Source organism: Hemibagrus wyckioides, linkage group LG02 (assembly GCF_019097595.1).
Source record: "Hemibagrus wyckioides isolate EC202008001 linkage group LG02, SWU_Hwy_1.0, whole genome shotgun sequence".
Taxonomy (NCBI): domain Eukaryota; kingdom Metazoa; phylum Chordata; class Actinopteri; order Siluriformes; family Bagridae; genus Hemibagrus; species Hemibagrus wyckioides.
Genome location: NC_080711.1, coordinates 17,827,185 through 17,969,324, shown reverse-complemented (window position 1 = coordinate 17,969,324; position 142,140 = coordinate 17,827,185). Strand labels below are relative to the sequence as shown.

The window sequence follows — 142,140 nt, the reverse complement described above, 5'->3', positions numbered from 1 at the left end:
CTGCCAAATGCCAGAAATGTAATATACTATATGGTCATATAGTACACTTTGTGTAACCAGGAAATTCATTTGAGTTTTACCATGAAGTCAATTTTGTTGAATTCATCATCTGTTCTCTGATGGAGATGTGAATGCAGAACTGTTCATATCTATTGCAGTGTTTATGGTTTCTAAGTGGCACAATTCACAGTAATCTCATGTATCTCTAAGCTGTCCATGTGGGGTCATCCTCAGCAGCCTCAGCAAGGGATGAGACTCCAAACAAAAGTAGGGCATCAGGAAGGATCAGGCAGATCTGGAGAGCAGAAGCGAGTCAGGATTGCTGCTATCTCATAAGTCATCAGGTGTATTATTATTATTTTGTCTGTCAAACCCAAACACCTGAAAAGAGAAAGTAGAACTGCAGAGAAAAAAGGATATGTTTTGCCATTTTGTTATCTGGTTCACATACTGTATATAGGAACCAGGAAGTCTTTTGTAATTCAGTCCACTTTCTACCATGACATCACCATTACTGTAGAAACAGCCATAAATATGGTTGGTGTTGTGGCGTTTTGGCTCGGCTTGTTTTAGAGAAACACTCGTGCAGAGTAGCCAGAACGTTTGTATGTGTGTGTTTTCTCAGAGCTAAAGATCACAAATGATTTATAGCACGTGTTCAACAACGACTTTAAATGCCAGAAACATTCAAGGGTTTGTTAAAAAGCACTCCAGATTCAAGTAGATTCAAGTAGTGGTCTGTTTGACTGGCAGCTAAAGGCGGATTTAGACGGTACAGCGTTCTGCGTATCATAAATTGCTAATTTGATTGTAATTATTTAGTGCCAGTGCAACCAAAGCTAGCTGATGATAACGTGACGGCAATGTCAGACATTTTGTTTTAGTGTGCTCAGTATTTCCACAGCTACAAACATTCTGTTGCTGATGGAGAAATGCAAATGAAGCCTACCAGCGGACATGAAATTATTTGAATAGTTAGAGGATCACTACACTGTAAGGCTTTATCATTAGGGATGAATATTAATTGAATTTTATTTTCTGTAGTTCTGTAAAGCTGCTTTGAGATAATTTCCATTGTTAAAAGCGCTATACAAATAATTTTAAATTGAGTTAAAACACAAGAGCCTGGTGAAGTTACATGAACCTGTGTCTTCTCTTTAACTCCAAACATCTTGACAAGTTTTGGAATTCAAGCTTATACTTTTTCCAAGTCTTTTGTCTTGACTACTTGTGAGTTGTTAAATCAAGTAGAGTTTACTAACGTTTGTATGAACTTATATGAACTTTCCTTTCCATTTAATCAACGCCTCAAAGTTTAGAGGAGTCATGGATGCTTCTTGGTTAGGGGATCAATTCCCACCTCCACTCTGTGTGTGCAGTTTGCATGTTCTGTGCTTTAAGGGTTTCCTCAGGGTTCTCCGGTTTCCTCCCTCCGTCTAAAGGCATGTGTTGTTGGCTGACTGGCATCTCTAAATTGTCTGTAGTGTGAATGAATGGGTGTGTGAGTGTGTCTGGGATAGACTCTAGGTTCGCTGAAGCCCTGTGTAGGATTAAGTGGTACAGAAATTAGCATATGGATGCATCATTATATATTCATTGTATAATGTTGGATCTTGTGAAAAGTTCAGCCATGAATTTAACCGGATCATCTCATACAGCTTCACACATAATAATCTTAAAAGACTGGCTTTAGAGGTCAAAACTAGAGGCTATTTATTTGAAGATTTTGTCTTTTGTTAGGCAAGCCAATGCGGAATTGCAGTTTCAATAATCCTTCTGTGTTTTATTTATAAAAAAAATACTGCAGATTAAAATCAACTACCAGATTATGTCATGAGGGATGTTATGACATCACAAGCTGCCGTCCACTCAGAAAGCCATATGAAGAAACCAAGAAGCCAAACACTTCTCTTTCTGATTCCTTCACGTGGCTCACTTTTTTTCTCTAATTTTCTTTTTTTCTAGTTCTATTTTTCCTCTTTACCTCCTCCCCTTTTTCTCTTTCACCTCTTTTCCTCCCTTTTGTAACACTTTCACACTGTTAATCTTTTGAAATCTTAAAAAAAAAAAAACCCTTTAAATCTTTCTTACATTCCTGCATCCCTTTTAAATTCCTTTATAACTCACAGTATTTCCTTCAGGAAGTGCACATCTAGGTCAGAATCAAGCTTTGGCTTAAAAAAAGAAAAAAAAAAGAAAGAGAGAAAAGGAAAAAAAAAAGAAAGGAAGTATGTCACAGTATTATAGGACATAAGACATAGCGGATAAATCTGTCTGTATTTATTTATTTCATTCATTCGTTCCTGTGTAGCACAGGCAAAGTGCCGAGTTTAGCAGTAATAACAACAATAATAAAGGTTTAAAGGGTCTGCTTTTAAACAGGGTCCAGCAGCGCCTCTCTGACAGCGACGGGATTTGAACTCAGAACCTTCTACTGCTGGCATTTTGTTTCTTTCTTTATGTCGCTAGAACCTCATCTTTCATCTTGTTGTACTAACAACTGTTGCCTATTTTTATCGTGCAGGATGGTGAGCGCAGTCCAAACACACACACAAAAAAGTTTTGCTGGAGAAGAAAAAAAAAAAAAAGAGCACGTTGAACTCAATAACCTCTCCCAGCTCGGCGTTCAAATCCCAGAGCAACCCCCACTTTATAAGAGCAACTTATAAAGCCTCTGGCATATGTGTGTGATTGGAGGCAGTGTGTGTGTGTGTGTGTGTGTGTGTGTGTGTGTGAGAGAGAGAGAGAGAGAGGAAAATTCTCTGCACTCTCTTTCTAAAGTTTCTCCTGTTGGACGGCTGACAGCGGCGTTACGGCCACAGAGAGAGAGAAAGAGAAAAGAGAGAGAGAACGAGCGAGCGAGCGGACGAATGAGAGGCAGCAAGAAAAATGAGGGACTTTTAGGGGCAGCTGTGTTTTATTAACCCAGTCATAATGCCCCTAAAAATCCTTATTGCTCTTGCAATGTTCAGCGAGCACGCTTCGTCTTCGGTCCCGTCTTAACATGTCTTCTGCAGAGACACGATCATAAATCCTCTCCGCTGATGATCTAATGCACGCACATCCCTGGGATAAGGAAGACGATCTGCAGGATCCGAACCAATGATACAGCAATGCCACCACACACACACACACACATGCACACACACACACACACATACACATGTAGAAAATGTCATTAGTTAAGTAATCTAATCTAATAAATCTGCACACATGTACACGTTACTCATAAACAGAAATCTACATTCATATTATCAGTCATTGTACTGGATTAATATTCTACATATTTTTTCTATATTTTGTCAATTTTTTTATCCTTTACAGCTAATTCCATTTATTATACATTTTATTTCCATTTTATTTTATTTTATTTTATTTTACATTTATTTCTTATTTATTAAATTCAATTCTTTTGGGGTTTTTTTTATAGCAGGGGCAGAGGTGAAAAGCATTTCATGTTGTATTGTGTAGGACCAAATTCTAAATTCGAATTTATTAATGAATTAACTTGAAAAAAACTCATCAGCGTTCATGCTACACCAACATTAACCACAGATCCAAATGGTGTTGGATTTTTAAATAACAAGGACACATTATTGTGAAATCATTGTTTACTTCACTGTTCCTTATTATCACTATAAACCTTTCATGTGTCATTTTATTTTCTTATGTCACCTGAGATAAATATATAAAGAAAACCTCATCATCCTCATCATTTCAGAATTTAAATTGATAAAATGTAATAAATAAACATTTAATAAATTAAACAACTTGCACATACTTCTCTATGCACATATTGACATAGTCTTATTTATTGATGCACATATTTACATATTTATCTGCACTTGTTCATTTGCACAATTTCTACTATTTGCATTTCTAGTAGATGCTAAACGCCATTTCTTTGCTATGTACCTGTACTTTGCAATTACAATAAAGTTCTATCTATCTATCTATCTATCTATCTATCTATCTATCTATCTATCTATCTATCTATCTATCTATCTATCTATCTATCTATCTATCTGTCTGTCTGTCTGTCTGTCTGTCTGTCTGTCTGTCTGTCTGTCTATCTATCTATCTGTTGTGGTATAAGATGAATATCACTCCATGATGTGCCATTTTTATGAAAATGCCTTCAACAACTTCATGACGCAGCTGTACTTAAACCTTTACAATGATGTACATGATGACTTGAGTGAAATATTTCACGATTCCCCTTTTATCATGTATTTTTTCCTTAGGTGACCTGAGATCCACCTGAACAGGCAGAATCCTGAGTTCACACTACATGCTCACTACGTGAGATATAAACAAAATCACGGTATTGTGTAACTCATCTGCTCGACAGAACGCTGTGGGCAGTTCAGCCACGGAAATCTCTGGAAAGACTTCACGATTTACAGCGTGTCACTTGAAACCGAATATAAAATAGAACGCTGAAAAGAAACGGTGGTGTGAGTTACATGCATTTATTTAGCACATCTGTCTGACGTTTAGCAAAAAAAAAAAAGAGAGAGAGAGAGACATTTACTTCAACAAGTAACAGCTGGTTTGATGGACAGAGGAACTGGGAGCTTTAATGGTCACTGTGGATCTTTTTTTTTGTTTTGAAATACATAAACATGATTTTTTTTTAAAAATATGAAGCAAAAAATACTCAGGTGTAATTCTTAGATCTTGGTCTGCTGAAATCTGACAGATTTTATTTATTTATTTTTTTATTATTATTATTTTCTAAACCCAGCTTTGGATGATTTTGAAAAAACTGTTTTTAAAAACAAACAAAAAAAAAATTCTGTTGTCCACCATGTGTGATAATTATAATTAAAATGATTTAAAAATCAATAAAATATTAAGATATGGGGAAAAAATCATCATTATTTAATCCTCACATTGAAAAGAATTAGTAAAATATGATTATTATACACCTATATAAATACCATTTTTTTATTTATTTTTTTGCTGTTTATTTCGATTTTATTTATTTTAATTTTTTGCTCTTTATTTTTATTTTATTCATTTTAATTTTTTGCTGTTTATTTCTATTTTATTTATTTTATTTTTTGTTGTATATTTCTATTTTATTTATTTTTACATTTTTAATGCTGTTTATTTTTTATTGGACACATATACAGTCTTTACTAGACACATGGGAACTATGAAGACATTTTTTGTCCATACTTAATTCTGATAAATCGTTGTGTAAATTAGTCTGTAATTATTGTTTAGCTCACAGGACATGTGATTTGTCTATGGGTTCAGTGGGAAAGTTTTGTACTACCTGAGTATCTAGTCAGGGGTTGAGTCACTGTGCATGGTGACGGACGAACTTCAGTCAGTAATCCCTACAAAGAGACCTATATGGTGTGTGGATCTGATAAAATGGTGACTCATGGTGTGTAACTGCACCTCGTTATAAAGCCCATGGCTTAAGCGTTTTGCTCCACTGAAGTTGGCTTGATACCAGAAGAAAAAAAAAACTCCACGTTGTCTGATTCCTTGAGTGTGTGGAATCTCGAGCCTCTCTCCCTGTATGACCTCTAATTAACACACGCACATACACACGCACACACACACACACAGATCACTTCTCAGTGCTGAGAGCCATCCATAGCTAGAAAAAACCCTCACAGTATTTGGATGACACTTTATAATGAACCACACTTGCTTGCTAAGAGCAAAAAATGGAAAGCTGACCGAGGGCTGCGTCGATAAATCGGTTCTAAGCGACACAGCAGTTCTCTAATTGGACTGGTCAGAAGGAGCTGATTCATTTTCTATAACAGAAGATGAATCGTTTAGCAACAAAAAAAAGAGAAACATTTACTTCAACAAGTAACAGCTGCTTCGATGGACAGAGGAACCTGAGAGCTTTAATGAACACTGTGGATCCTTTTTTGTACTGAAATACATAAATATGATTTTTGAAAAAATTCAATATATTAAGAAAAGTATTAAGGAAAAATACAGAGGCATAATTATAATTTTTTTTAAAAATATTTTAAACCCAGATTTGCATGATAATCTTTCTGTAGCGATCATCCAAAAATAGTTCTATGATTATTATACTGCTAATTATACAGCAATTCTCTAATCTGATTGGTCAGAAGGAGTTGATTCATTTTCTATAACAGAAGCTCTGACAGGAGCTTTCACTACTTGGTAAATCACACGTTTGTGTTGTTTTTGTAAAATGTTACTGTTTCCATAGCAACAGCATGCGCAGGGACATTTAGGCACATAATGACATAATGTGTAATTTTTGATATGGGGAAGTTTACTGTGGAATTAATGTATTGATAGATTGATTGTATGGAAGAAATCTTAAATGTCACAGGTAAAATGTTTCCTTCTGACACAGGAAATTCAAGCTTTTAGCTTCAAGAGACAGGATCATAAGAGAAACGACTGTTTATAGCAGCTACTAAGTGCTAACAGTAATTAACTTGATGCATTAAATGGATAACATGGATAAAACTGACTGCTGTTGTAGAAGCCGAATATCACTTCCGGATGTTTTGGGAATCCCAAAACAGCTGTACTTATGTAATACTCTACAATGATGTACTACACACGATGACAGAAAAGTTTCCAGGTTAAAAATGAAAAATGACATTCACTGACTGGACGTGTCCTTCGTTTCCATCTGTTAGCTTAATCTGCTGTAGCTAGCATTGAGAGAGGAGAGAAGCTCCAAACGTTTCTTCATTTCACACTGATTTACACGTGAGAGAGAAAGGTTGTCATTCCCACACAGTGAGCAGGACAGTAATGCTCTCTCTCTCTCTCTCTCTCTCTCTCTCTCTCTCTCTCTCTCTCTCTCTCTCTCTCTCTCTCTCTCTCTCTCTCTGATACCTGCCTGTGGTTTGATCTCACAAATCACATGTTTATGAGCCTAAGCCTCTTTTCATAATAAAAAGAGGTATAAAAGTATGGTAAAAGAGGTATGGAAAGTTATAAAAAGAAAGAAAGCTCATTGAATTTACATACATCGGTTCCACTTGATGGTTTCGTGTTTTTCCAACATGATTTGATCACATATTTTCAAAGCTATGAATAAAACTGAAAAGCTCAATCTGTCTAAGCTGGGACTCAAACCTATAACTCTTATATGAGGCAACGGACACATTACCACATGCACTATTCTAACGTGGGGTCTAACAACCTAAATTTAATTATGTCATACTTCTCTTCAGCGCCAACATCCTGCTTAAGTTTAGTTTAAACAATATTGTTAAGAAACATAATATTTGAATGTAAACTATATGTAATATTTTTTTCTTTAATCAAATTGACCACATTTTTTACATTTTTTTTTTTCTCAGTTTAAAGTGATGAGGACTGAAAGGTTGGATTTTGAACTTCTGAAATATTGCATCAGTTCCAAAGACTTGTGCGTCGGTGGTTATTACTCAATAAATAGGCGTCATGTTTTGTGCTGTATTTGGGCTTTTATGCTCAAAAAAGCTCAGCATAGTCAATCCAATTCCATACACATATACATGTAGTTTTGTTTAATGACCAGGACCCTTATCATTATTTATCTTCCTGATAATTAATGATAATATATTATAATGATTATGTCCAAGACTTAGTTCCCTAGCACGTTTTTTTGTACTTTTGTAGACACTTTGTATATATAGAATATTTCATTTATATTTATTTCTCTTGTAATCTGAAGCAGTCTCTGGGAAAAGAATTTACTTTGATAATTAATAAAGTTCTATCTTATCTTATCTTATAAATGGGGTAGATTACAGTAAATACATGTTCCAGTTCATCAAATGTTATCATTTACATCATTTGAAGTATTTAGAACATGAAGGCTGATTGTAACGCCAGCTGAAGAGAAAATATCCTGAGCATCTTCTTCAGTCTTAAGCCCCGTCCCCTCTTCTGTGCTCCTCCTCCTTTCACTTTTCACCATGGAAACCGTGACTCGATCATTTATAATACGATGTTGTAGCTGAGGACTGAGAAGCGGTACCTAGCAGCTAGCTCTTATGACTGGGTTCATGAGTAATGTATGAGTTTGTATTTAGTTGAATAAGGATATTTTCACGATCGAATTCATTTAAACCGTAACAGAACACTAGCTTATCTCTTCGAAAATTGGCGTTCTGACTCAAACCATGTGATTTAGTCCTCATCACTGAAAGCTTTGTGAAGTGGTTTGCTCATTTTGGGTGGAGTTAGTTGTTAATGTTGTTAGTAACTGTTTAAAAATGACCATAAAACTCAAGAGATCCAGGGTAGAAAACTATGAAGTTTGTCATCAACTATACAGTAACCAGTTATGACTGTTTAGGTAGGTAATTTGACGTAAGTTTATGTAAGTAATTTATATCAAAGGCCTAAAGTAAATTAAAATCTAAAATTCAATGAAACCATTAATGTTTTTTACATTATATGATTAAAGAAAACAAACAAGCAAATTATGCTAATAAATACATAATAAATTAAATACTATTGAAAAATAAATAAATATAAATAAATAAATAAATAACACACCACTGAATAATAAATAAATAAAATAAATAAATAAGTACTACATGATATAAATAAATAAATAAATAAATAACTACTACATGATATAAATAAATAAATAAATAATAGTAATAAAAAACAAATAAACAAACAAATAAATATTATTCCCAGAGTCATTAGAATTGAATGCTTTTCTTTCTGCAAATAAAAATTTCCTTCCCTGGATCCCATAGAAACTTCTTTTGTAAAACTCTAACTCTAAAAATGCTCGTGTTAATGACATTTTAATGGCTGCTGTTGTGAGCAACAGATCTGAACCAATCACAATCAGCCATGTTTCCCTCCAGTCCTACCAGGGGTCTGGCATCCACACAAAATGCAGGAGCATGTCACATTTCTCAATACGATGTTGTTTACTCTCGCCCGTTGAAATGAACTCCTGGCTATGCCCCAGGCTGAGAACGATCCTCTTGACCAATCCACTTTAAACAACATTCATGCAGTTGCACATGCAAAGCTGTGAAGTGATATTGTAATGCACTTGCTACTGCCTTGTATGATTTTGCAACTCTGACCTTTTTACTGGGACGATATTGGATCGATATTGAACCGAGTGACTCATGAGTGGAGGAAAAAAACACAAAACATGCTCATACACAATTGTGTTATCTATTTCGACCTGATCTGGTATGCACGGGACGGAGTGCGGGTGGGGTGTGGTATAGGAGTCTGGGGTTGTTGTTAGGGAGATGACTCAGAGTAGAACCACACCCTGACTCTGACTCACACACACACACACACACACACACACACATACATGCACACACACACTTTTCAGGAATTTGAAGATCTTACAGCACTACAACTGTTTTTATAAACTTGCCCGCAGCAGTGAGTGTGTCAGTGTGAAGTTGATGATGGATAGAGAAAGTTTCTATGTTTTTTGTACAGATATTTAGATGTAGTTGTACAGTTAGTTCAATAACACCAGTAATATTTTTTAGCATGATGTGGGTAGTGGAGGGAGCTATTAAATTGTTTCAAGAAGTCAGAGATAAAAACACTGGATTAAAACAAACAAACAAACCAAAAAAAATATTGTGTCAGTGTGTCTCTCTGTGTTTGTGTTGGTTTTCTCTCTGTTCTTCCTCTGGATTCCACCAACTTCCTAAAAAACTTGCCGGTAGTTGAACTGGCACTAAATCGACACTATATGTGAACGTGTGTGTGTGTGTGTGTGTGGTACCCAGCAATGAACTGTTCCAGCCTGAGCATTCTCATACCGAGAATTCCAGGAACAGGCTCAAGATTCACCGCTAGTCAGAACAAGATAAAGCACTTTCACAAGATGAATGAATAAATATCACTACACCATCGTATTCTACACAGAGATGTCATTATTATTGTTTCAAAACCTGACCAGTGTTTATAGTTCATCTTACACTTTAAAGCAACACACCATTTTGTATTTTGTTCAGTATTATTTGGTTTACACCGATCAGGCATAACATTATGAGCAGTATCAGGTGACACTGATTATCTCCTCATCATGGCACCTGTTAGTGGGTGGGATATATTAGAGGCAGCAACGATGTTGATGTGTTAGAATCAGGTAAAATGGGCAAGTGTAAGGATTTGAGCGAGTTTGACAAGGGCCAAATTGTGAGCTATGACTGGATCAGAGCATCTCCAAAACTGCAGCTCTTGTGGGGTGTTCCTGGTCTGCAGTGGTCAGTATCTATCAAAAGTGGTCCAATAAAGGAACAGTGGTGAACTGGCGTTAGGGTCATGGGCAGCCAAACATGCACGTATGGTCCGACCCAACAGACGAGCTACTGTTGCTCAAAATTCTGAAAAAGTTAATGCTGGTTCTTATAGACAGGTGTCAGAATACACAGTGCATAGCAGTTTGTTGTGTTTTCGCATCAAAAGGAGGACCAACACATTATTAGTCATAATGTTATGCCTAATGGGTGTATATTGACTGATGCTATTTATTTTCATACTATCATGTTATCTTGGAGTTGATTTAATATGATGGTGTGACATGGATTGACTGACCTGCCTCTTTACATTGATTCATCTCAGTCAGATGACAAGATTTTACACTCTGATTATTAGCATTGTATTAGGCTAAATGTTAAACTGAGTATTTTCACCTATTCAGTACTGCACAGATTTGTACTTTATTCAAATATGGTTCAAAATCATACGATTATTGCCACCAGTCTGTACTCCTATATTCTATATTTATATTTATATATATATTTTATTTTGATTGTAATTTAAATTTTTATTCTATTTTTATATCACAGACATTTTGCATGTTTTCTATGTATGGTTGTGTATGTGACCAATAAAATTGGAATTTTAAGCAAGCATATTTGTGTGTGATGTGTGTGTGTGAACTGTCAGAAAGTAAAGAAAGTGTCGAGGGTAAGTGCTGACAAAGAAAAAGCTGTGGGGTTTTACAGGAGCAAAAATAAAATGCACAAGCCATGTTGCTGTGAGGCTTTCAGATTTCCATTCAAGTCTAGTCTACTGTTTAAGCAGAATATAGACAGCGAAAGTATACATAAATGCTGCAGCCATTTAATATGGATTAAAAGAGTAGAAAACCAATGATTTACTTTATTCATTTAATTTCAATTATGGTTTTATTCTGGTTAGAGGTGCAGTGGATGGGTGGAGTTGCAGGACACTAGATTACACCCTGACTGGGACAACGGTTGACTCATAACTGACCACTGTTCACACACTCCTTCACATCTATAACCAATCCGCCTACTTGTATGTTTTATCAAATGCTGGAGAAAACCAGAAAACCCAGAGGAGACCCATATAAACATAGAGAATATATCTGAAATGAACACAACTTAAGAGAACTTGCCACTTTTTAAAATTTACAGATGTCATGTGACGTCTTCAAAGCACACTTTCAGCCAAAACCCTCTTCGATTCACATGCGTTTAATTTGTGTCTTCACTGCAGTAGTTTTAAATTATAATCCTGTGCTTGCAATTTTGCCAATTAAAAAAAATCTGCAAATTTAAAAATTACAATGCCAAAAATACTAAAATCTCCATCACTGATCTCTCCATTCTCACTGTAACTCAGGACCGAACCAGAGACCTGCTTCACCACCGTACAGCCCATTATATTATGTTATTATTTTAATGTGTTGAAATTGAGATTAAAACAGTGCTCAGAATCACAAATTAATCAAGTTGCATTTCCGACAGGGGAAAATAATTTACTTTTAGAAAATTACAATCACCACTCAGCTTCACATACTCAAAAAAACACAAACTATATTAACCTTAACCTCAACTCATATCAATACTGAGTCCAGTGTGAACTGCCCTCTTTGTTTCAAATAATGAGGGCCAATTCAGCTAAAATTAGTTCTGGGCCAGACAAGACTAATGGAGATAAACAGCAGGAGAAAGTCCAAGACCACTACTGAGGGCAGCTGGAGCTCTTTATTTAGGCTGCGTTTACAGGGACGTTTACACACACACTGAAAATGCACCGTTTGAATTAAATCTTTGATAAAAAAAAAGTATGACAGGAACATGAATCATCTCACAGGAGACAGGTTTAGTCAGAGTGTCCTGTGTTTGCATGATTCATGGTCAATCCTAACCTCCGCCCTTTACAAGCATCTTATGCATATGAATGATTTCCAACAATCCCAACTGAGGAACACAGCAGGATGGAGCTGAGCAAGAATGTCTGAAAAAAATGGCTGAGATGCCACAATTCACTAAAATGCACGTGAATTGCCGTCTCTCTCACAGACTCTTGGAGCTCATCATGTGTCATTTGTTAGCATGAAATTTGACAGAAAATGACACTAAATGCTAGCTCCTGTGTATGATAGCTTGACAGCAGGTAACTAATGTTTCCTAAAGCTTAAGTACGCTTTTGGCTTTTTTAGCAAAAATAAAGCTGAACTACTTTTTTGCTTGTTTTTTCTCATTCCAAAATTCGTGCATGTTTTGGTTGTTCAGCACTGAATTTCTTTGAATGTCATGTTACACTCCACAGTGATGCTTAATGACTCCTAAAAGTAAACACTCAGTGTTTTTGCAACCAGTATTTGTAGTTTTTTTTTAATAATTATTTAGCCTATCCAAGGCAATGCATTAATAGAAATGGTCAGAAAAACAAAACGGTTGCTTTTTTGTCCCACACACGTCTCTATCTTCAAAGTAAGTAGTGATATCAAACCAAGTGCTGCTGTCCGAGATGCCGTGAGTGCTTGTTCATAAGCATCTAAAATTTTAAGGAGTTATCTTCAGCCACTAAAAGTCTTATTAAGGTTATCCCGACCCAAAGAAAAACAAACATCTCACACTGAAAGCCATCAGCGTCCTGACTCATTTATATTGACTCGTGACCGGCGATAAAAGAATTCTTTGTTTATACTGAGTGAAAATGTCTGATAATCCGACGTTAGTGTTCCGGGGAAAAAAAGAGTTAATGATAATGCTGTAAACTATTTTTATGAAGATCCAAAATTTGATGAACCATCTCAGCCTGCATAGATTACATAATAATGATGGTCCATTACCAGAGTCACTTTATTTCTGCTTAAAATGGGTCACTGGGACATCTGGATCCTGAAGGAGGAAGAAAAAAAAAACGAGAAGGTAAAAAGAGAGCGCAAGAGAAGAAACGAAACAAAAAGAAAAGAAAGGAAAGGAAAAGAAAGGGAAGGGGAGAGAGAAAGAGAGAGACAGAACAAATAAAATGAGAAAGAAAGAATTGGGACAAAAGAGAGAGAGAGAGAGAGAGAGAGAGAGAGAGGAATTGGAGTGGTAGAGGAAAGGACTCCAGACAGGACTGGGTCTTTGAGGCTCATGAGACTAAAGCAGATGTGGACTGCCAAACCTTCCTCAGTATAGTTTCTACTGTTCTGCTCTCTATGGAAATAACCAGGTGAGATCACAAAGCCTGTCTGTAAATATGAACTTCATCATATCTGTTAAAAAAAGAATGAATTATAACGGTTAAAATATTAAATAAAAAACAAATCAATCTGCTCAACTGTATATGGGTCACTGTGGCTACTGCAGCACACACTCAAATATAGCACATCCTCTGTGTGTGTGTATGAGAGAGAGAGAACGGCTGGTAAATTCATTCAATAGTAAAAACCCAATTCTATTACCTAGGTGGCATCAAATTATGAACTCACATTTAATTTGCATTTAAAAGGTGAGGTTAAAAATCCAACCTGACAGAATAAATTAGTACCCTAAAACATACCAAAGTAAACAAAATCATAAGGAATCAGTTACAGAGAGGTGAGATCTACCAATCTGCTGAAACCTTTACAAAATACTCCAAAATACTTATAGAAATTATAGAAGATTTGGGTAGAAAGAAATTTATAACTCAACAAGTCGAATTAAATTGTTAGCAGTTTTTAAACTGAACCACTAAATTGTTAGACTAAACTTCAGGTACTCTCATTTAACAGATGAAACACACTTTGTCTCTATTTCCTAAAATGAAAATCAATCATAATTTTATACAAGCGAAAAGAAAAGAAATTACAATAACCAAAATATATTAATTTTATTATAATACATTTATTGTACACGTTGGCTTAGTGGTAAGCACGTTCACCTCACGCGTCCTGGGTTCGAGTCTCGCTCCTGCTCACTGTGTGTATGGAGTCTGGACATGCTTCTGGGCTGATTGGAGTATCTAAATTGCCCGTAGTGTGTGATTGCCTGAGTGAATGAGTTTGTGTGTGTGTGCCCTGTGATGGGTTGGCACTCCGTCCAGGGTGTATCCTGCCTTGATGCCCAATGACACAGGCTCCCCGTGACCGATGATAGTTCGGATAAGCGGTACAGACAATGAAATTAAAGGAAATATTTATTGTACAATTCTGTTTTATACCACTGATTTGTTGTTCTGCTTTTCTATAATAACCAGCTAGATGGATGGATGGATGGATGGATAGATTTCACGATGGTTAAACCTAAGTAGTCAAGACAGTTGAGTTTAATTTTTTTTAAACATATCAACGTGAGTTCAATATTCAGAACCAGTCAAGACAATTGGAGTTAAATAGAAAAAATAAGTTCACATAACTTAATGAAGTTGAAAATCCTATGTTTTACAAGTTAATGGGAAAAGAAAGAGACCTGTTTATAGGGGAAAAGTGTGAGAAGACTGCAATAGTGAGAAGGAGAAAGATAGAAGGATGTAGTGATGAATCAGGTTGCTTAATATAGACAAACATTTTCAGTATCTGTCACAGTCCCTAAAGCCTTAGTAATGTGTACCATGGGATTAACACTCCTGTGTTTATGAACACACACACACACACAAACTACAAAAATGCTCCAGTTCTCATCAGTGTGTAACTTCAGTCTCACTGACCTTACTGTGAGAGTAAACAGCAGTCAGTAACTAGCCAAACACGGCTAAAGCTAAGAGCTAGCTGATTAGCCACTCACATGTGGAGTTATGGATAGAGAGAGAGAGAGAGAGAGAGAGATTAATTATTATTAAATATGATTAATATTATTTGCTGTGAATTTCCCTTTGGGATGAATAAAGTTTCGATCTATCATATATACACTACCAGTCAAAAGTTTGGACACACCTTTTAATTCAATGTTTTTTGTTTAGGGATTTATTTTCTACATTCTAGAACAATACTGGAGATTTCAAAACTATGAAATAACACACATGGACTTAAGTAATCCATATGGAATGACACCAAAAAACAGTCAGTTGTTATTTTAAGACACGAAGGTCAGGTGTTCTGGAATAGTTCTTGCAAGAACAGTATTGTCAAGTGCATTTGCAAAACCCATCAAGCACCATGATGAAACTGGCTCACATGAAGACCATCCCAGTAAAGCAAGACCAAAACTTACCTCTGCTGCAGAGGAGAAGTTCATTTAGAGTTACCAGCCTCAGAAATCACCAATTAACAGCACCTCAGATTAGAGCCGTTATGAAGGCTTTACAGAGTAATATAAGTAGCAGACATATCTCAATATCAACTGTTCAAATGAGATTATTGTACATTTCAGCCGCCTTCAGCATTGTTTTACAATGTAGAAAGAAATAAACATCAGGAAAGACCATGGAATTAGAAGATGTGTCCAAACTTTTGACTGGTAGTGTATGTACATATATATATCAGCTATCAGTCTGAATCTTCAGAAGATAAGGAGAGCTCTAGCTGGAACAAAGATGTCCTGAGAGACCATAATCCAAACCCTGAAGAAGATAGGGAGAAGAAGCATGATAAAGATATAGAAAAGATAGATAAGGAGAAAGAGCATTTAGCTGATTAGCAATGCATATTTGTAATAGCTGCATAACGGAAGCCCCAGCACACTCAGCTCTTAGCCTCATGATTCATGTCTTTTTAACTAAACTACACTATAATTCAAAAGTTCGTGCATGCCTAGCCATAGAGAGGAGGTTTTTTCCCCCCTTATTTTCAGTACTTTCTACATTTTAAAATAACAGAGAAAGACTTTCATTGCATCTGAATTGATGGATCTGGCGCCTATCCCAGGAACACCAGGCTTAAGGCAGTAATACACCCTGGATTTGATGCCAGTTCATTACAGGGCACCATGAAGGCATCAAAACTATAGAATAAATTATTTGGAATAATGCTGTATTGAATATATCAAAACCAAATCAACTTATGTTATAGATTCTTCAAAATACCTGCCTTTTACCTTTGCAAACTTTTAAACTTCTCTCACCCGTCTTCATAAGGTTGCCTTGGATTCCTTTCCAACAGTCTTGGAGTTCCTACATATGCTGAGCACTTGTTGGCTGCATTTCCTTCTCTCTCTGGTCTTGTTTAAAACAGAATTTAATCAGGTGTGCACTAACATGGATGGTCTTTTTGCACACTTTTGTCCACACTGTGACATACAGTAGTGGGGTCTATCTGTATTTGTATAATGATATAATTTTCAATTATTTTTGCCTGTTTTGCACGCACAATAATAGATTTGAAATGCAGCGGTTAAGATGTGATTGAAGTCTTTCAGCTTTAATTCATGAAGCTGAACAAAACTGTGCATTGAACATTACAGAATTACAACCATTTTTACACTATCCCACCATTTTAATAGGTTCAACAGTAATTTGACAATTGACTGATAAGCAGTTTCATGGCCAGTTGTGCCATGTTTCCTCATTATTTCATGCAAAATTAAGGAGATGAAACATCTGGAGTTGATTTTGCATTTGGTAGCTCAATATGCAGTCCAAAAAGGCCTGCATTAGGTTGATAAAACAGAACAGACCTATCACAGAGACATTAGAAAACAGGAGGCTCCAAATCAAAAATTTGGTACATTGTTAAAAAGAAGCAATGCATTGGCAAGTTTAGAAACACCCAAAGGCCTGGAAGAACATGGAAGACAACTAAAGTGGATACAGAATTCTTAACTTGGTGAAGGAAAACCCCTCACAACATCTAACCAAGTCAAAAACACTTTCAATGAGGTAGACATATCATGTGTCAAAGTCTACAATCATGAGACCTTCAGGAATCTAAAAACAGAGCACTTATTTAAGAGGAAAAAAGTTTGCCCAATTCTAGAACATTATTCTTTGGACAGATGAAACCCATGTGGCACCCCAAAGGAGCCCACAGGAGAAGAAAAAAATCAAATCCAAGAGGCCTTAAATAATAGAAAAAACTATCTTTGATTTTATTTAACAAAGATCATAAAATTCAAGACAATAACCCCATTTGGTCACAGGGACAGCTTTTTTGTTGTTCTCATTTAGATGGTTCACACAAGGAACAACAAAAAAAACCCAAGCTACCTATACAGAGAAGATCCTGCACTACACACCATGAGAAATCACCGAAAATCAACCCGTGAACAGCAAACATCAAAATATACGGGATTAAATGATACCCTCTCACAATACATGAATCACAGCAATCCCCACCCAGAATCTGTAAGGGCTTTCGTTTGTTTTGTTTCCTTTCCACCAATAATATATGAAGCTGCCCCTGCTGTCTCCCCCCCAAGGACCAAGTATATTTGGGGGAAAAAAAGAACAAAAACAACAAACAAAACAAAACAAACAAAAAAAAAAGACAAAAACAATTCCACTAGCCAGTGACTAATTAGCACCCAACAGGTAGTAAACAAGGCCCAGCTAGCTAGGAAATAAATCCACATTTCATACAGGGAGCAGTCATAATTTTACACTCATTTAAATACAAGAGAACAGCGACTAGCGATCATCCAATAACCTAATATAAACACATCCAAACTCTTACATATTAGTCCCAATTTGGTCCATTGGACAAACACGTTCTTAAAAGGGATACAATCAGGCGGGTACACAAATGGTCCTCAGCAGATCCCATCGAGCATACACATTCTTTCATTCATAAAAACACACATGGGAGCCCACGGTCTGGTGCAGCTCGTCACACAACAGCGACAATGCTAGAGGACCTCAGCTGTCCTTCCATTTCACCTGTCCTTTTTAACTTCTAACCCAAATGGAGATCGGAAGTCGCATTTCACCTGCTCCTCCTTTTTTTCTCACCTTGATACACCCAGATTAACTTGTATTGGAATGATCATAAGAGAAAAGTATGGGGAAGGAAACAATGGGCTCATGATCCAATACATACCCCATTATCTATCGAATATGGTGGATGTAGTGTTATGGCATGGGTTTGTATGTCTGCCAACAGAACCGATTTAACTGATTTTTACTGATGATTTGACTGATAACAGGAGTAGCAGGATGAATTTCGAAGTGTCTAGAGCACTTTCTGCTCAGATTCAGTAAAATGGTGCCTAACTGATAAGATGGTGCTTCACAGTTCAGATGGAAAATGATCAAAAAAACACACAGCAACATTAACCCAAGATGCTCCAAAGTCAAACAAATGAAAGGTTCTGTCATATTACATCAACTCAGTTAAGTATGAGAATTGCTGTTCACATACTGAAGACAAAATGAAAGGCAGAAAAACCCACATACACTATATTGCCAAAAGTATTCGCTCACCCATCCAAATAATCAGAATCAGGTGTTCCAATCACTTCCATGGCCACAGGTGTATAAAATCAAGCACCTAGGCATGCAGACTGTTTTTACAAACATTTGTGAAAGAATGGGTCACTCTCAGGAGCTCAGTGAATTCCAGCGTGGAACTGTGATAGGATGCCACCTGTGCAACAAATCCAGTTCCTCGCTCCTAAATATTCCACAGTCAACTGTCAGCTGTATTATAAGAACGTGGAAGTGTTTGGGAACGACAGCAACTCAGCCACGAAGTGGTAGGCCACGTAAACTGACGGAGCGGGGTCAGCGGATGCTGAGGCACATAGTGCGAAGAGGTCGCCAACTTTCTGCAGAGTCAATCGCTACAGACCTCCAAACTTCCAAGCCATACATCACCAAGTGCAATGCAAAGCGTCGGATGCAGTGGTGTAAAGCACGCCGCCACTGGACTCTAGAGCAGTGGAGACGCGTTCTCTGGAGTGACGAATCGCGCTTCTCCATCTGGCAATCTGATGGACGAGTCTGGGTTTGGCGGTTGCCAGGAGAACGGTACTTGTCTGACTGCATTGTGCCAAGTGTAAAGTTTGGTGGAGGGGGGATTATGGTGTGGGGTTGTTTTTCAGGAGCTGGGCTTGGCCCCTTAGTTCCAGTGAAAGGAACTCTGAATGCTTCAGCATACCAAGACATTTTGGACAATTCCATGCTCCCAACTTTGTGGGAACAGTTTGGAGCTGGCCCCTTCCTCTTCCAACATGACTGTGCACCAGTGCACAAAGCAAGGTCCATAAAGACATGGATGACAGAGTCTGGTGTGGATGAACTTGACTGGCCTGCACAGAGTCCTGACCTCAACCTGATAGAACACCTTTGGGATGAATTAGAGCGGAGACTGAGAGCCAGGCCTTCTCGTCCAACATCAGTGTGTGACCTCACAAATGCGCTTCTGGAAGAATGGTCAAAAATTCCCATAAACACACTCCTAAACCTTGTGGACAGCCTTCCCAGAAGAGTTGAAGCTGTTATAGCTGCAAAGGGTGGACCGACGTCATACTGAACCCTATGGATTAGGAATGGGATGTCACTTAAGTTCATATGTGAGTCAAGGCAGGTGAGCGAATACTTTTGGCAATATAGTGTACAAGCAGTAACTGAAAGTGGCTGTAGCAAACACAGCATTTGGTAGCTCTATGGTGTCCAGACTTCAGGCAATCATTGTCTGCAAAGGATTTGCATCCAAGTCAGCAGATTCACCAGATGATGTTTGCAGGAATCAACATGCACTACTAATGTGCATTACTGATATTCATCACCTGGGTACATCAACGAATGTCCAGACAAAAAAAAACAAAAAAACATTAACAACTTTTGATGGTGTGTAGGATGCCTGGTTCTGCAAATGAAGGCATGTGGTCCTTTGGTTGGCAGTTGGTGAAATTCAGGCAGATTGCTCAGTGTCCTTGGCTGGCTTGACTTCAGTCACACATATGCCAAAAATGTTTACTGAATGATGAACTTCTAATAAAAAATATAGGGTGATTAGAAGACTCAACAGATAAAATCATGCAACCTTCCCCAGGATTTAAATCTGTTCATCAGACTTCAGTTTATTATAAACTGGTTTTATGAATAGAGCACACAATTTCTGTTGAAATTTATACTCAAGAAAAACACAACTGAAGAAATCTGCCTCATAGCTGCTAAACTACCTTAAAAATACCAGCATCAGGCATCAAGGGATTATTATATGACATATCTAAATTATGTCCATATTGCTTAGTATTTAATAAAATATATTTTATTTTAGCAAACAAATCTGCTACAGCTTAATTTAACTATTTGAACTATACGTTACTTAAAAACTTAAAGAATATTGCAGCACACTGGCATTGTAGAGGAACCAAGAGTGCTATGAATCTTTTGAATCAAACGTCAGTAAACTTCGAGATGTTAAACTAGATGTTTGTGGACATCTGACCATCACATCCATATGTGGTTCATCCCCACTTGCTAGAAAGTTGGAAGCACACAATTACATAGAATGTCCCCTGTACACAATTACCTAAAATGTTTCTGCACACAAAGCATGCTCCATGAAGTCATAGTTTGCCAAAGCCTGCACAGAGCCATGATCTCAACCCATTTAGGATGAACTAGAATACAAACTGAGCCCCAAACCTCTTCACTCAATATCAGTACTTCACTAATGCTGTTATGGCTGAATGAGCACAAATACCCATAGCCACACAACAAATTCAGAAGAGTGGCAAAGGGGGAGAAATTCTGAAATGAAATGCTGTCCACAACCCTTTGGTCATGTAGTGTAGCTTATGTACTTGACAACTGAAGTCATCTGAAACTACTTTCTCCCGATTTTCTTTTCCCCTACATGCTTCCAATAAAGGACATAATGAAATGTTCCCAAGTGCCATTACTTCCTTTACAAAAAGAAAGCCATTCAGTGTTGGGTGATTGATTTGTGGGAGGATGCAAACCTCTGATGCCATTTTGACACAAGAAGGTCAGATGCTCAACAACTGTGGAATTGACTTTGATAAAGTTGCATACACTGCTGCTTTGAATTAGTGGAGGCATCAGTTTGTATTCTCTCATTTGAGAAAGGAGAAGTCTAGTCTTCTTGCTCCAGCATGCATTTGTCATTTTCCCCCACACAGTTCTGTAAAGCATTCAAGAAACTCTCTTAAGATGTTAAATTATTAAGTAATATATACAATGAGTTTTCTTGTAGTCTAAAACATGAAGCCTGTTTTGAGTTTCTAGAAATGGGATGTAAGATACTGTGCCATGTGCCCACCAGGTGGCTTTCCCTGTTTGCAGCAGTGAATATGTGTTTCATTTAAAAAAAGAAGAGGACAACTGTCCATGAATAATATGGGATTTAGTAAAATCGTAAAAAGATGGCCTGAGCCCAGACATACAGTTTTTTATTCCAGTTATTCTATCCACATTATCAGACATTCAAGATGGAGTCAAAGTGAACTGTGTTGATAGGAAACAGCTTTTCATTGAGTACAGCAAATTGAAACAGGTACTCCCAAGCCTTCACAAGAAATGGGTTTTCATTCAGTGAAACTCAGCAAATCTCCTCAAAGTCATCAAACATGCTCTTGCAAGTCCTGTAAACAATGCATATATGAAGCAGGTTTTCAGTGTTATGAACAAGCTTTTGAGCAATGACATAAAAAATTGTCAATGAATGTTATCAATGCAGAAACCTGCAATTGATTTTATTTTAGATTGTTATTTGCTGACATCTACAATCTTGTTTTAAAAGGACAAAACACTGCTGACAACAGCAGGGTCAAATACAAAGTACAGCTGGAAGAAACATTACGGCTGAGTATAATGGAAACCTTAAATGTGTGTTAGGACATAATGGTTGTCCAGTTTTAGCTTAAAATAGTGCTAATCTGACATTGATGCCTGCTTTGTACCGCTGGTAGCTGCACCAAATGGAGCTCAGTGCCAAGATGTCCACTGATGACTGCTATAGAGAACTAACAATATTTAATTTTATATAACACATGAAGGCAATATGTTAGTCATTCTCCTGCTAGCGCTGGAGCAAATCTCACTCCTGTGAGAGTGAGACATTTAGGCCCAGACACAGAGAGGTTCTGCACCAAGTTGGTTTACAAGTGACAAGTGTGCAGCACATTCTGCCTTCTCAGACATGTGTAAACCAATCCCACAAAATCTAAATTACTTGCCAGGTATTTTGGACCTTGTACAACGTGGTCCTAAGTTCCAATGTCCACAAAGGTCTTACTGGCCTTGTGTGAACCCAATACAGTGTTAGTCATGCCCTCAGGTTTTATGTAGCTGTATTCTCCCCATGGAGCAAGCTTAAAGCACCTACCCACTGCTAAAGGGTTTTGCAGAGTATGGCCATGAAGGGTGGTGGCTTGTATCGAGGCCTTTTTTTTTTTTTTACAAAAATACCGGTGGGCAGTAATATTCAATATTTTGTGAGTCCTGATGACAGTGTGACAGGGATACAATCATCCAGACAATTACTGTAGAGGTGAGGCTAGAAAGTTACTCTCCCCCTGACCCAATGGATGGAAGACATTATAGTACTCGCTAATTGGATTCCACCAGGTCACACTGTGTGGCACCATCTCCTGATGAGAGTGCTAGGATTGCTGATGGCAGTCATAGTGGCAGTATGATTTGGCTCACTGGAAGCAAGCAAATTTCAGCAGTGGGCTATCAGGTTGCAGCTAGATCCCAAATATCACAGGCAGAGACATGTCTCCATCTCTGTGAGAGGGGTAAAGGCTCTAGCTTGCTGGCTAGTCTGAACAAGTGGTGTCCCACATCTTGATACTAGGTTATACTAGGTTGATACTTGGCTAGGTGTGGGTAGACATTTTTACCGAACTCATTGATCAAGAATCTCCCTCGCTGAAGCACTGGCTTGTGATTGGCCTATGTTTATATAAATCAACTAGGCTGTGGACTCCTACTAGTAGCTTTGAAGCATGACCTTGGCTCTTACTTCTACGTTAAACAGTGTTTGGACCACCCTGGTAGCTTCCTCCCAAAGCAGAAAGATTTGGCACCCCCAGCCAGGTCATCTCTGGACCAAGTGCAGACTGAGGATTTCAAACTAGAAGTCCAGGAAACACTGCAAGAGCCCCTATCACATGGTCCTTGTGTGCCCTAAGCTGGAAGCTGTACCTTGAATGTTGTGCACTTTACAGACTAAACCTCAATTCTTAAAAAGCTTTTCTTCAGTGACTCCTTGACATTGGCAAGAGTCCGTTTACACTAAGGGTAGATGTAGGAAGATCATTTGCCCCTCCCAGTAGTGAGATAGTGGTTAATATCCCAACATATTAGCAGTTCTAAAGCGAGTTGGTTCCTCATGACATTGTGAAATATGTTTTCCAGGTGATCTCACCACTTCTGGTTGTTAGGATGGGTGAAATAAAACATTATTTCTATATGTAACTAAAGTTTAGTGAGTTCTTTCTGAATGGGTCAACTGGAACCCAGAGCGACCACACAAGAGGTTGGCAAAAAGGCTCCAGGGGTAAAAGGGGGTATATGCCCATGTTATCAATTGCAAATACATCATATGTGATCATTTGAAAAACTCTCTCTCTCTCTCTCTCACACTCACACACACACACACACACACTTTTCCACATTGCTAAGGTAAGTGTAGTGGTTATATTTCCATGCTATTTTTTGCACCCGTAACTGTACAAGCTTCACAAAACCCCACTGTAAGCTGAAATCCACACTCAGAAGCAGATCAACTATCTGCAGCCGGAAAAGTTAGAACAAGTTCACAGCCACAGGCACAAGCTGATATGAAAGTTTTACATTTCAACTGTCTAAACTTTGAGCATGGTCTACATTAGTACCGTAAACCATGAAATAAGGAATAAGGTTAGGCAGTTGTAATATCATGGCATTTTTTTAAATTATTGCAGAAGGCTTTTTAAACAGAGCAAAGAGCAAGCTGACTAACATACCCTTTGTCCTGTGTCTTATGTTGTTATATTTGTCTGTGGCATATTCTGTAAATTCTACATTTTTATTCTTGGATTTATTTATTCTGCAGTAATCTTTATTTTGGTCAGGACCGTACTGTACTGTATCCAGAGCCTATCCCTGGAACCAACCCTTGGAATACACCTTGGATGGGATACCAGACCATAAAGATTGAACCAGGTATCCTGGAGCTGCGATTGAGCAAAGTCACCTTCTATGTTTTTTGTATTAAATTTTATTAATTCATTCATCTTCATTCATTTACTGATTCTTTACCCTGAGGTTGGGGTTGCAGTGAAGGTGTCAATAAGTTCATCTCAGGATCACTAAGCATAATGCAGGAATAGACCCTGTTTGGGATTTCAGTCCATCACCCCTCCCCCTCCACACACACACACACACACACACAAATTTTTAAACTTATTCATGCACTATTTGACCAAAGGTATGTGGACAGCTGACCATGACACTCCTTCATGACACTTCTTGAAATGGCCATTAATATAGAGTTGATCCCTCCTTGGCTGCTATAACATGCTCCACTCTTCAGGAAAGGCTTTCCACCTGTTTTGGGAACGTGGCTGTTGGGATTTGTGCTCATTCAGCCTCAAGTGCTTTATTAAGATTGGGCACTAATATCAGGGGAGAGGTCAGGGATTAAGGCACAGCAGGTAGTCGGTGTTCAGTGAGGTTGAGGTCAGGGCTCTGTGCAGACCAGGCACGTTCTTCTACACCAAACATGGCAAACCATGTCTTAATGGATATTGCTTTGTGCACAAGGGCATTGTCATGCTGGAACAAGGTTAGCAAATTAGTCCGGAGGGAAATGAAATGTTATACATATTTTACAGCATACAAAGACATTGTAGACAATTTTGGGGAAGGTCCATGGTCAAGTGCCCAAATACTTTTGGCTAATTAGTGCACCTAGGGGTTATTTACAGTATAGCATATCTTTCTACTGGCATGTTTATAGGAGATGCAAGAAAACAAGTATACAAGGTAAACATGAAAAGCCAGTAATCCATACTTGCGCTTAATGTTTTATGATGGTGTCATTTATAATGTACAACTTCTCCATTATGACTGCTTGCATTAACGAACAAACAAATATCTGTTTCTACAGATCCCCTAAGAGCATTCTATTAGGTGATGGTGAGACGGTAAAGAACTATTTCTAAATGTGATGCCTTAATAAATCTTGTCCTAAAGACCCCTGAGCCAACAGTCCGTTGGAAACTGGAGATGCAGATCAAGTGTCTGGAGTCAGATACAGTGCAAAGTTTAACTACACAGAAGCATGTCCTAATATGAAAGTGCCATATAATAATAATAATTCCCCAACTTTTATTATGGTTTACAATATTTAAATGGCATTGGATTTTCAGAAAAGCAAACAAACAAACAAACAAACAAGCTACTGCTTTTTCTACGTCACAGCCCATAAACTTCTTCCCCCAGCATTATACACTACAGCTAGACATTTGCCTTGTTTCACATGAAGTATTGTGTGCTTTCTACATTTTTGTACACTTTAGATGTTTATGTTTTTGAAGGTATGTGATTTATATTGTGCATTTGAAATGCTCTATTTCGACAGCTGCTACCATTTACGAACACAAATATCAGCTTTCCCAGAGACTGGAAAAGTATCTTACAAGGTTACTTTTCATGCACCAAGGAGGAGTCAAATTCCAGACTGGATGTTGTGCAAACTTATTTTTGGTTTGTGCTACGATGAAAACCTCCATTTATTATAATTTTAGACAGCATGAACTTTTTGGTGCAGTTTATTTTTTCTGGCTTTCTTGTATTAGCTTTCCTAGTTAGCATACTGTGGATGTATCTAAATATTTAGCTAAACAGAAAGCTAGTTTTCTATGCTATAACTGTCTATGCTATATTCTGGTTTATGGCTGTCTATCTACTGGATCTAAGGTATATACTGAAATCATTAATTATGATTAAAATGAATTGTATTCAATGGTTCAAATTCTGAGATCTTGTTATTGTCTGTTTTGCAGATATATATCCTAGCCTCTAAAGGATGCTGTGTAATTTTTTTTTACTTTTTTAATGCCTTAAAAGCCCTAACAGGTGTGGGGTGCAGCTGAGGCTTGTTCAATCTTACATCTGTTTTATTGTTCTTTCGTTGACATTAACAATAAAGGTGCAGTTGTAAGAACAATTGCTGGCATGTGTTTGAGCTCCACAACACCCACACAGGAACATCAGGCCTTCCTGCACTTGTATTTCACAAACACACTCACACACACACACACACACACAAGTCATTCTAAGAATACACACTTGGATTAGTCTGAACAAAACATCACAAACTGTGATTGTGATTTTATGGCATTTTGTATCACCTATTGTTTTTTTCTTTACGTGCTCAAAGACGGCAGATGAACCTTTTCGAGTAGTTTATGAGACCAAGATAATTTTTTCTACACGAAGAGACACAAAACTAAACGTTTCTGGTTTTCTTTCTAGCTATAGTAATAAAAACAATAATAATAAATTATTATTATTATTACTATAGCTAGGAATAGCACTATAATAGCACAATAATAATAATAACACTGCTAAATGCTTGCATACTGTACAATCTGCTCATTTTGTACTTTTTACAAACATTTACTCCATTCACATGTACAGTAGAATAGCCAAAATAGGGTGGTAATGTGCATCAATCCTAAACTGGGTTTATATGCTACATTAAAAGTGGTTGTGGACATTAATATGTCTCCACTTTATTATGAACACCAGAAAACTTGGAAAACAACACTCAGATACAGGGTCAAGAGCTTGAGTAAATGTTCACATCAAACATCAGAATGGGGGAAAAAATGACCGTGGTGTTGTTGGTGGTGACTGACAGGTTGGTTTAAATATTGCAGAAAAGTCAGATCTCACACCAAAAAGCAAAAGATATCCAGCAATCAGCAGTTTTGCAGGAGATGAAGAGCTTGTTGATGAAAAGAAAAGCTAAACTGCTTCAGGAAGTCTATGGCAAAACTCAAAATCATCACTCTTTACGACCATGGTGAGCAGAAAAGCATCTCTGAATACACAAGATGTCAAACCTTGTTGTCAGCCAAGGACAGGAATCTGCAGCTACAATGAGAAGATCAGCAAAAAACACATTCTGAGATGCTTTTCTGCTCACCACAATTTTAATGAGATGTTATTCAAGTTTTTGTAGCCTTTGTCATCCTCTAACCTTACTCTTTCTCTCTCAATGGATGTTTTTTTAATAGTACCAATTTATTTATTCATTCTAAGCCCAGGTAATTTAATAACTATTAACAGACCTGATATCAGCTCTAAACATGAATATACTGTATATCATGTGTTCATATATCAATATTTGTTTGCAGATTATTCTGAATTATTTTTACACCCGCACTTTAATTTTGGTCCGAGCCTGTTTCTCTAGTCCAACTAAACTCTGAAGTCCACCCGTTGCACACTCGTGTGAAATGGCACCATGTGCGAAAGGAATACAATACCAGAGCTACGGTTTCACAGTGGTGTAGAAAGAGATGCAAGAGATAAAAATAGATGGAATAGTGGAACAGAAAGGATTCAGAAGCAAGACATTACAACTTAAACACTGAATTCATTTTTTTTATACAAGAGTCCAAACTGTTGATTAATGTCCATAATAATAATAATAATAAGAAGAAGAAGAAGAAGAAGAAGAAGAAGAAGAAACAGTACTACTAATAATACTAATAATATGACTACTATTATTAATCTTTCTTACTATCTGCACCCTATATTTATATGTGTGTGTGTATGTGTGTGTGTGTGTGTGTGTAGTTTGCATGTTCTCCATGTTCTTTTGGGGGTTTCCTTCAGGTACTCCAGTCTCCTCCTCCAGTCCAAAGACATGTGAATGGGTGTAAGCAAGAAAGCAAGAGAGAGAGAGCGAGAGAGAGAGACAGACAGAGAGAGAGAGAGAGAGAGAGAGAGAGAGAGAGAGAGAGAGTGTGTAAGATTGTACCCTGTGATGGGTAATCACATTGTCCAGGGTGTCCTGTGTCTTGTGCCCCAAGATCCCTGGGATAGGCTCCAGGCTTCCGGTGATCCTATGCAGGATAAACGATACAGAAAATGGGTGGATGGAATTGATACTAAAAATAAGAAGAAATGTGAAAATGGTAAGAGGCAAAAGTTTAAAGGCCTAAAGGAAGATGAGAGAGAGAGAGAGAGAGAGAGAGAGAGAGAGAGAGAGAAACATAATTACACTGAGAAAGGGAAAGAGTATCAAAGACAGAGTGAGCAGTGGAGACAGAGTTGGAAAAAAAATAGAAGGAAAGGAAGAGATATTTATATAATTGAACACATTCTGCATGAAAAATGCAGACATGAAAAAGATTATTCTACTGGAAATAGCCAATCAAATGAGTAATCAATCTAATTGCTTAAATTACTAAGGATGGAAATCCCATCTGTCTAATGTTAATGAGGCTTTTACAATCCAATGTACTTGTCCCATGTACATTAGATTTTATTCTTTTTTTGTTATTTTTTCCAAATTTACCAGTTCATCATGTAATAATTATTTAAAAAATAAGCTTACTTTATTTGTTTTGTCCTGGTGCTGCAACATTTACAAATTTCATAGCTAGCAAATCAACAGCAAGGTTTAAATATAAAGATATATGACATATAAATGAAATCTGTAGGTGGCTTAGCTTACACTATGTTGCCTGAAGGTCTTTATAAGTGTGTTAAATTGTGTGTGTGTGTGTGTGTGTGTGTGAGTGAGAGAGAGAGAGAGGGGGGGTGCAAACTATTCAAGGTGTATATATCTGGAGGACCGGTTAAACCTGCTGGATGTCTCTGTGGGTAAATTCACACAAGCCTGACAAAAAGTCATGTTTTGACCAGTGTTTTGACACCTCAACAGCATTGGGTTCATTTTTATTTTATGTTGGGTGTTACACAATATATAGACTCTCACATCCATTCACAGACTGAGCAGTACTACACATACTCAGTGTTTCATACCTGTCATTGCCAAGTCTTGATCATGTTTACTGTTTCTGATTTCACAGTTTATGGTGTTCACCTAGTTCCTGTTGTTTGCTGCATGTTTATCTGCTTCAATGATAAAATCCTCTCACAGTTTGAGAGTCTTTATATTGTGGAATGTGGTATTGAGTCCAGGTGACTGTGATTGGTAATCAGGTTAACTTGGTCGAACAGGGGTGATGGGAGTTGGACTAGCAAATGGAAATTTGGATAATGTTTTGGAAATTTGGATAATTTCTATGATGACTTTAGAAAGTCTTCTGACAAAAAAAGCATGGGAATATACCAGTGAAAGTTGTTAAAAGTTGTCTGCTGTTTTTTTTTTTTTTGAACCAACAGGAATCAAGAATATAGTTTTTTAAGAATAATATTTATAATTTTCCATCAATGTGTATTGGAGGCCAGAGGTAGGTGCTGTGCAGGTAAACCTCACTCCCCTGATCTCAAGAGGCACACTAGCAAGTGACACTAGTGACTGCAGTCTTTGGCCTCCTTGTTAGTGCACCCACCTCCCATGCCAGAGACCCAGGTTTGAGACCTGCTTGAAGTAGGTGCAAGTAGTACCCGCGGGGGTTACATTGGTGCCATGACCCGGACGGAAGCGGTAGGTGCTGTGCAGGTAAACCTCATTCTCCTGATCTCAAGAAGCGCACTAGTGACTGAGGCTAGTGGCTGCAGTCTTTAGCCTTCTTGTTAGTGTGCCTGCCTCCCATGCCGGGATTTGTTCAACACCCACAGGGGTTACAAATGCTCCGTACACCATTTCAGTTGGTAGTGGTAATGCACAAAAAGCTGGTCTGCCAACCTTCTATTCCCTGAAAAGAAGAAGAAGAAGACATGTACATGTCAGTAGGCCGTATGGTGTTATGGAATGTGGAGTTTACAGGTAACTCAGAACTCAGCGTAGACGTAACACTGAGTTAGAATGTCCAAGCAGCTATTCTGCATTAAGATGCCTAAAACCTGGCTCTATAAGTGTACGTGATTTATCTTTGACCAAGATTTTGAATAATAACATGCCACAGTATGCTATCTCTCACATATGAAATCAGTAAATAGTTGCTTTAAAAAAACAGTGTGCTGGAGTCTTTCAGTAGAAGTGGAATGAAATCTTAACACAATTTTCTACCCTTTTACTTTTCAGGGATTATTTAAATGCTAGAACTTCCCTTCTGATCTAGAACCATTCAAATGGGGAACATGTCAGTTCATGAAAGTTAGTGAAAATTTAGTGAAAATGTCAAAGTACGAAGGGTTTTCCCAGAATACCAGATCTACCACAACCCTAACCAGGATAAAGCGCTTACTGAAAAATGAATGAATAAATGAATGAATGAAGGAAGGAAGGAAGGAAATGACAGTATTTTAGATTACTCATGTATGGCATGTGTCCTTTCCACATCTTTTGTAAATAAGTGTGTCATACAGTCCCAGAAACCACAGAGGACACATTATTCATTATGACTTAGTGGCACTTACTGTGTGTGTGTGTGTGTGTGTGTGTTCCAGAATTCATTTGAACTCACGTTATTTATGTGCTCAGCAGACATAATAATCCGGTTTGTAACTCAGTGATGGAGGACTGGCAATTTAACGTAGCAGGATATCAGTAGGACAGACAACCCAGTAGGGAGCCGTGGATAAGAAAAATGCTGACAAGGCACACTGAGATTCCGGCAAATTCTCTTAAAAACCTAGCGGATTCAACGAGAGGTTCAACTCGGTTCAGACACACACCTCATACTTCATAGACTCTCCAAAAGTCTAAGTCCAATAAAAAGATTAAAAAGAAGTCTAACACAACTCAGAAGTGAGTAGTCATTTAAGATCTCTACAGCAGTGCCGTGCATCACATGATGAGCAAGGAGATATCTGCTACAGCTTTTGCTAAAAAATCATCATACTACATCAGGGCTTTATTTAGTAGAGTTAAAGTAAAAATAAATAAATAGCATAGCAAGTCGATGCACAATTCTTGCAAGACCGACTTAAAGTCGTAGGATCGCCCCATGCTAGCTATGTTTGTCAGCTTAGCTCTTCATCTTTTTAGCTAGCTAACCTAATGCTACCACACAGAAAACATGTACATCAGTAGCTAGCTTACTGTAGTCTTCGTGTAGCAGCTAAAACGGTATATCAAGCATAAGCTGCTCTCTGGTAATTTATTAATTTAGTTACTAGCTAAATTAGTCAGCTAACTCTTCACTATAACAGCTAACTGTTTAGCTAACTGTCTGTTAAAAAAATGAAAAAATGCTAAAAGAAAATATATGTTGTATATTTAGAAATAGATACAGCTATGTTTTTTATGTTTAAAATGTTATCTGATGCAGTGTACTCTCACTGTGCACTTTATTAGGAACAATATGTGAACATTCATGCAGTTATCCAATCAGCCAATCACAGGTCATGAGCTTCATTTAATGTTCATATCAAGCATCAGAATAAAGGTAACAGAATAAACTAAAACAGGTGTACATGCATTTCTAATAAACTGCACAGTGGGCGTACAGCTAAAGGTAAACATGTATGACAATATCCTGATAAAGCAGTGAATCCTAATTTTAAAAGAAAATAAGATTAATACAGATTAACAAAGGATCATCCATCCTTTCCCCTTTCCCTCTCTCCGTCACTAAGAGCTCACAGACCACAAGAGCACTTGTGGTGTCTCCTAATCAGAAGTGAGCAGGTGTTTTCCAGCTCTTCAGCTCACGACTCTTTCTCTCTCTCTCTCTCTTTTATTGTCTGATTGTGTGAAATCGCTCTTGTAATCTCTCTCCACCCCCCCACCCCCCCATGCTGCTTGAACTGTAAACACCCGAGACATTTGTCATGGATTTCAAAACCACCTGACCCCCTGTGCGCTAAAGATGCTATTTTAAGATGCTGGCAAAAACTTCTGCTGTGTACGCTGTTGGAAAATAGGTTTAGCAGGACGCGTGCTTGAGGGTGTGGCAGTAAGTAAGCAAGGGACGTGTCACACACTCACATATACACACTCCTGGGGTGACTGAAAGTGTATGGGTGAGAGAAATGCTGGTGTTACAGTTATACACAGATATTATTGCGTTATACAGATTAATCCATAGATATTCAATATTAGCTACAGCTTCAGTCACTGATTTATTCAGATTTAGGATTTAGTGCTTGTGAAACCTGCTCATATGGAAACTAGATACTATTATACTCAACACTATTAATGATCATCATTCTCGTAACTTTTTGAAAGCGGCCCAAAAACTCTGCAGCCCTTTGTTGTGAAATCTGTGTTCTTTATCATCGGTGTTGATGTTGATTATTCCTGTCATCACTCATTCATTCAAACCTCATTTGAAGATTTGTTTTCAAAAAGAAATCTAATTTTGTTTTTTTGAAAATGTTTAGAAATGCTAAATTTTTTAATTTTATGCATCTCATTAGGGTTTTTCATGCTGCGCTTAGCCTCGAGTTATCGGCGTCATGAACAGTGCTTTTAACGTTTAGAAATTTAGTAGTAGGGTTAGCATGATAGAAAGTTCAACAGAAAGACATTCAATAAAAAAAAATGAGCGGCATGTGTTCATTTCATATCACATCCTTTATAACAGTCATAGAAACTTGTGTGTTGTGTAAACAGTAGTTGCATAATAGTAAAAAAAAATCATATGATGATGGAAAATGTGTCAAGTGAAGCAAAACGGAGTCTGTTGTCTTTTTACAGTTATGGTTAAGGACAGTTAAGGAATTGACTGAAATATTAGTGGAAGCTGGATTGAATTTGGGCAGTCTCAGTGGTTAAGGTCCTAAGTTACTGATTATGTGGTCAGGGGTTCAAGCCCCAGCACTGTTACTCTTGGTCCCTTAAGCAAGGCTCTTAACCCTCTCTTCTCCAGGGGTGTTGTATCATAGCTGACCCTGTGTTCTGACCCTGAACTCCATAACATGCTGGGATATGCGAAGAAAAGAATATCACAGTGAAAAAAAGATCAAGGACTGCCTGTTCAACTATGTGATAAACCTAAAAATATATCTCACTATGTTGCTTTATGTCTGCATTCATTGTTTATTTATCACCTGCATACTTTAGCTACTTTTTGTATGGCCTAAGAGCTCCTTATTTACTGATTAGGTGTGTAATAATGTCGCACAAAAAGCACTTTTCTGCACACAACATTGAACTTGAAATCTGAATCTTCGTTTTCTTCGCAGGCTGTAGAAAGATATGAGAGATAATAATAATTGCTCAGGTGCTTTTTTGAAATTTTAATCCCAATTCTTACAGTGAAGTGTCGCACATGAGAAAAGCCGTTAGTTAAAGTGGTCACACGCTGTATTTATCCAGTCGCGGTTGGTGATGGTGCAATTATGCAAATAAACAGGTTACCTCAGAGTTTAGGAATGTACTGAGTGAAGCAGATTATGAATACTCAGGATTAATTGTTAACCCTGGGTAAAGTATGAGTAGTGTGAAACATCAAACAAAATAACCCAGGATTCCTGAAGTTTATGATAAACCGAAGTTAACTACTTCAAGTGTGAAAAGTCCTAATATGTGAGTTTTGAGACACAGTTTGCGTGACTTCAGTGAGTCATCTTTGTATTCCTCTTCAGAATCTTCAGCAGAACAGGAGCCGGAAACACAAATCAAACATATTTATAGACTTTTCAGAATTGCACTTAACATTTGAGACACATTTGGATGGAAACTTATCTTATGAGTCTGGTTGTTGTATCTTCTTCTCTTTTTGTATGTCTGTGAGTGAGTGAATAGGCCGAGTGCCAGAAAGGAGAATGTTTCCAGACATGAGGAAATCTTGGAATATGAACAAGGACTCTCCATAAAACCTAATGATTGTGTGGTTTGTCCATTTGTTGTTCTCAGGATCCCAAGAGGAAGTCATTCACTCATTTTTTTTTAAAGACGATCCAAAACTCCAATATGATTCTGTCATCTTCCAGTAATATACAATATTCGATATAAAACAGAGAGAGAGAGAGAGAGAGAGAGAGAGAGAGAAATGAGGGAATAAAGAGAAAAATAGGGAGACAGGTGGAGTGATGATGGACTAAAGAAGAAAATAGAGAGTGAAAGAGAAATTATGGAATAAAGAGAGCAAGAAAGAGAGATAGACAGAGAGAGAATATGGATTAAAGAAGAAAATAGAGAGTGAGAGAGAAATGATGGAATAAAGAGAGAGAGAGAGAGAGAGAGAGAGAGAGAGAGACGGACATGTGAGCCACATGAAGTTTGCCTGAATAAAAGTGGGGAATTTTACTCTTGCTTTTTGCTTATTTATCCTCCTTTTCCTTTAAGTGGCTTTGGACAGTGAAGAATAATCTCTTGGGGGTCTGTTAATTTTTGTGCAAATATTGCTAGCAGTTACAGGAGAATAATCAGGCACTGGGTGGTGTAATGCATCCTGAAGAGTTTTATTCCTCCTATATACCACAGCAATTTGGCAACAATTAACATGTTGTTGATTGTCCTTGAAACAAGTTAGTTCCTGTTAACACTAATGCCACTGCGGATGTAAACAGTTGTTCCCTCACCAGCCTCCTTTTTATTTCTTTGTCTTGAAGTGAATAAGAAGCAAAAATTAGAAGACTCTCATGTTAACAAGAAACAGAAACTAGAAGTGTAAAATCCTCTGTGGTGTCTCTTTGTGTATTTTATTATAATAAAATATATATATGTCGCACAAAAAGTGTTGAACTTAAAATCTGAATCTTCGTTTTTTTTTTGCAGGCTAATCGACTCTATCACACGTATATTAGGACACATGCTAGGTCCAGTCTCTGAAATGTACCTGTATGTTACTTTTTTTAACACGAGACCATGTGAAAGACTGCCATCTGTTGTAGATTCTCTTCCGAGTGTGTAAGGAAATCAGTGCTGGCTCTGTAGTGGTGCAGTGGACCCTCTTGTTACGCCTCTCGCTAAATAGGACGATGGTTGATGGTTGAACTGAAGGCTGTTCTCTAAACCAGGTGGGAGTCAATTATTGGGAAGATTTTGAAAGCCTTCGGTTGTCTAACAAGTGAAAAATCAACCTGCACTGTCTGCTTCTCTTTCTGAGAACTTTTAATAATTTTAGCTGTTACAAATCATCTGAGTCAGCCATTTTTGTAGAACTCAGCTCTGTTTTGAAAGCTTTTCCTGGATAAACAGTAGTACACAGTTTAAGGTTTAAGATGTAGGCCGTCGTTGTGTGCCTGGATGACATCATTTTGTTGCTTCTATGTTTATTTCCTTCCTCCACATGTGATCAGGATGTAAACGGACCCGTGCTGATTCGACCATTTTTCCAACACGTTCATGTGTACGCATAAATATTTTCAAAAAGAGGAAACCATCCTCGCGAGAGCAGTGTTGGATTTCCCTCATAAGTGCCCAAAGCGAAAATGGATCCTTGGGGTTGCTGATTTATGGCTGCCATTTTAGTCTGTGGTTTTGGGAGCTCATGTGGTTGCGCAGGAAACACAACAGTGACTGAGGATTTGTGAACAATTTATTCTTTTTTAAGTGACTCTTTTAAAGGACAGATCAATTTGCAGGCACGAGAAAATTAAAGCTTTGCGTCCTAATGGTTTCACCAGACACTTTTTAAAAGATCTACTACACTTGTTAGCATTTTTATTTGAGAAGTGAATCTGAATATGAGCTGCACACTTAATGTGACTTAAATGCTTTAAATGTAGTTTACAAAGAGTAACTGCATGAATTATATCATGTGCAAATAGTGAGGAATTCTAACCAGGTTTTGCTGTTTTCAGTAGAAACTGAACATGAAAATTGACATTGGATGCCAACTAATCCTCATTTGCGCAACAGAGGCTGTTCCCACAGTGACTGCGGATGCATAGTGAGTCAGTTTGGATTGACATTAAGTGTGTTTACATGCACCTAATTTCTTCAATCTGAATTAGTTCAATCCGATTGCAGATTCTAAAAAAAAAAAAAAAAATTAGTGTTTATATGTAGCCTAAACACCGCAATCGGGTTCCAAACTTCTGCACAAACGTAACATGTAAATAAACATACACACCACTGCACTGCACATGTGTTTACATGAAGGTTTTTCAATCCGGTTGAGCCAACAATCCAATTACTAACAGATTATTCGGTTGCATGTAACCTTACTTACATCTAATTTTGTAGACCTTCAGGAAAAAAACCCAAATTGTCACTATTTTGTTCAGGTGAAATGACACAATCCTCTGTGGAGGCTGTCAGTTCAGCCGCTTGCACTTTTTTTGCAGGCAGGATCAAGTTTTTACACGAGCAACCGTTTAGTTAATAAGAACCGAAGTCTTATCACAACCAAGTTTCTAATGGAATCACTGTAACTATCATGAATAGTACTAAATTTAAAACAAGCCTTTACCACTCCCTCCAGGATTTTGTGGTTTTGTGTGCAAACTCTGCAATATTGGGAACAGCTTGCTTTTTTTTTTTTTTTTTTTAAATTAGAGCATATTTTCAGCAGATTTTGGCCGAGACATTTTGTGTGACATCAACACAACTTGATTCAGCCAAATCTCGGTTCCTTTCACGTGTCAAACCTGAGTACAGCTGTATGTGTCTTCACTGGAAGGAGTTTAAAAGAAAGAATACTTGTCATTTTCACCAATTCAAATAGTTTTCCACTTTTTCTCCAAGCATTTTTGTCCACTTTAATCACAATAAAACTTGTGCAAGATTCTGCAGTGGCTGCTTTAAGGTGCCAGTGAACAGCTTTAAGGTTGAGGTTTTGATATACTGAAGGTATTTTCTTTTGTAATTGGACTTCAGGGCATTCATGATTTAACCTAGGTCCAATCCACATTGCAGTGCTGAGCTAGTGTTTATAATATAAAATTATATAATACTAATCCTGGGTAGCATTACAGCTTAGTGGTTAGCATGATTGACCAACACCTCCAGGGTTGGGGGCTCAATTCCAGCCTCTATGTGAAGCGTTTGCTCGTTTCTCTGTGCTTCAGGGGTTTTCCTCTGGCTATTTAGATTTATTTCGTTGTGCGCTGTCTAAATTATCAGTATGTGTGACTGTGTCCAGTGATGAGTAAACACCCTGTCCACAGTGTCCCCTGCCTTGTCCCCCTGAGATCCTGAGTCAACAGGGTCCTTGTGTAGGATGTATGATTCATCACTACAGAAGTTGAATAAAGATCCCATGATAATTTAATAATTTATTTTATTTCAGAATTTACAGATTGACAGCAGCAGCTCCATAGCATATAGATCATAGCTTGATGCTTTAATACTTCCATGATAATTCCCTGCTATGACAAACCAAGTTATCTATATTTTGCTCTGACATTTTAAGAAGCGATTATCATGCTATCGTTGTTACATAGTTAATGTCTCGCCGCTGCAGTGCTAGCGTCCTTTTAAGCTAGCTAGCTAGTGAGCTGTCTATGAAGACCAGGTCGGCGTAACACTAGCCAGTCGGCTCCTTATTTTTGAGCTATCTATATTTGGCGAACATGCTCTGATGGCAGTGTGTGTTGTAACAATAGAGAGGCCAGTTAGGCTGAGTGAGCAGGTTTTTTTCTTCTCAATTAAATGATTTAAAACTACAATTTTTCTTCCCAGTTAATGTCAGGCTGGCACAAGTATGACAGCTAAAATGAAGGCAATTTGTTCAACTTTTTGGGCCAAGAGATACTTCCAAAATGTTTCAAAACAGCAATTGTGATTTATTTTGACACTTCGAGAGCTCAGTGGAGTCTACAGGATAATTCATGCTGGTTCGTTTAAAATCGACGATGCAGCTCAGCTCACTGCTATAAAAACATGCTCCTTTATTTGTCTTGAGGTCTCGGGCTTGAACGGCAGCCCTCCATGAGGCAGCATGACTTCACTGCTTCACACACATGCATGGTAGACACTCTGAAAGTAGTGCGCTTGTTTAAGCCTGCAGCGAAGTGGTGACACCTCAAATGTCAGCTCGATTTTGTTACTGCGCCTCCGGGGTTTACACGGCAAAGCCAAACGTCATCTGATTCTGGACTGCAGTTAATAATGTTCTCTCTGCTCTGTTGATTTCCTTCTGCACAGTCTGTAGTGCCTTTGTCTCTCTCTGTGTGTGTGTGTGTGTGTGTGTGTGTGTGTGTGTGTGCGCGTGTGTGAAGGGGAACTCCATTCTGACCAGGCATCGCTCCAGCACTCTCTCTTTTCCCATATGATGACTCATAGAAACGTGTTGGGGAATTTTAGCCCATGTGAAAACATTAAGCAAGGCTGATTTTTCTTCCTCAATTTTTTTTAATACTTTTATTATACTTTTATTTTTTTTTACTATCAGTGCTCAGACTGTGCTTGAATTAACATGACAGAATTATCTTTCATTCAATCTAAGCAGGAGCATACATGTTCAAACGACCATAAATGTGGGGTTTTTTTGTAAACCTGAAGCATTTATTTACATTTTTTATGTTAATTACCTAGTAGATTATTTATTATTTCCGCTTACATCTGTGCACCTGCAACACACACACACACACCTGTTGCATCTTTCCATTTTTTTTCACCTTCAAATCAATTTCAGATCATTTTTAAGAATTAAAAGATTTAGTCCTGGTCTCTTTTGGCTAAAAGTAGAGCAAGAGCACTCTACAGGAGGTTTTTGTGTGTTTTGCTTCTCCGGTTGGATGGAAAGGAATGACATTTGGCTGTGATCCGTTTTGCAGTCCAAACTTGAAAACAGAAACAGATTCTGGCATTTGTGTTCTTGCTTACAGCAAAAATAAATAAATAAATAAATAAATAAATAAATAAATAAATAAATAAAAAAATAAATAAAAAGAGATTTAAATCCTTGACAAAAACACCTAAATGTGGAGGAGGGGGGTGGTATGGGGACGGGGATGGGGGGTAGTTGTTTCACAGGGATTGGAGTGGGTGGTGTGACAGAGCTTGTTGAATTTCTAATAAATTTCCTGTTAGATGTAAATGCTACATGCAAAAAGTTCACATTATAGGCAGATAGGAACAGTATCTTAGTTCCCTATTAGCAATATCAAAACCCTACAGAAGTGCAGCAGCATGAAGGTCCAGTTATTCAGTTAATCCCCCAGATAGACAATCTGAGAGTGCACTTAAATTATGATCTACTGTGTTAATCAGCAAAAACACAAACCAAACACCTCCTCACAGAAAACCTCACCGTGTCAATAACATTATTACTATTTTAATTAATCTTATCTGCTCCAGATGATGTATCATGGCTGACTCTGTGCTTTGACCCCAACTTTCAGATGGGATAATGAAGAAAGAATTTCACTGTGCTGTAATGTTATATTTGGCAAAAATACAGGTTTATTCTTCAGGTGAAAATCAAATGTTTTGGAGACACAACATTTTTTTAAAAACCTACAATATTCTGATTGCATGAATGGGCACACCCTGTTATAATAGGGTTAACATGACTTTACCCAAAATAAACCAATCACATTCAAAATCCTGTCATCAGTGAAGTGACTGTGATTAACCCCAAAGAAAAAGCTGTTTCTCTTGGACTTCCTTGACATTGTTTTGGCTTCATTTGGAATTCTGAGAGAACTTTTTGGGCAGAATTCTAAACGACATGTTTGGTTCAAAAACAAGAGAGCTTCTTAGCCCAAGAAGAGTGAAGCATGGTGGTGCCAGCATTATGCTATAAGGCTAGGGGTCTAGTCATGGTCAGGTTTGGATTGCTTTTTAGGAATAAATTGTAAGTATTATTTTATATCCTCTGTAAATCTGCTTTGTCACTATATCCGTTGTTAAAAGTGGCAAACAGATAATAATGTCATTGAATGAAATACAAATACCAATCTAGTTTGCCACAAATACTCGCAGGAATCTGTTAGACAACTAAAGATAAAGAAGAATTTCCAGCATGATAAGGACTCAAAGCACAAACACAAGTCAAGAAAGGAATGAATTCGGGAAAAAGGAGATCAGCGTTTTTGGAAAGAGCTCAGATCTAATCTTATCAAAAACCCATGGAAAGACTTGATGAGTCTCAGTGCTGTATTACAAGCAAAAGGTGCTTTCACAAAGTATTATTTAAAGGGTGTGCACATTTATACAACACTTTTTATTTCCCTAAAATGTTTCTCACTCGAATTTTGTTGGACGCTGTATCACATTAAATGTGGGAAAAACATTCCACCAAAACCTCCAACCACCCAAACAGGGGTTTGTTGAAATTATTTTTTTTTTATATCCACTGTATTAGAAATATGACTAAGTATTTTATATGAGCACGTTAATATAAACCTTGCAGTCAGAGCTGCTGTTATAGACAACAACTCAACACCTTCTGACCAATCAGAATGCAGCATTCAACAGCGCTGTAGTGTAATGAAGATCATTATCATCTGTGTATTGTTATTTAAGATACTGATCATTTCTGTTAGATATGTTGTTCCTAGTGATAAATGTGTGCGTGCGTGAGAGAGAGAAGAGAATCATATTTCAGCAGCGCCACCTAATGTAAGCTTTAAACATTACAGCACTGATCGTCACTTGACTTTCACCTAGATAAGAGAATTCCTTTTCTCACATTTATTTAACTGAAATACGATGCTGAAGAAGACACAGCCAACAAAATCCTCACTTGCAGATATACAAATCAATTCATTTTAAAACTATGATGCATTTGAGCTGAAATGTTTAAGTTCCTATTAAGCAGCTATTTATAAAAGATTCATCAATTCATCAATGCATCAAGTTGCTTAAAAGCTCCAGGTTACACATGTGGCTATATAATACACAGTTATCAAGGAGAAATGATTTATAATCACGCTCTCTGGTGTCACCCAGATGAAGATGGGTTCCCTTTGGAGTCTGGATACTCTCAAGGATTCTTCTTCATCATCTCAGGGAGTTTTTCCTTTATTCCCACCATCACCTCTGGCTAGCTCATTAGGGATAAATTTAAATTTATCATATATAATTTATATTCTAAATTTTTCTGTAAAACTGCTTTGCAACAATGTCCATTCGTCCAAAAAAAAAAACAAGCATCAACCCAATTAAAATGCCAAATCATGCCAATGCAAATGCTTTTATTACAGTTTTCCATTTGCAGTTTGTCACTAGATCATTAACATTGATTTATTTTATTTTCTTCTTTTTTATATAACAAAAACTTGAGCCTGTGTGGGGTGAGAAAGCATCTATCAAATCCGTACAAAAAAACAAACACTGCTAAAATGATCAGTTAGTGAAAGTGTGTTTTGTTTTGTCATTTACAAAAACAAACAAAACAAACAAAATGACCTGTATTAATCTATGTGCTGAGTTATTAGTGCAAACACTGGACTTTTAAATATTTGCGCAAAATATCTAACGTGACGTTCTGATGAGACGTTATCACTAAGTGCCTAACATAAGTTCAGTCAATGACAGCACTTTTTTTCACCTTAATATATGAGGATTCAGCTATAGATACAAAATTCTCTTTGCTGTATAGATCAGCCTAAACACACACACACACACACACACACACACACACACACTAATGAAAATGTCTGCTTGCTAAAACTGTTAAAAAAAATAGAACAAAAATAAAAACATGATTTGCTTTTTAGCTAATGTGTGTTTGTGTGTGTGTGTGTGTGTGTGTGTGTTACATAAATACAAACTGTACAGTTTACAACAATGCTGCAATGCAAATTAGCGAAAGACGTATACAGTATATCAGTCCCTCCAGGATTTCAGAAAATAACATAAAATATAAATGTGAAAAAAATAATTAAATAAACATTGAAAAAGAATTTTTCAAGCTGTCTTCGATTCATGCTCGTCAAACATGAGTAACTAGCTATCAGCTATCATAGAAAGTCATTACATACGTGTCTTCACTGGAAGGAGTTTAAAAGAATCCTGTGCTTGTGATTTCACCCATTTGTGTAGTTTTCCACAAAAAAAAAAGAAAGAAAGAAAATATTTGAAAAAAAAAAGAAAAGAAATAAAACATGGCAGCAAATTAAGCATCTTTGGCCACAACAATCACAAAAAACATCTGTCCAACCCTGGAGGGACTGGTATATGTATATACAAAAAAAAGTTCCTATTAAAAACAAACCTTAATAAAAGACAGAAATAGAAGCACGAACAAAAACCAGGCTAATTACATGCGATTTGTGCAATAGTGTGCGTTTCTGTGTACAGCAGTAATGTGGACTACACAGTCATCTGCAATACTGTCATTCACGTAACATTTTAATATATAAATAAAAAATAAACCAAAGGTACACAGTGGTTAAAAAAAACAGAGGTGATACATTCATGGCATTTACAGTGAGAGCACTTTTTGATTGTATAGTATATTCATCTTACCAAAAGGGACACGCCCATTTTTTAATTTTTATTTATTTTTTATTTTTTTTAAAAGGCGTACACAACTGCACTGTTCTAGCTTGCCTTCAATCACAGTAGCCTCACTCTGACGACTAGGACAAGCGAGAACTGAATGCTTCTTTATGTGAGGTTTGATTTAGTTGAACTATAAATACACTTGTGTTTTACATTGTTGATTATAACATTGGCTTACGGGTTAGCATATTCACTAAAATGCTAGTTTATTGTTCTAGAGATGCTATAAACAGACGGGCGATTCCACTGACTTGCTTTTTCGAACGTCGCTGTATACAAATGTGAGTAGTGAGAGATTTCAAATATCTACATCACGAACGATGGGTGTAATCAAATAGCACAGCGCTCGAGTCAGTCAGTTTAACAGGCACGAGACGCCTCAGTGATGCTACGTTCACCCACTCAGCGAGCGTTCATTTTCACAACTTCTGGTGACAAGAGCAACAGCGATCATTGGTGACTGGATTAAAAGTGGGCGTTTCCAGCGATGAGCCAAGCTGATCAAAGTAGAACTTTATGCAAATTTGGATCAACTTGGACAGCGCATCGACTACCAATGGGAGTAAAGACAGTGGAGCGCATGTGATCTGTAGCAAAGAGCACATACTGCTTCTCCTTCATCTCGTATGATATGATGCAGCTAAACATTGCTGAATTTTATACACAAACCAAATCTCCCTCCAGAATGGTTCGTTTTAGCGACAAGAAAACAGATTAATAGCCAAGAGGAATGTGCCACGCACTGATAAATGTTATTGCCATGGCAACCAGTACTACTTCATAGTACAGTCACTTGTGGCGCTAAACTCGCTGCATGTGTGAACGTAGCTTGAGACGTGTGACCAATCGGAACAAATATATATACAACCATGCTGAAGGCAGTCCACTTAAAGCTACCCTGTATAATAGAACACACTTCTCTTCTTACAAGACCATGTACATGTAAAGCAAAAAGGACGAAATGTGCAGGAAAGTCAGTTTACGTTGAGTTCCACAGCTAGCGAGTCATACTGTGCTAGGTTGCTAGCACACAAGCAGAGTCAAGTAACATCTATCAGCTGTCCTGGACACATCTAAACCCCATAAATAAATTAAAAAAATTTTATTGCTGGAAGGTCGATTAGTCTTTATTTGACACCCGACACACAGCTTCCCCTGACTTCTTATTGAAGTGTAATTGCTGCTTATTAGCAGGAATAAGAGTGCTCTAGGTGTGTAACAAAGGTGTTAAACAGCCTAATGTACGTTTACACGTCTCTGTGTCTCTGTCCCCAAACACTACATTTCATCCATAATTAATATTCTTATTAAACTTTTATAACAGCAACCATGTAGGCCTGACATTTTTCGAAAAAATGGATTAGAGGATTAGAAAAATATGTTTGGTTGCTGTTTTAGGGGTTCAACATCTGTTACACATCCATTTGTACGAAAATAATCTGTCGTATAATTTATATTTTTCTCTCTCAAAATAAAGACCAATGTATCCAGTATCCGCTTGCAGACACACAGCATGCTGTAAACCTGTAAACAAACCTGCTTTGTGCAAAAGTGTAGTTATGTGCCGATCACCAGTTTGACGAAACAAGTACAATTTTGAAACTTCTCCTGTCGCACCAACGGCATCATTTTTCAACAATTTTGAAGATCTTAAAGGAGCATGTGCACTGTTAATGTGTACAATTGGCAAACTGAATGCTGGCACTGACTGAGGAAGAATAGGTGTGGAAATATTTCTCAGCTACTTTGATTAGCACCGTGGAAATGTATGCTAGGTATCTGATGCTTCAGAAACATGACGCACATCAACCATCACACACACAAAAAAAAAAAGTCTCATAGATAAACACGGCATTAAAAACCAAGGCAACTAGAAGTGAAGTCGAATCGGGGGTTAGTGACTTCTTCATGTTTGTCAGCTGGCAGCAATCAGACACTCAGCTAACACTAACATGACAAGACAAGCAGCGTATGTGAGACACGAAGCTGTTTGCGCTTCACTACAGCAGCTAAGTGAGTCGGAACTAATGTTCCGACAATACTGTCAACAATACTTAAAAGTGAGGTGGTTGCATTTTTATATATCTATACACGGCTATTGCTCGGTGAGTGAGATTCTGTCACTTAGCCACTTAGCATGTGCTTCGGTTGGTTTCCTCTTTCATTTTTAAAATCTGGCACTTTTATTCTATGACTTTTTTTTATTTTATGTATTTGTTTTAGTTTTTTAATCACCTTGGAAACTTGTTTAATGCATATTATTATTATTATTATTATTATTATTATTAATATTTAACAAAACCACAACGACAATCATAATAATAATAATAATAATAATAATAATAATAATAATAATAATAATAATAATAATAATAATATCCAAGATTGTTGGAGACAATAATGTTATTTAATTTAATTTTAATTTTACATTATTTTATTGTATTGTGTCATACGGTATTCTTGCTAGTATTCATTATGAACATCAAGGTTTTTATGGACTCCAGCTAAAGGACGATAGTGAACCTTCAGCATTTGCTTATTGCCACAGAAAAGAAATATAATCCATCACACACTCACTCACTCACACACACACACACACACACACAGAGGCATGTGCAGTTATATCAGGGGTCTAAACCTTTCTTATCGGGCATAAGACACAAAGAACCCTGTCTAATAGTAATAATAGTAATGTCTAATAACTGATTATGGCTCATTTTGTTCCTCTAGCACAATGATGTGTTGCTTTTGTGAATAATTTCGATATATTTTTACTTAAAAGTGGACTCATTTCTATACGTTTTACAACAGATCTTAATAAAACTCGTAAAACCTCAATCAGACGATGAGATACATCACATTTCTTCTGTAACGTGACATTTTTCAGAGCAGTGTTCTAGAGGTGCACTGAGTTCATCTACAGGGATTAGATCCAGACTTCACACACCTGTGTATACTGATGTAATAAAACTCAAGACTGCAGTAAGAAGCAGGTTCTGCAGTTTGATAGACAATTATGAAAAATATTGGTTCGTTTGGTTCTGTCTGATCAGAGACATGAACTAACCAGTTTCATGTAAACTGGAAGTTAAATTTGTGGCCACTGCATTCTGACATCAGCAGCTGCTCTGCGATGTAGAAGCAGAAGCTGTTAGTGGTACTAGTCTTATATTTTATCCTACTTTTAGCCAATAACAAGAAACCATCCTGGACTGACTTTAATGAAGAACTACACTGTGTGAGGTAAGTGAAACGATCGAGACAGTGAAGTGTGTGTACACAAAATTGAATGTACAATGGAGAATATATTTTACATTATATTCTAGATGTATCAGTTTTTTCTCCTGATCCAGATGTGGAGTGAGGTGTCTCACTCCCCCAGCCACAAGGTGGCACAAACTGCCAACCTTTACTACATCAGGACGGATCTAGTGCTTGATTTCCAGGATGGAGGGATTGTGGTCCAGTATAGCCAGGATGATCTTATCCATGTACTGACGGAGCCGGAAGTTGATTTCCTCTTGTTCCTTCAGAGCCTCGACCAACTGCAGGATGAGAAGCTTATGAGTACAAAAATGTCTTCAAATAAAACCAGGCATACTAAAAAAGGTAGTCATTTTTTAAAATGTCAAATGATGCTAAGAAATATTTGGTTTTGTTTTAGGCTCCACTTATTCAGATCCATTAAAACCTACAGTGAGGACCAAAAAACCACAAGTAAAAATTTAATACAAAGCTTTCATTACAAATTGTAGAGTCAGTAATAACCTGAGTGAAATGTAAAAAAGCTTAGAAATATTTTCAGGGATTTCATAATTGGGAAGTCTCCTTTTTAATGACAGCGCTCACTCAAGCTGACATGGACTACACAAATTTGTGTAAAACCCAATAAATCCATCAAAGTCGCCTGAACATGTGCTTCAAAAGAACGATAAGAGGCATGTACATTGTCACAAATTTTAAGTTTCAATAGTGATTGCTTGAAATCTTGAATATCCAAGATATTTGTTTGGTTGAAAAATCTTTAAAGTACTAAAACTGTTTATGTAACCTTTCAAATAGTTTCAGACTTCTGTACCATGCTGTATGTACACTAATCAGCCATAACATTATGACCAGTGACAGGTGACGTGAATAAGACTGATGATCTCCTCATCATGGTACCTGTTAGTGGGTGGGATATATTAGAGGCAGCAAGTGAACATTTTGTCCTCAAAGTTGATGTGTTAGAAGCAGGAAAAATGGGCAAGTGTAAGGATTTGAGTGAGTTTGACAAGGGCTAAATTGTGATGGCTAGACCACTGGATCAGAGCATCTCCAAAACCACAGCTCTTGTGGGGTGTTTCTGGTCTGCAGTGGTCAGTATCTATCAAAAGTGGTCCAAGGAAGGAACAGTGGACAACCAGCTGGATGTTACTTTGACACGTACAACCTACCTAAGCATTGTTACACCCTTTCATGGAAACGGTATTCCCTGATGGCTGGGACCTCTTTCAGCATGACAATGCGCCATGCCACAAAGCAAAAATGGTTCAGGAATGGTTTGATGAGTACAACAATGAGTTTGAGGTGTTGACTTGGCCTCCAAATTCCCCAGATCTCAATCTATAGAGGCCTCACCTCACAACTTACAGGACTTAATGGATGTGCTGCTAACATCTTGGTGCCAGATACCACAGCACATTTTCACAGATCTAGTGGAGTCTATGCCTCAGTGGGTCAGGGCTGTGTTGACAGCAAAAGGAGGACCAACACAATATTAGCCAGGTGGTCATAATGTTATGCCTGATCAGTGTATGTAATAGTGTTGATGGTCCCATGTGACAGACAGCAGATTACCTCGTCTCTGGATGCGTTGTCAATCTCAGTGGCGAGACTCTGTGCTTTAGTGTGGCAAGCAAAGAGGTTTTTTGCCTCATACAGACTCAGACTGAGAATCTGTCCATTCAGATCGTCGTTCTGGTCCCGCAGTTTATGGTTTTCCTGTCAGAATAAAATGAGAGATGGTAAAATATCATCCTACAAGATAGACGTGATTAGGTTCTTCCACCAATGGCATTAATGTTGGAACAACACATCTGGCAAAACAGCAGTGTGACATATTAAAGAGACACAGTTTTTCTACCTGTCTCAGGCGTTTGACTTCATGCTCGAGCTCAATCTCGCGTGTTCGAGAGCTGAATTCAGACAAGGAATTTCTACCACGCCCAGGTTTCTCCGTTTCTAACTTGAACATCTGCAGATGCTCCAGCTCCCGGCGCAGGTCCTCTATCAGCTACACACACATAGACACAAGGAAAAATGAGGCATGCACAAAAACTGAGGAGAAAATATTAGTCATTAAGAGATCACATCAACTGTTAGAAGAGTAATGTAAATTACCCTGGAGAGATTTTTCACCTGACATTTCATGCATGTTGTTTACTGCTGCATGGAAGTTGCTAGATGTTTCTGACACGTGTGTATCTGCTGTGGACTGGTAGCACTTGGCGTGTTTTTTTTAAAAAGTGTTTTACTATATTAAGCACAAGATGTCATATGTTTATCTGTTAAGAGTTACATTAAGCATTTTACACTTTATATTATATAGCTTGAAGCTACTAAGAGGAATAAATGCTGCTTGTTACCTAACTGAGAAACCACAAAAGAACAAAGTCCTTCTGTGGAAGTAAGGGGCATGGTCAAGAGGGTGGAGCCAATGAAAGTGGTAAGGATAGGTCCTACCTCCAGTTTCCTAATTCCTGAAACTTCCAGACTGTGCTACACCTTCATCCTAAAAACTTCCTCTATGGCAGAAAACTCAAACAAGGAGCTTTACCCTAAATTAAATGCAGACTAATTTCTTAATGACTAATGATGTATATGTTCGACATCTCCTTACAGACAGTCTCACCATAGCAATGCCTTAATGTTTCATGCTGTTAATGTTATAAATATGTATATATACGTTCCTCTGAATCAGTTGTTACTATAGAAATGCTAATGTATATAATAAAACAAGTGCAGTTATATAAACACTGTGATTTGCCAGCTGGAGCAAATGCCTAAGCTATACTGTTACAGAAATAAACCAACACTTCCTGAGTGGAGAATTTAACGTCGCCGTCACAGTCAAGATCACGCCACATGTATGCTAAAGTAACATAATTCTCAGTGAAAGTAAAACTTCAGACAAGTTAAAATGGTGTGAATTTAGTCAAATTTATCTACTGTTTCTTATTATAAGAGTACCTGCATTCCACCCCCCACCCCCCAGCTGAATCGTGATAGCTTCTTTTTAGAAATGAATGGACTGCTGGACAATGGAGATATATTCAAGGATTAGAATTTGATCATTAAATGTCAGCGTCTCACTTCCTGCATGGCCTCTCGTTCTTTCTGAAATTCGTGTCTGTTCTGCCACAGTTTGTCCATCATCTTCTTATACAGATCCATCTCGTCCTTTAGACGCAGACTCGTGTCTTCCAGTTTATCAGTCATGCGCTGTTTCTCCTGTAACACAGGCAGACACGATGAATGGGCGGCTAATGATCATGACGATTTATACTGAAGATTCAGGTCATTATAAAATGTTTTCGAATAAAACTGTAGTGATGGTAATGAAGGAACTGGTCATTATATTATGTTATGACTGTACTAATGATCAGAGTGATAATGTCACTCACCTGGTCCAGTTTTTCAGTCTGAGACTTCAATCTGCAAACGTTCACCTTCATCTCAGTGTTCTCCTCCTCTAGCTGCTGTACTCTGGGAAATGAAAAAAAATTGCATGGAGTTCAGTTTGCATAAATGTAATATAACATAACAGAACTGATTATATTCCAATAAACCACATGATTAATGACATTTAATCTGCTGTCTGGTTCTCTGCAAAGCTAACAGTAATATATTTGAACACTAGCTCCCTAGCAAGAGCATTTCCTTTAGTTGAAGTTACTTTTGTCTCCGTCTCCACCTTCCTAGCCTTCACTCCCCACGCACTGACCACTGTGTACAGACTGGTTGTTCAGTCTTATCTACAAAGGGCCTTGTTAGTGCAATTTTTCATTCCAACCAAGCAGACACCACATCTGATTCCACCTGTTTAATCAGATCAGTTGGCTTTCAGTAGACTCAGGTGTGGCTTCTGTTCGGCTTTAATGAAAACCTGCACCCACACCGGCCTTTTCCGGATAAGACTGGATAGCCCTGGATTACAGGGAACACTCCACAAAGACCTGCTGTTTTTAAGACGTCCAGACCCAGTTGTCTAACCATAATAATTTGCCTATTGGTAATGTCAGAATCTTATACTTACTTATATACATTTTTCCTTCTTACAACACATCAACACATCATTTGAGACGTTAATAATCACTTAGTGCCTAATATATCCCACAATGTGAAAGGCGCCACTGTGATGAGATAATCAGTGTTGTGGCTGACCGGTGTGTTTATAGCACTTTGTTTTATTTTGTTAAAATACTTCATCCTCTTAAATTCAAAATAATATCACTGAAGTACTTGGAATCGCTCAGTGTTGTATGAGCTCTGGTGTGTGTGTGTGTGTGAGTGTGTGTGTGTGTGTGTGTGTGTGTGTTGCATGTGTACGTTGCATGTGTATGTACCTGTTAGAAAGCAACTCTATTTGGTTGCTCTTGTCTTTCTCCATCTTGCTATAAACCTCTCTGTGTCTCTTCAGCTCCTCCTCCAAACTTTGCTCTGCTCGAGTCTCCTGGTCCTTAATCTGCTCCTCCAGCTCATGTACTCTGCACACACACACACACACACACACACACACTTGTGGTACTTGTGTCTATGAGCTTACTGTGAATTTTCTTGGATCAGGTTTGTGTTAGTTTTTATGACTACTTGGTAGGAAATCTAGCTGCTGAGCATGAACTAGCCAGTAAATTACCATAGCTAACAATGTAGGCTAAATAATCATTTATCTGGGAAGTGAATAAAATATTAGGTCAGAATGACAATGCAAAATGAGACAGAACAGAGAATATTTCCCTCAGAGCTTTCATTAAATTAATAAGAAATTATTCTGGATACGTAAGTACAGTGAGCATCAGAGTACAATTCAGGAACTTTGATGTGTCAGCAGACAGATGTGAACACACATCTGTGGTATGTAGTGACGTTTACCTGTGAACCAGCTGTGTGTTGTCCTGTTTCAGTTTGGATTTCAGGTCTCCGTTTGCCAGGCTGTCATTCTCCAGCTCTGATACCTTCTTCTCCAGGTAACTCACCTAAGTTACACACACACACACACACACATTTGTCTCATCATCATGGGGAGCTTGCATTCTGATCATTGTTAATGCAGGTAATTAATGCTATGATACTATAGATACACAATATTGCCAAAGGTATTCTCTCACCCATCCAAATAATCAGAATCAGGTGTTCCAATCACTTCCATGGCCACAGGTGTATAAAATCAAGCACCTAGGCATGCAGACTGTTTTTACAAACATTTGTGAAAGAATGGGTCGCTCTCAGGAGCTCAGTGAATTCCAGCGTGGAACCGTGATAGGATGCCACCTGTGCAACAAATCCAGTCGTGAAATTTCCTCGCTCCTAAATATTCCACAGTCAACTGTCAGCTGTATTATAAGAACGTGGAAGTGTTTGGGAACGACAGCAACTCAGCCACGAAGTGGTAGGCCACGTAAACTGACGGAGCGGGGTCAGCGGATGCTGAGGCGCATAGTGCGAAGAGGTCGCCAACTTTCTGCAGAGTCAATCGCTACAGACCTCCAAACTTCATGTGGCCTTCAGATTAGCTCAAGAACAGTGCGCAGAGAGCTTCATGGAATGGGTTTCCATGGCCGAGCAGCTGCATCCAAGCCATACATCACCAAGTGCAATGCAAAGCGTCGGATGCAGTAGTGTAAAGCACGCCGCCACTGGACTCTAGAGCAGTGGAGACGCGTTCTCTGGAGTGACGAATCGCGCTTCTCCATCTGGTAATCTGATGGACGAGTCTGGGTTTGGCGGTTGCCAGGAGAACGGTACTTGTCTGACTGCATTGTGCCAAGTGTAAAGTTTGGTGGAGGGGGGATTATGGTGTGGGGTTGTTTTTCAGGAGCTGGGCTTGGCCCCTTAGTTCCAGTGAAAGGAACTCTGAATGCTTCAGCATACCAAGACATTTTGGACAATTCCATGCTCCCAACTTTGTGGGAACAGTTTGGAGCTGGCCCCTTCCTCTTCCAACATGACTGTGCACCAGTGCACAAATCAAGGTCCATAAAGACATGGATGACAGAGTCTGGTGTGGATGAACTTGACTGGCCTGCACAGAGTCCTGACCTCAACCCGATAGAACACCTTTGGGATGAATTAGAGCGGAGACTGAGAGCCAGGCCTTCTCGTCCAACATCAGTGTGTGACCTCACAAATGCGCTTCTGGAAGAATGGTCAAAAATTTCCATAAACACACTCCTAAACCTTGTGGACAGCCTTCCCAGAAGAGTTGAAGCTGTTATAGCTGCAAAGGGTGGACCGACGTCATATTGAACCCTATGGATTAGGAATGGGATGTCACTTAAGTTCATATGCGAGTCAAGGCAGGTGAGCGAATACTTTTGGCAATATAGTGTAGATAGATAGATAGATAGATAGATAGATAGATAGATAGATAGATAGATAGATAGATAGATAGATAGATAGATTGATTGATTGATTGATTGATAGATTGATGATAGATTGATAGATTAGATTTATTTTGAAAGGTCTATTTTGTTGGACAAACCAAATGTCCCACAAGGACAAAACTATCAGAAATTCCTGTCTGGACATGTGTCCCTGGCTAAATCTTAAAACCTGCCCTCCCAAATACTCGCTTAAAGTCTAAAAGCCTTTTTATTAATTGTTGGATGAGTATAATTGTGCGATAATGAAGACTGGAAAGGACACACTGGTTGCAGCCATCAAAACAGAACAGCCTTGAGTGCAGCTTGATGTCTAGACAGAGGACAGTCTAAACTATGGGACGCACCCAACACAACATGAGTGTCAGTGTGTATATTGATGAAGTTCTCCATACCTTCTCAGTAATGTCAATGTCACAGGAGTCGATGCTGTCGTGGAATAAATCCTCGGTGCTGCCATGACTACTGCTGAAATTACTGTGATGGAAAAGCTGCCTGTGAGCGAGAGATACAGAGGGAGAGAGAGATAGAGAGAGAGAGAGAGAGAGATTAGGGCATTTGTGAAATTTAATAATAATTAGTTTAACTGTAGTTAGTTTAACTGCATACTTTAGTAGTGTGTATTGTAAAGTAGTGTCAGAGATGTTGGGTCAGACTTGCATGATTGTATATATATATATATATATATATACAATCATGCAAGTCTGACCCAACATCTCTGACACTACTTTACAATACACACACACACACACACATATATATATATATATATATATATATATATATATATATATATATATATATAGCGCAATGCAAAAAATCATGCAGATACAGATCAAGAGCTTCAGTTAATGCTCACATTACACAAACAAGAATGACGAAAAAGTGTCATGTCTGTGCCATTATCTGCCACTTAATGGATGTTGGTGCCAGATGGGCTGGTTGGAGTATTTCACAACCTATTGATCCCCTGCAATTTTCACACACAACAGTCTCTACAGTTTTATTATGTGAAAAGCAATAAACATTAAGCGAAGTGACTGGGGGTGGATCCGCTTTGTTGATAAGAAAGATCAGAGGAAAAGGGGCAGATTGGTTTGAACGATATAGTAACTCATAATCACTCTTTACATGTGTGGTGAGCAGAAAAGCATCTCAGGATGCACAGAACATTGAACCTTGAGGTGGATGAGCTACAAAAGCAGAAGACCACACTGGGTATCTGTATGTATCTGTATATCAGACACATCAAATGTCATTACTTCAGTAACAAAAGAAGTGTGAGGACTCAGTGACTGTCAGGAGAGAGAAAGGAAAGGGTAAGAGTGTGAACAAAAGGCCCAATATTATAGACGAAAATCATTTAACAAAGTTTTAGATTTTTTTTTTCTGTTGAGCAAGTATTTATTTGATGGCAAATGTTGAAGGAAGCTAGTGAATGATAGCTAGTGAAAGTCCTCATTGTGGAGTTTGTACTGTTGTCATAGTTGTAGAACTAGAAAACTCATAATATTTGACTAGCAAGTGATTGGTTTGCTTATCTATATGATTAGCATTTTAAACTCGATTATATGCCGTGTGAGTGTGACTGAGTCTTTTTAACCTTTGATATGTACATTAACTGAATATTGATCCAGCGTACTCTCAGCCTCAGACGTCACGCCCACGAACCACTGACTGAACATCTTATAAATATGGCACACAAAATTGCAAACGCTTCAGGAGTTTGAACATTGTTGCTTTTTTTTTAAAGGTCCATCTAGAAACAAAGCCCTTGTGACACTCTACATCCATCATGGATGAAGGAATGAGTGCTTAGGAGGATCAGTGTGCCATCCTGACCTGCAACGCCCCCTCCTATCTGACAGAGGGAGCCCAGTCAGCTAAACACTGGATTTTCCATGAAGTTCATGGACTCATTCATTTGGGAAGGCTTTCTTAAATGAATCTACGGTTCTGTGGTGCGTGTAGGGCTGTTTTTGTACGGACATTTACCTAATATTTCCACATCCCTAAACATAATGTTGAACAACACGAACTGTGTTTGGTTGCTTTACATGTCAGTCAGACACCCTTTTAAGCAGTCCTTTGCCAATAAAACCTGCTATGGAATCCAGACCTTCTGTCACATTCTGTCTGAAGGCCTGGCTACATGAGACTAGATCTGTTCTGTCCATGCATGCACATGCTAGATATGATATTTCAGCTAGATAACATTAGGTGAGGTTATTCTGCATGTTCTGGGCTGATTATGATCTGAACACAAATTCGCTGCAGTATTAGTGTAGCATGGGTATTGCTGCTGGATGAGACAGTCAGAGTAAACACTAATAACCTGATGGTAGTTTCCCAACTAAATGAACCCAAATAGAGGAAGTGAACCAAACATGGTATGGATTTTTGAGCCATACTTTGGCTTTCTGGGTTGAGTATAGTGTGAAACCAAACCAAATGAAACACAAACATATAAAATTGCCCTTTTTTGTCAGTTAAATTGGTGCAAATATCCAAAACAAAGCTTTTAAATAGAAAGAAATGGAAAAGCAATCTGACAGAAGTGATTTCAAATCCTATACATTAAATATTATTAAATTAAATTAACTTACCTTCCAAAAGCTGTGCTGGAGATCTTCCTGTTTGGACTGAAAAGCAACAAGAGCAGTTAGTGACTATAGCCTACATGTGCTACCACTCAGATGAACCATTTGCCAGCACAAAAATACAGAAACACTGGATAAGTGTTTGATCTGTCATCAATAAAATAAAATAAATAAATACTCACCTGTTTGCTTTGAGGTTTTTGAGTCGAGCCTCAAGGTCGTTGAGCAAGTTCACTTTTTTACAGCACTGAGAGCAGTAAACATCCAGGAGCTCGCTGTTGTAAAAGTGTCGGATTTTCTGAGGGGTATGTCCGGCACTGCAGATATGACAGAAAAGTAAGTGGAGAAAAATAACAGATATAGTGTTTCAGTATTCTGAAATATTTTTCTGTTGCTTGTTCTGAAAAGGAATCTACACCGTAAGCCTATAGACTGTAACGCTCATCTAACACTCTTGTGATAAAGTAATAGAAATACCAGAGAGATGTAAAGAGAAGCGAATCAAGGGTGTGTTAAAAATCAATAATGGATCACCGTGATGGACCTGAGCACTCAGATACTGATCAGTACAATGACTAACCAGCTCATCTCTACTCACACTACAGCATTAAATGCCATACAACACCCTGGCTTGGTGAAGGAGGTGTGAGGATGGACTGTGGCTATAAGAACAACATTGTCTGTTGGCTGTAGGTACCTTAGAGCTTCTCAAACTATATTTTTCCACAAAACTGAAAAGTACTGATCCCCACATAACAGCTTCTGAAATGATATTAGCAGTAGCCGCACAGTAGCCTTCATCAATTTGGAATAATTTAGACAGTTAGACCACAATCCAAATCCATTCCTGTTCACAAACAGCAGTTGGGCAATGCCAGTAAGTTGAGCACCTCGAACATATACTGGATCTAAACAGAGGTGGACAGTAAAGAAGTACATTTACTTGAGTACTGTACTTAAGTATACTTTTTGAGTATTTGTACTTTACTTGAGTATTATTTTTTCTGGATACTTTTTACTTTAATTTCACTACATTTGAAAGACAAATACTCTACTTTTTACTCCACTACATTTCTGTCATGGTCATTGAGTAGAAAGTAGTTACATTAATCATAGGATGATTTTTTTCATTCTTGTAGCGTCACGTGTTGTAAAGTTCAGTGGTTTTCCATAATTTTTTTAACTCAGTTGCTCAATTGATCAATTTCTGACAAAATGGACGAAGATATGCTTTGTATATTATACACCACCAACACATTGGTAATGATGTTAGTTAACACACAAAAACGTATGCTGTGTCCAAATTCTCATACGATGTGTCCTAAATAGTATTCAAAAATAGAATTAGTATGCCCCAAATCGTAGTATACTGAAAAGAGTATTCCAAAAATTCCTGGATGGTCTACTACTTCCGCTAGAAATTCAAAGTGCAGAACAATGCACACTCTAACGGGTAATATTGCCCACAATGCATTGCACACAGGAGGGAGGAGCCTGGACAATGGTGTAAATGCATATTAAAACGATGTAAATGAATTGTGGAAATATATATAACTCTTTGTTAAAGCAGTGTTGCTGTTGGGTGGTTGTACAGCTACAGTTGTGTAGCTGGGTTTTAAAGCAGGTTAGATTTTTTTTTTCTGACCAGTCTTCATTTACAGACCATTTGACTGAAATGTGCATGAGTGGATACACATAGATGTGTACAGGTACATCTCAAAATTTAGAATATAATGATATATATATTTTTTTGTCACTCAGTTCAGAAAGTGAAACCCATATATTATATAGATTCATTACACATAGAGTGAAATATTTCAAGCCTTTATTGCTTGAAATTGTGATGATTATGGCTTACAGATAAGGAAAACCCAAAATTCTGTGTCTCAGAGAATTAGAATATTGTGAAAAGTTAAATATTGGAAAGTCGTGGTGTCAAACCCTAATCAGCTAATTACCTCAAAACACCTGCAAAGGTTTCCTGAGCTTTTAAATGGTCTCTCAGTCTGAATCAGTAGGCTACACAATCATGGGGAAGACTGCTGACTTGACAGTTGTCCAGAAGACAGTCATTGACACCCTCCACAAGGAGGGTAAGCCACAAAAGGTAATTGCTAAAGAAGCTGGTTGTTCACAGAGTGCTGTATCCAAGCATATTCATAGAAAGTTGAGTGGAAGGAAAAAGTGTGGTAGGAGAAGGTGCACCAGCAAAAGGGATAACCACAGTCTTGAGAGGATTCTCAGGCAAAATCCATTCAAGAATTTGGGGGAGCTTCAGATGAATCCTAGACATGGCCTACAAATGTCGCATTCCTCGTGTCAAGCCACTCCTGAACCAGAGACAACATCAGAAGCATCTTACCTGGGCTGTGGAGAAAAAGAACTGGACTGTTGCTCAGTGGTCCAAAGTCCTCTTTTCAGATGAAAGTAAGTTTTGCATTTCATTTGGAAATCAAGGTCCCAGAGTCTGGAGAAAGAGAGGAGAGGCACAGAATCCATGTTGCTTGAAGTCCAGTGTGAAGTTTCCACAGTCAGTGATGATTTGGGCCGCCATGTCATCTGCTGGTGTTGGTCCACTGTGTTTTCTGAAGACCACAGTCAACGCAGCCATCTACCAGGAAATCTTAGAGCACTTCATGCTTCCTTCTGTTGACAAGCTTTATGGAGATGCTGATTTCATTTTCCAGCAGGACTTGGCACATGCCCACACTGCTAAAGGTACCATAAGCTGGTTCAATGACCATGGTGTTACTGTGCTTGATTGGCCAGCAAACTTGCCTGACCTGAACCCCATAGAGAATCTATGGGGTATTGTCAAGAGGAAGATGAGAGACACCAGACCCCACAATGCAGATGACCTGAAGGCCGCTATCAAAGCAACCTTGGCTTCCATTACACCTGAGCAGTGCCACAGGTTGATTGCCTCCATGCCATGCCGCATTGATGCAAAAGGAGGCCCAACCAAGTATTGAGTGCATAGAAATGAACATACTTTTCAGAAGTCTGACATTTCTCTTTGAAATATCCTTTTTTATTGATCTTATGTAATATTCTAATTTTCTGAGACACAGAATTTTGGGTTTTCCTTATCTGTAAGCCATAATCACAATTTCAAGAAATAAGGTTGCTAGGTTGCTACAAAAGGTACTGTAAGTGTTGCATACAACAATGCAATAATAAATGCGTTGACATTTACTTTTGATACTTAAGTACTTTTAAAAACAAGTACTTCTGTACTTTTACTTAAGTAAAAATCTGTCTTTACAACTTTTACTTGTAATGGAGTAATGTTTGACCAGTAGTATCTGTACTTTCACTCAAGTAAGGAAGTTGTGTACTTCGTCCACCTCTGGATCTAAACTTATTCCTTACAAGCAAGCCCGAGATGACGATGGCAGGGAAAAACTCCCTGAGAAGACATGAAGAAGAAACCTTAAGAGGAACCAGACTCAAAATGGAACCCATCCTCTTCCGGGTGACACCAGGGAGTGTGATTGCAAATCATTTCTCTTCTATAACTGTAGTTAGAAAGTACAGTTATATAACAAGGAACTGATGGTGAAAAGTCTGGTGATGAGCATCAGAGTCATTTCATTAAAGTCTACTATATCAGACTGAAGCTATTAACTGTTCATTGATTGAGAGTTGAGTGCATAACTGCTCTTAGGAACATACACATCTTTATGGTTTCTGTGTGCTGCCATCTATAGTAATCTCAGCAGCAGTGAGTGATTTTCCGGTGATGAAAAAACCCCAAACAGAAGGGCATCTGGATGGATCATGCAATTCTGGAGAGCAGAGTGATTTCTTTCTGGTCAGACTGGAAGGTATCTTTTTGTGCTTCATGCTCAAGGAGAACACAGCATTGACCCTCCATTTACATACACAGCAGGTGCTCTCCTCCTGATATCCTTTACAGTCTTCATCGAAAACTTGTCTTTATACAAGTACAAATAGGTCAAAGTCTAAAAATATCACTGAATCCTATTAGAGGAGATACAGTACAGTAATGGCAACGAAATACACTCCCACTTTCCAGGATGACAAATGTAGTGTGCATGTGGCCGTATCTGGGTGACTTGTTCTATGACTCACGCACAGATTTGGGGGTTTGGATCCTGCAGTTGTCATTTTGGAACGTAGGACTGTCATTTCTGAGTTCTGCTTGAACATGAAGCACAAAAGGCAAACCTCAGAATTTGGGAGCAACTGACCATCTATTTCCACCACATTGTACAATAAAGTGGCTGTGAGTAAATTTGTGTCTCTGCTGCATATGTTCATCTTTAGTGATGTAGGTGTCCTCGACCCTACTTAGTGCACTTTAAGATGCTAAATATTCAGGCAAAGAAATAATGTAACTTTAATGTATGCCTAAACTGTTAGCTACTTACTGTAACAGATACCTTGGACATTTGCCGAACAGACCACCAGATGGCAACCCTTCACATTTGAGAACTGTTCTATGGTTATGTGTGTCAACTCAATTCAGTTAGTGCTTTTAACAATGGACATTTTCTCAAAGCAGCTTTACAAAAGTATAGAAACAGAGTAAAAAAAAATATAAAGTTTAAATGAAAGTTACTATTTTATCCCTATTTTATCCATAATGAGCAAGCCTGCAGCAACAGTGGCAAGGAAAATCTCCCTGTGATGATAGGAGGAAGAAACCTTGAGAGGAATCAGGCTCAGAAGGGAACCTCATCCACATTTGGGTGACACTCGACAGTAAATAATGTAAATGTAACTAAATAATGTCCTTTCTACAACAGCAACAAAGGGCTTATGGGGAACTATTAGGTCAGTGTAAGGTAGGTAGGTCAACTGTTCCCACAAAGTTGGGAGCATGGAATTGTCCAAAATGTCTTGGTATGCTGAAGCATTCAGAGTTCCTTTCACTGGAACTAAGGGCCCAAGCCCAGCTCCTGAAAAACAACCCCACACCATAATCCCCCCTCCACCAAACTTTACACTTGGCACAATGCAGTCAGACAAGTGCCGTTCTCCTGGCAACCGCCAAACCCAGACTCGTCCATCAGATTGCCAGATGGAGAAGCGCGATTCGTCACTCCAGAGAACGCGTCTCCACTGCTCTAGAGTCCAGTGGCGGCGTGCTTTACACCACTGCATCCGACGCTTTGCATTGCACTTGGTGATGTATGGCTTGGATGCAGCTGCTCGGTCATGGAAACCCATTCCATGAAGCTCTCTGCGCACTGTTCTTGAGCTAATCTGAAGGCCACATGAAGTTTGGAGGTCTGTAGCGATTGACTCTGCAGAAAGTTGGCGACCTCTTCGCACTATGCGCCTCAGCATCCGCTGACCCCGCTCCGTCAGTTTACGTGGCCTACCACTTCGTGGCTGAGTTGCTGTCGTTCCCAAACACTTCCACGTTCTTATAATACAGCTGACAGTTGACTGTGGAATATTTAGGAGTGAGGAAATTTCACGACTGGATTTGTTGCACAGGTGGCATCCTATCACAGTTCCACGCTGGAATTCACTGAGCTCCTGAGAGCGACCCATTCTTTCACAAATGTTTGTAAAAACAGTCTGCATGCCTAGGTGCTTGATTTTATACACCTGTGGCCATGGAAGTGATTGGAACACCTGATTCTGATTATTTGGATGGGTGAGCGAATACTTTTGGCAATATAGTGTATTCCTGGCTAAATCGAGTTGAGTGTATTATTTTTTTTCTTGGCCAGTTTCTGTTCCTTTGTAGTTTCTGTGGTCTGTCTCACTCAGAGCTCAGAGCTGTATAGACTACTCAACTAGTACATTCACTAGTCAGTGTTGTGTTCAAATCCCAGCACCACTAAGCTCCCAGGGCTGTGACCTTGAACAAGACCCTTTACCCTTAACAACTAATAGTTGTATAAATGGGACACATGTAAGTCGCTGTCTCTAATGCCATCTTTGTAAGTGGAATTTAACATGGCAGAAAAAACCTCAGAGATGCTGCAGTGCATTAGCGGTAATGAGCTTCTATCCTGTGTGCTCTCAGATTCAGTTCAAATTCTTACACAGTATAATAAGATGTCTAGGTTATTGCACTGATTTATTCATCATTAAAGTGTAAAAAAAATTTTAATTGGAGTGCAGTTCAGTACATTCATTACAACTGACCGGTTAAGATAGAAATATTGGTAACACAAGCAAGCGTACAGCATATAGGCATGAAGATGGTTTAACGTGCCACCTTGTGAAATACTGAAACTTACAGTTCCTTTATTACTTACATTGTCTTCTCAGGACACTGAATATATGCAGTGCTAAAAAGAACATATGTGTGTGTGTGTGTGTGTGTGGTTGAGATAAGTTTCAGTAACCTGGAAGGCAGTGAGGAGCCCAGGTCCGAAAACCCGTTAGTCCTTGTATCATCATCAGCACACGGGCTACTAGGAATAAACTCCACATCTTCTCCTTCTCCGTAATCTTCAAACTGCTCCTCGGCTGAAATGACGGACGCAGCCGCTGACGAGACGAGTTGACCCGAACTGCAGGGAAAATAATTTTATTTTACTGAAGAATTCGGATTTTATTTTTATTAACATCTTGCCTCCTGATATAGTCACCTGTTTCCAGGTAGAAAGAGTCCGCCGAGGACTTCCTCTTTCTCATCATGGCGACCATCAGATGACTCGGACCCGGCACTGCTGTCCATTTCAGAGTCGAGAGGGTACAACAGGCAGGGCTGCGTAGCGACACTCTCATCACCGCTCTGCACACAATCCACACAATCTGCAGTGATTAATAGACTCTCATTGTCAGTTATCACACACTCACTCACTCATCCCCAATATACATAAATATGTGCGCAATGACATACTATGCATACTACTACTACACACTAAACTCCACTCCTACGCAGATGTAAACAAATCCAGTACTAACATATGAGAAAACAAGAATGTGTAATAATATTCAGAATAAAGCAACTATACTGTATTTCTTCACATGGCTATATTGATGTGCTTGAGTTTTAACTGAAACTTTAAAGGTAATCAAAATCATATGTCTGTATAAACAAGCTAACACTAAACGACAAGCAGTAACACACTAAACAACTTTATGCTTTGTTATTTTATATTATTCAGGTTTTGAGGCTGTCACTTACTGACTGAAGTCAATTCCAGCTTTAGAGCCAGTTAACCCAGAAGACACTAAAGTGTAATTTGTTTGAATGAAATCAAACTGAAATATGTTTTGAAGGTAAAAACAAGGTAAACAAGATAGCACTTACTAGTAACTATTAGCAACAACTAAAAAGCTTGTTGGTCTGCTAGTATTTTATCTAATATGATCATTAACATAGATAGCACTGAATTGATTGTTTATATTTCTTTTATTTTGAACTAGCCTGGATTTTATACAGAATGGACAATTAGCTTTTAATAGTAATTTTCTTGATGTCTGATTCTTAAGGCTGAAGCTTTGTAGTCTTTTTTTTTGCTGCATTTGCCTGAAGTGAACACATGCATCCCACATTTAAAATCCTTAAATATAAAGCAGTCTGAATCAATGCCAAAGTTTAAATGCAATCTATTAATGAGTTAATATTTGATATTGATTAAATAAATATGCTCCTCCATAAGTTGTTTTGACTGAAGAGCAAGTATGATGTATTTACATTTCTGTATTTGTAAAGAAAATGTATCAGTGTGGAACAGGTGAGTGATTTGAACATCATCATCATTTTTCTGTCTTTCATTCATTTATCCATTCATTTTCTGTACTACTGAACCTGGAGCTTATCCCAAAGGCCTCAGGGGACACCCTGGACAGCATGCCAGCACATCACAGAAAACATACACACACAGAGACCATTTAGAGATGTCAGTCAGCCAACAGCACATATCTTTGGACTGGAGGAGGAAACCAAAGATCCCTGAGGAAAACAGGGAGAACACACACAAAGGGAAGAGGCAGGAATTGAACCCCCAACCCTGGCAGGGTCGAGGCAAGTGTGTTAAATATCTTATTTGGAGAAGTGCACAAACAAACTGGATGATGTTAAGAAATAACATTGTGGCCAGAAAAAAACACATAAAAAACAAATGTGGCTAGAATCTAATTAGGAAAAAGTCCACTGTTTCATATTTCACCTTTTGCTGTATCAATTTCAGAAAATCTTCCCTGTCCGAATCCGATTTGCCAAAAGAAATTGAATTTGCTGACTGTCTGAATTCAAGATTCAAGATTTTTATGTCACATAGGCAGTTATCTACAGCATATGACTTGTCACATAGACAGTTATATACAGCATAAAACTTGCAGTTTAATACTGCGTAACACATAGCCTATGTGTTATTGTCAGAGAAACGAAGGCATCATGTCCTCTGAAGTGGGGATCAAACCCAGGTCTCCTCCAAGAGAGCTCAATCCCCCACAGTACAAATTCCAGACCCAAATTCAGGGATTAACCAAGATGAACGTTTATTAATAAATAAATAAATGAAAAAACATGGTGAAATACACAACCACTAAAACACAAGACCGAGAACACAATATATACAGGAAACAAACCGGGCATCACGATACACTGAACGATACACAGTGTCTGATGGGGAGACACCGACTGAGCAAGGCAATACAGCAAACACAGGGTATATATAGGGAGACTAATCAGGGAAAACAGGTGAGGATGAGACGTGGGTAAAGAGCGAGGGGCAAGGAACATGTGAGGAAAACAAAGGCACATGAGAAAAAAACATATAAAAAGGCTTAAAACTAGTCCCACAAGGTGACCCTCTGGAGGTTAAACAGGACAGCATCTGTACAGCTCCTGAAAATTAACTTCCCAACTGCTCTCAGCCAATCAGGACACAGTGTAGAGGATTAATATTAATAATCTCTCTCTCTCTCTCTCTCTCTCATATTGTTTGCAATGTAATTTGGCACACTACATTATTGATATAAAACAGGTAAAATAAAGCAGTTGTCAGACAGTTTGTGTGTGTGTGTGTGTGTGTTTTGGTTAGTATGTTATCTTTGCATAGGTATTACATTATATATGCAGTGTATATTTATTTTCTTTCTTCCTGCCTAGATACACCATCGTCTCTCTCTCTCTCTCTCTCTCTCTCTCTCTCTAACTGAGATATTTATAGCAGGCTTCATTAGATCTTTGAGTTATGGCTGGCTGTTACTGTTCACACCCAACTAGGCCACTACTGCACACTCACACACACACTCACTCCTATAAATCATGCAGACTTTCACTAGACGGAGAACAAAGCCAGCGCTTGGTAAAGCAAAAAGAAAACGTTTTTGGGTCAGCCTCGACCTCACCAGTGTACATTACACATTTTAAATGTAGTACTTAATATAATTGAACTGCCAGAAATGTCATTTCTGGACATTTTACAACCTAAAAAGTCTTTTGTGCTAAATTAAGCAGTGTAGTAGTGTAGTGCTCCGCTATCCGGCTATTAAATAAGCTGCTGTTTTACTAAGCAGCTAAATGTTAACTAATCGGTGTAGCTAGCTAGCTCAGGCCAGGAGTCTTCAACTAAAATTTGTAAAGCTTTAGTCGATGCTGCCTGGTTTTTGCAGTGCTTTGTGGGATTTTTAGGGAGCAAACTTCCCAGGACACCATAAGAATTTTACGATTGAGAGAAAGAACACTTAAAATGGACGATTCTCTGATCAGTGCCCTGACTACTGAACTAAGGAGGTGATTGAGAATAAACTGTCTAGTTGTCTTATTTTTTTCTGCCTCATTGTTAAAACCTATAAAAGTCCAAGACACTAACTTCCCCAGCTGTGTATCTAGTCTCTGGTCTAATGTGCAGCCTTCAGCTAAGTAAGTGATATAAATACACATGATTGGATAAGCAGTAAGACTAACACTGTATTTTTCTCACCAAGTACTTCTATTACAAATACTTTATCTGCATCTGGACTGTGGTCTGTAAGATGACACCCTGTGCTATAGAACTGATATTAGCTAACTACAAAGCAAACAAGCAAGCTAACGAAGCTATTTCCTTTTAGCTTTTCTATTCACAGCTTCTTAACTCCTCAGTATAACAGTATAACCACAAACAGCTAATTATATTTAATACCTAACACCTTTATTTATGTGTAGTTATTTATATATATAATCCAACAGCAGCCAGCCATTCAGGAAAAAACCTTCTTCCACACAAGGGTTAGTGCACTGTGAGATCTGAGATGAAGCTGGAAAAAACAGTGCGTTTTGGAACTTAATAATTCAGACAGAAAGCTTCTTTCTATTTATGCACCATTTTCCTCATACCTGGAAGATTGCTATCCGTATTAAAGCTAGCAGTGATGTCGAGTGAAGTGTTTCAATCCAAAATGTCAGCCATTTTGTGAAGAATGTGAGAGAACTCATATCATAGATTTCCATAAAGAATTCTTGATAATGGCTGTATAAGATCTTCTCAGAGTACAAGTCAAGTCAAGGGGTTCTTGTTGTCATTCCTCTTTACACTATAGCTTGTACACAATAAAGCAGACCATGGTACAAAACAGAACAGTGTGCAAGACTACAGAAAGTGCAAATACACAACAGTGTGAGATTGGATGAATAGTGACTGATAGTGGCTTTTATTTCCTAGTGTGTTCATTCATAGGTCATCTTATTCACAGTGTGTGAGGCATTTATCTATCTATCTATCTATCTATCTATCTATCTATCTATCTATCTATCTATCTATCTATCTATCTATCTATCTATCTATCTATCTATCTATCTATCCAATTAACGAATTAAATACCAACCTACACAGAATAGAATAGAATAGTTTTGTCATAGTAGAGCTGTACAACGAAATTTAAATCTTATTTAAAAGCAAACACATATTCACACATACAAATGTTAACATTGTAAAACTGCAAATGAAAACAGATATAAATGTAAACAGATTGTCCAATATGCAAATGTGAACAGATATACAATATAACAAGTATATACAGAATGTGCAGAATAGGTCAAGTGCAAATGTAAGCAGATATGTACTTTTGTATAATATCTGCTTCATATGTACAAATTAATTACTAACTAAATTACTTACTAACAAAGAACCCAGGGACTAACTGCAATATGTTCATTTTGTTAAGGTTCAGAGTTGCAGGATATATATGAACTCTTTCTGGGTGTTTTTTTTTTTTACTTTCACACAGTACTGCGAAGGTATTGGGCCATCAAGAGCCTCTACTGGCATCAAATATTCACATCTCTGGATCTGGAGAGGAGCAACAAACTGGAAGTTGTAGCTCAGTGGTTAAGCTGCTGGACTACTGATCAGAAGGTTATGAGGCTGCGTTCCAGCACCACCACTGCTGAGCCCTTGAGTAAAGCCCTTAACCCTCAATTGCTCAGTTGTATAAAAGAGTTCAGTAGAAGTTGCTCTGGATAAGGGTGTCTGCCAAATACCATAAATAAACTGTTCTTCTGAAAATACTCCCTCAGCTAGAGTTTTGATGATGGTGGAACAGAGTGCTGTTTAACACCTTGCTCCAAAATCTCCTATAGATTGTGATGTAGTGAATGTTGGTGGAAACACACACACACACACACACACACACACAAGTCGGCTCCTTAGATAAAGGCAATCTGAAATCTAATAAAAGACACTGAACACACACTGATAAAGCTCCTCAATCTGAACACACAGTTTTACCACTGAGCAGGCACTGAGATAGAAAGTGAGATAGAAGGAGCTATAAACAGGAGGGATAGCAGAAAAGAGAAAGGGAAAGGAAAATAGAAAAAAATAGAAGAGAGATTATGGAGGAGAGAGAGAGAGAGAGAGAGAGAGAATTTAATAATTGACATGTTTTTATCTGTGGAGTCTAGATGAAAGGCAGGGAAGAGAGGACTGTGTGTGTGTGAGAGAGAGAGAGAGAGAGAGAGAGAGTGAGAGAGAGAGAGAAAGAAGAGTGAAGAACGAGCTGTAATTCATTTTTTATTCGTTTATCTGCTCAATGAAATTTGAAGTGACAGAGCAAAGAAAAGGCCCTCACTCCCAAAAGTCACTTAGTGCATATATTGGAATATTTTTAGGACATTTGCTTGTGTGTGTGTGTGTGTGTGTGTGAGAGAGAGAGAGAGAGAGAGAGCACATTTTCATCTTCAGCATCTTCAGCACATTAAAATAGGAAGGTGTATCACAACAGATAAAACATCTTCCTCAAATCACACACATTTAAGTTAGTGATAATGCATTAGTGCTTCCTTTCATCAAGGAAACAAGGAATCCTAACATTAGCTACGATTAACAAAGAACAGCTTCAGTCCTAATCACTTAAATGTTAGCTCAAATGTTAGCTAGCATACCCTGCTGATAAAAAGGTAGCTCTGTGCTAATAGCTAGCTGTCATAAAACAAGCTGCCTTGATAAACACAAAGTGCAGTAATAGGCAGATTACACTGATGAATAGTAGTTTCCATCTGTTAAAGTTATCAGTTTTGATTATCCGATGCTAAAGATTCACCTCATGGCTTTACATTGCTGTTCTCTTCTGTGGAAACTGTGGATCAGTTGTGTTTATATAAGAGCTTTAAACAGAGTTAAACATTGACGTTTGGCACATAGCTGTTTCAAATGTGCATATTTTTTTAAAAAAATATTGCATAAAAGTATAGAAAAATAGCTTTATATAAGCTTTATAGCATCCTTATGCTAATACCCCACCACCACCACCACACACACACCCACCACAGCAAGAAGCATTGTTACATGTGGCATTAATCCCACTCACATTTCCACTACAACAAGTACCACACACACACATCAATCATTGCTGACTACTGTATCTATGTATCACATGTATGAACACACACACACGCACACTTTAATCATTGCCGACTATTGCATCTATGTATCACACATATGAACACACACACACATACCCACACATACTTCAGTCATTGCCAACTACTGCAGCTATGTATGGCATGTATGAAAATACACACACACACACACACACACACAATCATTGGCGACTACTGCAGCTATGTATCACATGTATGAACACACACACACACAATCATTGGCGACTACTGCAGCTATGTATCACACATATGAACACATACACACACACACACACACACACACACATACAATCTTTGCTGACTACTGTACACTTATGAACCCCCCCTCACCACCACCACCACACACACACCACAGCAAGAAGCCTTCTTATATGTGGCATTAATCCCACTCAGATTTCCACTACAGCAAATACCACACACATACACATACACACACACACACAACACACGCTTCAATCATTGCCGACTACTGCATCTATGTATCACACGTATGAACACACACACACACACACAATCATACTGACACATACATACTTCAATCATTGCCGACTACTGTATGACACGTATGAACACACACACACACACACACATACACACACATACAATCTTTGCTGACTACTGCAGCTATGTATCACACTTATGAACACGAACACACACACACACACACTTCAATCACTGCTGAATTTTACAGCTACTTATCACACATATAAATACACACACACACAGGCTGTCTGGACAGACTGGAGATATGAGTCACAAAACAAAACCACTTTAAATCCACTTTCTCTCTCTCTCTCTCTCTCTCTCTCTCTCTCTGTATTTATGGGATGGTTTCTTGTTGAAGCAGAAAGGTTTTGACAGCCTTTTACTTTTCCAGCAAGACATGTTTCTTTAACATTAGCTAAAGTATTCTGCTTGTATCATATGCCCAGGTTTGAAGATCACATTAATTGAACACAGCACCTTTCTTGAGCTAAAACTAGTGATAGAAACTCTTTACACGATGTACAGGTCACTTCAGCACGCTAACTAGCTGAGTAGCTAACAGAGTGTAGCGGCACAGCCCCATGATCTAAACCCCACTCTGCACATAAACATTAGAGATTAGTAACATGGTGATCTTGTTACAAACTTCATCCGCCATTTTGAACAGAAAGCTGCACTAAACGCCTCCTGACTAAACCTGATCCTTCATGAATTGCTCAGTTCACCAAATCCACACAAGCTGATAAAGTAACAGATCAGCCAGAGAAGGGCAAACTTTATTATTTCTGTGGTTGAAAGAGTGTAGAGAAAAGTGCTGATGATTCTTCCTGCTTTTTTAGACCGCCTTCAACGAGCAATTACCTTCCTGTCGAGACTCTAATAGTAAATTGCAGGTTCTGCTGCAGCTGCATTACTGTGCTGACTGAATATAATGAAGATGACAATGTGCACTGTCTAATAACACCACCCATGTCTGCAGGGATGATGTAGGCCGACCCGGAAGTTAGCATCCCTCTGGTTATTCTCTACTAAAAGCTAATAGGACTTTTCTGTAGAAGAAAATAAGCCCAAAAAATTATCCTTACACATTTTATTTGAGATAATCTTCACATATTAACCCAGGTTTTATGGATTTTAAAGCCTATATTCAATCTCCAGAAGTAAAACACTAAAGTTAGACTATAAACAGACTCCACCATGGACAGTCACATGACTTTAATGTCACCACTAAGCTTTAACTCTTTCAGTGTTTATTTAAAAAGCATGATAAGGATCCACTGTTTTTTCCCTCTTTTGTAAATGAATAAATGAGTTGGAATAGTTTGTAAGAGTAGGAAAGCTGCAGCAGAGGATGAGGGTTAAACATCCTCCGTAGTCTCATGTAGCCACTTGTTCACATCACTGCAGCCTTTTTTAAGAAGCTTTCAAAAATCATGAGAGGGGTTTTAGTTATAGATTATATGTCATAAAATGAAACAGAAAAATATCTTGAGCTTGTGTTAAGCACTGAGCCTGATCCAGATATTTAACCTCAAGAGGTTAAGGCTTTGAGTCACTGACTGGAAGATCAGGGTTCAAGCCCCAGCACCACCAAGCTGCCAGTGTTGGGCCCCTGAGCAAGGCCCCCAACCCACCCTGCTCCAGGGGTGCTGCATCATGGCTGACCCAGCGCTCTGACCCCAACCGCCAAGGATGGGATATGCAAAGAAAGAATTTCACTGTGCAGTAATGTATATGTGACAAATAAAGACAACTTAACCACAAACCAATTCAAAAATCGTATTGATTTCAGGACAATGGAAACAGAAATGCAAACTCCTTTCTGGGATTTTTAGGAATAAACCACTACAGGATATGCTGTTATAGGAATCTAAATGCAGGTGGTGTAATGCAGGTGGATTATTTTCCAGAGCATCTTGACGTGTTTGATTTCTTTTCTCCTGTTGTTTTGCCCATGCAACTAAATTCAAAACCATTTTAGATTTTTTTAATGACTAATATATGGCAGCTTTTTTTTCTAACTGTTCATAAGGTACATCCCAAACACATACACTATACTGCCAAAGGCTTTGGGACATCTGCCTTTACATGCACATGAATGTAATATAGAGTTGGCCCGCCCTTTGCAGCTATAACAGCTTCAACTCTTCTGAGAAGGCTTTCCCCGAGGTTTAGGAGTGTGTTTATGGGAATTTTTGACCATTCCTCTAGAATTGCATTTGTGAGGTCAGGCACTGATGTTGGACGAAGGTCTGGTTCACAGTCTCTGCTCTAATTCATCCCAACGGTGTTCTATCAGGTTGAGGTCAGGACTCTGTGCAGGCCAGTCAAGTTCCTCCACATCAAACTCACTCATCCATGTCTTTATGGACCTTGCTTTGTGCACTGGTGTGCAGTCATGTTGGAACAGGAAGGGGTCATCCCCAAACTGTTCCCACAAAGTTGGGAGCATGAAATTGTCCAAAATGTCTTGGTATGCTGAATAGCATCACTGGAACTAAGGGGCCGAGCCCAACCCCTGAAAAACAACACCTGAATTCAATCATTTGGAGAGGTGTCCCAAAACATTTGTCACTATAGAGTACCTATACATTATTCTACTCCATTGTGTAGTATAAATTGTAAGTAATGTTTTCACACTCAACTCCAACAAGAAGATGAAGTGCACTTGAAATGCCTGGATGATGCACAAAATACAGTGTGGAATGTTGAACACTTCATTCATCAACACTTGCAGTTTTGCTACATAGCTGGAGATGGGCGGAGCTACCAGGCACTTGACTCTGAATGAGAAATTTTTTTGGAGATGGCCGACAAGACTATATATTATTATATTATTATATTTTTAAAATACAGCATAATCACCTCTCAAGCTTTGACATCATTTGTAATCGACTGGCAAACGGCTTCTCCTTCCTGTTAGTATAAATACACAAGACTGTTCTAGAGTGCATAGTGTAAGTGTATAGTGTGTAGTATGTCGTCTGGGACACAGCTGTTGTTAGATTTAAAGCTGTCTGAGAGACATCATTCATCATTTATGTCATAGCAGCTGACCATTGCAGCTTTATATCACACACACACTCACACACACACACACACACACACACTCACACACACACTTATTTTTGGTCATTGCAGCTACAAATCACACATATAAGACACTTTCTCTTATCACTTATGTTATAGCAGCAATAAAACAGTCATTCTCCCACCAACCAACATTCTCCCACCAGCCTCTCTCTCTCTCTCTCTTTCTCTCTCTCTCTAAAAAAACAAATGCAGTTTGTCATGTTCTTGAGAAAACTGGAAAGCAAATATTCCTCTATCCTGGTGCGACCATTACAAAGCACTGACACTGGAGACTCCTTCCATTAATGTCCAAAAAAGTCTCCTTTACAGAAAGCATCAATAAAATAGAAATTTTATTTATTTATTAATCCTTTCATTAATAGTCTCAGGTTATGTCAAGTCTGTGTGAAGGAGCCGTTACTATAGGAACGATAACATATTCTTATGAGTGTGTTATATAAACCCGTTGTTTGAAGTATACACTACGCTTTTAATGAGAGGATTGTGCAACAGCACCACAAGAGATTCTAGATGATTCTATATTCATTCACGGGTCTTTCCAGGTTATTTAATATTGGATTTAAAAAAACAAAGACAGTTAAGAGAAAGAGAATCGTTTGTTAAGGTGAGGATTGGCATAAGGTTTTTTGAAGACGTTTTTGCCTTCAGCATTTTGGGACTGTGACGATGTTCCTTTCATGAAGTTTCTTGACAGATTGTTGGTGAGAGAAAATACTAAGTATAAGTGGTGAAATACTGCGCCACAAAGGAAATGAGAAAAGACGCAATATAATAAACGACCGCGATTTCTAGCTGAGATGCATCACCACACCCGGCTGTGGATTATTCTCCTGTCCCACGCTGCTTTATTAAATTTACATGGCTATTAGAATAAACATTCAGCAGTTTATTATCGCAAGAACAGTGTGTCTGTGTGTGTGTGTGTGTGTGTGTATGTGTGTAAGAGTAAAATGAAATTTGGGATCCTTTTTTTTCTTTATTGCTTGTCTATTTCTTTCATTTTTCTTCTCATTTTTTCTGTATTCCAGAAGCAGCATGTAATCCTGCTGCAATGTAGGAATGTTTTGTTCTCTCAGGGGTAAAGCTCAACTAATAGCTGTCGCTGTCAGATGAGAGCTAAAATCCCAGCAGGAGTGACAAGGAGGAATTTCACTAGAAGTCATGCTATTGTTCCCTGACCTTTACACACACACACACACACACACACACAGAGCAGGCAGGTGGTCTCCACTCAATCAGCATAGACACTCACATATACACAAACACATAAACACTCACTCACACACACACACACAGAGCAGGCAGGTGGTCTCCACTCAATCAGCATAGACACTCACATATACACAAACACATAAACACTCACTCACAAACACACACACACACACACAATTATTAATTATTTGTTTCAGTAATCTAAATTCAAATTCAAAACCCAAACCTAATTCAAACTTTTTCAGCTTGCAGAATTCAGATGAACACATTTTATGTGTGTGTGTGTGTGTTTATTATGCATGCAAGTGCAGATTGAGTGCAGACTTGTGTGTAATTGTCACGACAGCCACAATCTTCACCTTTTGAGTTTTATAATTTCAGTTTATTTATCTCCATTATCACTTTATCTGGATCAACGTTAATACCTTTGAATCTCACAGACGCAATACAGACGAATTCCATGTGCTCACTGCAGTGTCCTTTTTGATGATGTCATAGTGGACCTTAAAGCTGTTGCCAAGTCAGCAGCGTCGGTCACTTGATGCAGAATCAATTATACAGTACGCTTTTGATTCAAAAATTGTAGTATACAATTCACTGTAGTATAAGTCTCTATAACAGCCATTCTAGACGATTCTATATTCGATCACGGGTCATTTCGTGTTCCAGCTTGAGTTTTGACTCTCAGCACTATGGGACCATGATGATGTTCCTTAAAGTTTATTAAATATGACTCAACAGAAACATGTTCACCCTGAGCTCAGGAGATCACAAGCCTGATGATGAGCCATCGCAGGTTATTCGCATCAGGAGGTTATTACGCTTTCACCTGTTGATCATAGCGACATGAGGCAATCTCCAGCTTCTGTGAGATGATGTACAGTATGTGGAAGAGGGCAGAGTGTTTCCTTTCATTTCCTCTCATTTCTTGTGTGAAACAGTAGGATTTGGCAAATTATCAATATTATTGAGTGCGTACAACTAAAATGCAAAGAAAGAGTAAACAAATATAGAAGCTGCTAAGAGAGTAAAGGGGGAACTGGCAGAGCTTTCTTGGCAAAATATATCTGTCTTCAGGCTTTAACTTTGTAATGAGATACAACAACAGAGAAACAACGGGGTCACCAACGGCAGTTCAAGAATGGAGAGTAGACAATAAGCTCTCTCTCTCTCTCTCTCTCTCTCTCTCTCACACACACACACACACACACAAACACACACACACATTCATACAAAGCTAATTAGCATGCCAATAGTTTGACCTCGTTCCCCTGTCACAGATTACCACCCAGTTCAGACTCGTTCATTCAGTACCACTGGGTATTTAACACAACTTTTATAGCTCATTACGGCTAGTTTACGTTCCAGTGTCCAGCCGATGTTACTGACAACAAAGTGCTTGTAAGCGTACAGCAGATATAACACAGAGAAAGGGCGACAAAATGAGACGTTAGCTATATTACACGCAACATTAAGCTTAAGGTCAAACGACTTTATCACCTCGTGTCCCGAGGCTTCAGCTCAGAGCTGACTTATGTGCTGCGCTAATCTCATAATCTTGTGTAATTTGTCTAGAAGCTAGCAAGCTAGTCTCTGAAAGTTATGATACATGTTTTCTAGCTATTCTTTTGTGTGTGTGATGGGATGTAGTATCTCTGTACACCGTTCCAAACCACGTCTTTCTTTTTCAGTTCTTTCAGCAACTTAATTATGTTAAATGAATTATTTATGCAGCATAAATCTGATACTGATCTGTTAACAAACTTGGTGTTTAGAGCAGAAATACTAAAAAGATTTAAAATACACTGTACCTCAGTTTATAAGGGAAAAAAAATAAGTCTATTTTTTAATATATGTTTAATGTATTGTTTATCCTTTCTTTGATTTTGATATTTGATATTGAGTTGTGTATGTAATGAAAGCTGTCTTGCCAATTATGAAAGAAACATGAATAGGAATAAACTTGCCCTTTTCTTCTTCTTATAGGGCTCCCCTTTGAAAGAACTGGTATTTATCTCATTAGTTCAGCATTGAGATATGGATTTGGATGTGGCACTTTGCAACTTTAACTTCACACCTTTAGGGTTAGAGGTTCGAATCCCCCCTTTAACCTCTGTGTGTGTGGAGTGGCTTGTTCTCCCTGTGCTTCAGTGGGTTTCCTCAAGGTACTCTAGTTTCCTCCCCAGTCCAAAGACATGTGTTGTAGGCTGATTGACAGCTCTAAATTTTTTGTCCATATTTTGTGATTGTGCCTTGCACATGGGTTGGTAATCCATCTAGAGTATCCCTTGCAGACTCCAGGCTCCCTGTGACCCAGTGTAGGATATGCAGTAAGAAAATGGATGGATGGATGGATGGACAGATGGATGAACAGGTGAATGGATGGACCAGCCCCAAACTGATGGGCACATGGAAAAATATCATTTGTTAGCTTTTGTGCAATGATCACCAGAATATTATTTGCCAGTACAGGAGATCAGAGATATGCTCCAAATCCCACAAGAGCAACAGCAGCCCTTTAATAGTCTCTTGTAATTGCCACAATTTGGTGGCAAGGGCCACTTGAGGTCACACCATGGGTTGAGAAAGACTATGAGGTGCTGTGAATGGACAGAAAAAGCACACCATGAGCAATAGGGGTAGGCAGGACATGTTGCTCTGGTGATGATGACGAGAAAGATGGAACTCCAGTCGCAGTTGAGTTTTGGATGTGTTTACTCCTCAAGGCGAACAGTGCCCTTTCACTTCCTCTTCTCTTCACAAAACACTTATATGATGTGATTTTACGACATTAAGGACGCTAATATGTAGAGATCTGTAGGCTGAGGTTTGGTATTGGCTGGACAACTTCCTGTCTGATGAGAGAATGTAGCAGGTGGGGTGTGGTTGGGTCTGCATGGGGCTGAGATGTGACAGCTCATATTGTCTCAGGTATATTTATAAGATTTCTCGCTCTCTCGCTCTTTGAACAGTGAGCTGAACATGTACATACGTGGATCACAGCCAAAGCTGGGCAGAATCAGTGACAACGACGTGAAAAGTTACTGATAGAGTACAGTGCCAGGCGACACGAACATGAATAAAACACTCACGTGCACTTTACACCCCGACTACTGTGTGGGAGTGGCCTGCTTCCAAGACTGTTATAACCTAAGTGTTAACTGCAGACAAATACCATTATATATTTAGATTTTGGATACTGATATTACTTTGGATTAATCAAATAAAAGAAACAGCTTTACACCCACACACACACAAACACACACACACACAGAGGACTATAACAACAGAGCCTGCTTGTATGCCGCACCCGTTATCTCTTCTCTCCTTCTCTCTCTCTCTCTCTCTCTCTCTCTCTCTTTCTTACCCTAGGTGTTAGGATGGAGTGGTCCCTCCCTCCCTCTCTCATCCTTCCATCGTCCGTGGACATCCAGTGCTCGTCCTTGTCTCGCTCCAACAGGTGAGAGCAAAAAGATCAAAATCCGCAACACACACCCGCACACACATGCACACTCTGCAGCTCACCTCCTATATGCACGGGCTCAGAGCGTCTCCCAGCTTACACACCCACACATGCACGGAATCACATGCATCCACGCTGCCCCTAAGCTTGTACTCCGTTACCAGGCACGTTCAAATACGAGCACACACACACACTCACACACACGCTCACACACAGGACGCCAACGATCTGCCAACAGTTGTTGAGTTCTGGCCACTCCTTCCTTTCTCTCTCTCTCTCTCTCTCTCTCTCTCTCTCTGCTGTTGCCAGGCAACTATTCAGCTGGGCCATCCCCTGACATCAACTGGAGCGTGTGAGTGTACCACTGCACACACTTACACACAGTTCTCCAGTAAACCTTAGACAGAGACAAGATGTGTTCACACTCACCCTCACACATCTCTATATAGGTAACTATAAATTAATAACTGTGTTTATCATTCAGATTTTAATTCGTGTCATAGAGTTTCTATATTTTACATACACCCTCTCCTATCAGACCATTTTAAAGGAAAACCCACCATATGAAATATATTTATATTCAAATATTTATGAGGTGCTTAGTGACTGTGGTGCTGTATTTTCTGTATTTCTGTTTAGCAAGAGTTCATGCTTGTGTGCTGCTCTGACGACACAAAGGAACAGTGCTTTTCACATTGCAGTTACAATAGTAATAAAAGTTTCAAAGGTTTGAAAGGTAAAGATTTGGTTTGGAGATGAAAAAAAGCAAGCTCCTTTTCTCACTCATTTTTTTTAAAAATCTGTATTCTCTTTTGCTTATTCTACACAGGATCACAGGAAACCTGGAGTCTATCCCAGTGGACTTGGGGCACCAAGATGAAGGACACCCTGGCTGGGGTACCAACCCATTGCAGAGCAAAATAACACACAGCATGGACAATTTAGAGATGTCCGTCTGCCTACAACACATGTCTGGATTGAGGGAGGAAACCAGAGAAAAATGCAGCAAAGCATGGGAAGAACATGCAAACTCCATACTCACTGGATGCAAGCAGAAGTGAAACCCCCAATCCTTGGAGATGCGAGGCAATCATGCCAACCACTTAGCCACCGTGCCTTCACCACCCTGTCACTGAAGTTTAATGCCATATTAAATTATCCAACTGTCAAGCTACTGGACACAGCAAATATACAACACAGTCATGCTGAGTTACGACAAAAGCACAGATCTGTGAGATGACAAGCATGATGGCACTGAAGATTTGGAAGCTGATCTATTTGACATAGAGGTGGTCAGACTAAAGGACTAAAGCTCTGCCGCATTGCTCTCTTTAGGTAAAGATGAAGCGATGGTTAAATCTCACTGGCTGCATTATGAGCAGGTAGTCAAACAGCATTGTTGGTAATCTGGGATAGAAAAGTGAAAATAGACCAACATATTGATCAACTCATACACTGTATTTTATTTAAAAATCTTATATAAATATCACTGTATTAATTGGACTACTAAGGTATCTTAAAGACTAAGACTATGCCATATTCTCTGAGAAAGAATCACACACTCCAATAAGAACTCTAGCGGGTTTCCCATCATTAGGAGATGAAAGTAGCCCTATTTTCAAACGATCCATTATTTTGCCTCATGTCCACCCAAATCACTAGTAACTTAAAACCACTAGTTATACACCAATCAAAGTTACAATGTGCAACAATTATGCCTGAAGTAGTCTTTTACAGTCAAAGCTGTTGGGTCAGGTTTGGAATTCATGTACATCATATACCTCTGATAGCTTAAACATTACACACCATTATTCTCCATAAGAAAATTCTGACCCCAAGGTTAGCTAATGGATCACAAATCAGACAAGAGAACAGATCTTCACAGAACATCGATTGGGTGATAAAAATACACACACCAAGAGCAACCAGAAGTGAGATTTCTCATCTACACACTGTCTCTCAAGCTACATACAGCCAGAGATGTCTCCAGTCACTGTTTCTACTACTGGTTGCTATAACAATCACGTTTCTCAGTAGATGGAGCAATTTGACAACTAATCAGTTTTTCTTGTCGCTAAAATGAAATGTTCTGGAGGGAGATTTGGTTTGTGTATAAAATTCAGTATCATATCATATGAGATTGAAGAAGAAGCAGGGTGTGATCTTTAGCAAGGATCACGCGCGCTCTACTCTCTTCACTCCCATTGGTAGTCGATGCACCGAGTCGCAGCATATTTACATAAAGTTCACATTTCTCAACTTTGCCGCATGACTGGACACGCCCACTTTTCCTCTTTTATTGAGTAGTTAGTGTTACATTGAAAATAAATGCTTAGGGTTAGTCTCTGTGAGTCATTGTACATGTGAACATAGCGTTAGATATCTATCGATCTGGAATTGATAGGAGACTCAAATGCATCAAAAAAAAAAATACTGCAAAGAATTTAGTGGTGCATCTTACACTCCAGAGGGTCTTATAACCAGGAAACACATGCTTTAAGCTTGTTATCAGTTGGAACTGCAGGGAGTGAAAAAGGAGCCATTTTTCATTCTGCTTCCCACACTGCATCAGTTCTGCCCCAGTTTTCAATTTCCCATAATTCCCAGGAGCTCAGTACAAACATATGCACCCACACACACACACAAACATACTGTACATAGAGGGTTATTATGATTGCATATAGTAGGGAAAGTGAAGGTGAAGCACAGAGAAAACAGACAGAAAGAAAGAATGAGAGTAAGAGGAACACAGATAGATAGATAGATAGATAGATAGATAGATAGATAGATAGATAGATAGATAGATAGATAGATAGATAGATAGATAGATAGATAGACAGACAGACAGACAGACAGACAGACAGACAGATAGATAGATAGATAGATAGATAGATAGATAGATAGATAGATAGATAGATAGATAGATAGATGTAAAATTGGGAGTGGTGGATGGAACATACACAGGGGTGTGTGTTATTTCAGTGCAGGCGTAGTTCATCAATACCACTTCCTGTTCACACACTGAAAATAAACCTCATGCACCAGAGCTACACACACACACACAGACACACACATGAGATATGACCTTCACACACATGCAGTGCAGCGTTAGCTTTACTCTCAGTGTATCACTGTTGCCAGTTTGACTCACTATTAGTGTGTGACTATAAGTGTGTGATGGTTCAAGAGTGACTGATCCTCAGGGCTTTAATCTTGCCATAAAAAGCCACACACACACACACACAGAACCCTGCAGCAGGCTCTCTTTGTATTCTCAATGTCGCTGAAGGTCAGGATTCATTCATCTCTATCTTCACAGCTCTAACCGAGTCTCTACAGCTGATTTACACATTAAAGACAAAACATGTTTCTGTTGAAAACAAACCTGCAATAAAGACTGAACGATCAGATGAACACCACTACTGTTCAGAGAGCTGTTTAACATTTAAAATCTTCACACCAACATCCCGAGCTTTTTCTATACATCAGTATACAGTATGCAATTGAATAAATGGCGACTGGAGGCCAATATTTATGCACTGAAAGTTTTCTGTATTCAGAGTTGCATTACACAGCCGATTAAATCGATTTCCTATGCTCCACATTTAGATGCAAATTGCCTGCAGTTTACGCCTCCGAGGTTGCCAGATTTTTCTTGAGTAAAAGCATCTTAAAAGGGGATTTGCAGTAGAGCCTCTGCACCACTTGCCTTTAAAAACGAACGCAAACCTTTAAACACTCAGAATAATCAGAGATCAGAGAAACACAGACTAAAGAAGGAAATAATTTGTTTATCATTTGTTTTCTGTGCTATTAAATGTAATATAATGAAATTAACATAAAAGGAGGAGGGGACTATTTGAGAATGAAAACTGAAAAAAGCCTAAAACAATGATAAACAAATAAGAAGTAGCCCTAATTCTAGTCCATAATTATTAACATGTTAATTACAGCAAATTGTTTAGTTTCACAGTACGGCTTCTGTGCTGTTTAATAAGCAGCTTATAAAATAGCACTTGATCCAGAATATTCTATTATTTTGCATTTTATAGACATATTTTTATACCAGGTTCAAGTACATGAAGTAGACTATTTTATCATGCTTTTAATATGTTATTTGAATAAATAAATACCTTTAAAAAAAATCTTTCTTTCTTTCTTTCTTTCTTTCTTTCTTTCTTTCTTTCTTTCTGTCACTCTTTCTTTCTGTCTTTCTTTCATTCATTCATTCTTTCTTTCTTTCTTTCTTTCTTTCTTTCTTTCTTTCTTTCTTTCTTTCTTTCTGTCTCTGTTTCTTTCTTTCTTTCTTTCTTTCTTTCTTTCTTTCTTTCTTTCTCTCCCAGACAGAGAATCTCTCTTCCTTTCTTTGCTTTGTAAACTTTCAATCTTTGGAAAATACCGACTTCATGTATTAATTATTAGATAATTATTTTTCAAACTCAAATTTTCCTTCAACCGCCTTTCACCATCAGACGCTTGGTACCACTAGATGGCAGTGTTCAGTAAGAAAAGATCAAAGTCTATTTGAAGTCTATCATTTATTTAACTTTTTATTTGAACACTGACACCTAGTGGCGGGACACACAAGTACACGTGTGTGTGTGTGTGTGTGTAAAATCACATCTTTTACAGCCAGGTTTATATACAGGTTCTCACTTTGTTTATGACTTAAAATGCATCACTAGCATCCTCCAGTTCACTCCATCATCCACTGGATGGCATCCACAAGCCATCCAAGAGGAAGTAACTATTCAAAGTCACTTAAATGTGACCAAGCAATGCAATATTTATACAAATGAACACACACACATACATATCACATGCTTTTACCTGATAATAAAAGTTGTTGTCTGTCTGATATGAGTGTGTGTCCATGGTGGTTGAATCCAGAATGTTCTTCAGGATATCATCACAACCTGAATAAAAGAAAACACACAAAAAACATCAGTTCAGTTTGAATTCTAATGAGGCAATATTTAACAATATTTATCATGAGTATGTTGGCTTAAATTTGTTTTTAATGGCTAGTAGAAATTGAAGCATGGGGAGAAAATGTGCTAAACATTAAACCATTGAGCCCCCATCCCTGCAGAGCTGACTGTGTCAGAAGACATGGATCATTTCCTGACAATATAGTACTGTCTTTTTTCCCTCAAGGTATAATCAAAAATACAGTAAAGTGCCTCAGGGAACCACTTAAAGCTTAGGTCTTAAAAGGTTATATATAAAAGGGATATAATTTGTCAGGAGCTGATGACTGATGGTTCTTGAATCTTTTGATTTACTTTTAATCTCCCAAAAACAACACAAACATCACCTCTCATTATTAATGTGACAGTTATGAGAAAGACTTTCTGGTTGGACTTTTTGGTTGAATCAGGAGAATCAGAATATCTATAGATTACTTTAGTCTTAGTAAAGTAAATCAATCAGCACTGTGTCAAGGATATCAGGTCAAAACAACTGGCAGGAAATTTCCTGTCAAATGTCATCTCATCCCAACCACAGGAACGAAAGAACTCTGACTACACCATGACAAGAGGCAGCAGCTAATCAGGGAGACAGTGTGTGTGTGTGTGTGTGTGTGTGTGCGAGAGAGAGAGAGAGAGAGAGAGAGAGGGGGAGAGAGACAGACAGAGAGGAAGAGAGAGAGAGAGAGAGAGAGAGAGAGAGAGAGAGAGAAAGACAGACAGACAGAGAGGGAGAGAGGGAGAGAGAGAGACAGACAGACACAGACAGAGAGAGACACACATACAGACAGGGGGGGAGAGAGAGAGAGAGAGAGAGAGAGAGAGAGAGAGACAGACAGACAGAGTGTCTGTGTGTGTGTGTGTGTGTGTGTGTGAGAGAGAGAGAGATAGAGAGAGAGAGAGGGAGAGAGAGAGAGAGAGAGAGAGAGAGAGAGACAGACAGGCAGACAGAGAGGGAGAGAGAGAGAGAGAGAAAGACAGACAGACAGAGAGGGAGAGAGAGAGACAGACAGACACAGACAGAGAGAGACACACATACAGACAGGGAGAGAGAGAGAGAGAGAGAGAGAGAGAGAGAGACAGACAGAGTGTCTGTGTGTGTGTGTGTGTGTGTGTGAGAGAGAGAGAGAGAGAGAGAGAGAGATAGAGAGAGAGAGAGAGAGAGAGAGAGAGAGGGAGAGAGAGAGAGAGAGAGAGACAGACAGACAGGTAGACAGAGAGGGAGAGAGAGAGAGAGAGAGAGAGAAAGACAGACAGACAGACAGAGAGGGAGAGAGACAGACAGACAGACACAGACAGAGAGAGACACACATAAGACAGGGAGAGAGAGAGAGACACAGACAGACAGAGAGAGAGAGACAGACAGACAGACACAGATTATAACTGCGAAAAAAAGAAACTCACTGCTGATTACTGAATTACTGACAGCAGCTAAAAATCAAGCTCTGGTTAAAAGTTAGAGGTTGTGCTCCATTACCTAATACTCAGGAAATGTGTTTGACATGTTGATATGCACATTCATTATTTATTCTTTTACTGCTTTTGCAATAATAATGACAATAATGACAGCAGAATTGTTTATATCATCAGTGTTGTGCAGAATCCATCACTGCACGCTATAATACTAAATAGTATATCAGAACATCATGAAATCTGAGTTAATGTGTGACTTTGTCCTGGCAGATATGAGACTATTCCCTGCAACAGAGAAGAATGCAGCATGGTAGAAAAATGGGTTTTTTTTTCATAGTAACATACCGGAGATGAATTTCCAAAATCAGCTGTGCTCATGTCAAAAATATGATCTTTCCTTTCCTTCCTTTATTTCCACACACACACTGTCATACTAAAGCTTTCGGGAAATTCCCAGGTTCTTGAGTAATGGGTGTAATTTGGTCAATAAAACTGTGACCAAATGTACCAGACTAGGCATGTGCTGAGAATCAGTTATGCGATATTTCAACATGTCGAACAAGTTAAGTAAATAAGCAGCATTTCTATCCTATACCATTATAGGTTTATTATAGGTTATATCTTTATCACTCCCATAAAGAGAATGATAATGCAGAATTACTTCTACATACTGTAACTGCATATCATGGACTATGGTGATACAAAATCCAGGAAATAATTAAGTTGATTATAAGAATAAATTATACCAAAAAGAATAGGCTACTAAACTATGTATATAAAAAAGATGTCTTCATTTCTTTATTGTTTAATAGGGGCCGATCGCCAAGACTTGAGAGAATCGTTTTATTTGAATCATCTTATTTAAGTCAAAAATGTTCACCATCAATGTTTTGTGTGTGAATAAATTTACATAATGTGAGACTCAATTTCCACTGTTAAACTTTTATTTCAAACTAACCGCTGTACCTGAAAATGTAAAATAGATCACTTGTTGCACAGGACGTCTGTCAGAGACACATCCACCAAACCACAGGGGTTTAGAAAAAGCACAAATTAAAATATTTTCATTCCTGGTGCTAATTTTCTGTGTAGCACAAATACCTAAGATACATAATTTTATGCCTCCAACACTGTATTATAGCAGGGTAGGAAGAAACTATCTGTAATCATTACTTCTGTAATCCAAAAGGATAGGAAAATTGATAACACAATAGATACACTACTTATTTGGTACACAGGATGCAAGACTCTCACACAAACATAAAAAAATATATAAAGAAGATTTTTCATTGTCCTCCACCTGTCCATGTATCCACCTCATCTGTCCTCTGATATAATATATATATGTCCACTGAGTTATGATCATATTAAGTCTAACATTAAACTAGCATCCAGAGTCTGCTTGTCATACATTGCTGACAGAAAATGTGCGGTTTAAAGGCGAACTAGTTTACATGCTACACAGAATGTTCTAATCTACATTAAATATTTAGCTAACAGCCTGAAGTTACCTAGCAACAACAGTGTATGTTAACATTAGCTCAGTCAATGCTAGGCTAACATCAACAGATGTAGACAGTAAATATAATTATCCTGACCTGAGCTAATTTACTGAATCAACCAACTTACATCTCCTTTCTTTCTTTTCATCCATGATGACATTAAAGTCTTCTGGTGATGCTTTTAGTGTTTCATTGCTGATTGTGCCGCACCTGTGATACCTGTTCATTACAACTTCCAGTGAGATATTTTTAGAGTGTGCACTCGACATTCCTGGATGCGAACATGTGCATCGACACAGACAGACTCTTTGTGTCCTGCTCGGGCCTGCTCCTCCATGGCGATGACGGCGTGCGGTTAAAAATATTATAACAAATGAGTTTAAAAGTGAGGGGGGTTGGGGACAATTACGCCCCTGAATCTACAGCTATGGACCAAACCTGTGCTACAGTTGTCAGTGGAATTGATGGAGATTCAATGTCAGAGCTACCCTTAAAATGTACTTCAAACATGAATCATGCCACTGCAGAAAAAATATTTGACCTTGCAGTGACCTTGACATTCAACGACTCGTACTTGAGACATTATGTTAAGGAGAATCTCGATATTTCAGACAAATACAGCAATGCATGGACAAATCAATGACTGTAACTAGAAAAAATGGGTTCATGAACATGAACATGTAAGTAACATCTTTGTATGACAAAAGACATCATCAAGAATAAATATCTCAGACATTTGACCTTGCTGTGACCTTGAGCCATAAAAAATCCTACAAACATTCAACCAGTCATTCTTGAGAAACTGGCTAAGGAGAATCTTAGATGGAAATAAACACAAGCAGGAAACGTGAAAAAGATACCAGGGGCAACAGGACACACCCCTGCTAGTAATGAAGACACTGCTAAGCCTGGGAATAAAACATATACTTATTTATATTAGGATCAATTTCCTTATTGCAGCTTTAAAGTTTCATGATTGAAAGAGCAAAGTAGATATGCAGCATTTCTGGATGTGGAGATAAACGTCTGTTCAACTGAATGAGGCGGCATAAGCACTGAAGGAGCAGTGTATGTGTCCTTTTCCGTGAAGTTATTCGCATAAATCTGTTCAGTATATGACATATTGTGAAATGGAACGTTGCCTAATACAAAAGCCACTCAGACCCATTTATAGAGATACAGCAGCAAGCCTAAGTGCACCATGAATTAGTAAGAGCACTGTGGAAGCTTTTAGTTGTTTGTGTGAGTGTGTGTGTCCTGGGGCCTCATTAGCAGCTCAGGATACCAGGAGACGAGCTCCAAAAACAAACCAAACTTACACTTTGTCTCCTCTGAGCTAGTTCCTCTAGTGTGTTGCTCTAGTGTGTTACATCAGTGGAAAGCTGCTGCTCCTGCAGTCTGGACACTTTCTGTCCCCTAAAGCATCAAGTTATAATCATTAATTAACTATTAATATTAATTGTAGATTGAGGTATCCATACAAAAATGCTGTATTTATGCATTTAAACATGCACAAATGATACATATTACTCATATAGATACTCCTAAAAATATATAAATATTTTGTAATAAAATCTATTTGCCTATTTTCTGTAGCACCGTTCCTACTAAGTGTCACAGGGAGCATGGAGTCTATCCCAGAGGACTTGGGGCACAGCCTGGAGAGGGTGCCAACTCATTGCAGGGAACATACCATTCACAGAGTACAAGCGATTTAGAAATGCCAATCAATACATGTTTTTGCACTGAGGAAGAAAACTGGAGTTTCCTGAGGCACAGTGAGAGCAGGAGGCCTCCATGCACACAGGGCAGAGGTGGGAATCAAGGGTGCAAGGCAAGTACACTAACCTCTAGTCTACCATGGCATCAACCCAACGTTTTTCTCGCATACTTTTGATAACTCCACACCAAGAGCGTGATAATGCAGAATTACTTCTACATACTGTAACTATATGACAATATATATCATCTACAGCTATGGATCAAACCAGTGCTTTTTATTGATAAAACGAGTTGCTAATGGAATTGACATGGATGCTTCAGCCAAGAGGTCTAGTCCTGCTTGTTCTTAATTTGTATTAGCCTTTAAAATATACTTCAGATGTGAAACATGCCATTAAAGACAAACTATTTCAGACATTTGACCTTGTGGTGACCTTGACATTCAACCACTCGTTATTGAGACATCATGTTATGGAGAAAATCAATATTTCAGACAAAGTCAGTGACGCATGAACAGACGCATGAACAGATCAATAACCGTAGCTGGAAAAAAAATGGGCACTGAGTTCCTGAATATGAACATGTAAGTGATGTGTAGATGATTAACACGTAAGAAGCTACTGAAGAAAAAACATCTCAGATATTTGGCCTTGGTGTGACCTTGACCCTGTCTGGATCAATTCCAAAATTCATCTGCTGGGTAGAATTGTAATTTTATAGAAATCCATCAAACATTCAACCAGTTGTTTTTAAGAAACTGGCTAACAAAGACAAGCCAGAAACACAAAAATACAAAAGAGTGAAAAAGATGCCAGGGTCAGCAGGACACACCCCTGCTAGTAGTCAACACACTGCTAAATCATACAGCCTGGGAATAAAGCACACACTTATTTATATTAACAACATTTTTTTCTTTTTGCAGCTTTAAAGTTTCAAGATTGTAATAAACACTGTGTGCAGTGGGAATCCTTTACACAAGGACACTCTCTACCCTGATAATAAGATCACAAAAAACAACATTGCTCTGAGAATGGATGGAAGCGAAGGGAAAAGTCTCACACTGTTACCTTTAATGGCAAACACTCCATGACAGAAGTCTTTAAAGCTGATCTTGCCGTTAGCGTTGGGGTCTAGACACTCGGCGAACTTCTTAATCTGGAAAAGAAGGAGGAGGATAAGTAAAGGAATCAGTAAATCAGTAAAGGAATAATCAGAAGTAAAGGAATAATCAGATAAACACAGAGTAAACAACATATAACTCAGATAAGAAATAAAACATGAAATGGTTTACTGTAGGAAATGATCAGTTTATTGCCAAATAATAATACCTGAATATTCATTTGTGTCTCAATACTTATTTAAATGTGAGCTAATGAGCAGTAAAAACATGTACTAATCACAAACTAATGAAGAACCGACCTTAAGTCTTAATGAAGTCATGCTTGAGAAACGACCATCTTAAGTACATGTTAGTTAGTAGAATATTAATTGAGATGCAGGAATAAACTAAATTAAATACGCTTTATTTAAAACTAAAACGCCAGAAAATAATCTGGTTTTAAATGTTACTAAAAAATAATGCCTGCTAAATGAATAAATGTTACTGTATTAATTTCACTCCTGAAAAAGAGCAGAGCCCCAGGCCCGAGACACCAAGACCAGATTTTTCGAATATGAAAATATTCACTGTGTGACAAAAAAGTAACAGAGATTCTCGTCAAGTGTAAATGTTTGCGTAAGCCAACAGAACTAAAATCACCCCTAGATGATGATACATATGCATGACATATAGCTGATTTCGATTTAGTGACACCTACAAAACTCCATAAAAGGCAATACTCACAGCACTGAAATGACAAATAAAGGGTAACAAAAGAGTTTTGCAGAGAAAGAAGTGGAGGTTATCGTGTCTACACCAATAAAAATCTACATTATTTAACAAGAATAACAGCACCTCAAAAGGTCAAATTAAAGACAAAATGAAATTGAGGTGAAGAAAATTTGTTTTATATGAAAGCAGAGAAAAAAACTACTGTATCTAGGGGATTTTGGGCACCAAGTATATCACACATGGAAAATGCCATTTTTTTTTAATTCAAAGCATTTCTGTTACTGTCTACCAGACAGACAATAATGCACCATCTGGAAAAGCATTCTGTGTCATTAAAGTATATAAGTCTCTTAGGAACCCTGATGTTAGCACATCAGCACATCACAGCATGAAACATCCCAGATCGGTCACTTATCACGTAGTGCTGCCTCGAATAAAGTGTTGCACAGCATGAAAAGAAGACGCTAAGGGCAAAGAGTCCCGAATTTATAAGCCAGCTTTCATCCTCAGGGTTAAATTCTCCTTCAGCTGAGAGAACTGTTTAGGGTTACGTCTATATGGAGACAAACCAGCTTGTGACAGCATTTCATAAACAGCAGTCATAATTGAACGGCTAGTTTTATTTGACTTAATTTTATGGGTTTGTGTTGGCTCGATTTCTTCATGTTTCATATTCTTTAATTAATGTTAACAGTATAAAACAACTTGGTTTCATAAAACCTCATAAAGGTGTTCGTAGAGCTCTGAACTAGCATGAGAACGTGCTTTTAGACTGGATAAGGGCATCTGCTGAATGCTAAATAAGCAAAATAATCCATATATAGCAGTGCTGAAATCTGTGTGAATAATATGATGGAAATTCGATCGTTCAAGGTTTATATTAGTTTGTGTTTTTATGCAGAATTTATACACATTCAGGAGTAGGAATAATGTTTTTTTTTCTGAAATAATAGTCAATTTTTTATTTTACCATGAATTGTGAAATGAATTGTGTAAATGTTCCTGTGAATGAATTACAATTTTCGTGTGTAGCTAAATGTTATTGTCGGTCCCTGTGCTTGCAATTTTACAAAACCCCAGAGCACAGGGAGAACATGCAAACTCCACACACATACGCAGGGAGAAGGCAGGAATCAAACCCCCAGCCTTGGAGGCCTGAGACAAACATGCCCTCTGTGCTCTCTTACTGAAGCCAGCGTATATGAATTCCCTATGTATCTATCCAGAACAAAACTAACAATAATAATAATAATAATATTAATAATAAATTATTTGGATGATGGATTATATTTTTCTATGTACTAGACCTGCACAACATTTCTATTACATCCCCTAATGTTTGCTGTGCAGTAGTGTTGCTGGTGTAACCTGGGGAAATTTTGCTGCTTTTCTCCTCAGCACAGCGACTCTAAGAGTCTGCAGGCTCTGCCATTTATCATGTCACTAAATGTGTAAAGGAAACACATTATTTGGTTTACTGGCCATACAATCGACATCTTAATCACAGGATGACCGTACAGGACGGTCAGTACTCAGCATGATGGCGCTGTTAAACTGTTACACACACACCCTGAGGGTCATTCCTGTGCTTTTTCTTTTTTATTTACCTACAGAGTAGACGGATTGCCTTATCACTTATTTCCCAACTGTGTCATTGGGCTTTGTTCTGGAACATTGCAATTTCTCCTCCAGCATCAATAAAGACCTGTCTGTCGGTCTGTCAGCATGTTTGTCAGTCTGTCTGTCAGCATGTTTGTCTGTTTGTCTGTCAGCATGTCTGTCTGTCTGTCATCATGTTTGTCAGTCTGTCTGTCTATGTCTGTCTGTCTGTCAGCATGTTTGTCAGTCTGTCTGTCTATGTCTGTCTGTCTGTCAGCATGTTTGTCTGTCTGTCAGCATGTTTGTCAGTCTGTCTGTCTATGTCTGTCTGTCTGTCAGCATGTTTGTCTGTCTGTCAGCATGTTTGTCAGTCTGTCTGTCATTATGTCTGTCTGTCTGTCAGCATGTTTGTCAGTCTGTCTGTCAGTATGTCTGCCTGTCAGCATGTTTGTCTGTCTGTCAGCATGTTTGTCTGTCTGTCAGTATGTCTGCATGTTTGTTAGCCTGTCTGTCAGCATGTTTGTCAGTCTGTCTGTCTGCCTGTCAGCATGTCTCTTTGTCTGTCATTCAGACTGTCTGTCTGTCAGTATGTCTGTCAGCATGTCTCTTTATATGTTTTCTATGTCAGCCTGTCTAACTGTCTGTCTACTTGTCTGTCTGTCTGCCTGTCTGTCAAACAGCATTAAATAATGAAATGTAACCTACATAACCAGCCATGTTCATAAACTATTCACTGCACACAAAGAAGAAGAAACAAATACTTTCATGTCACAGGCATCACTGAAGATTCCCTCATTCACAGAGGACATAATGCTGCACTGTTTTAGTTCAAAAAGCGAGTAATTAATTATTCTGTATGACAATCGTGCACTAATTGGAGAGGATAATCTTGTGGTGAGGCAATCTCTGCAGGCCAGAAATGCTGAACTCTGTTTAACTACTGGTCACGTTTGTGTTCTAATAATCACCACTCATCGATATTAAATGCCCCGGATCTCTTTTACAAAAAGAATGTGAAAAACATTTATATGATATTCATATAACACCTACACATACTATTAATCACCCATGTCTCATCATGTGTTTAATCACCGAGCAGACTCCTGCAAATAATCAGTATAGCAGAAAGCTGTGTGCCATAACAAGTGCAACAACAACAACAGCACAATATCGAGCAATCATTCAGGATATAAATAAATACAGTCGAGGCAAGCCAGTTTGTGTCACACTCATCCAGCATCATGTGAAATTCAACTATCTGGCTGAAAATGCATGTCAAAAATGAGTAATGCCAACCTGTTTGACTGAGACCACACACACACACACACACACACAGCTTGACAGAGACCTGTAGTGATGATAACAATTATTACTAAACAAGTGTGACTTAACACAAAACTAACACAGATCACAAATGACTAATAGAACACCATCTAAGCACCAGCTAAAAAATTTAATATGAAGACTACATAGGTAAAAGAAAAAAAAGGGGGGGGGGCAGGCAGTTTTACCTCCTCATCCGTTTGGCCGAACTGTCTTCCGAGATGCACGAAGTGCTCAACTCGTATAAATCCGTCTTCATCTTCATCACACATGTCGAACACTTCCTTCAGCTTATTTACTAACAGCACGAGATGCTCAGGCCTGGGAGAGGAAATGCCCTCCATCGTTATTATCACCAATATCGTTCAAAACACGATTAAATGAACATCAGTGAGCGCTGGAGTGTCACTGCCATCATCTCAGCTCTCTATGCTTTACTGTTGGCTTCATCATCATCGTCATCATCAGCAACAGCAGCGTCCTCGTCATCATCATCAGCATCATCAGCACCATATGATCAGAGGGAGGGTGATGGTGGTGACGCCAAACAGAGACTCCGCCCACTTCCTGATCGCCTTAAAACTGAGGTACAGGGGCGCGCGCGAAGAGAGCGCGCTACGACGACGTCATTTAAGAGCTAAATGGCTAGTCGTGGTAAACAATGAAGCAAAACATTTTATTTTGAAAATCCTTTAAAACTACACTTTTCCACATTTCCTGACAGAAATAAGTCTCAACAGTCACACATAAAATATTCTAAATTAATATAATACATGTTACAACAACATTCTGTGGCCCTGCAATTAAAATTCCAGAATTACTAGCTCCCTTCCTTTAAAAAAAAAAGTACAAATAATTATATTTACACGTTAAAACATTTACATAAGTTGCAAAATTTAGCAATTTGTTCTTTGCAAAAAAAAATTGTGTGAGGAATTCCTGTTTTCCAGACCTTTAATATTATTATGAACCTGAGTGTACTTAATATCAGGGACATTTCTCTCTATAAGCAATTTGTTAAAGCTATCTGGTGAAATAACCTGGTCTGTTTCTATTTCTATATCTGCCAAAACTGTACATTTTGGTGTGTTTCGACAATATGTAACCTCAGATCCCTGTTCTTCTACTCATTCTGAGATGCTTTTCTGCTCACCATGGTTGTAAAGGGTGGCTGTTGGTGTTCAGTTCTTCCCTAACCTATCTCAAGGTGTTTCCACCCTGACAGTTGCTATTCACTGAATATGTTTTGTTGTGTAAATTCTAGCGATTGTCTGAAAATCGCAGGGGATAAATATCTCCAGCAAGTCCCAACAACCATGCCATGGCCAAAGATCTGATGTTTGAATACGTAACCTGTATATACATGATTTTACACCTAACTGCTGCCATGTGATATTTGCGTACATTGTATTTTTCAGTGACGAGATAGTGAGCCCTGTTTTTCAGGCATTTACAGGAGACACCATGTGGTTGGATGTGACTTATGTACTGAAAGGGTAAGAAATACACCTGTATAGGGTATACTCTACATGGGCAAAGGTATATAGACATCTTTTCATTACACCATGTGTTTGTTGAACATCTATTTCCACAACTGTGCACATCACTGTGGAGTGGTCCCCCCATTACTGTTACACAAGCCTCAGTTCTTCTGGGAAGCCCTTTCACTAGATTTTGGAGCATAGCTATTATCAGGTGAGAAGGCCTGGCCTTCTGACATAAGCCTCCACTCTTCTAGAAAGGCTTTCCAATAGATTTTGGAGAATGGTTGTGCAGGTGAGAAGCCCTGGGGTGCAGTCAGCATTCTATTTCATCCCAAAGATGTCTAGAGGGCTCAAGGACAGGGCTTTAGGAAGGCTACTTAAGGTTTACAGGAAAACCTCGCAACCCATGTCTTTATGAACCTCACTTGGTGTACAGGGACATTGTCATGCTGTAAAGAGGAATCTTAATGTTAAAGCATGAAAAGACATTCTAGACTATTCTGCTTACAACTTTGTGGCAACAGTTTGGAGAAGAACCAAATATGGCTGTGATGCTCATGTGTCCACATAGTGTATATATTTGTAAATTTGTCTTGTGAGAATATTATTTCATTTGATTAATGGTAAATGGTTTGAGATCTGCAAGTGAATAATTTGTCTGGTTAGATTTCCATTTTGAACTCCCCTGGCCATTATCTTGAGGACCACTGCATAATTACAGTTAAATGAGAGTAAATAAAACAACATTTCCACAGGAAATTCATTCAGTATGGTGTATTTTTCTTCACAAAATGTTCTCGTTTATTCTTATATATGTAAGTGCAATACGGTACTTTATATTTCTCCTGTCTGCATGTACATTTCAGAAAATGAGAAACACCACACATTTGAATAAATAAAAAAAAAGTATTTATTCAGTTACTATTCACATTCACTTAAAATGCATTGTAATACAAAAGTGCCACTTAAGAACAAAAATCAGATGAAAATTCAAAACTTTTCTCAGCCTGTGTTCTGTACGATAAGCCTGGGCTCAATCAGAGACTCCCAACGCTCAGTCAGCTATGAACAACACAAATATAGAACTGTTATAACACTCACATTCACACATTATGGCATTTTGCAAATTGCCTGTTTCACTTTAATTACTCTTCCTGTTAGTCATAAATGTGACATTTTGAAAAGGAAGTGAGTCTAGAAAACCTAAGGAAATAAAAAGGGGGACTTGGGGAAGAAAAAACACCAACATTTGAAAGTTGTAAAAATGATTTGCATTATAATATATTTTCCAGGACAAAAACCCAGTATTTAGAGATATTGATGTAAAAATCTCTGCAAAATCCTAATCTGTGGTTTGGGGAATGCGTGCATGTGTATTACCTGAGAACCAAGAGTGACCGCATACTCCACTCTCTCAGAGCCATCTGGGTTCTGATACACCAGATCAAACTTCCCAGGTTCAGCTCGGGCTACAAGAAACAAACAGTGTAGATCAGGCAAGGTTGAGATTAAACATATTGAACACAATGCACATCGTATCCGAGGTTTAAAGCTTATTTAGGGTGACAAATATCCAATGTAAGCAAGGAATTTATTTCCATTGAAAATTCCACGATATGAAGGAATGACAGGGAATAAAGAAAATAAAGACATTCCAAATCCCTTTTCGAGTTAAAAGAAATAATGCCATAACAGCCCTATGCACATTTCTGTTGCAAAGATGTAAAATCTCTGACTAATTAATATATACAATATAATAACTTTGCACAATATGAATGCCACTGCTCCTTTTCACCAAGTGATTAACGATGGTGTATTATGCTACGACGACAGAGGCTGCTGTCTCCTCACAGATAATTTCACCAGATCAGTAATAACATGGTCAATATATAATATCCTGTTACTATAAAAGCATGCTAATATAAAATGCAGCTGAATTACTGCCAGCTGAATTAACACCTGACCAATCAGAATCAAGCATTCAGCAATGCGGCGGTATAATATAAAGTAATTACCCAGATAGGTAAGTGATAAAGCATCAGTCTAGAATGTATTATGTATCTTGTGTATGTACACAACAAAATGATGTACAGTAATATACAAGCATACACTATATTGCCAAAAGTATTCGCTCACCTGCCTTGACTCGCATATGAACTTAAGTGACATCCCATTCCTAATCCATAGGGTTCAATATGACGTCGGTCCACCCTTTGCAGCTATAACAGCTTCAACTCTTCTGGGAAGGCTGTCCACAAGGTTTAGGAGTGTGTTTATGGGAATTTTTGACCATTCTTCCAGAAGCGCATTTGTGAGGTCACACACGGATGTTGGACGAGAAGGCCTGGCTCTCAGTCTCCGCTCTAATTCATCCCAAAGGTGTTCTATCGGGTTGAGGTCAGGACTCTGTGCAGGCCAGTCAAGTTCATCCACACCAGACTCTGTCATCCATGTCTTTATGGACCTTGCTTTGTGCACTGGTGCACAGTCATGTTGGAAGAGGAAGGGGCCAGCTCCAAACTGTTCCCACAAAGTTGGGAGCATGGAATTGTCCAAAATGTCTTGGTATGCTGAAGCATTCAGAGTTCCTTTCACTGGAACTAAGGGGCCAAGCCCAGCTCCTGAAAAACAACCCCACACCATAATCCCCCCTCCACCAAACTTTACACTTGGCACAATGCAGTCAGACAAGTACCGTTCTCCTGGCAACCGCCAAACCCAGACTCGTCCATCAGATTGCCAGATGGAGAAGCGCGATTCGTCACTCCAGAGAACGCGTCTCCACTGCTCTAGAGTCCAGTGGTGGCATGCTTTACACCACTGCATCCGACGCTTTACATTGCACTTGGTGATGTATGGCTTGGATGCAGCTGCTCGGCCATGGAAACCCATTCCATGAAGCTCTCTGCGCACTGTTCTTGAGCTAATCTGAAGGCCACATGAAGTTTGGAGGTCTGTAGCGATTGACTCTGCAGAAAGTTGGCGACCTCTTCGCACTATGCGCCTCAGCATCCGCTGACCCCGCTCTGTCAGTTTACGTGGCCTACCACTTCGTGGCCGAGTTGCTGTCGTTCCCAAACACTTCCACGTTCTTATAATACAGCTGACAGTTGACTGTGGAATATTTAGGAGCGAGGAAATTTCACGACTGGATTTGTTGCACAGGTGGCATCCTATCACAGTTCCACGCTGGAATTCACTGAGCTCCTGAGAGCGACCCATTCTTTCACAAATGTTTGTAAAAACAGTCTGCATGCCTAGGTGCTTGATTTTATACACCTGTGGCTATGGAAGTGATTGGAACACCTGATTCTGATTATTTGGATGGGTGAGTGAATACTTTTGGCAATATAGTGTATATACATACACAGCACTTTACTCATTCATGCAACTATTTAATCAGCCAGTGCAGTGTATAAAATCATGGAGATATGAAGCAGTAGCTTCACATCAACAAGCAGAATGTGGATAAAATGTGATGGACTAAATTAGGACTTTAAAACAAGACAGTTATGGATGGATGGATGGATGGATGGATGGATGGAAGGATGGAAGGAAGGAAGACAGACAGACAGATTCTAATTATCCTGTGCCCCCTTCCTGTTGGGTGACAGGAGTAGACGTCAGTGTGGTCTTCTGCTTTGTAGCTCATCCACCTCAAGCTTCAGTGCTCGGTGCATGCTGATCTGCTTTTCTGCTCACCACAATTGTAAAGAGTTCTGTCTGATTACTGCATCCTTCAGTCACATGACTGGCTGATTAGACAACTGCATGAAACAGATGTTCCTAATAGTGTTCAGTGAGTGTACAGCGACTGAGCTGTAATCCTTTACCTTGACTCTGCGTCAGAAGCTCCAGTTCAATCATGTTAGTGCTGTGATTAAAACCAATGATCTTTCCTTCCTGGGGGAAAAAATACAGACGCTGAATTAGACAGGATCATTTAACGATGGTAACATGATCACGTCCCTCTGTTTACTAGAAAACCATTAAGGAAAAACAGACAGACACAAACATTGCAGGTGGAAGACTAGGGAAGTCTCCTCTGCTCACATCATCTCGATCTATTTAAAGCAGCATGGGAATCAATACAAATTGATTCAGAGATGTTCTGAGGTGATGCTGAAACTGACAGGCACAAACGTCACACTGATATTCTACGCAGATCTATTCTTATTTCTACCACAGCACTGAATCTAAAAGGTGAGAAGGTGTTGATTCATTTGCTATTATAACATCTATGACAGTTGTACTGGTTGTGCTTTAAACCACATGCACTAGATAGAAGGTAAAGAGTTTCTACTCTAACAGTTTTTTCACAGGGATCTGATGCTCCACAATTATTATAAGAGCAACAATAAAGGGTTTTAGAAGTGAGTTATACAACAATGAAACAAGCTCATGGACAAAAGGAAACAGGATGAAAGCAGAGGTGCATCAGTGTTAGTGATAAAAGGAAGTTGTATTTATATGAGAACTGCTCATGCTGTGTGTGTGTGCATGCGTGTGTGTACATTTTGTATGAAGTTGAAACAGATCTGCGTTTATTTTTTTGTGGTTCTAGATCAAGTGTCGGTGCTAGAAGAAGTGTACTAACAGTGTTACCTACTTTATAATCCGACACTTCTGGCGTGTAGTTCTCTGTGAGCTCTAAAAGCTGTAGGGGGAAAAGAAATGGAGCAGATCAATAAATAATAAAGGCAGCAGTGTAATAAATAAAACATTAACTACATAACTCTGACCTGTTCTTCTCTAAAAATAGGTTTACTTCAATGCAGTTATTGAAATTTCAGACACACAGTTCACGAAAGGTACTTAGTTACTCAAAAAGGATTAATTTGAAGAAAAGAAAAAAAAAAAAAAAAAAAAGGTAATATAACCTTTGAACACTTTCCATTATGGAGTTCAATCTGAATGCTTTAGATACGGAGGACTAAAAGGTTAAAACAAGATATTCTTAAGGAACTTTACTGTTTACTAACTGCATAAAAACTCTCTCCCTCTTTCTGCCTCTCCGGTCCAGATAAACAGAATGTAGATCTAGCTTTAATAAGAATCATTGAACCAGCATTCCTAATGATCTCCCAAACACTAGTCTAGACTTCGGGGTGATATATTTTTTCTTATCCTAGCGTTTGTCATGCGCAATGGCAGGGTTTGCTGTTTTTGTAGCGGATCATTCGATCAGCATGATTTGCGCCGGATGCCCTTCCTGTCGCAACCCTCCCATTTTTATCCGGGCTTGGGACCAGCACTGAGAGTTAACTCTTCAGTGGCTGGGGTGGTGCCCTGCCCAGGAATTGAACCCGGGCCGCAGCAATGAGAGAGCAGGATCCTGCCTCTGGACCACCAGGAGGCCGGTGATATATAATAATAAATGGTTAAAAACACAAGTCTTACAAGATCACAAAAGCCTTTAATAACCATTTCACTTTAAAATAACAGTGTGCTTGAAAGGGCACATGAATTTCCCTCTCACACACACACCTTACCTTAAAAACTATTTTCTGTCCCACTGCAGGAGGAGCCGCGAGGAGAGGTAGAGTACTGTAATCCCGCCTGGGACTCGGCTCTGGAGGATTCTGCAACACACAAAGACACACAAGCAAACACAAATACATACACAAAATATTAGGTGTGTCCCAAATCACATACTTCTGTACTATTCTGCATCATTCCGCATAAAGTGTGAGTGATGTGTTCACACTGATAAGATTCCAAAAAGATGAAATTGACTTCAAATACCCAGATGATGCACTTATTCAACTGAAATAACTGTTCAGAAGACCTTCACAAATTTTGCTCAGCTCATCATTTATGGACATAGTACCTCTAGATTCACTGAGACATACAGAGTCAAATAATTGCCAACTTTGCCATGTCTGCCATTTTGAATTATGTGTAATATGTTGTATTTTACAAACACATTGTAGTATTGTTACAAAACTCACTAAGTGTCATCGTCTTGTTCCAGCTATGATTTAAGCACTTACACACTTACAACAGAACACACAGTAGTGGAATGTTGAACACTTCATGCACTCAACTCTCACAGCTTTGCTTAAGTAGTGGAAGAGAGGCGGAGCTACCAGACACTGACACTGGTGAACAAGGGATCTTACAAGTGATGTATGGTTAAATGTGTGATTTATTTTTCACCATTTCAAAAATGTCAATCAAATCAGTCCATTGCCATTGACTGGGAAATGGCTTATACTTCCAGGTTAGTAAAAAACTGTTCTATTGGGACAACCCTAACCTTTCTAAAACTCATACACTAGACTCTAGAGTGCATAGTGTGAAGTGTATAGAACGTCATTTGGGACCAACTTATGTCATTTGATATGGTTTCAGAAGTTTGTACATAATTTTATGACACATTTTCTCACCTGCAGCAGCATGCTTTTATTCGTTTGGATATCTTTCTGCTTTCTCTGCTCTTCATTGTCATAGTTATAATGAAAGTTCTGCTTCCAAGGTGTTCCTCTGGCCCTGCCAAAGCCACCCCTGGCCCCTCCTCGACCTTTCACCCTGTCTATGAATCCCCGCCCCCTCCCCCGTGGGGTCAAACCAGCCATGAGCTGAGGGTTTGGCCTCCTTATCACCAGCTCCGTGTCACTGCTGCACGAATCCGAGCTCTCCGCTTTGTCCTTGTTGTCCTGAAGCATCGTCCCTACTGGAGTGGACGGAGTCTGACATGCACCGTTTTCTACCACAGCACACGAGGCTGGCACAGGTTTACAGGGTTTGGGTGTCTCAGGGACATTCGCATTGCCCACCTCATCTTCAGAGGATGAGGAGGAATCTGAAGATGTTTGCGTTTTGGACATTTTAGGATTTCCGGAAGGTTTTTTTAAGGTGGAGATTTTGCTGGCTTCACCTTGGCGATCAGAGGAAGGTGGCTGTGTTTGCAGTAAGGACACAGATTTAGAGCTGCTGAGAGATTTTAGCTGAACTGGAGATTTTCCCCCTTTTCCGGAATCATCTTCTGAGGAGGAGGATGAGTAGGATGAAGCTGTCATAGTTTGAGGTTTTGCTTTCATGGCAGTGTTAGCAGATTTCGGTTGAACGGAAGAGGATTTTACGGGGACGTTTGCTTTCTCGTTTGCTGCTGAAGCTTCATCTTCAGACGAGGACAAATCTGAAGAAGACTCCGTTTGTGTTTTCTTTGCCACTGTCGAGTTTGTAGTGGATTTTGCTGGAACAGAAGACATCTGCTCTTTGGGTGTCTTCGTACTGGTGGATGTTTTGGAGCTTGTGTTAGGTTTTGGAGATTTTTTCACCGGGATTATTTCGTCTTCATCGTCTGAGGACGAGGATTTTCTCGTCACAGGACGTTTGGATTCCGCAACCTGTGTACGTTTGGATTTAGACTTGGATGGAGAGGGTTTTTGAGGAATATCCTCACTGCTGTCTGAAGAATCCGAGCTTTTATCACACGGACCTGATGAATTCGCTTTTCCATTAGTAAGGCTAGAAGACGCTGAAGCTTTCTGGCTGCTCTTATTTGTCTGGGACTTTGAGGATGAAGGCTCTTTCGCGGGGATGGCTATTTTAAACACTTCTCCACACTCCACTGGTTGCTGTTCCTGCTTCTTTTTCTTTGCTTTGTGTTTTTTCTTTTTCTTTTTTGCACCCACCGGTTGGGGGAAACCGTTCGCCTCAATCGCTTCGCATCTGTTCTTCTTGGCTGGTGTGTGAAATAAGCCGCCTTCTTCTCTGAATCTTTTTTTCCCCTCATGCTCACCAGAAACACTGGACACCTTCACCCTGTAAAAAAGACAAGGAAACAAGAAGCATCTCAAATACAACTGCAACTAAACAACAGCAATAATTGCCTCAAGGAATTGCCTTCAGTAAATTAAACCGGTTAGGGTAGAATATCACAAAAATTAGGCAACTGGGACCTGGGAACATGCTGCTCGAAACCACAGAAGGTTTCAATCAATAATATCAGCTTAACACATTTTTAGGATTTTTTTTTTTACCAATATAGAAAGTGGATTGTTTTGGGTATACAATTTAATTTGGACTCAAATCTACACTTAAGCCAAATTCGGCATGGTAGTATTTCAGCATGGAGTAAGAAATCATTCACCTACAAAATAAACTGGATTGCAATTTAGGAATTATTCCGGAATTCACTGAAATAGAAGTCAAAGAAGTTACCTTATACTGTCATTATCACGAACCACATAGATGTTCTCTGCAGGAGGAAGAAAACAATTCTCAATGAACAGGTCTAACACTGTTTTGCGGCTGTAGTCAAACTTTTCTCTAATAACGCTGCACAAATCTGCAACAACGCGACATTTATTCAGATCCACCAGCACCCAGCTCATGCGGCAGTCGGGCATGCAGGGAGGAGGATAATCAAAATACAGCCGAACTCGAACCGCGTTGAGACTGGAGGCCGCCATGTTCCCTGGGAGAACGCAGGAAGAGCTCGTACATACGGGAACTTGCTGATTACGTCACCGCGACTGTGGAAATGAATTTCCCCTCATTCGTTTGATTAATTGGGGACCTTTTTTTTTTTAGGGTGTACCTTTGACATTATTTTAACACATTTCATGTTCCAAATGGTCTAAAGTCAGCATTTTGTGGGCAAATGTGAACACAACAAATGAGAAAACACCAAAAACCTTTAAAGTGACCCCACAGGCATCCTCAGGGGTGGCCTGAGTACACTTCACTGAGTGCTTCACTGTTTCACATTTTGCTAAACAAAGTTCCTGTAGATACACACATAGCTCCAATTTTCTGTCATAAAAAAACACAATAAGGTCAACATGTTAGGCAGCAACATGACAGGGAAGTTAATAAAGCTAATACACCAGTCAGCCATAACATTAAAAGTACATGCCTCTCTCGAAAACAATGCAAAAGAGACAGCAAACACTGAGAAAGTGCTAACACTAAAGACTTTTTCTGTCAATATTAAATAAATGTCTCTTTTTAAATAACATTTGTGGTTTGACTGTCTGGGGCTATGTATGTTATTATAGAAATACACCAATCAGCCATAACATTTAAACCCCCTGACTAATGTTGTGTAGGTCCCCCCTGTACCATCAAAACAGCTCATGGACTCAACAAGACCTCTGAAGGTGTGCTGTCTGGCACAAATATATAATAGCAGCAGATCTGTCATGTCCTGTATGTTGTGAGATGAGGCCTCCGTGGATCAGACTTGTCTGTCCAACACATCCCCCAGGTGCTCGAATGGACTGAGATTTGGAATTTGGAGGCCATAGAAAAGAAAACAAAAAGTTTAAAGTTACTATTTTATCCATATTTTATCCCTAATGAGCAAGCCTGAGGCAACAATGGCAAGGAAAAACTCCCTGAGGTGATATGAGGAAGAAACCTTGAGAGGAACCAGACTCAGAAGGGAACTCATCCTCATTATGGTGACACTGGACAGTAAATAATGTAAATGTAAATATAATGTCCTTTTTGCAACAGCAACCAGGATTTTCCAGTTTCCAACACAGTAAATTTGAGAATTGACTTTTCATTTGCTGTCTGATATATCCCACCCCTTGACAGATGCCACTGTAGTAAGTTAATTAATGTTTTTCACTTCACCTGTCAGTGGTTCAATGTACCAGCAGTAGTAATTACGCTATAGTGGACAGTCAGTATTCCATGACCAGGTTTGGGTGCCTGTGGCCTACAATTAAGGTCTTCCACAATCAACCATGTCATCATGTCTGTTTGTTGAAGATCCAGTGGATGATGGCATGCATAAAGTGCTCCCAGGCTGTGTAGGAGAAGCTAACAGGGGAAAAACATTATTCCTTCTTTGCACTGACATTTTGTTATTTTTGCAATCAAACACTTAAATATTGTGTGTACAAGTGCAGATTAGCAAATAACTGAAAGTGCAGAGTAAGCAGATAAAGAGAATGGCAAGGTACAGTACAGAGTGGGTAGTGTTGCTGGTTCATAGCTCCAAAGTCCCAAAATTCATGGATACTGTCTTTGTACAGTTTCTCTGCATGCTCTATTTGTGTTCATGTGGGTGTCCTCTGGGTTCTCCAGTTTTCTCCCACCTCACAAATACCAGTAGGTGGATTGGTGAATGAGTGTTTGAATGTGTGTGTATGTGGTTCCCTGCAATGGGCTGGTATCCTGTACTGGCGTTCATAGGATAGAACTTACTGAAGATGAATAAATTATGAGTATGTGCAATATATATATATATATATATATATATATATATATATATATATATATATATATATTGCACATACTCATAATTTATTCATCTTCAGTAAGTTCTATCCTATTCTATTCTATATATATATATATATATAAAATGTATGTTAAATCTAGAGTCATACAGATGTGTGTATAATGTGTCATTAGACAATGTGACTCTTCTTGTCATGTGAGCATGTCATATGATCAATGATTAAGTGCAAAGAATCGTTTTGTAATGTCTGTGTAAGGATTCTTACAGAGTTGTTTTGAATAGCAGGAACATTTTGCAGCCTGGTTTGTTTAGTGAAAAGCACTGAGTCTGCAGTACCTGTCTGGATGATTTAATGGACTCTATTCAAATAAACCTGTATTTTGTGAACACACTTAATGGAAACCCCCGCCCCTAACCGTTTCCGTCCCCGTCCCCCACTTGTGTCAGCTGACTCAGGAGTCATATGATGTTCGCTTGTCGTTTCAAGCAGCGTTGTTGAAGGTTTTGAGAGTCGGTACCGGGAACCGAGCGGAACCGACCCGAGAGACGGCAGTAAAGATGGCGCGGTGCTGCACTGGCGCTTTTTTAGTCGCTACACTGTTGTTTACAGCTTGTTTTGACACAGGTAATTATTCACTTTTGCTAGAGGAAACTTCTTTAACTAAGGCAGAGTCACAGTACTTGGATATGTTATGAGTTTAAAACGGTAAGATGTGAGTTCTGTTGGTTTGCATATGAACCGTTTTCAGTTCCGTAATTGAATCATTTGTTTTGATTCGTTTGTATAGGGTTTAGAAGATCCTTACTATTTCTGAGATCAAGATTTCTTTCCCATTTGGAGTAGCAACGCTGCACTACTTTGGAATAGCCATCATACTTTTATATATGTGTCTGTTGTCTTAATCTGCACAGATTATTTTTTCTTTCAGGTGAATAATGAAAGTGAAAGATCCGTTTTAATGCTACATGTGAATGTGTATCTGGTGTTAGTCATATCAGAGTACCGCAGCGTTGTAATAAAGCACTGGAAGTATCCGCTCTTACAGAGAAAGTCCATCCTGAAACACATTCACTATGTTTATACCGAACTATTTTGTCATGTACTTAGTGTCTGGTGCTTGGTTCCGGTTCCTGTGCGAAATTAGGACAGTGTGCTGTGATGACGTCACGGGGGACATTGCTAGTGCTATTAAAGTCCTTCACTAGCAAGTGTGCTGTTATACTGAATATCAACACAATATGGAAAAAGGATGTTTTTGCTCCATGAACAGAAATAAGTCCAGAAGAAACCACCCTCACTGAGCCTGTTGGCTAGCTACATCACAATGATTTGCACATTCCTGTTAAAGGTGCACCGGGTGAAATCCCTTTTTCCTTTCCAACTTCATCTGACAAGCTTTCATACCCACTCATTTCTCTCGCAGTCTCGGGGAAAGAGGCATGGGATTACGTGGATGTACGTGATGGAGCTCATATGTTCTGGTGGCTTTACTACGCTAACAGCTCCTCATCCAGCTTTCAGGATCTGCCGCTGGTCATGTGGCTTCAGGTGTGACTCGTAAAAGTCTTTCTCACCATGAGTCAGAAATAATTTGAATGCATTTGTAAGCATGGAACAGATGTCTCTTTGAGTATTTTGATTATATTGATGGTCAGCAATGGTATATTGAAGTAATTGCATCACTTAGTCTTGTTGTCTTGGATCAGGGGGGTCCTGGAGGGTCAAGCTGCGGTTTTGGAAACTTTGCAGAAATTGGACCTCTTGACACCAAACTTCAGCCGAGAGAAACCTCCTGGGTGCGTGTAGAAAGATTTATTACTTATTAAAAAGAATTTACTTTCATTAAATGCACAGAACTCTGACTTGGTCAATACAAAAGCAAGCACGAACACACACACCCCTTGTTATATACCATGTATAGTAGTGTAATGTATGTCTGTAGTCAATATTTATGAAAAACAAAGGGTTTAAATGTTATAAATTTGTCATAACAGTTGTATGTTTTCGTATCAAAAAATCTTTAGTTGTGTTGTCTAATTGCCGTTGCATTGTTATTTTGGAGAAGTCTAAACTGTCAAGCAGCTCACAACCCTCACTCCTCCTTACTGGCCTGCTCACCAGCAGTTGAACACAGTCACAGTACTCTAGATACAGAAACCCAACAGTGTCTAGACTAATCTTATAACAGAACGGATATCACAGAACATCAGGAGTCAAGAGGTTGAAGGTGAAATTGTAGTGTTGAGAGACACTATATGCAATATATATTGTTGATGTCTGTGTGTGTAGGTGAATGTCGCGAGTGTTTTATTCGTGGATAATCCAGTTGGAACTGGTTACAGCTACACGGACTCATACGATGCTCTCACTAAAGACGTTGCAATGGTGGCTTCAGACATGATGGTCCTCCTGCAGCACTTCTTCTCTAAAAAAACTGAGTTTCAGGTAACACACAATTACACGTAGCCTCTACTGATGTGTCTGAGACTGAACACAGGAAGTGTGTTTATTATATACAGTATGATTGAAATCTTATAAGGTCATTCCGAACATTAGTAGGTTGTTCTCTCTATAACTATATATTTCCCCTCTCTTGTGCAGGGTATCCCTTTCTACATATTTTCTGAGTCTTATGGAGGAAAAATGGCATCTGCTATTTCACTGGAGCTCACCAAGGTATAGAAACACGCTTATGATTTGCAATCTCACCTTCAGGTTGTGAATGAAAACAGGCCTTACTATCAACAAGTACATGTCTAATCTCTAAAATCTGCTGTTCACGTGTATGTTTTTGTATCTACTTCCTGTAAATGTCTTCAAACCTTTATACAGGATGCTAAGTGTATGTAATAGTTTTTTTTTTCTGTGTGCTCAGAGGCATTAGTACATCATTGATTCTTTCTGTCTCTCTCTGTAGGCCATCAGGAAAGGTTCCATCAAGTGTAACTTTGCAGGCGTGGCACTGGGAGACTCCTGGATTTCTCCTCTTGGTCTGTATTTTACAAAAACATAGACAGTTTAGTTTTATACATAGTTTTTTTCCAGTGTAATCCTTCCATGGAAAGTCACCTAGCATCAATAAGATGTCTCGCTGCAGGGATGAGGAGAATGTAGTTTTTTTGCAGATGTGATAAGTCATCAGAAAGACAGGAGTCGTCGTAACATACTGATCAAAGTCCTTAGGGTATAAAGGTAGCACAAGGGCATGTGATGTTCTGTTCCACCAAATGATGAGTCATGTAGAATTACTGTAACTGATGCAACAGGGAAATCTTTCTCCTGGCTGGAAATTGAATTAATCGTGATTTGCTAAAAGGTCTAGATATAAAAAGTGCTGATTTACCAACTGATCTATGTGTCTATGGAGGATTGTGTCTTTCATATGAGCAAAATAGTGTCCATTTTGCTCATTTGAGATCATGAATGTCCAGTTTGAGATATTCATACCTAAAAGTACAGAAAACGAGACAGAAATATTGTTGCAGGCTGATGCCTCCGAAGTGAAGTTTAAACCTGAAAGCCATGAACAGTTATTGTGTGCACAAATTGATACCATTTAAGGGTATTAAATTACAATAAAAGTTACATATAAGGTCATAAGTTTACACAAGTCTTGCCAAATCTGTAACATGAAATCACTGATGCTCAAGAAAGCAACATGATACGTTAAGAGCTGGGTGGGTGGTTAAACTTTTAAACAGGGTGATCAATGTAATTGGTTATTTTACCTTCTGGGAAATGTGTAAATATCTTACGTAGCTTCTGAAGGGCAGTGCTAAATGAAAATATATGATCTTTAAAGCAAAATTATAAGCTCTTAATGAATCTTGTTGCTTTCTTGTGCATCAGTGAATGTTTTGTAATAGTCGTGTAAGAGTCCCTCAGTTAGCGTCAGTGTGAAAAGATGGATCTAAAAATCACATAGTCACTGTTGGAAAGGGATCAAATATGCAAAAGACACTAGAAAAGAAAAGAATCTGCAGAAGCCGGAGGATTTTTCTGAAGAACTGTGGGCAGTTTAACTTCTCAGGACAAACAAGGGTCTCTTAAAGAATTCTCCTAAAACATAAGAACAGTCGCTGATCATCCAGTTACATCACACAGTATTAAGAATCAAGCGTGTGTAAACATTTAAACTGGTTCATAAACTCAGTTCTTATTGTATCTTGTGAAGTATATGTAAACATCTTTACATGAAATACCTTTTTCAGCTATATGCAGTTTTTATGATCATTCTTATTTTCATTTTTTTCAATTCTTTCCATTTTTGCAGATTCAGCTATTCAAACTTATGACCTCAACTGTAAATGTTAAGAGCACAGGATATCTTATTAATGCTCCAGTGTTTTCAAGTTTCTTGTAATTTAATGATTTAATATTACCTAAATAAAGTTGGTTTTACTTTTGATATTCATGACATGTCACACTTTCAAAGACATTCTGTGGAAATGTTATTTATTTCTTATGAATAGAACACACTCTTATTGTGCTTTGTATAATATATTTTAATTGGTCTCATTGCCTTTGGTCTGCCTTGTACCAGACATGCACGAAGCTTATTTCATTAATGTCTTGTCTCCTTTGTCTGGTGTAATTCAAACACATGGCCACTAATAGCACCTTTTTTCCTACAGACTCTGTTCTGACATGGGGACCCTACCTGTACAGCACTGTAAGTAACACATCATCACAACAATATTATATACACTACCAGGTAAAGCTGTTCAACACCCTAGTTTTTTTGTTTAGTTTGTTTAAATGACCTCAGGTTAAGCACAGAGCTAGAAAAAAAATCGAACTAATCTGAGTAATAGGTATGCTTGTGTAATTGTTGATCTGGTCGAACGGCACTTTATAGCTGCTATAATGTAAGTGATAATAGGAACTAATTGGTTTCATGGACAGTCAGCAACATTACATATATAATATATATTCCAAATATAAATTGGAAAAAATGCATTGCTGTGGTTTAAGAGGGAGAAAACACTCAGGTATGCAAATTTATAATCAATATAGGGAGCGTAACTAACTTTTCTTTGCATCAGGCTGCTTCACACAACCCGGGGCTTTGATTATTTTTCAGTAACAGCATGCCCACACATGTTGCCTTCTTTACAGAAAACCCTGAAAAGGCAGGAATTCAAAAACATTTGTATGATTTTTTTCAGTTACTGATAACATTTGTAAAGTACATAAATATTTGTTATTGTTAAATTTGGTATATTGGTCTATAGATATTTAAAGTGTGTGTGTGTGTGCAGTCCCTGCTGGACGATTTTGGGCTGGGTGAGGTGATGCGTGCGGCTAAAGCAGTTCAGAGTGCTGTTGAGCAGGAGAAGTACGACACGGCCACCCAGCTGTGGGGCATTGCCGAGAACGTCGTAGAGCAGGTCAGAGACCATCAAACACACACAAACACAAACATGGTGTGCTGCAGTGTCTTACCTAAGCTGTATCGTGTGTGTGTGAGAAGGTTCTCAGTGCTCCTATGTTCACACACACAACAAATCAGGACAAAGTAAACAGAGTGTGTTCATGTTCATTTTCATGAGAGCTGAAATTCCGGCAACATGAGCGACAGAAACCATTAGTGACTAGAAAAAGTGGGCGTGTCCAGTGAAATTTGTGCAGCAGGTACTAATGAGAGTGAGGACAGTAGAGTGCATTTGATCCAGCAAAGAGCACACACTGCTTCTTCTTGTAGATAAACATACACAAACCAAATCTCCCTTCAGAATGTTTCATTTTAGCGACAAGAAAATAGATATTCTAGAATTCTAGTTCATCAGCCACCCACTGATGCATGTTATTACTATAGCAGCCAGTAGTAGGAATGTTGCAGTAATGGCAGAGTGAGTGTCTAACCTCATGTGGAAATCTGGGGTTTGGATTGGATGAGAAATATCATTCATGGGTGATTTATACACATGCTCTTTCACAGTCTAATATAAACACACCTCATAGGATTTCATCACATGCCTCAAACACACACCTAATATTTAAATTTTGTTCCAGAACACCAACGGAGTGAATTTCTACAACATCCTCACTCCGAACAGTGACCTGCTCAAATCCAGCACAGAAAATGAAGGCTATCTCTGTATGATACAATTCCATCAACCAATCAGAAAATATCTTGTGTAATATCTGGCTATTGTGTAAATAAGGAATAAAACATGATAGTGCTTGTTGTTTTTAATAAAATTTACAATGTAAAATCTAAACCTACGAAGGTTAATGGTTTTTATTACTTTCTTGTCTGCATCACAGCCGCTTTACAACGGCGACATGTCCGACCGCTGCATGGCCAGTCCCTCGACGAGCTGATGAATGGACCAATCAGGCAGAAGCTTGGCATCATTCCCAAAAATGTGACATGGGGAGGTAAATATTTATCTGCAAATAAACGAGCGTCTCCACAAAAAAAACCTACACATCGTGCGTGTCCGTGCGTTAGACTGTTGTTACCATAGAAACGCTACTTCAGCTGCTGTTATAGAAAATATAATGAAAATCAATCAAGCTTCTGAAGGTGAATTTAAGAAATATGATCATTCATGATGTTCACCCCATTTGTGTACAGCATCCCAAATCAACGGTGCTCAAGATTGTAAAAGAACACGTCATTTGGGATGCTGTACACAAATTAGTCGTGTGTTAAGTAAACATCACAAATGACAAATGAGCTCTTCTTTTATTTACTTTCAGCCACACTGACTATATTATCAGTGTATTTATGCTCTATAAAGCATTATAAATGGTGTTTGAAGGTCAGTGTTACATCCATACAGATTCTTAGCTTGTTGTGTGTGTGTGTGTGTGTGTGCGCCCAGGCCAGTCTATGGATGTGTTTTCCAGCATGTCTGGAGACTTTATGAAGCCTGTGATCGACATTGTTGATGAGCTTTTGGCTGAAGGAGTGAATGTGACCGTATACAACGGCCAGCTGGACTTAATCGTGGACACCATGGGTAAAGCGCATCATTAATGATTGATTTAGATTTAAAAATAAATATTATAGGATGCTTTTAAAGGTAGAGTGATCAGATCGACTGCTAAATAAAGAAAGAAAGAATTCTTAAAAGCTATAGTACAAGCTCTTGTTAGAAGTCAGATGTTATGCTCTTTCATCTAATACTCAGTAACTGACAATCATGCAAATATATATATATATATATATATATATATATATATATATATATATATATATATATATATATATATAACAAAACAATTTGTCAGTGTTACACACAGGACCCCATTGTATTGTTACAGGGTAACAGACAAAAACAAAATATAAACGTGTGTATGTACACTATATTGTCAAAAGTTTTGGGACACCCCTCCAAATCATTGAATTCAGGGGTTGGACTCGGCCCCCTAGTTCCAGTAAAAGGAACTCTTAATGCTTCAGCATACCAAGACATTTTGGACATTTTCATGCTCCCAACTTTGTGGGAACAGTTTGGGGATGACCCCTTCCTGTTCCAACAAGACTGCACACCAGTGCACAAAGCAAGGTCCACAAAGACATGGATGAGTGAGTTTGGTGTGGAGGAACTTGACTGGCCTCAACCTGACCTCAACCTGATAGAACACCTTTGTGATTAATTAGAGCAGAGACTGTGAGCAAGACCTTCTCTTCCAACATCAGTGCCTGACCTCACAAATGTGCTTCTAGAGGAATGGTCAAACATTCCCATAAACACACTCCTAAACCTTGTGGAAAGCCTTCCCAGAAGAGTTGAAGCTGTTATAACTGCAAAGGGCAGCCAACTCCATATTACATTCATGTGTATGTACAAGCAGATGTTTCAGTTTGGCCTGACTCACAGTCTCCACTCTAATTCATCACAAAGGTGTTCTATCAGGTTGAGGTCAGGACTCTGTGCAGGCCAGTCAAGTTCCTCCACACCAAACTCACTCATCCATGTCTTTATGGACCTTGGTTTGTGCACTGGAGTGCAGTCATGTTGGAACAGGAAGGGGTCATCCCCAAACTGTTCCCACAAATTTGAAAGCATGAAATTGTCCAAAATGTCTTGGTATGCTGAAGCATTAAGAGTTCCTTTTAAGGGGCCGAGCCCAACCCCTGAAAAACAACACTGGAATTCAGTGATTTGGAGGGGTGTCCCAAAACTTTTGGCAGTATAGTGTATGTTTCACAAATAAACCCACATATTCTTTTGCAGACAAAACAATGTAACGAACAAAAATGATATCTAATGACAATACTTAGTTTGTTGTGTACAAAGTGCTTTTTAAGTCACTTCATTCCTGTAAATCAAGTATTACCAGTCTGCTTTTGTCTGTTTTCTGTCTGGTTTTAAGCCAAACTAAATTTCTTTTAATCTTGAATTTCAAAAATTCCACACAGAGAAAATGATAAATATCATAGACAGAACATTGCAAACAAAAATGCTAAATCAGCTATTGTATCACAAACACCTTTGTTTCAGAAGCTATTTAATGAAGTTTGTATATAACCTCGTCAAATCAAAGGTTTTTTTTTCCATATATCAAATACACTTAAGTTGAAGGCTTGAAGATCATTGTGTCATTAATAAGTAACAGCATTACACAGCAGTGTGTGTGTCTGTGTGTATGTTTTGCAGGTCAGGAGCTTTGGGTTAAAAAGCTAAAATGGGACGGACTTATAAAGTTTAACCAGATGAAATGGACGGCGCTGGAAGACCCGCAATCAACCGGACAAACTGGAGCTTTTTATAAAACCTACAAGAACTTTGCTTTCTACTGGATCCTCAAAGCTGGACACATGGTAATGAAGTAGATTTAATTCTGACTTAATTGGAGTGATTTACTGTATAAGGAGAATATGTTTTAATAAAATCAACATTACAGTGAGGGTAAACTCCACATTAGTTAAAAAACAACCAGTAGAGGATGATGACAGGAAATTTCAGGAGGAAAAAAGTTAAAGCTGTAGAAGGAAATGTGTACATCATACATATATATATATATATATATATATATATATATATATATATATATATATATATATATATATATATATATATATATATATATATATATTTCACTGCACTGTCATATACGTATGACTTAAAGAGGAAGTTGGCTACTTCCATTTCCTTAAAAGCTCCCTATATATAATTTCAAAACCCTCTAGCTTTCTTTTATTTCCTTATAGATCCCGTCTGACCAGGGCTCGATGGCACTGAGGATGTTGAAGATGGTGACGCTGCAGGAGTAAAAACAGCTGCTTGTCCATTCTAGACAATCAACACCACCAAAATCAGTGCTTCTTTTTTTTTTTTTGGCTTCACACCAAAATTCTCAAATGACTGTTTTTATTTGATCAGACTGATTTTTATTGTTTCATCAAGATAAACTGAAATAAATAAATGATCGTTTTTCTACATGGTAGTCTTAGTAATGAATTCTCAGCTTACTACTCAGTTTACTAAAGTCACCTGTTGGGGCACAGCAGAGCAAACATGAGAAGGTCTATTGACTGTAATTTACTACCTCACCGAGTGAACGAGTGAAAGATCCACGTTGTGATCCACGTTGCTGTGTAGACTGAATATTTATTATTCAGTGTAAAAAAAAACAAAAAAACCATCAACCACATTTTAATGTGTAAGTAGTATTGTGACTTATTTATTTCCTGACTTTAAACTATATGGGATAAGATAAATCTGAAAAATGTAATTACTTACACAAGAATCACATCATCTACACAGAGGTGTTTTGTTTTGGTTGGATGTCAAATGGTCTTTTACCTTTCCTTACTTTTATAAGTAGTGAGTTTATTTATTAAGAAACCACCAAAAATTAAATAAAATGCATAAGGGGCCTGTTTACTATGTTACCTTGGATCTGCTTAATCTTATCAGATCTTAATCTGGCATTTGCATAATATTCATACTGTCTACTTACTTAAACACAACTACAATATATAGATAGTTTACAGTTTGCCTTCACTAGAATTAAACTAGGCTCAAACACTGTTCCAGCATGACAAGGTCCCTATGCACAAAGCAATCTCCCTGAAGTCATGGTGTGTTAATAAGGTTTGAGTGAAAGATCTCGAGTGTCCTGAACTGAGCCCTGACTCGAATCAAACCCACTGCATAACTTCAGGATGAACTGAAACACCAACTGAACCCCAGACCTCCTAACTCTTACATCAGTGCCTGATCTCACTAATGCTCTTGTAGACCTCCACAGCCATGTGTCATCTCCTAGAAGTCTCCTTAGAAGAGTGGAGCTTATTATAAAAGATGAATGAATGTGTTTCAGAGCACATATGGATGTCATGGTAAGATTTAAGCAGAAAGTGCGCCTTTGTTTCAACGGATAATTTGTGTTAATGATAAATTAGATCTTACCAGAGGATACTTGAACAGTTTTTCATACTGTCAGGTGAAAGTATTTTATTTATAAATCACTCAAAATGTCTTTGAAAGATAGGAACGATACAAAAATACCTCCAAATGATGTTATTTACTGTATGCACACACTTACAGTTTACTAATACAATCTTTGTGTTTAAGTGTATGTTCATATATCAGAGGATGGTGTGTAGCTCAGGGCCTGTCTCCCCCAGAGCGACTCGGGCAAGCTGAAGCCGTCTCTGCTCACCGGCTCCACCAGCAGCTCCATCACTCCAACCGTGTGTTCAACGTCAAGCTCTACTACACGGTACATTGTTGAATACGCCCGGCCAATAAGAACGGGTGCTCCACACCCGACTCGTGGACCCGGACCACGTAGGTGACGCCAATACACACGAAAATACCGCAGCAGGTGAGTCGGGTAGTGCCAGTGAAGTGTAGCATTCAGGAATACCTTTGTAGCTTTTCCACTGACATCAACATCTCCTCTGTGCCACACCACATCGGACACACACATGTTCTGGATGGGCAATGGAGGCATGAAGAGACTCTCTGTATCTAACACCTGCAATAAAGTGGCAAAGAAAAAAAAAAAGTCATCTGCAAGGGAAATCCAAGATCATAGTTTCTATGGAATGAATAATTGTTGGTGTGAGGTTTCCTGTTTCTAATGTTCTAACGCTCAGCACTTTGTAACACTCCAAAGTTACATCCAAGGACATCTTGTAGATTTTCTGTCACTACAAGCTTAATATTTTTGGTTGTTTTTACCAAAAGAGAAACAAAAGAAAATGATGAAAGACCATAGATATTAAAATATAAGTGATATGTAAGGGAATGACCTTCTTTCACTGCCATTACAAAGCATTAAATAAATGATGTACGTTGTGCAGGCCATTGTTTATTCTGGCAAATTGCTGTAGTATATGAGGAACAAAATTAAGATTATTAAAAGATTAGTTCTCCTTTACCATGATCTCTCCAATCCTACAGTTAAACGGAAGATCCTGTGATTCTGCTTCTGTTCGGGACACGCTGACACACACCTCTCTGAGGGTACTACCGGACCTCTCCAGCAGGAAACACCTACACACACACACACACAAGAAATATTATATTACAGAATAACAAATGACATTTCAGGGGAGATATCTTTTATTCTATACTTTTACCATCTTTTAAGTCTGTTTAGAGAACACTACATAATAATACATTAATAATTAATAATAATACTTAATTTTGCTCCATTCTGATGCACAACATTTGTCTCATTATATGTTGATAATATGGATCCCACAACTGAAAATCAAAACCCAAACCATATATTCTGGCAAGGTTAACCATGTCTTTCCAGTATTTAAAAGTTATTTGATCGAGACACCTTTTCAGGTTTGAATTGTGTATATTGCTAAACCTTTAAGTACACATACAACACATTCCTTAGTAAATCTCATATATGTAAGTAAAGAAAGAAACCCCATTTTTGCACAAGTTAATCAACTGGATTATGGAAATGTCTGTATATGTAGAAAGTAAAACAGATGTAGACAGTAAAACAAAAATATTCAGTCATCAGTGAGTGACATAGGCATTTAAGAGTTTTATTTGGTGGTGATTTTTCAGTACACGTCTCATCTATGAATCTGTTCAGCTCACTGGTCCAACTCATGCTAAACTCAAACTGAAGGTACAATAAAAGTCATTTTACTGCTATTTTGTGGCTTGCCAAGATCAATAATCCAAGATATTTGAGAATGTTTTCACTTACCAACTTAAAATGACTCCATTTGACTAGCTAAACATTTACAACTTAGCTAAGGGATTTGACTGACCTTATCGTATTCCAGTTAATGTTAGTTTACATTTCAGCTTTCAAACTAGTGATTTATTTTAAGTAGCTAGGTTTAAATTAGGTTAGGATTGTGTAACCAAAAACAGATGTCAGGTTTTCCAGCAAGCTAGTTAGCTAACATTATGCTAACTATTTTACAGTGAAATTCAAACTTGTACCCAAGTTCACTAGGTTAGGTCGGAGTTAAACTGGTAGCTGCACGCAGTAACATTAACTATGTTTATCCACACAAAGGCCCGTCTTCAGTGACTCTAACCTGGTAATCCAGCCGTTTGCATTCTGCTCTCCATAGCTCTGAGTGAACTGCTTCACCAGCTGATGATCTTCATCTAACCCCACTGGAATCACATCACTGACTGAAACACACACACACACACCACAAAATAGTAATATACACCTAGATTCATTTTGTGTGAAGAACTAAATCAACACTCACTCGGCATGTCCTCACTCGCTGCGTGTGTGCTGAGAGCAGCATCTGTGGTTTTGAGCTCTAAAGAGATATTCACGCCTTCTGACGGCTGATAGACGCACAAGATGAACGTCCTTGAGGCCAATGGCACGTGGAGTGAAAATATCCTAGGAGAGAAGCCATAAAGAGATGTTAATAATATTTCTTTCTTTTATTATCTCATTAAATCATAGTCTAAACTACACCATTAGACTCTTTCCTTTCTTTTGAGATTTGGGTCCATGTTAATATGACTGTGTCACAGAATCTCTGCAGATTAGCTGTAGTTTCAGAGGATGACTCTCCTGTTATTCTACATGCTCTTAGATTCAGATCTAGTGACTGCAGGAAGCCAGTGAAGTAAACTGAACTCACTGTCATGGAACCAGTTTAGAGCCCTAGTGTCCTAATTAACTGTGATATGTGAAGAAATTCAGTACTGTACATGTGACAAGTAAAACTTCTTTTGCTAGAGATGACTTATTATTAAGTTTATTATAATAAAAATATGGTTGTGGCTATACAGCGATTCATGTGGTTAGCAACAATACTCAGATAAGGTATGTGCCATAAAAACATTCCCCACGCCATTACATCAGCTTGAACTGCTGACACGAGGCAGACTGGGTCCATGCATTCAGGCTGGATGCTGGTGATGATCACCTGTCTGTCTAGTCTGTGGGTGAACCTGTGCCCACTGTAGCCATAGATTCATGTTTCTGGCTGACATGAGTGTATAGCTAATTCCATTTTATTTCAATTTTATTCTATTTTTAATTCCATTTTTGACTAGTTTTACCTTGACTCACACCTACTGTGTAATATTGTGTATGTGACAAACACTGTCCATTGTTAAAAGCGCTATACAAATCAAACTGACTTGAACTGAATTTTACCATCCACTTAGTGGTTGGATGTGTTGTGGATTCTGACATGATTTCTGTTCACCTGGACTGTAAAGAGTTGTTATAGGAGTTAGCATCGACTTCCTGTCAGATAAAATCAGTCTGGTCATTCAACCTCTGATCTCTCTCATTAACACAGTATCTCAGCATGCAGAACTGATGCTCGCTGGATGTTTTTTGTTTTCTGCACCGTTCTATAGACTATTATGTGTAAATATCCCAGATCAACAGTTTCTAAAATACTCAGACCAACTCGTCTGGCATCAACACCCATGCCTAATCAGATGTTTGATGAGAACATTATTCAAAGCTCATGACTGGTCAACTAAATAAATAAACAAGTATACCGTCATTATGTTCCTAATACAGAGGCCAACAAGTATATATAATTTTATTTTATTCTATACTGACTGGTGTTTTTTTTTTTTAATATATTATTCTTTACCTGGCACAGATTTTAGACAGTGATTTGGGCATGGTCCCTTCCAGGAGAAGTGAACTCCCTCCAGTCCACACTTTCTCTGAGCAGCCTCGAGTCTGAAACCAGCCTCCTGCCTCCAAATTCTCCGTCACATAAAGAGGCTGCAGCTCCTGAGCACTCAGGTTCATCCAGGTTCTGTTCTGTTCTACCTACGCATTCACAAACAAATCAACACATTAGACTGTGTCTAATTTAGTAGTTTGAGACGTATTACATTAAACTTACTTTCCCTCTCCTGTAGAGAGTATTTCCATAACCCTGACAGAATGATGAGACAAACGGAAGAGGACACTCAGGATGGTGAATGTAAAGGAAGTGTGATAACAAGCCCCAAAATCTAAAACACACACACAAACACACACACACACACAGTATTTGATCCGTTAGTACTAATAATACTTGCAAGATACGGCATGTTTACCTGAAGCACAGGTAATAGACACACATTCAAAATGAATTCTTCTCTCCTATTTAGCACTAGGTATATTTATTTATTTAATGTCTAATTGTACCAAACATGTACAGCATTTATGACACACATCAAGCAAGAGCTATTAAACACTTGATTCAAAAAAATCATAAGAGAATATATAATAAAGATAAAATACGTGTTTACTGGGGACATATTTATTGATTACACGCTCTTGCACTCACTTGTCCTGGTTCTTGCGGAAATCCACCTTGTCGTGGCACTCATAAACCCAACCAGGAGCAAAAATGGCTGTAGAAAGTCTGTGTTTACGAACCAGCTCAAGAGCCTAAAAGAAGCACGACAACACCATCACTCAGTTAGGTCACTCCACCTGAAAAACGCTACGAGTTTTCATTCCTTCTGCGTTCACTCAAGCAGAGCACACTGTCCTGGAATCAGGAAAAAGTCTTCAGTAAATATTATTTGCTGTTTATTAAAAACATTTGTACATCTAAATCAATTCTTGACCTTCACAACACAGTAAATCTCACTTTATTCGTTTCAAACTTTCCTCCTACTACGTCTCCTCTTGCGAACACATCAATGCCGACGTAAATATCAGCCAGACGCCCCTGTGCTGCTGGATCGGACGCCATGTCCTCTAGACTGCTCTCCGTCCAGTTATAGTTGGTGAAAATGCCATCACATGCATCAAAAAACACTCTGTTTGAAGCAGAAAGATGTTAAATGTTACATTAGCTGCACACAAAATCTATCCGTCCCACTTTACCTTAAATGTTACAGTGATGGACATCTTTAATAATTCAGGCTTGTCCTAATGATTAACCTCGTTAGAAAGCATGTTTTTAGGGAGCTTTAATGTGTTGCATTTCCTCTCTAACACTGCTCGCTCTGTAGCCTGTTATACTTCCAATTTCTTCTACGCAGGGTTGCGGGGAACCTGGAGTCTAAGCTGGAGTCTATCCCAGGGAACTCAGGGCACTCATAAATCCATTTTCACACTACAGACAAGTTAGACATGCCAATTTAGATCAGCCTACAGTGCATGACTTTGGATTAAGGGGAGGAAACCAGAGAACCAGAGGAAACCCCAGAAGAATACATGCAACGCCACACACAAAGGACAAAGGGGGAAGATGGACCCCTAACCCAACCCAATCATACCACTAGGTAGAATAGTGAGTCTATCTGGCCATTTTAGCTTTTAAATGTGAATTTAGTGTGTGAATGCATGCATCTGAAATAGTGTACTGTGTCTGTACAGTACTTACTGTGCCGTCATTATAACTGCAAAAACTTTTATTTTCCAATTCACTCAGGTGTTGTTAAACAAGTGCGGTTTAACCATGGAACAGCACATAAGACCTATAGTACTTACAATTTAAAAGAGCAGACGCTCTGCCTTCTGCCATTTTTGTTCTGACAGCTCTTCTGTATCAGTCCTGCTGGATTATGGGATAAAGCAGAGTGCACTGGCTCCATACTGCAGAATCTAAGCAGAAGCAGTAGGTAGGGCATCCCAGGCATTTCTCAGCTACTGTTTTATGAATACTAAGAATCAGGACATGCTACTTATTTGGTGTACTGTTTTGTCTCATACTGTATAGTAGGGTTTGTGTGAGTAAGCCCAGTGTTCCTAGGATAGATCATATCCTGACCAGGAAAATGCAGATACTCAACATTATTATTTATTCCTATAATGATTTATTTTGCTTGTTTTGATTCGTCCTCCAAACCCCCAAGCCCAACACATACACACACAGTCACTGTAAGGCACTTAATAATTTCCTCTTTGTCAGCTGTAAGCAGATGATTTTCATGTTTAGGATGTCGAATTATCATTATATCAACATTATCCCAAAATAAACACTGTTGTGTGTAACAGTTACCCTATAATTTTCTGACTTTCTAAGTATGTTAGTATTTTAGTGCAATGTATAATGTATAAACCGTATACCTGAGACTCACCTGTTGCTGTTGTTGAGTTGGTTTTGCCATTTCAGACTACCGTCCTCCAGAACGCTGTCATACCAGATCACCAAACTGCTGGGAACATGCTCATGCATCTGGTCAGTGAGGTAACGCAGGAATGGAGCCAGGTGTTTCACAGAGCCTTGCTACACACCCACACAAACACACACACACACACACACACACACACACACACACACAAAATAAAATCTTTGTTAGCATTTACATAATGAGGTTATGCCTACACCTAAACCCTAACAGCCTCACTAACTAAAAGGAAACCTCTTTAACTCTTTTACTTTTTCATTTAGGGGAGCAATAAAATCATTTTAGCACTTTTAAAATCACTGCATTACATTTGGTACTATGCAACTTAAACTTAGCTCACACTCAGCACATTCTCTATGTTTATGAGCCATCCGTCAAACCCGTAACATTGCGCAATCTGCACCAGCTTATCAGCGACGGATCGATACTTCTCCTCTTCGGCCAGGAAAACCTCACATATCTTCCCTCCTTCTGTCCACTCCGTGATGAAGGTGCCTGCATGTGATACAGAGACGGAGAACAAACAAAAAAACATAACTGTTACTTATTCCTAGTTGCATCAATGCCCTTTACAATCAACAAGTCATGCAAATAAAAGTACAATCAATTAGTCTGTATCGATTAATACATCAATATTGGTTCACCTGGTCAGGGACTAAGAACAGCATCAGTCTAAACCATTGTATGGAGGTAATACAGCAATTTCAACAAGTGGTTAAGGATCACACAACTGTGCTTAACTATAGTAATGATCTGTTGTCTGATTTGTTGTGAGCTCTGGATAAAAACAGAAAATTCAGATAAAGTGCATTTTTAAGTTCACACACCTGCTTTCAATTTCCTCAGTCCTAAAACTGCATTAACCAAAGAAGTGACCAGGAATAAGATAACAAGTACTCTTACCCGTATACGTTAGGGAGAACACTGACCTATTGAGAGCACGCCATGTTTATGAGCAGCATTGGTCCACATGGCTGGAGGGATGGTCACCATATGATGGCTGAAGTAGTTGAAGATGTCGATATATTCCCAGTGATAGAACACGTACGGTGTGTCCGCCTCTGCACCTTGAATAAACCTTAAGAGAAAAAAAAAAGAAAAACATTATCTTTACCTCGATTTGTGCACAGTTACTGTTAACATTATGCACTTAAGCACTTGCTTCCTGAGGAACCATATAATAAGCACAAATTGAACAGAACATTTCCTATAGTGTGGTACCTCATGATCATGGTCAGTCACAACCAGTGATTTTTACAAGCCAAAATATCCACCTTACTCTTTTCCGCATAAGCATTTTTGCTTAGTGCATCTGCCATTTTGTAAAAGGCACTGCTTGACTGGACACATCATCTCTCAGGGTACAAGGAAAACATCATCAAGTCTGTGTTTTGGTGGTGGAATGTACCTCCACTAGATGTCAGAACAGTTCAGTCTTCAAACAATGTCCACCTCTTCCTTAGAAATTTACATTGTGTTGTCGGTATGCTTTTCTTGCTGTTTTATCTCCCAACACTTTTTAGACTAATGATATTCTTAGCTGGTGACCCAGTGAACCAGTATTGATGTATTCACTGATAGAACACGTCAGAGCACTTCTGTAAGTCAGTCTGGATAAAGGACATCTGCCTAATGCCATAAATGTAAACATAAATCTATAATGAACTCTGATCACTAGTGAGCTCTGACACTTCTGAATGGATTTGACCACACTTCAATGTTTTTAGGTCCATTCCAGGTTGAGGTTGTAATAAAATACAACATGTGGAAAAGTTCAAGGGGGATAAATACTTATACAGAGCACGGTACAAAGCTGCTGATGGAAACATTTCCAGTAATTTTATCACTGCAAATCACCAGTCACTGAACTATATAAGTATATATGTACACTAAATATGTATACTATATATAACTAATATGTATACTATATATGTATACTAAACACCAGTATGGCATTTCTACCTCTGCTTATCAGTGGGTGACATTCCAAAGCAGTTTTCAGATCAATCACTGTATTTCTGAAACACCATTTAAGAAACAACACAGCGACAAAGCTACCTTAGTTTTCAGTGAAAGCTGCCCACTTCCGGTGACTTGTGTGACACTGAGCGTTAGCGACTAGATGTGTGTCCAGTGACGTGACCAAGTAAAGAAAAGCTAAACTTTCTGCAAATATGGAGTGACTGGAAGACAGTAGAGTGCATGTGATCCGTGGCTAAGAACACACACTTCTTTGCCTTTATCTCATACATGGTTACAGAGATATACACTACTGACCTCTAAACACAAACCAACTCTCCATCTAGAGTTTCTCATTTCAGTAGCAAGAAAACAGACTTGTCAAATGAAGTGCTAGCTGCTGGTAAACATTACTACTATAGCAACCAGTAATAGGGACAACTACTGGCAACTTACAGTGATAAAAATTGATGTACGTGTTAATGAAAAATTTTAGTGATGTTAGTAAAGTGATGAAGTCAGTTAGGGACAGTACCTGTCCTCCAGGTAGCCTCCCATCATGTCATGACAGACAAAAGTCCTCATCTGAGTGTCTTGCAGTGATGGCCATCTTTTCTCCAGTGGGACGGTGGCCTTGTTGAATGGATTTGCACTGCTGCTCTTCCAGGAAAGCAGCTCATCTAAAGACTTCAAGGCAGAGCTGATAGGCTCGGTTGTGTCCTGATCATAGTGCTCTGCTGCTCGATGGACATCATTTGAAAAGAACACATGGCATGAATTTTATTGCGGTATTAAAGTATGAAAGTAGAAAGAGTCTTTAGATGTTTTAGTGGGTCTAATGTGAAGTGAACTGCTTGCGGGCACTATTTGTATGGTTGTGTGCAATTTGGGACGCAGCTCTTGTGATTTATTGATTTTTTTTGTGACTGCCACCTCATCATTGATCAGTATTAAAATGATTTATTATGCAGTGGTTAGAAAAAAGAAAGTGGTTGGAATAAAATCATTCCTGAAGTTTCAAGTACCTGGAAGATGAGACGTCTTGAAGGTTATGACTTCATGGACACTTCCCTGATTCAGTGACTCATCCAAGTAAGACTCAGTTCTGGTAACAGGACATTAATGTAAACATCAACATTAGGAAATTAAGGGTCTTTTACTACTGCTCCAACAAAAATCTGGATAAAGTAGGAATGAGAAAAGTTACAGCTTCTGTACTGAAAAGAAAAATATATATATAAAACTCAACTAAAAGTTAGAGTAAATGTTTTTATATGGCGCGTGCAGTCTTTATGGACCTAATGTATTCAGTGTAACTGTATCTCAATACTCACCCAGTTTCTATTTTAGCAACCTTTCCACCTGCCCCCTCTGTGTCCTTTCTTCTCCGGTTAACACTCTTATTTTTCATTTCACTCGAGTCACCGTCCATAATAAACAACAGTAGCTTACTTTAGATTTAAAGAAGAGAACAAATCACGAATTTGCAGGTTGACTTCAGAGACACCAATGAGTTTTTCCGCATCAACTCTGATTGGTTGAACTGGTCACGTGGTTACCGAACTAAATGTACATATTTGTCAAAGAAACAAAATTATTTGAGTCATTTCAAAGTGATCTATGGTTTGTGCGTTGTTGCTTTTTGACAAAGATAATGTTTTATTAAATGTATATAGTAATATAGTGAGCTTTTCTCTTATTGTAGTACAATCGCGATTTAAAAAAACTACATGTCCCATCCGGTAGCTAGCCTCTCTGTGACGGTCAAGGCTAAGGAGATCGCTCATCGGTCCAAACATCGAGTCGCAAACAAATGACACCGAGTCATTTGGGAGTCAAAAGAGTCGACTCGCCTGGGTGAACAAATTGATATGACTCAACGGACAGAGCTAGTCTATTCTTAGATAAACGCCTACAGTCAATAGATGAGGACAAATATGTGCCTACAAATCTATGTTGCCACTCTAAACTAAAAACAGACAAGTTGAGGTATATTCTCATATAATCAGGTATATTCTTTCTCTTATATTCGTCTCTCTGCATTAGAAAAGTCACCGATTTAACACTCATTTGCATTGACCTCTCCCTTAATTTGTTTATCTGCGTTTCCATATGCATGACTGAATGTTTTGCTCTTGTGCATTTTTCCCCCCTTTTCCTGGTTTAAAAACCGATTAATCCATCTTGTTACCCTTACTTTGAACTGAACTCTTTTAATTCTGTTCAACTCCGTTTTGTTTTTGTATTTTTAAATAAATAAATAAATAAAATAGTATCTTCAAATATTCTCCCTTAACAGTGAAAAAGCGTGTTTTGGGTGGAAGGTGTGGCGTCGCTCACCGGAAGTGAAGGCAGGAGTGGGCGTGGTTAACAGCTCTCCTAAACAAAACTGTGTGTCACTGCGGTGTATTTACTGTGCGGGTTTAAGGTTAAATGGTTGTGATCGGTGCAGATCGGAGTGTCCTGCCTGAACTCTCAAAAATGTCCGCTGCGAGTCAAGCAGAGAGAGCTGTACTGGTAAGGCTATGTTGATGCTATGTTTTGTTAGCTGCTCTGTTTGCTTCATCAGCTTGATCTAGTCTGTTAGTGCATGTGGGCGAATAACAGGGAGATTAAAGGACACAGATGGAGATGAGATCAATCACTATGGCACTCCTGTTTCAAATAACATGCATTTTCTTTTGCTGTCAGTATGTAGACCTACATTTAGCTTCACCCCAGCCAATTGTTCAGAGACATATTGACCTCCCTTTCAGCTTATATATGCAGAAATTTTCCTAAATCTTATGTATTCATAAAAATGGCATAAACGTCATTTGCTTTCTCACACAGGAGGAAGAGTTTAACTGGCTCCTTAAAGAGGAGGTTCACGCCGTGTTAAAACAGCTGCAGGACATTTTGAAGGTGATTGTGATTTAGATACAGAATGAACGGCTCAGAATTTTTGTGGACATGTCGCACATCTTTCTAAACTTTCCATTTCCATGATACAGGAAGCTTCCAGACGTTTTTCAGTGCCCACACCAGGGATGGAGGGTCAGCTCAAACAAGAGAACTTCATTCTTGGCAGCTCAACGTAAGAGGTTTCTCGGTTTAACTGCTGCATGTGTGGGGTTGAGTTCGGATAGCATTTTAACTTATTGATGTTTGTATGCTTTAAGGCTATTTAAAGTTTGTGTCCTGTGTTCATGGGTGCATATAAAACTAAATATAATCTGATACATATCCAGTGACTCCAACCAATCTCAAGTCCAGAAGTGACATTCTGTAAATATGGTTAATAAATGCAATTGCAGCTAGAGTGCAGGTTTATTATATCTACCACTAAAGCACACACTGTGGCAAATTACTAACAAAATAAAGTACTGCATTCACAAGCAACTGAAATTGATAAATAGAAAGAAAGTAAGATAGAGTAGGGGGATGAAAGAAAATTTAACAGAGAGAGGTGATCTAAAATCATGGTCTATTTTGGATTACCTATTAAAAAAATCCACAGAGTTTAGATATTCTACACCCACAAGAGTACATTATTTATTCAATAACCAACCGCAGTGCATTGTGGGATTTCACAAGTCCACTGTTTGTTGTCCTTCATTTCTTTAGGGTGTGAAATGTGCAGGTTCTAGTGATGCTGCACAGCCACTGTAGAGAACGTTATGACATCATTGCATTATAGTGGTAAAAGTTTACCAATTAAACCGGAGATCTAAAAGGCATAAATAATTAAAACATAAGAATAAAATAAGCATGGTGGTGAACTTCCCCTTCTGCCGGCATCAGCACAAGTAAACAACTCTCATAGTGGATAGTTGTGTTGTTTCACGGAACATAACATTTATGATGATAAGCAACGAACTAGCTAAAATGTCAGCTTTACTGTAGCAACAGAACCTATTTTGGTGTTAAAATGTGGATAAGGATGTAAACAAATGCAAACACATTATTTAAATAATAAGAGATACAAGTGTTGATGTGAATAGGAGGCAGGCTCATAGTTTGTGAGCCAAACCAAAAGAAAGCTTGATAAAAGATTTACATGGCATCAGGTTGAGCCTAGAGAGTTGTTAATCAAGCCCCAGCACCCACATGTTGAAACTGCTGGGCCCCTGAGCAATGCACTTAACCCTCTCTGCTCCAGAGGTTTTGTATCATGGCTGACTCTTACAGTCAAGAACTAAATATATTCACAGAGCTTGATAACAGTGCTGACATTTTATTTTTTTATTAGTATTTCTGTGGTCTTAGCTGTAGGTCATATAGTTGAGGTCATAAGTTTACATACGCCTTTCAGAATCTGCAAAATGTTAATAATTAAAGGGATCATAAAAACTGTGGGATCAGAAAAAAAACTGTTTATTTTTTTATGTAGTTCTGCCCTGAATAAGCTATTTCACATAACATAAGTTTACATATAGGCCACAAAACAAAATAATAACTGAATTTATGCAAATGAATTTAACGGTTTACAATGGCTTGATTATTAATACTGTATCTTGTAACCTGAGTGATCAATGACTTTTTATGTTTTGGGATAGTTCTTCATGAGTCCATTGTTTGTCTTAAGCCTGGGGTGTCTGCAAAGGGTCAGTGTGAGTGCAGGTGTTCATACCAATCAAGCAGAAGCTACACTGATTCTGATTCTATCTGTTTAATCAGTTGATTTTGGCTTTCAGTAAACTCATATGTGGCTTCTGCTTGGCTGGAATGAAAACCTGCAGCCACACCGGCCCTTTCTGGATAAGATTGGACACTCCTGCCCTAAGCAGTTAAACTGCCCACAGTTCTTTAGAAAAAAAAATCTTCTGCATATTTAACACCTTTCCAACATTGGCTTTTTGATTATTTTCATGCTATGGACAACTGAGGGACTTGTACACGATTATTATTAAAGCTGCAAACATTCACTGATGCTCAGGAAGACAACACAATACATTGAGAGAGGGGGTGTAAACTTTTGAACAGGATGATCGGTGTAAACTGTATTTATTTTGTCTTCTCCGGAAACATGTAAATATTTTCTGTGGCTTCCGAGGGGCAATACTAATCATGTATGTATGTGTGTGTAAAATATCCAAGGGGGTCCAAAAGTTTGATACCACAGGAAAATCTGTGATTTTATTAAACAATGTTTATCATTTTAAAATATGAAAACAAAGAAAGTAAATGTTTAATATCTTCAATATTTAATATTCAAGATTCTACAAGATTTCTGTTTCCTTGTTTAAATCTAAGCACATGTGTGATGTTGACTGGGTTGCACAACTACTCTGTACAAAAGGTCAGATTTTCCTCATGCCTATGACCTCATGTCATGTGTTCAGACAGATTTGATCTAAAATGGATCATAAGATTTTGCACAAACTTGTGGAGTCCATGCCAGCTTGATTGCGTAAAACAAAAAGGTGACTAACCAAATACTAAGAAACTTGCTTAATACTAAAGTATTTTTAGGGCGCATGAGTGAATTTCCTGCACATTCAGACACAACTGAGTTGTGACATTACAGCACTAATCATTTCATTAAAGATTAATTTCAACCTCTTTAAATATAAAACTATGAGGAACATTAATAGTCATTCTGTTGTACAAACACTGTAAATAGCACAAGGCAACTGTATCCTATCACCTACACATAATAACATACAAATCTACAACCTACAGTAACAAAGCTCTGTGTCTTTTTCTTGTTTGTTTAGCATGGACCAGGTGAAAGGAGTTCTCACTCTGCAGGGAGACGCTCTGACTCAAGCTGTAAGTCTTATGTTGTTGTATCATTTCCACTCATATCCCTTCAGTTAGATAGGGCAAACGTTCAGGGATTGGCACAAGGTTTCCAGAGAAAGAGGATGTTTCGTACAAAAGTGCCCCCTCAGCACTAATTAAGTGCTACTGTAGGAAATGAAACCAGTTGATGAAATGATTGATGATGTAATAATTGTTGACCTTCTGTTCATTGGGTTGCAAAGTTTTGAGAATGTAGATGAGCTTATTATTGCCTCAAGTTTATTATTTTTATTTTTAAAAAGATCATTTAAAATAAATGTTGCAAAATCATTGAAGGCATTAATAGCAGATGTTTATTTTTCAACAAACTAGCCTAACCTGCTAACATACCTTACAAAAGGCTAACACGTAAATTATCATTATAGGAATCCACCTCATAGATGACCAACCCATAATCTTTTATCACAGTTCAAATGACTAGCTCACAAACTAGCATCATATTTACATGCTACACATTAGCATGTCAGCAAACAGATGAAAATACAAAGTAGTATTATATTATATCCTAGCATGCAAACAAACTATCTTTATAGTTAAAACATCATTATACACTATACAAGAACAAATATCTGTCTATCTATCTATCTATCTATCTATCTATCTATCTATCTATCTATCTATCTATCTATCTATACTAGCATGCAGATCTAAACAGATTATATACAAAATGCATGTTTATAAAGAAGTGTCTTTTTAACAGGCTAACCACAAGCTAGTAAGTAAACACTTAACCAGCAGAATATTATAACAGTAAAAGGCTAGCTCACAAAATAGCTTCCTGTAGCCTGCAGATTGCAACTATAACTAATAGTAAACATGTTAACATAAAAATATCACTATAATAATTATTAACAGAATAATGATTACTATGTTTTTCTCTGATGCAAACCAGTTAAATTTAGTTATATTATGTATTTGTTTATAGTGGCTACATAAATGGGAAATGTTCATGAAATTCATCCTGACTGAGAGGAAAGCTTTTGCTTATGTATGTAAAAGAGTTTAAAAGTGTTAAAAATGTGCTGATGAAATTCTACAATGGAATGCTGGAACACATTTGTTTTTATTTGCTGCCGTCTTTATCTTTTGTTTGGACTTTGATTCGAGCTTGATGTGAAGTCATTGTCTGTATCGTGATGTTGTTTTGCAGGATATCAATATTAAGGTGGCTAAAAGCACTCAAGTCATGCATTTCACATTCCGGGAGGATAAACAGTGGAAATTACAACAGGTGGGCTCAACACATTGTCTAAACTTTTTGCGTTAAAATGTAATTTAATATTATTAAAATATAAAAACGTTAGATGAAAATAACAAGAAACAAGGAAGGGACGACAGTTTCAAAGGAAGTACGTTTAATGTTCAATATGTGTCAACGCTAGCTGGCTTGCTAGATAGAGTGAGTCTCCTGCTAGCGGAGTGAAAATAAACATTTGGTTATGTTGTGACCAAAATGTCACTTAATAGTAATATTTTGGTTATAGAGCTGCTGTATTAAGGCATGTCAACACTCACAACTGTGCTGAATACTGCATACCAGCTACAGCCATGCAGGTATTCAGTATTCAGTATAACAGTTCAGTACATACAAAATAGTGTACTCTATATATATGTATATATATATGTATGTATATGTATTTATTTATTTATTTTTTACTGTGTGACATGGTTTTTCACTTCCTAGCATGTGCTGCAACATGCACCTAGAAGCGAGTTGTATGTATGTCATCATTTTTGTAATGCCATGCCTTATCCAGCTGATTTATGAAGTGAAACCACATTTTTCATTCATTATTAGAAGTGTAAACAAAGCAGAGTTGTTACAGTGAGCAGAAATCACACGTGTATCTTGTATGAATGGAAAGCTCCATCATCAGTTCATCATCAGAGGCACACATCTCTGGAGGTCAAAACTGAGCTGCACTGTAGCACATTTATACATAAAAACAGAAGCTAATGGCAGAGAAAGTGGTTAGATTAAGTATTTTAGCCAGTGCTAATGGCTTCTGAATTTTTCAAATGAATTATGCCAGGATAAATAATAAATGTTGTCCATTGGTTACCAGAGCGGAACACTGTCTGTATTTGTTGTAGTAAAGCAAGTACAATTCATACAAAGTTGTTGTAGCTCAGGACTTATTTTGTCTGTATTTAGTCTCACTGCAGCCATGCCCACTTTATATCTTTATTATACAGTATGTTAGGATTGTTGCGTAACACTGTACATTGTAATTATGCCATGTGCATAATGCATAGCACAAGCATATTGACTATTGTAAGTGTAATTGAACATAACTGTGTGTAAATAATAGCAGATGGTCCATGTCTGTGTCGAGGAAGAATCATGCTGTATGCCATTATTGTATCAGTGTATTTATTAATCATGTGGTATGGCCATTGTAGCGTACGCTTGTTTTGTTTTTTAGCTTGTTCTTAAAAGCATAATGCCTCCCCCTTTCCATTCATGGTGAAGGTTAATGCTGCTCACTGTCATAACATGTGTTTGCTCACAGATCCAGGATGCGAGGAACCACGTGAACCAGGCGCTTCAGCTGCTCAGCAGCCGCGATGAGAGCTATCACTTCAAAACCGGTGCCGAGGTCAATAAGGTTGGTCACTGCTATAGTCTGAATTGTGTTTTACTTTTCTGTTTTAAACTAAATACCTTTGATTGCTTTCTGTCACCACTGCAAAATGTCATCATACAAGAATATATGTTTTTTGGGCCAGCGTAAATAGGTAACAGAGTTAAATGTTCTGGGGGGGGGGGAAATTAGTTTTATACTTCTGTGGACCCAAGAACAGCAGTATCACCAGTAAGTAAAATTACGGAAAATCTGATGATGTAGAGGCTGGGTCAGATTTCTTTTTAGCCCAGAGGGTAGATACACACTACCAAAACATCACTGTGTCGAAGTGAATCCTCTAATCGTAATGCTTTGCTTTATTTACACATCATCAGCAGTCAGTGAGAAGGTATATATTAAATACAATAGTTATGAGTAATAAACATAACCATGTTTTTGGAGAAACTAGAAGTAAATACACTATATTGCCAAAAGTATTCGCTCACCCATCCAAATAATCAGAATCAGGTGTTCCAATCACTTCCATGGCCACAGGTGTATAAAATCAAGCACCTAGGCATGAAGACTGTTTTTACAAACATTTGTGAAAGAATGGGTCGCTCTCAGGAGCTCGGTGAATTCCAGCATGGAAATGTGATAGGATGCCACCTGTGCAACAAATCCTGTTGTGAAATTTCCTCGCTCCTAAATATTCCACAGTCAACTGTCAGCTGTATTATAAGAACGTGGAAGTGTTTGGGAACGACAGCAACTCAGCCACGAAGTGGTAGGCCACGTAAACTGACGGAGCGGGGTCAGCGGATGCTGAGGCGCATAGTGCGAAGAGGTCACCAACTTTCTGCAGAGTCAATCGCTACAGATCGATACAGACCTCCAAACTTCATGTGGCCTTCAGATTAGCTCAAGAACAGTGCGCAGAGAGCTTCATGGAATGGGTTTCCATGGCCGAGCAGCTGCATCCAAGCCATACATCACCAAGTGTAATGCAAAGCGTCGGATGCCGTGGTGTAAAGCACGCCGCCACTGGACTCTAGAGCAGTGGAGACGCGTTCTCTGGAGTGACGAATCGCGCTTCTCCATCTGGCAATCTGATGGACGAGTCTGGGTTTGGCGGTTGCCAGGAGAACGGTACTTGTCTGACTGCATTGTGCCAAGTGTAAAGTTTGGTGGAGGGGGGATTATGGTGTGGGGTTGTTTTTCAGGAGCTGGGCTTGGCCCCTTAGTTCCAGTGAAAGGAACTCTGAATGCTTCAGCATACCAAGACATTTTGGACAATTCCATGCTCCCAACTTTGTGGGAACAGTTTGGAGCTGGCCCCTTCCTCTTCCAACATGACTGTGCACCAGTGCACAAAGCAAGGTCCATAAAGACATGGATGACAGAGTCTGGTGTGGATGAACTTGACTGGCCTGCACAGAGTCCTGACCTCAACCCGATAGAACACCTTTGGGATGAATTAGAGCGGAGACTGAGAGCCAGGCCTTCTCGTCCAACATCAGTGTGTGACCTCACAAATGCGCTTCTGGAAGAATGGTCAAAAATTCCCATAAACACTCCTAAACCTTGTGGACAGCCTTCCCAGAAGAGTTGAAGCTGTTATAGCTGCAAAGGGTGGACCGATGTCATATTGAACCCTATGGATTAGGAATGGGATGTCACTTAAGTTCATATGCGAGTCAAGGCAGGTGAGCGAATACTTTTGGCAATATAGTGTATATTCAAAAAACATTTCACAAATGGACAGGGCAGCATAGCACTTCTGTTTTGAGACACATGATTGGTGGTTGCCTGATTGTATTTCAACTAGTGTGCGATTCTTTGTTATATATTGATCAACTACTATAATAATAATATTTTGTATCACAAATACAGATCAGTCAGCATTGGAAACATGTGACCTCTTATGTACAGATGGAAAAGTATGTGGAATAAATATAAATATCAAACACTCAATCAAGCTATATAAATATTTAAACATTATTATTGCTACTTATAAGAAATGCAGCAATGCCTTCTGCACACACTCACAAGAAACGGTACTTAGAAAAGGTAGAAGCAGCTGGCCCTGATGGAAGCAGCTGGCCCCGATCGCATCCCTGGCCGGGTGTTTAGAGCCTGTGCAGAACAATTGACTGAAGTCTCCACTGACATCTTTAACGTGTCCCTAGCTCAGGCACTTGTCCCCACCTGCTTTAAGTCAGCTACCATCGTGCCTGTGCCTAAGCACTCTGCTGCAGTGAAACCCAGTGACATTCATCCGGTCGCACTCACCCTTATCATAGCAAAGTGCTTCGAAAGGATGGTTCTCACCCACCTCCAAGACTGTCTACCTCCCACACTGGATCCACACCAGTTCACATATTGGCGTAACCGGTCAACAGAGGACGCCATCTCCACAGTGCTTCATTCTGCTTTGACTCACCTGGACAACACTTAAGTCAGGATGCTGTTCACTGACTTTAGTTCAGCATTTTAACACAGTCAGCCCATGCAAGCTAATCTTGAAAAGTAAGTCGAGTGTAAGCTGAAGTTAATCAATCCCTCATCTAACTTTACTGAAGCAGATAGTCACGTTGTTGTCCTTCTGTCAAAAAAAATGAAACTGGACAACCAACTATCACTTTCTGCCTGGCTTGCAATCATACTGGTTTTTCTTGTACAGTTTCAGGAAGCCACTGGCCTTTTCTCTTCATGGAAGGATTTTAAGGTTTTAGCAAGAGGAAATCGAAATCTACAAGTGTGTCTTAAAAACAGTAGAGGAACACATTTAGCGTTATGTCCGAGTCTCAAACGGTTTAAATGTTTAAATGTGTGAAATTAAACCCTGCAAACTGTGGTACCCGAGTGTCTACGACAGCATGCCCTCTTAACATGGAAAATGGTACACTGCTCTACAAACCTAAAACTTCTTTAATGAACATGTCTGTGCGGGTTTCCTGTCGGTTCAATGATTTTTCTCGATCTGTTCAAAAACATGCTGGTATTGGAAAGTGTGTGTGCGTGCATGGTACCTCATTAAGATAAGGAGATTACTGATGCTGAATGAAGATTAAAATCTATCTGCATGTGTGGTGTTTTGTTTTAGTTGATGGATGCGGTGATGATGCAGTTAACCCGAGCGCGTAATCGTCTTACCACACCAGCTTCCATGACTCTGCCTGAACTCGCCTCAACTGGATTAATGGTAAATAAGAAATTATTAACACTACAGCATGTTAAAGGGCATTATTTTGTGTGTGTGTGTGTGTGTGTGTGTGTGTGTGTGTGTAAGATGTCTGTCTGAACAAATTTAGTGCTTCCTGGTGTATGAAGTGTATCTGCTTCTGCAGTGATAACACACCAGTCAGTAGAGTTTGCCAGATTAATGATTACAGCTTTCTCTCTCAGGCATAAGCAGAACATGTTTTATAAAACATCTTCTAGAACTAACAGGATGATCCCAGGAGTTCTTAATTATCCATCTGATTGGTTTCTTACAGAAGAGATCAGTACTTTGCCACTGAATGCTGTACATTTGAGTCAGTGTTTCTAGCCTACAATCCTCCGAATTCTGTACAGGAAATAGTGTATGAAAAAATCACACACAGTGTGATTTTGAGGCAGGCAACTGCTCTTTTTTGGATTGGTTTGCATGGAATTTTGGCCTTCATACAGGGTAGGTTTTATTTTTAACAAAAGTCTCAGCCTTAGACAAAATTGGACACTCTTCAGGAGGATCTGATTGGTTGGATTCCATAGGATTTCCAGGAGATGTGTGTGTCTTATTTTTTTAACAGTCCTCCTGGAAAAATAGCCCTCGTGATGCTCTCCATTTATTGTTGATGAAGGAAGCCAACGTGTTTACATCTGTGACAGTGAGCGCTTATGAGGAATGGCTAATGTGAAGTTCACAGACTCATTCATTTGCACGACTTTCTTAAGTGAACAATCTACAGTTACAGGCCGGGCTGGTTTTGTACAGACATAGATTTTACATTTTCACGCCCCTGAACATGACACTGATCAAAACAATCTATGATTGGTTGCTTTACATGTCAGTCAGACACCCTCTTGTGCTAACCCTGGCCAATAAAAGTTGCTATTGAGTCAGTCAGCTGTCTGAACGTCTGGCTAAATGAGACTATTAGCTTTTCACATTCCAGCTGCATCCACAATGATAGAGTTTTAGGTTTTTAGGGGCATTACACAATAAGTGACAACATCAAGATACAGTATATTGGATAGCACAATACCCAGAAGGCAAAAATGGTGGGTGACTCTGAGGCAGTTAGAACTGGTTTGACGTGGAACGAATTCTCTCATCAGATTAGTAGTTTTAAGATCTTCTTAGTTTATTCCCTCCACTATGCACTGACTCCTGTGTGATCACTGCAGCTTTGATTACTGCTTCCACCCAATGACCTATCTTCAATTCACACTGTTTTACACACTGTACATAAGCATCATTTGCAAAACTCATCAGAAAAGTCATCAGATTTGTTTGCTGCCTGTAAAGTAAAAAACTTTCCCACAGGAAGTAACGTTTAGTTTTCTCTCCTCAGAGGATGTTCACTCCTCCGATGCCCGGTGATGTGATGGTGAATTTATACATAAACCTCAGCAAACTCTGTCTGACCGTCTATCAGCTGCACGTGCTTCAGCCGAACACTACTAAGGTATGCATCATACAAAGCATAATTCAGACCAGACTGATGGTTTAGAGCATTTTGTACGTGTCTCTTATGGGACACCTATTTGCCAGCATATAATGAGAAGGTATTAATGGTGCACAGATGTTCTCGTAAATGAATGGCAACATACTTGCACATCATATCATGTTAATAAAATGGAGGAGGCAGTAAAATAGTAGCAGCCTCATTAGCTTTGTGTTATTTGTCTCTGTTTTACAATTGTGAAAACGTAGCAACTTTGTTTTGTGCGTCTGACTTTCTTCTCCTCCCTCTTCGTAAAAACAACAAAACTAATATTACATGACTTCGCCTGAGAAGCTGTACATCTGTAGTAGTACAGGTAGTACAGGGATTTTAATTTACAATTAAATTAAATTGTTACCATCAAGTACCATATGTATGTATGCACTGTGTATATGTATGTATTAAGCGCAGCATTTACAATACTTTGCATTTATCTGCATTTATTTATTTATTTTATTTTCATTTGTAGAACTTCAAACCAGCAGGAAGTTCAGTTATGCATAATCCTGGAGCAATGTTGTAAGTAGTTATTAATTATTTTTGAGAATTATTATTTAGAGCTTTGTGCCTTGCTGTGTTCCAGTAATAATAAAGTCCACAACAACAGTAGCCATTATAATACTACTAATAATTTCATAAATCATATATATTATAATAATAACATAAATAATCATTCATTTTTGGGTCACTTTTATATTTGCCTGCAGGCAGCGGACAAACGGGACAAACAATTATATTTTATATTTATATTTTGTTCTTCTGAATGTGTGGCATTTGTAAAAGAATAAATATATATTTTTACCCACAGTGAAGTGAACAACACTAAGTTCGAGGTGAGCCATGTGCACAAAGTGGAGTGTGTGGTGCCGTGGTTGAACGACACACTGGTGTTTTTCACCATCTCACTGCAGCTCTGCCAGCAACTCAAAGATAAGGTGAGTGTGTCTGTGTTGTTGGCTCTGCACATTTAATGTGTGCTACCTGGTGTTACTTTAATGCAGTGGTAACAAAAATAAATCAATAAAAAGGTATGTATGTAAATTCAAAGGCCAATTGATTCAAATAGCGCAGATGTTATTACACATGAGCTTTTCACACTGATTTGGTGACCTGTCTTCATGCTGCTTTTACGCAGCCTTCATCTTAAAAGCTCAAAGCTTAAATTCTGATATTGGTAAGGCTGTGATTAGGTTGAGATCAGCAGCAGAATTGAAAGTTTGTAGTCCTCTGACATTCTCATCAGGACGCATAATGTGCAGCTTGCCCTTCATGGGTGTGCTCCACAGGTGATGGCTGCACTGTTTGCTTCCTGTCCCATGAAAAGGTTGGGAGACATCTGCTAGGGGCCAGAGAGTGTGAGTCTTCCGGCCTAAGCCTTATCCAAGGCAAGCAGGTTGTTGTGACCGGCAACACGTTGGGTCCATTAGTCTGTGCTAGTCTCCAACTTTTAAAACCTGCTCTTTAATATCCAGGGCTTCTTTGCCAGTAGCCCAAAGAGAAGCCCATGTGTAGCAGAGTGTATTGTGCTGCCCAAACCTGACCCCGTGCATAGAAGGAAGTTGATCTATATCCTATACATTAAAGTGTCGCTCAGCTTCCTCACAAAGTCATCAGCTTCAATTGATTGCCGTAATTACTCCAACGCTAACAATAAGACAGCTAATGCATTGCAAGTGCATACCACATGTGATGCGAAATGTTTTCTGCCTTCAACAGTGCATCTAATTAGCTAGAGCATGCATCATGGATCATGCACCTTTCACAGTGAAGTCTGCTGTTGGTGATTTTAAGAGTGGCTTCCACAGCAAACCAGACTCATTTTCAGACGTTGCTGAGTCTCGAGTGGAATATGGCCAGCTGGAAAAATCTCATGACTGCAGATGTATACATGAGGCAGTTCATGGGATTATTTGATGGCTCTCTTAAGACATGAGCTCCATATGGTGTACATGCGGTCCACTGTCTGTAGGAGGCAAAAGGAAGAAAGGGAAAGATGGCCAGTGGTATTTATTGCAAATATGATATAATTGTGAACAAATTACAATTATGAATAGAGACTAAATGTAGACAAGCATAAGAAAATATCCAAGTGATTTTCTTCACCCTTGGTAATTAGGAAGAAGGACATGGAACTCATTTTTGAGACAATAATTAAAGCATCATCACTATTAACAAATGGTAGTAAGTTTAATATTCATGTGTGGTTATTATTAGTAGATAATTCACAGGGTTTTTTTTCCACATTTCCACAGATTTCTGTGTTCTCCAGCTTCTGGAACTACAGGCCATTTTAAGATGACCAAAGATTTAAATTTGTACTTTAAGTGCAGAATTGAATATAGATATTAACTACACAATAGAAAACACACCATGTAATGAATCCATGTAGTATTTGCTTTAGGACCAACTGTTCATTTTTGTGTGTACATCTTAACTGAATAGAACGAATATAAGTTCAGTCCATGTCCTATCATGTAAGTGAAAGATAAGTGTAAGACAATTAACTTTGATTTTTTTGAAATTGTTGTTAAATCGTAAACTTATGATATTCCGTTATTATTATTTTTTAAGAAAAACTGTGAAATATTGAGAGCTATGATCAAATTCTATGTTTTTCTGATGACACTGTTTAGCAGCATTATTCCTAAAACTTGTTTAATGGTCCATGATGCATTTCATTTTATCACAGACACTAGTTTTATGATAATTATATTTGATATTATTTTATATTTAATTTGATAGTTTGATCAAAAAGGTATACAATTTCCCCACTGAGATGTGACACTGAAATGTGTCAAATCTGACAAGACACATTCAGCGTCTTTAGTTTGCTTCTTTACTTTTGCACTGGTGCTACAGATGGTGTTGTTTAGGAAAGTGTATGATATTTTAGGCATGTTGGTCGCACAGTGCTGAATTTGAGGCTGTATTTGTTGCCTAGATCTAGTCTTCAAGCTCCGAAGCAAAACTAAAGAATCGAACATGGATAATTGGGTAAAGGGGGCATTGTATACCTTTAACTTTGGGCTGATTTATATATTTGCATTAATGAAGATTATATGGTCAAAGGTATGTGGACACCTGACCCTCATACCCATACAGTATGTGGTTCCTCCCCAAACTGTTGTAGCACACAATTATATAGAATGCCTCTGTGTGTTGTAAAAATTACAACTTTCCTTCACTGGAACTAAGAGGCTCTCCAGCTTCACGATGAAGTTCCATGAAGACATGGTTTGAGTCTCCATTACAGAGCCCTGACCCTGACCCCCACTGAACTCCATTAAGGTGAACTGGAATGTCAGCTGGCCCAGAAGAGTAGAGATTATCGTAACGGCAAACAGGGACCTGATCTGGAATGGAAAGTTCAACAGGCACATATTTGGTATGATTTTGGTCCGATGTCCTCATCCTTTTAGTCATATTGTATTAATGGCACACTACATGACCAGTTTAGCTACAATAGAAATCCTTATTGCACTTATACATTCCATGTGGTTTATCTTTCACATCTAATACAAGCCAGGCATTCTTTGTTAAATTATTCTTATAATGTATTTATTCAGATGATAAATGACCATGACGTGTTCTGTGTTTTGACTGTTCCCACACAGAACAGTGATTTAGTGTTATAAGATGTTTCTGTTTTGTTATTTCATGTTGACTCTAATAACTGTGCAATAAATGTGTTGAAATCTGCCATGACCTTGCCTTCTTCAATAATTCAGTAATTAGGTTTTATGTAAAGGGTACTGGTACTCCGTCAGCAGTATGGTCAATTATTTTCACAGGAAGAAGCAAGCACCTATGTTTACCTTCCACTGATCATATATACCACTTTAATAACTTGTCACAATGTTTAAAATGATGCTTGGCAGTCAGAAAACTGTATATGAAAGTGCAGATATGTGAAAGTGTGGATAGCCAGTCTGACTGCGTCTTGAAGTGTGTGGCCAGCTAAGTGTACAGCATGGAGAGTCTGATGCTCCATTCACATTTACAGCAGCTCGCAGCAGCGAAGCGACCTGAGATCATTCACTTTCAACGAGAGCTGCGAATAAGTTGAGAAAAATAGAACTTTATGCAAATATGGAGCAACTACTAATGGGAGTGAGGACAGTAGAGAGCACGTGATCCGGAGCAAAGAGCAGACACTGCTTCTCCTTCGTCTCATATTCATATGATGCAGATAAACACTGCTGGATTTTATACACAAAGCAAATCTCCCTCCACAATGTTTCACTTTAGCGACAAGAAAGCTGATATGGAATCCCAGTCACTCCACCCACTGAGAAATCTTATTACCATGGCAACCGGAAGTAGGAAAACCCAATGGTGACTTCATAGGACAGCAACTGGGGACTTGGAAGAAATAAAATCAGTGCATGTGTGATGGTAGCATGAGTCTGAGACCATGTAAAAGTAATGCATTCAGGCCTAATCCTAATCCAATTCCGTTATAACCCTAGGTGTAGCGTGTTAGATAAGCGTTAGAGGTCAGATGTCGCTGTAGACTTCAGGGTCACAGCTTACTGCTGTCTCACACGGTTTCTTTTCAAAATGAAGCTGTAAACAGTGGCTTAATATTTTACAGCTTTTACCACAGCACTGGTGAATTTACTGTTGATTAACTTTCTATAACCCTTGTTTTGACTGCAAAGGAGGGGGAAAAAATTTCACACAAAACTTTAATGTGCTAGTTCTAGTATTTTTGTTTTAATATTTCCTTTGTGTCAAATTCTAAAAACCTCTGTTGATATTTTTCATTTATAGAACCTTACATTGATTTCAGCAGTTACATTACTCAATGGATCTCTAGTTAAGATGCTTAGTGGCCGAATTTTTCTATGCTGTTCTCACTAGAGAGAATGATTACACTCCTAGAAGATGCACCTTCAGATGGATTTAAACAGATCTGTACACACAGCGAGAAAGACAAGACAGTGTTGAAAAGCACAGCTAAATAAACCTATGTGCTTCTCAAAGCCAATCAACATGCCACACTGCATAGTACAGTACAGTTTATTGTACTTGTTTGTTACACAGACAATCATAAATATATCTATAAAGCAAGCAGGAAGTAGAGTAAAGTTACAGATGAAAGTGCATATACATTTAAAAATCAGTCAGTCATTGTAAACGATAAGTTCAATTCGACTACAGTAAATATTCATCCATCATATTTACAGTGTGGGTGTCGACCTTCACCTTTTAAAACCTGTTCTGTTCATTTCCTCATCTTTCTCCTTTCTCTGACACGTGGTATATTCAGAAGTGTTATGTGAAAAATTGCAGGTATAAAAACATTATTAAAGAGTATTTTGAAAGGCATCAGGTATACGCTGGGCTCCAGTCTCCAGCTTTATGGCTCCAGTGCCATGTTGTCGATTCCCACTTTATGTCTTTTGGGCTGTAAATAGTGAGAAAAGGTTTGTTGAGAGAAAGACAATACATGTATTTTTGTGTGTGTATTCCCATTGTTGTAAAAATGAAGCTTAAATGTAACGCAGTACCTTTTCATCACAAAGGCAGCAGCAGCAACAGCAGCGAATGAGAACCAGAATGATGAGCAGCAGAACCATACCTGAGGAAAGGAGAGCACACAGGTAGGACCAATAAAAATTTTAATATTGAGTAGCACTGTGGTAAATAGTGAGATGAATCATTTAAATACACAAATCTTTAAAGATGCTTTACAGATCTGATGTCTAAACCTGTTAATACTTCTGATCCTCTGATCAACCAGATCCTCTGTGTCTGTAGAGTAATGATTTATTCCCGCTTCAAATGGACTGTGTTAGATATACAGACTCACGAATCATATTTCCAGAGTTACCAAATTTTCTCCTGAGGATTAATAAAGTAATTCTCTTCTCTACTGTTCTTCTCTTTTCTCTACTCTATTCTCTACTCTTCTATTTCTCTATTATATTTTACTCTTCTTTTTTCTACTTTATTCTACTCTTCTCTTCTCTATTTTACACTACCTCCCTCTTTGTTTATAAATGGTTTGTTCCAGTTTAACCCAGACATACGTCTATACCCCTTTCGCCCCTCTCTGACTCACCGATGAAGATGAAGAAAATGGCGAAGGAGGCGATGTCCCAGTCTGACTGAAACATCTGCTTGTTCTGCAGCCGGGTGAAAACATCATTGACCTGGTTCTGAAATTCCTGCTGCAGGTTGTCCTGAGACATTGTGGCTGGATTGGAAGAAAAAGAAATAAAACTGTAGAGCTGAGATATTTCTTGTGATATACTTGTACTGTGGAAGGTTTGCGGACACCTGAACTTCAAACTGCTGTCACAATTTAAAGGCACTGAATGTGTTTGTATGGTGTAGCGTTACAGTTTTCCTTCACTGCAGCTAAGAGGGTTAAACCTGTTCCAGCACAACAATGCCCCTGTGCACAAAGCAAACAGGAAGACAATAGACAGGTGCCAAGGTGCCTGCACTGAGCCCTGACTCGGACTCAACCCCACTCAACATCACCTGTGGGATTTACTGAAACACCAACTGAACCCCAGACCTTCAGTGCCTGATCTCAATAATGCTCTTGTAACTGAATGATCACAAATCCCCACTGTGACTCTTTAACATCCAGAAGAAAGCCTTCACAGAAGAGTGGAGATTATTATTAGAGCAAATGAGGAGTAAATCTGCATTGAAATGTTCAACAAACACACATGGGTGTAATGGTCAGATGTCCACAAACTTTTGCCCATATAGTGTAGATAGACACCTCTATAAAAATCCTCTCTCTATATATATTTTTTAGCATCAACTGTTGGCAGAGAATGAGCAAAAATACTGTACAAAAAATACAAACAAACAAATAAATTGTCATTTTTAAAAATATATATATTTTTAAAATAATAATTATTTCTCTCAATTTTTGAATTATGAAAATAAATAATAAATACATGCATTAATAAAAAAGAAGAATAAAAAAAGAGAGCTATAATTTATTGTACATTATTCATTTTAGTTTTTTTTTCCATTATGGATGTTAATAAAGTACAATTCCTATATTTCTGTAACAATTTTGTCCATAATAAGTCATATGTATATAACAATAACAAAAAGATTTTTCATATTTTTATTAACATGCCTCTGCATTTTCAGCACAGCTCATTATTTGGGATCTAGTTTATTTCGGATATTTCTCAAGGAAATATCTACAAGGAAGAAGGAAGAAGCATTTTATTGTTGAACTAAAACCTGATCAAATTAGGCCTGAGACCTGGCTCAAGTATCCGGAGTATTATTTCTCTGTCTTCTGTATGACTCAAATCATGTAAAAAGTCTTAGAAGGCAATATATGGTAATACATTAGGCAAAAAGTGTTTATATATAATCTGATATAATAATGAACAGAAACACAGTCTGTTACAGTAAAGTGACAATAAATTACTGTTTTTAACACTTCTTCAAAGTTCATATCTTCATCAATTAAGTTATGATAAGTAATTAATCCTTAATGTTGTAAAAGTGTGTAAAATTCAGTGCCATGTCTCTGTTTACTATTCAGGCCTGACATTATTCCACAGCGTCATGTCCATGAAACACATCACAGTCGATCAACTCAACACCAGATGTGTTTCCCGTACTATTCTTTATCTTTAATTTTTTTTTTTATAAATCAGAGTGATGTTGTAAACAATAAAAAGATCCGAACTCACCTGGGATTTGGCTGATTTTGTTGACTTTTTTCTCTATAGCTTCCGGGATACACCTGTCGCAGCTCACCTGCCTCAGCCTGCGCACTTTAGTCTCCTTTACGCATGCGCACCATGTTCTGACGTCTAATGGCATACAAACGTTTAGACCAAAACAAACCCATATCAAAAATATGTCACAGCGGCATTAAATCATTTCACACACAGTATCCGTGTTAATCAGGTCATACTTGTCGAATATCAAATTCTCGTACATTTAAATAGGAATGAATATTTTTAAAAAAGCTCAGATTGATTTTACTCACACTAAACACCAGGTGGCGGTGTCCTGAATTACGAGTCTCTCTACCCCAAATACAACCTATGACACTTTTGTTTACGTGGAGGTTGGAGAGACTTATTTGCTTTCCCACCCGCATTCCGTAAAATCCCGCCTTCTGCGCAGGGATTGGCTATTAGCGGTCACACGGTCAGGCCGCTGATTGGACAAGCAAGATGTCAGTCACTTTACTCTCATTTAATACTAATAGATCTCACCTAATCTAACCCGAATATTATCTATTATACTCTTTTATATATATCAATGCAATGTTGTTCATTCATGATTTATTGTCTGTTCCTTTATTTGCTTTTACTGTTTGTTAATTTGCATTGACGACTCCATGATTCCTATCCACCAAATATTTGGTGGATCAATCATTTTACAAGTATTTCAAAACTTCAGACTTCTTGATTGTGGATGTCATAATGCTTGATCAATCTAGCTGTTGTTTTGGACATTATTTCTAGCATTACTGTTAAACAATAACTGCCTGTTTTCTTAGCAACTTCATTTAGCTGATGTAAACTTGTATCCTGTACTCTTCTGTCGTTTTAGTTTTATAATAAATAGCATTATTTTATTATTTTTATAGTGTCTGCACGCGAAATTGAGTTAAATAACACTGCATGGAATCAACTCTGGAACTACAGTCGACTCTCTGTTTCTTCTCTCTGGAATATGGGAGTCGATTCGAATCGATTCTTTTAGTACATAAGCTCTCCCCTACAGAGAATCTCAAACGGGTGTTTTATTTTTTTTTTCCTTCTCTATTTTTCTATACTTCTGTA

General features: G+C 38.5%; 6 protein-coding genes across 7 annotated transcripts; 2 read left to right on the top strand and 4 right to left on the bottom strand.

The window, feature by feature from the left end:
- Positions 1-41,125: 41,125 nt before the first annotated feature.
- Positions 41,126-90,602, bottom strand: rab11fip4a (RAB11 family interacting protein 4 (class II) a). Of its 2 annotated transcripts, XM_058403651.1 has the most exons (15): positions 90,306-90,602; positions 86,432-86,519; positions 80,588-80,673; positions 61,274-61,419; positions 61,028-61,195; positions 54,878-55,012; positions 54,702-54,737; positions 52,491-52,590; positions 50,588-50,691; positions 50,062-50,202; positions 49,120-49,201; positions 48,809-48,946; positions 47,580-47,729; positions 47,294-47,437; positions 41,126-45,999 (listed from the first exon to the last, which is right to left on the bottom strand). In XM_058403651.1, exons 1-15 carry the CDS (start codon positions 90,459-90,461, stop codon positions 45,883-45,885), a joined length of 1,791 nt encoding a protein of 596 aa, XP_058259634.1. In that variant the 5' UTR covers positions 90,462-90,602; the 3' UTR covers positions 41,126-45,882. The 2 variants fall into 2 exon arrangements, with proteins under 2 accessions (XP_058259634.1, XP_058259645.1); XM_058403662.1 differs by lacking the exons at positions 80,588-80,673; positions 86,432-86,519; positions 90,306-90,602 and adding an exon at positions 75,662-76,010.
- Positions 90,603-92,493: 1,891 nt separating this feature from the next.
- On the bottom strand, positions 92,494-100,055 carry coil (coilin p80). Its single transcript, XM_058375747.1, has 7 exons — positions 99,771-100,055; positions 97,991-99,371; positions 97,094-97,183; positions 96,211-96,258; positions 95,435-95,504; positions 92,982-93,070; positions 92,494-92,663 (listed from the first exon to the last, which is right to left on the bottom strand). The coding sequence occupies exons 1-7, from the start codon at positions 100,019-100,021 to the stop codon at positions 92,604-92,606; spliced, it is 1,989 nt and encodes a 662-aa protein (XP_058231730.1). The 5' UTR covers positions 100,022-100,055; the 3' UTR covers positions 92,494-92,603.
- Positions 100,056-102,208: 2,153 nt separating this feature from the next.
- scpep1 (serine carboxypeptidase 1) lies at positions 102,209-111,201 on the top strand. The gene is made up of 13 exons (XM_058411152.1): positions 102,209-102,427; positions 103,227-103,351; positions 103,510-103,599; positions 104,093-104,248; positions 104,405-104,479; positions 104,721-104,793; positions 106,438-106,475; positions 107,065-107,193; positions 107,819-107,903; positions 108,074-108,187; positions 108,637-108,774; positions 110,419-110,582; positions 110,973-111,201. The coding sequence occupies exons 1-13, from the start codon at positions 102,361-102,363 to the stop codon at positions 111,033-111,035; spliced, it is 1,317 nt and encodes a 438-aa protein (XP_058267135.1). The 5' UTR covers positions 102,209-102,360; the 3' UTR covers positions 111,036-111,201.
- A 1,005-nt stretch (positions 111,202-112,206) lies between these two features.
- On the bottom strand, positions 112,207-121,869 carry engase (endo-beta-N-acetylglucosaminidase). The gene is made up of 14 exons (XM_058411124.1): positions 121,617-121,869; positions 121,308-121,387; positions 120,818-121,019; positions 119,253-119,401; positions 118,664-118,818; positions 118,273-118,421; positions 116,835-117,006; positions 116,526-116,629; positions 116,097-116,208; positions 115,836-116,020; positions 114,471-114,613; positions 114,291-114,390; positions 113,154-113,268; positions 112,207-112,747 (listed from the first exon to the last, which is right to left on the bottom strand). Exons 1-14 carry the CDS (start codon positions 121,712-121,714, stop codon positions 112,349-112,351), a joined length of 2,163 nt encoding a protein of 720 aa, XP_058267107.1. The 5' UTR covers positions 121,715-121,869; the 3' UTR covers positions 112,207-112,348.
- Positions 121,870-122,151: 282 nt separating this feature from the next.
- On the top strand, positions 122,152-137,064 carry rogdi (rogdi atypical leucine zipper). Its single transcript, XM_058411138.1, has 12 exons — positions 122,152-122,291; positions 122,582-122,799; positions 123,115-123,186; positions 123,276-123,358; positions 125,982-126,036; positions 127,220-127,300; positions 128,583-128,678; positions 131,743-131,841; positions 133,199-133,312; positions 133,821-133,870; positions 134,160-134,286; positions 135,604-137,064. The coding sequence occupies exons 2-12, from the start codon at positions 122,716-122,718 to the stop codon at positions 135,643-135,645; spliced, it is 903 nt and encodes a 300-aa protein (XP_058267121.1). The 5' UTR covers positions 122,152-122,291; positions 122,582-122,715; the 3' UTR covers positions 135,646-137,064.
- A 1,000-nt stretch (positions 137,065-138,064) lies between these two features.
- smim22 (small integral membrane protein 22) lies at positions 138,065-141,181 on the bottom strand. Its single transcript, XM_058411162.1, has 4 exons — positions 141,034-141,181; positions 139,419-139,553; positions 138,865-138,935; positions 138,065-138,761 (listed from the first exon to the last, which is right to left on the bottom strand). The coding sequence occupies exons 1-4, from the start codon at positions 141,164-141,166 to the stop codon at positions 138,714-138,716; spliced, it is 387 nt and encodes a 128-aa protein (XP_058267145.1). The 5' UTR covers positions 141,167-141,181; the 3' UTR covers positions 138,065-138,713.
- Between the last annotated feature and the right edge of the window lie 959 nt (positions 141,182-142,140).

Excerpts from the sequence above, each read along its gene's own strand:
- smim22 (XM_058411162.1), bottom strand. The coding sequence starts at position 141,166 with ATGCCATTAGACGTCAGAACATGGTGCGCATGCGTAAAGGAGACTAAA. Across the intron at positions 139,554-141,033 it reads CAAAATCAGCCAAATCCCAG|CCACAATGTCTCAGGACAAC; the intron begins GTGAGTTCGGAT and ends CTTCCAATCCAG. Across the intron at positions 138,936-139,418 it reads CATTTTCTTCATCTTCATCG|GTATGGTTCTGCTGCTCATC; the intron begins GTGAGTCAGAGA and ends TCCTTTCCTCAG.
- rab11fip4a (XM_058403651.1), bottom strand. The coding sequence starts at position 90,461 with ATGGAGGGCATTTCCTCTCCCAGGCCTGAGCATCTCGTGCTGTTAGTA. Across the intron at positions 50,203-50,587 it reads AACACACAGCTGGTTCACAG|AGTACATGAGCTGGAGGAGC; the intron begins GTAAACGTCACT and ends GTGTGTGTGCAG. Across the intron at positions 48,947-49,119 it reads AGACTGAAAAACTGGACCAG|GAGAAACAGCGCATGACTGA; the intron begins GTGAGTGACATT and ends CCTGTGTTACAG.
- rogdi (XM_058411138.1), top strand. The coding sequence starts at position 122,716 with ATGGTTGTGATCGGTGCAGATCGGAGTGTCCTGCCTGAACTCTCAAAA. Across the intron at positions 122,800-123,114 it reads AAGCAGAGAGAGCTGTACTG|GAGGAAGAGTTTAACTGGCT; the intron begins GTAAGGCTATGT and ends TTTCTCACACAG. Across the intron at positions 127,301-128,582 it reads AACAGTGGAAATTACAACAG|ATCCAGGATGCGAGGAACCA; the intron begins GTGGGCTCAACA and ends GTTTGCTCACAG.
- engase (XM_058411124.1), bottom strand. The coding sequence starts at position 121,714 with ATGGACGGTGACTCGAGTGAAATGAAAAATAAGAGTGTTAACCGGAGA. Across the intron at positions 116,630-116,834 it reads GAAAGTTTGAAACGAATAAA|GCTCTTGAGCTGGTTCGTAA; the intron begins GTGAGATTTACT and ends TGCTTCTTTTAG. Across the intron at positions 114,391-114,470 it reads AGCGAGTGAGGACATGCCGA|TCAGTGATGTGATTCCAGTG; the intron begins GTGAGTGTTGAT and ends TGTGTGTTTCAG.
- coil (XM_058375747.1), bottom strand. The coding sequence starts at position 100,021 with ATGGCGGCCTCCAGTCTCAACGCGGTTCGAGTTCGGCTGTATTTTGAT. Across the intron at positions 93,071-95,434 it reads GCTTCTGACGCAGAGTCAAG|CCCGAGCTGAACCTGGGAAG; the intron begins GTAAAGGATTAC and ends TGTTTCTTGTAG. Across the intron at positions 92,664-92,981 it reads CGGTCACTCTTGGTTCTCAG|CTGACTGAGCGTTGGGAGTC; the intron begins GTAATACACATG and ends TGTTGTTCATAG.
- scpep1 (XM_058411152.1), top strand. The coding sequence starts at position 102,361 with ATGGCGCGGTGCTGCACTGGCGCTTTTTTAGTCGCTACACTGTTGTTT. Across the intron at positions 104,249-104,404 it reads CTAAAAAAACTGAGTTTCAG|GGTATCCCTTTCTACATATT; the intron begins GTAACACACAAT and ends TCTCTTGTGCAG. Across the intron at positions 108,775-110,418 it reads CTTAATCGTGGACACCATGG|GTCAGGAGCTTTGGGTTAAA; the intron begins GTAAAGCGCATC and ends TATGTTTTGCAG.